This window comes from Patella vulgata, chromosome 6 (genome assembly GCF_932274485.2).
Source record: "Patella vulgata chromosome 6, xgPatVulg1.2, whole genome shotgun sequence".
Lineage (NCBI taxonomy): Eukaryota > Metazoa > Mollusca > Gastropoda > Patellidae > Patella > Patella vulgata.
In genome coordinates, this window is record NC_065884.2 from 12,955,564 (window position 1) to 13,090,929 (window position 135,366).

The 135,366-nt window shown below is 35.1% G+C and overlaps 1 protein-coding gene across 4 annotated transcripts; it reads right to left on the bottom strand.

Moving 5' to 3' along the window:
* Positions 1-413: 413 nt before the first annotated feature.
* Positions 414-97,320, bottom strand: LOC126825267 (paired box protein Pax-6). Of its 4 annotated transcripts, none has more exons than XM_050554853.2 (11): positions 97,302-97,320; positions 43,446-43,606; positions 36,375-36,467; positions 25,156-25,502; positions 12,565-12,793; positions 8,404-8,556; positions 7,423-7,505; positions 6,888-7,054; positions 6,559-6,662; positions 5,896-6,009; positions 414-3,277 (listed from the first exon to the last, which is right to left on the bottom strand). In XM_050554853.2, exons 2-11 carry the CDS (start codon positions 43,456-43,458, stop codon positions 3,162-3,164), a joined length of 1,419 nt encoding a protein of 472 aa, XP_050410810.1. In that variant the 5' UTR covers positions 43,459-43,606; positions 97,302-97,320; the 3' UTR covers positions 414-3,161. The 4 variants fall into 4 exon arrangements, with proteins under 4 accessions (XP_050410810.1, XP_050410809.1, XP_050410807.1 ...); XM_050554852.2 differs by lacking the exon at positions 97,302-97,320 and adding an exon at positions 93,216-93,339; XM_050554850.2 differs by lacking the exon at positions 97,302-97,320 and adding an exon at positions 57,204-57,543.
* Between the last annotated feature and the right edge of the window lie 38,046 nt (positions 97,321-135,366).

The following is a 135,366-nucleotide window of genomic DNA, read 5'->3' on the forward strand; positions in this document are numbered from 1 at the left end:
AGTTGGAATTCAATATAAGAGTAGGCCGTAATGCCGCTGTCCGGGCAATATTTCCCTCATAGCATACTGTATGGCGTATGCCCGGCTTCATTAGCCCAGTCGGAGCAGAACAGTAGGACTTAAACCCCATTTCATTTCATTAATAATCCCTTAACAGCTGGAAATCTAAATAAGAGTATGTCGCTATCAAGGCAAAACGTCTCTCACAGCATGGCGAGTGCCAGTCATCATTATCCCAGTTGGTGCAGAAAAGTAGCTATATTCGACCCCATTTCGTTTCATGTAAAATCCAATCTGTAATTTACCCCATAGCACACTGCATGGCTAATTTCCGTTTCATTAACCCGGTTAATTTCAAATCCAGTTCCTTAATGAATAAAAAGAAATAAGTAATATATATTTTTAGGATTTTATTTCAAGTAAAATGTGTGATATGAGATCTATAAAGGGTCTTTTTACAGTTTTCTCCCTTTTTTCTCTCATAATGTGTTTATATCTTTCATGTCACAATGGTCACGAATTGTGTGTTAAAAATATATAAAAGGCAGTACACGACGATAAAAAAAACTCCCCGGTGAACGCCCCAAATCCCGGTTCCCATACAATTTTATTGGGGGTTGATAAATAAAATTATCGTCACATGTTCCAAAAAAGGGTACACACTGCATCGTGCACAACACCCGTTAATAATCTTTGTATTCTCTATAGGGGATTAATTATTGGAGAAAAGTTACGGTTGCCCAAACTGATCTATATAGTGACGACAGCTAAACAATACCTTTCGACAACCATTCTAGACCACTCGGTGTCACTTCTCATTTAATTTAGAACTTCACATAGCTTACACCTTCCCTTGTGCTTTTGTGTATAAAAGAGAGGATAAAAAATCACTCCTTGAGAGGTACCGCGGTACAAATATTGGATGCAGTTTTTGGAATCAATTAATGCAGAACAAGCTGGGGCCTGTTTGTTTTCGCTGGGAACCGGGTCATGGCTTAGGTGTGGGCCACCCCATGATTGACTTATAAGTGAGGACCAAGATCTGGATCCTAATTCAACTAACCACTACAATTTGCGGAACTACTAAACCAAAGTACCTTGATGTAGAGATAGTGATGGATTGGATTTGGATCTTGTTTAATCCCCAGCTCTTGCTTGACTTATAAGCGAGGACCAAGTCCTGGATCATAATTCAACTAACGACTACAATTTGCGGAACTACTAAACCAAAGTACCTTGATGTCTAGAGATCGTGATGGATTGGATTTGAATCCTGTTCTTGTTTAGTCCCCGGTCCTCGCTTGTCTTATAAGTGGGGACCAAGTCCTGGATCCGAATTCAACTAACCACTACAATTTACGGAACTAGTAAAACAAAGTACCTTGATGGCGAGATAGTGATGAATTGAATTTGTATCCTGTTCTTGTTTAGTCCCCGCCCCTTGTTAAATTTAATTTTGTACATGATAAGATGAGACTATTTATAATATTTATCTAAGTTAAATTAAAACTAATCAACTGTACACGTTTTTTTTTGTTATCCATTTTCATTTAATATCTTAACTAAAAAAAAATCCAGAATAATAATTAATAGTCATAATAATATATATTTATTTATAGTTATATATCTAAGAAATTAACATAATATCAAACTCCGTATGGCATGGCGCTGAAATTTACCAATATGTGAGCGAGCAGTCCTTTTAATTAACTAGCTAATTATGAATTTCAAGGCTGCCAAGGAGCATTGATAATATTATTGCACCATTTGGTACCCGCAAGGGACGGTAACAGTCCTTCTCGTCTTGAGCTTTACCCCACAACCGCCACATTTTTTTCATTCATGAACTAAGCAAAAAAGCCTTAAATCTGTGATTGTAGGGGTGGGGCAGTGAGTAATGGGGTATTTAAAAAATATTGCAGAAAGAAAACATTTTCAGATTTAACAACATTGCTCTTTGATAAAATAATATTTTTCAAAACGTTTATGAAATTTATGAATCATGGTTGAAATTAACAATTTGAAAAAAAAAAATTAAATAAACTGATTATTGAAAAGGGTAGACTTTTTTTTATACAATCTACAATTTCCAAACATTAAAAGAAATAAATTACATTATTTAGATAATAATTTGGGACTATGACAAAAATGTACACACAACAATTGGACAAAACAACGAGACAAGGATTCATTGAAATAGTGTTTTATAAGTTTTCCGAATTCTTTGTTCGTATAATGATATGTTTTCAATATTCCCATTAATAATCAATTTGGAATAAAGCTAACTGAACAAAGTTCTGGATTCCATTTTAAAGTGAAACAACTTGTTTAGGAGGGAGATCTAGAGGTTTTGTATTATTGTTTTGTTCGAACAGAGGTAGATTCATTGCCCAAATTAAACACATTACAATGTCTATGTATATATTACAATATACAGGAAATCAAAATTCATTACAGAAATTACAATGTGTTAAAGAGTTTACAGCTAATTTAGTAATGTCTTGATTGCACTGTTCCTAACGATCACACGCAGTTCTTCGTTCGCACCGCGCAACTTTACTCTTCACTGACATTACTTCCACTTTTGATTTTAAATATGGTTCATTTTGCTGCCTGAGCTTTTAGTAGTTTTTATTAATTATACTAGTTCCATTCAACATTGTTGCAACATTTATACTAATATCATTAATCTGCTGTTTCTTGCTGAGCACTTGCAGAAAACGGATTGAGCACTTAGAATTCATTCTTCTACACTGAAACACGAGTTGCACTTTTGATGCGGTAAGCATAGTCTTTCATTTAGCCTACTTTCGATTTACCCCTTAGTTCGAGTATCCAGCATAAAGTCGCTTTTATCACATATAAAAACACAGAATATGACATTGAACACACGAGATATTTTGATGATATGCTAACCGACAAAGTTAATGATATGATGTCCATATATACCACACTTTTAACTACTATAAGCAGTCGTAAACGTCTGGATAATCTCAGTATTGGTATATTTTTTCATCAAGTGTTTTTTTTATTATACCGCAGCAATCGAACATTTAATCGAGAACAAGGTCGCATCCTCGCTGCTGAAAGCGCGAGACATTGTCCATTCTCCCTTTTTGATAGAATTAATATTGTTTTTCTGTCAATAGTTTCTGAGAATATCACTGAATTCTAGGCCAATATTGTGACGTCATTGATGTCATATGATGGGCACCCAAGTCCTGTTGAGGGCCGCCTGGAACTTGGATTGGTACAGATACGCCAGGAGATATGAGACCTGCAACAGAAGAGAGAATAACTTTAAAAATACTTTGACTTGTTTAAACAAATACTGATTTATTTCGTTTCGTTTTATTTTGAAATAGGTTCATAAAGCGAAACGAATTATGTATTAAATTCCTTTTAGAAAGCAACTGTTTTCCAGAAACCAGTTGATAAATTAATTTCCCCAAGTACTACAGCCGAGCAACCACCTGAACCCTATAGTTAAACTTATAAATCGTATTCTAGTATTTATCTGCTTATATTATTACTTATTCATAAGAAGAAGGCAATAATTCATTATTATACCCGCTCTCAAGCTTGACACTGACATTGCCACTTAGGTCGAGGAAAATGACATAATCCCAAGATTTTGCGGCGTCAAGACAGTTTAATGAGGCGACATTTTCTATGTCTTGCCGGTCAGTCATGTCTTGCGCTTAATTCCCCTCATTAACTATTATTAAAGTGTAAGTTTAGAGGGCATAGAGTTGAATATTCAAAACTTAATTTTATAATAACTAGTTTAATTCTATTGTTTATTTCTCAATGAAGACCCAATCGGATTAAATTACAGATCTATATTTCGTTTCGTTTTTTTTTATACTTTCGACCTAGTGTAGTGAAGACGAGCAAAATAAACTTTTGAACTATAAAAAAACGAAATAGGATCTATATTTTTATGAGATCGAATGGAGACCGTAAAGGATCGCGATTTTTTTTTCTTGAAAATAATTTAGAAGTTCGAACTGTTTAAGGACTGCTACTTGCAATATTCTTTCTATAACGTCACAAACTTTATTTTGACTGCCAACTTATTTAAGAATTAGAGATTTCAAAAGTTGCATTGAGAAAATATGGAGATTTGTAAGATTAATTATTTTTTCAGATGACCATAATATAATGAAGACTAGACGTGGTTGTTGTTGATTATTTTATATTAATAATATTATGGCTACTTTATCATTTAAACCTGTATTCATTAGCCCAGTGGATGCAGAGACGTTAAACCCCATTTTATTTCATTTCACTTCATTTATGATTTAAACTGACCACTAACTTTTAAAAAAAGTTTCGTTTCGTGTTAATTTTCTCTTAAGTTTGATTTTTTATTTTTATCAGGCGAGTTAAAGGTGGGTAGGAAACAGAAGTTTTTGATACGAAACAATGGTTAATATTCCTTGCCCTCTTTACCTTGACCATATTAAGTAGAGATGCTACTACATGTTATCACGTGCTAACTAGCCGTGTACTTGTCACCCCGATGTCATTTAACTGTCACCAACCTGTGCCACTATTTCACTTTTTTGTCTACTTTTGTGTACATGACACTGACAGAACAAGCTCATAACACGATTATATATATATTTTATTGGTCCGGGTGGATTGACAAAAGGGGTTCCCCATGTTGACAAATGTCTAATTGGACAGTAAAATGGATCTTAATTTTGTCTCGCATATGTCTTAAATGTTGGTCTACATTAATAAGAAGTTCCCCAGAATTGCCAGCTTTATGTAACCAAATAATAACAACAGTAATTGTAATGCAAACTAACGACTACCCATCCTATCCGAGACTACCCATCCTGTCCGAGACTACCCTTCCTGTCCGAGACTCTTCTTGTCATAAGACAGAAACTGTTACGCCAAGAAGAAGCTCAAAAATCGATCATTAATGGAAGGGTACCAACCAATATCAAAATAATTTGTATGATTATATGTTAAGGCATTGCCTAATTAGATTTTGCATAATAGGTATATTTTTTAATGAGTGACCTCTTAAAAGCGATACTTTTTTCAAAGATTTTGGACCCAGAGTTTTGAGTGAAGAAAGCCTGATCGATCGCAGTGATAAGCGGAGATGAGAAAATGATAAAGCGCGAGCCGGGCAATGTCTGTAAATAGGGAATCTAGTAGATCCGGATTGTTAACCATTTAACATGATTGTGTGATTTATGTTCATCTTGATTCATATATCAGAATATAACAAATTATACCGATGAGTAATTTAATCCATGGCTTTAACTTAGACATGTTTATGAGAGGTACAGTGTCGATCGAATACAGACACGTCAGACTGGAGTAAAAGGGGGGTGGTTGGAAAAAAAGATCTAATTCTTTTTGGTAAAAAAAGGAGACTTAAAATTAGCCCAAACTAAATTTATATCTTAATTATCACGAAATGAAATGACATTATGATTAAAATATAGATCAATTTAAATTTCGTTTCGTTTAAAAAATATTTTATGGGCCGCCATTGCGTATCTTGCAAAAACATGGGAGATGTTAATTGTAGGTCGGTTGGGGAGGTTCGCGAATTTCCGGAGTCCACAATGGTAAATTGGATCCAAGTTCAGTATTCTAGAAAGGATTAGGGTTAGGGTTAGTATTCCCCCAAATACTCGTTTATATAAAGCGGCCATTGTGGACCCCGGAAATACCCGAACATCCCCAATCGGCCTACAATTAGCATCTCCCAAGGAACATAAAATAAAATATAAGAAATGATAAACATTTTGTTTTATGAGACTGACCAGTGTTCAAAATGTATTAGGGGACTTAGAATTCTAACAAAAATTTCATTTGTGACAACATAATTTTAAATGTTGAAATAATATTAATATCTATACATACCAGTTGAGGCAGAATTATTGTTCATATGACTTGGCATGTGGCTGTTACCAGGGTTACATGCCGGCCTTGAGTAGTTGCTAAGCGATAAAGCATCGTAATTTCGTGACGAATAATCTGAAAGACATAAAAAAAACATATTTTCTTTTTTATCAAAATAAATTAATATTCATATCAATATATACTTCTTTAAATAGATTAAAGACAAAAGGATAAAAAAAAAATTAATTTCAAATTTGGATCGAGTATACTTTATGTATGGTATTAATAGTACAACAATAAAATATATGCATATATTTGCAAAACACGTAACATGTATTTAAATATATACTTTTATTGTGTTCACACGGGAAATAACGAGAATATAATAAATGAGCGAGAAGCGGGTATCGATCAATGTCAAGTTTATCCAGACCTATTTAACCCCTCCCTCCTTTCTTACTGCATAGAACATGAATACAACATTGTAGAAAAAAACCTTGTAGGGATGAAATTAGGTCAATCTTAACTACCTCCCTCCAGCCACCCAAACATAACAATGTGCTGAAAATTGAAATTCGGTCACTTTTCACGCCCCCGCCCCGACCCCTCCCCAACCATAACCCGCCACGGATTGCCATTTTGAAATTCAAATTGTAAAGTTTATAGAAATCTATAAGGACGTACCTGGCAGCATACACGAATAAGAACCGGAACTAGATGATTGAAGGCATGCTGGGTTGGTTGCAAATGAGTTGGAGAATGAATAACTTGGAACTTGTGGAATGGAACTGAAAAAAATAACGAAATGAAAATAGTAAGTTATTATCAAAGCTGTTCAAATCAATTTTCATTAATTGTTCATATTACTGACTCTATCCAGTCCAGTGGTCCTATGTTTAACTGCAGAACGACCGGAAGTTGTATGAATTCCGGATGTAGTGGTTTGGTTTAACTGAATAATTGCTCTCTGGACTAATTTTAATATTAATAGTATGTGGCTATAAATACGTTACCTATAAGTTTCTGTCATGGAAGCGATTGGTTGATGTATGGAAGGATACATATTATTTGTAAAACTACTGTTGATTGGTAAACGTGTTGCTCCATTCACAACTTCTCGTCTCTGACTTCTTAATTTCTCTTCACGCCGCCATTTTGCTCTTCGATTAGAAAACCAAACCTAAAAGAATTTTAATCGAAATTTAAAAAATATTTCACATACGAAGCGAACAGACACAAAATATTATATTATCATATATTTTCACTGTTAAAATACGTTATTAAAAAAAAACAATATCAAAAAATGTCATGAAATGAAATGGGGTTTAACGTCCTACTTTTCTGCATCGACTTGGCGTGAAGACGGAAATACGCTATGAGGGAAATTTTGCGCGGACATCAGCACTACGACCTACTCTTATATCGAATTCCAACTGTCGATAGTTCTTTTTACGTGCACGCCAATGTGTACATGGGTCATCGTTCTTTTGTCCCATCTGAACGACTAGACACTGCCCTTTATTAAAAAATATTGAGAAAATAACTGACCTGTATTCTTGCTTCCGGTAAATCAATCTTTTGTGCTAATCTTTCCCGGGCAAATACATCTGGGTAATGAGTTCTTTCAAATTCTGAAATTTAATATAAAAGGAATATAATAAGACGACTCATTAAAAATCACAAGCGTTTCAATTTGTTGTTTATACGTATAGTTTTGGGTTTGTTGTTATAGTTTGTCTATAAATATTTGGTTTACATGACATGTGTATTGCTATATTAGCTATGTGTTATAGTTTATTACCCTATCTAGTTACTAAACTTTACTAAAATATTATAGTATGTGTTATAGTTTTTTACTCTATCCAGTTACTACAAGATTATAGTATGTGTTATAGTTTATTACTCTATCCAATTACTAAACGCTACTAAATGATTATATTATGTGTTATATATAGTGTATGACTCTGTCCAGTTACTAAATGCTACTTAAAGATTATAGTATGTGTTATAGTTTATTATTCTCTCCAGTTACTTAATGCTACTTAAAGATTATAGTATGTGTTATAGTTTATTATTCTCTCCAGTTACTAAATGCTACTTAAAGATTATAGTATGTGTTATAGTTTATTATTCTCTCCAGTTACTTAATGCTACTTAAAGATTATAGTATGTGTTATAGTTTATTATTCTCTCCAGTTACTAAATGCTACTTAAAGATTATAGTATGTGTTATAGTTTATTATTCTCTCCAGTTACTTAATGCTACTTAAAGATTATAGTACTTCAATAACGTATAAAACACAATGTACAAGAAATAAGAAAATATTTGCTTTCCTTTAAATTAATTTATCAGATTTCATAATAATTAATGAAAAGGAAATAGCTACTTGAACAAAAATAGGCCAAATATATTTCCTAGTTTTCAAGAATACATGAAATTACGATACACAGCAAGTTATCCATTTATACAAAGCATCTTATTCTGTGAGTGAAATCGATAAAGGAAGATAAAAGAAAGAATCCCCGCACCTTTTTCCAGCGATTCTATCTGGGAGGCAGTGAATGAAGTTCTGTTTCTCTGTAATTTTCTTTTTAATCTCATCCTCATTTGTTCATCGTTTTCTCCATTCTTCGGTCCGTCACTCGGACTTCCGGGAGATCCCCCGCTGCCATTTTCGTTGTCTGTAAAGAGCAAAAAACGTCAATCAAGTAAAGCTAGCCTTTAATTACACTATCATTATATGCCTTGTAATCTTACAGTCTTTTATACCCGTAATTGTGGCCGCCATATTTGGATCCCGTTTCCTTCTCAATTGGCCAATTAAACTATAAGTTGTGTGATGTAATAATGGTTTAAAACGACACAGCGATGATCGGATTACTGAAAAAAGACGTGCGTTCATGTTATATGTTTTATCTTAGCCATGAATAGGCGGTTGGTTTGCTTCACTTGGGCGACATGCATTAAAGTCTGCAAACCAGCGTTGTTTATGTAATAGAAAGGGGTTAAAGGGTGGGCCGGGTGATTGTTCTCTGTAATATTAGAAATGGTGTAAATTATTGCAATCGCTACTGCTCGGTAAATATGGTTGGCGGATGATGACAGCAGTTAGTGTTATGAGCTCCGAGAAACGTCACCGGGGTCACATCATGCGTTCTGCCGCATACGGCTGTTAGCAGGAGGTAATTTGGGCTCGTAATTAACGCGCCTGATACATAAACGGCCAATTTACACAGTACACGTGCACGAATCTAAATTCGTCTCGCGGACAAGATATAACACGACCTAGGCCAGTCTGTGGGCTTTGTGGTTGCCATGTTTTGTGTTTTTGGCGAAAATTAAACAACTGATGGAATGATTGCGTGGACGACAATTTTCTTTAATGCGCGAGCGCACGTGTAATGCTCAATCCTTTAATGCCATCATCACGTGACATGTGGCCATTGAGCACGGACAAGTGTAATAGATTAAGCAAATTAATCAGCACGTCTCGTACTTAAAGAGGAATTCATCAGTATTAAAGCACATAAATAATTTATAATCGTTATATTCACGGTAAGTGTTTAAGTACAAGACGAATAACGTACTCTAGGAAAATACAAATTCCATTATCATATTTCATTGTTTGTCTGAAACGAAAGGATTTATCTTTATTTTGCATATTATTACCACCATTGTTGCCAAGAAATAACGATTTAGGTTTAGCATCTTAAGTAGAGTATTATTGTAAATAATTATAGGGTCGTGACCCCTAGGGGTTGTTTGGGTAGAAAACATTAAGAGCAGGGTACATCGTATTCCGTTTAGTTTCCTCTGCGCAGCGACATTCCACAATATACATAATATCCATATTACTGATGTATCCGTCTGGGGGTTGAAGGAGTCGGCGTATTGAACTCTAAACAATCAGGCAATAATTACTAGTTTCAGTTGTAAGGAGGAGAAGACTTGAGACACTATATTCTCAAATAAATTACTGGTTGGGAAAATAGACAACTAATAGGCTCCCGGCACGAAGGCTTTTATAAAGAATATGGCGTGCTTTTAGACCACAGCGGGGAGCGGGAAAATACCTTCACGAGATGAACTTAAGTTTCTTGAACAGCTAGCGAGGATAATAACCAGGTACTAAAGATAGTTAATGTGGAATTGTCCCAAAATAAAAAAAACCTGGTGAGCTGATCTACCGTGTCGACTAATCATATTTATTTCACATATATATGTGAAAAATAATTATAGCTATTCATAGAAAATCATTAACTTCTTGGTTCTTTCATACATGGAAATTTCCGCGAAGTAGTTTAAAAAAATACAGCGGACTTTAAATGGATTTCTAACTGAAGTTTTAATTCATAGATAAAAGCTTTTAAAATATCTACCACCTACATATTTGAAAAAAATTGTTAAGAAATTTGCTTCATTTCCAATTTGTATCAATATGAATCGTGGTTATGGTTCCGGATGCATGCACAGCTTTAATTATAGTTGCTACGTTTTACTTTTTATTTCAATTTAGATTTTATTATATTATTTCATGTAATCAGTATAAAATTAACTCTTGGACAAAACGTCTATTGGGATTTACTGGATAAAGACGAAAGTATCCTAATCAAAACATCGCATATTAATAAACTCATTAATTGTATCCATAATATTATACTCTGTTTAAATATGTTCAGTTACTAAATACCTATCAAAAAAGGTATGTTTCAAAATGTTTCTATTATACACTGTTTAAATATGTTCAGTTACTAAATACCAATCAAAAAAGTTATCTATTGGGATGTTTCAAAATGTTTCTGTTATACGATCGACGCTTTTTACATTTAACATTCGGATAACTCAATCAGATAAGAATTTATGAAATTCAATAAATCGCCAGGAGCAATGAAAGACCAGCTCTAAAACATTTTAATGCATCTGATAAGGAGTTACGTTTGCTGACAGTGAGCGGCACAACTTCAACCGTCACCTATTTTTATTCAAATCTTTCGTGTACTTAACGTACCTTACGTCTCCAGCGGAAATGGTTTTCGTAAATTGTGTCGTTTACAAACCAATAAATCACTTGCGTTACGGAATCGTAAAAAGTGAACAATAGAATGACGGAGCATTAAGATAGGACATAAATGGTGTATTCCACCAAATGGCTGATAATTCTATAATACTTGGCCGTATCTCTCTATTTCATTATTCGCTTCTTACAAAACATTAACGGGAAAAAGGCAAAGATAAAATCCGAAGCAATAAATCAATTTTTGATTTCAAAACAGTTTTGCACTCTGTAACGCTTGATTTTCACAAAAGAAGAATATTTTTCCGATCATTTTCAATCGCCTTTTGAAATGTCGTTAACTCTATGTCCCCTTTCCATACCGTTGATCTAAAAGAATTGTGCTGATGTCGCTCGGGTCATTATCAATAAAAAAGAAACTTAGAAAGAGCGTGGCTTTTTGCAAAAAGTACTGCTTTACGATTGGCGTTCTTCTCTAAAGTCATTCAGATAAACGATTAAGTGTTGAACGCTACTAAACATATTTATATTCTTAACAATACTTGGATAGTTTGGTCCAAGTCAAAGTGTATTGAGAAACGGTAGAAAGCTACTTAAAGCTCGCTCGTATAATCGCTCATTTTTCAGTCCTATTTATACGATCGCGGATTAAGAGGGGGTGAGTGAATAGGCAGCCAGACATAGTGACGACACTGAACAATGGATGAGGGTCTTACTAGCCACTTCAAACCTCATTCGACTCAAATACAAAAATACCCAATTGTGATTCGTCTGAAAAGGCAGTTGTTCGGTGTTTAGCAATAGTATTAATAGAGTGTAGTTTATACTTGCTCAACTTGAAAACCCCCGTGTTGTTACATACCGCTGTAGTCAAATTTAACAAGATCAGTCGCCGAATTCGAACAAAAACGGGAGATCAGATCCAATACGCGTCGCTCAAAATCAGTAACGGGGCATGCGCGTTGAGCTTCCGCCAGGATGAGATTTGACGTCTGCTTGCAGGAGACCGGAAGTGAACCATTTCCGCAGACGAAAGTATTCCTAGCGGTATAATTGAAGACTAATGTGGCTAAGTGGTGATTACATCATTAACTAATAGGCCTAGACGAGTGAACGCTCATCTCAAATAATTTAGAAGCGAAGAAAAAGACCTAAAACTAAAACGATTTTCATTGATATTCGTTAAACTAATTAATGACAAAAGGAAGGGAGAAATGAAGGAATAATATTTTGGTTTCTTTGAAGTGTTATTGGACTAAAAGTACAAACTAAAGATTTTGTTCGTGCACTACTCAAATGTGGCAAGGCAATGAATTACTGGTTGCTTAGCAATGTTTTGAAAACTTTGATAAGGGTAATTCCCAAAGAAAAGACAACAAGACAGACATATCGGTGTTTTGTTTCGTGATAAAATAACACACAATTTATATCTCAAATATTTCGTTGTGTCTCTTTGCTAAAACAATATTCTAACCAAAACAACAAACTGGCTGAAATGATTTTACGATTTATTTTAAAAAAAACCCAAACAAACCCCAACCTATTATAAGATCTCACAATTTTGTGGCCGAATCAAAATTACTCTATTTCCTCAAATGAATAAATACCATCTTGTTGAAACTACACTAAAAGGTTAAAAAAAAGTTTTTTATTTAAATAAAGCGTTATTACTTACATTTCATTTTCTTTTCCATCATCATACCACTTGTAGGATGTGCAGGGGCGGGGTAACCACCAGGATGTCCTAATCCACCCATCGACATACCGGGAGAGTACCAGGGGTGGTTAGGGCGTGGCCAACTTTGTCCGTTTAATAATCCTAATTTATCATACATCGACCCTTGGCCCATTATCTTCTGGTTGTCACAGGTGAGATTCCGTAAAACACGATTAATAGAGGATACCTGAAGACAAAAATAAAAATATTATTTTTTAATGTGCCGAAAAAAAGAACCCCAAACAAATTTGTTCAATATCAATACCATCTGCGTGAGTACACTGAAAATTGGATAATATGTATATAGAATGAATTCGCTCATAGTTTATTATGACTATGAGAGAGATAAATAATATAAATAACATGGATTCTATGATTTATCCACAGCAAAATAAAAGAAAAAAAGAAAATTGTGGGTTTTTTCTATTGTGTCGAAAATATTTAACCAATTCGATCAACATCAATACCATCTTCGTGAGTAAACTGGAAATGAGATAACGTGTAATGGTCTATTATAAATATAAGAGAGGTAAACAATAATTAACACGGATTCTATGATTTATCCACAGAAGAGATAAGAAAAAGATAGAATTTCTCAAATGCATCAAGGGGTATTGAAATGGGCCCAGTCCATCAGTGCATCTTGATTTGGTTTCCGGAGCATATCATATAAACCGTTTAAGATACCTATATGGAATTGTGTGTATACACATCAATCTATTATACTAGATGTGCCATTTGCTAATTCGAAATTTTTCGGATGTTTTGTGTTGCCATGGAAACAGATTGGCTTAGTTTTTGGTATACAAGGACGCGGTTGTTGATGATCGAGTCCTCTTCTTACATTTTGTATTATTGTATTAACCAGTGATAAAATAATTATATGGTGTGAAGACAAACTGTTGACTTTAATAGACTTTGAGATAGATTTATTGTTGGTCTGGTTAGACAGCTCAACAAGTCAAGGTATATTGTCGAGTGCCCACCCCCCTTCTATATCACATCCTTCTCAAAATATGCTTTATTTTTAATGAAATGGGTTTTAACGTCCTACTTTTCTGCACTCACTGGGCTTATGAAGACGGGCATACGCCATACAGTGTGCTTTGAGGAGAATTTTGCCCGGACAACGGCGTTATTTCGAATTCCAACTGTCAAGGGTTCTTTAACGTTCACGCCAATTTCTACACGGGAGCTCAGTTTTCCGCCCCATCCGTACGGCTAGACGCATCCGCCTTTATTTTTAATACCAATCAACACAGAGGTCGTCGAAAAAACTTAAATAAATATTTCACAGCGTTTTAATTGGTTATCAAATTTTAGTGAAATATACATGGCGAGATTGGAGAACAGTGGCATCTATCTAATTGATTACAATGTATGTGATTTCCATGTGTTTGGTTTCACTGTTGTCCGTGTAGTTGTCTCCATGTGTTTCTGTTGCATGATTATTTATTTTTGTGTGTGGTACAGTCCTACTGTTTTTTTTATTATTCACATAAATAATTCGCGGAACAAGTGAACGACATTGCATTACCTACAGCAAGGCATTTCAAAGCAATAAAGAAAATAAAGCACAACAATATTCAAACATGTATTGACCCATCTTTTAAAAATAATAAATAATATTTAAAAAAAACCCACTAATTCTGGAATAAGAAAATAAAATAGTCATCTCATTTTTCGAAATATATTTCTATTAAAGCAACTCTTCCTCGAACGTTGTCATTAATCAGTCTTCGTATACATAGCACCCCGGGGAAACGTCCCAAACACTAAATCAAATAAAGTCAAGCGCTCTTAAAGGGTACCAACCACATAAAGACCAAAATGACTAAAAACTGAAATGGTTAACTTTGTACTGAATTCTGTGGTTTTAATCATCATTTGAGAAATCAAGAAAACTTCGATAAATCAAGAACTTTTGGGAAAAAAAGAGCCCACATTACCACAAATAGTGACCAAAATCTCCTTGACTTAATCTTATGCCATTTGGAAAGCAAAATTAAAAATCATAAATCAACCATGGAAGGCTAATACTCAAGAAAAGGACCAAAACATTGACTAAAATGAAAGTAGTGCCGCTTTCATTCTGATCCCAGTGGCTTTTAATCACCATTTTAGAAATCCAGATTATTGTCTATAAATCAGCAATTTTCCACCATTTGTTTAAATAGAGTAATAACATAACAATGGAATTGCCTTTAAAACAGGTCTAACTAATCAACTACGCGCTAATAGAGAATAATAATGACTTTTAATCATTATTATCGTTTTAAAAAGGCCATTGTCTCTAATCTTTGTGGTTGCATCAATTATTTTAATATTTTTTCTGCGACCATAAAAATCATATTTATTTCATTAATGTTGTTCAGTTATTTGGCGGTGTTATTGATAATTAGTCCTGTTTGTTTAGAGGGGTTGTCGCCATCTTTTGGATCTCGTGTGAACCCTCATCTTTGATGTTGATGACGACCTAATTGCATAATTGTTATTGCGAGAAATTAAATTTTTAAAAAAAAGTACATGATGAATAATGAATAGTCGTATTGTTTATGCATACGCGATACACTGTGGGAAATGAGTATTCTCAATAAGAAGAAACCTAACCTGTACAATTAAAATCAAACCTTTTTTTGCGTTCCGTTTTTTTTTGTTTTTTTTTTGCATGTGTCCCTTTTGCCAACATAGTGCCAACGAAATTATATTAACCGAAACGAAATTACGAACTGGAACTTTCAACTTTCAAATGATGATCATAATCCGACCAAAACATTTACAAATCGCCACCCCCCACCCCCGCCTCACACACAAGGTTATTCTTTTTTCGTACGGATAATGATCGAACATATTATTAATCCATATTAAGCGTTTCGATCTTTATAATTCTGCTATTTATATAAAGATTTGAACTAAATATAGAATTATATTTTTGGAAAAAACATATTAATGTGTAAATAAAGTACAACAAAGAAGCGAGACAAATGGAACATTATTTGGGTTAAGGAAATAAATAAATCGCTCTCAATACATTTCCTCCCAAAACAGGTAATGAAAATCAAATAAATTTGAAAATAGTTCCATCATTATGCTGGAAAGATTGGTCGTATTCAATAAACGAGTTTGACGTCATCTCGTAGTAATGGAACAATATTGAAGATATCTCTCATTTTATGGGGCAATAAAAAGGATATTTAATCAAAAGAGTTTAAAAAAAGGAAAACAAAGGGACACCGGGGTTAATTTAGAACTATTTAGGCAGAAAATCGTGACAGTGAGGTTGCATAAATAGTATAGAATTCAACCAAATTCACGAAATACATGAAGTCATATGAAATGCTCACAGTTTTTGTTTTATTTGAAAGACAAAAAGGGGAAAGGATATTTGCTAAAAATTTGACAGGAAAATGAATACGTTATAACGTCATTTGTTTTGTGTGTTTTCTGCCTCGTTTGTAGCCCTGTCAAACTTTCCAAAAGCGACATTCATATCAAAATTCATGATTCGTGGAGTTAATAAGAAAACAAACAGTGAGAGCGTGTTGTTAAAATGTTTCTTTTATTCAACTGCGCATGCACCTGCATTAAGATTCTACAAAAGGCTCATTTCTGTTATTTTTTGTCAAAAGGTTAGATGAGAAACACAGTTTTTAGTTTCTCATACAGTTGTCATTCCATGTCTAATATGAACTCAATTCAAATAATAATACTTCATCTTTTCCGTCCGAGAACAATGGAGTCAAGAAATCCCAATTTTCTTCTCCTTTTTAAACGATTTAAATGAACATACTGCACACTTCAAAAACAGATCAAAAGGCGTATTTGTAAAACTAATAATATTTGCAAATAATATTAAATAGATTACAATTACAGTGCTGTTAATCACAATAAATGCTATTCGTATATTTTCCCAGCCGGCGATCGCCCCGACAACTCGTCACTGTCAAATACGAAACCAAGGCTAATAGCGTTAACTAGTTCCGGCGCCAAGGGATCCAAAACGAAATTGATACATGGAATAAACATGGCGTCCGATATGTTTCAATATTTAGCGACATGATTGTTAAGAGTCTTAAGTGTGGGTTTCAATTGCCGAGTCGTTGGTCCGAACCCTGGGGGAAATAAGCCAATTGATTAGCCTAATCTCGCCAGGGATGCGGCAGCAGCCCGAATGAGTTATAGCACATTTTAAGAAAAATCTTTGCTTCTCGTCTACAGACAAGATTGTTGATTATGGCCAACACTATTTTGCAAGATTTGAAATGAAAGATAGGTAGAGAAAATAGGACCTTTATTTATTTTTTCATAAATTAACAATCAATTTGATTTATGCTTGAAAATAATATTTTTCCGGAAATGTAATTCACGAGAAGATTAATTGGATGCGCATGTTTAAACATCCAAGTTCAGCAGAAAATTTTGTCTTATGATTAATATTAATTGTCGTAAACACAGTTAGTCGTGAGGGTGTTATTAACAGTTTTACTCAAAGGTGTATACAGTGAAGTGCATCGAGTCTTCAGAAGAAAAAAAACAAACTTGACGCGATGAACTATACGAGTCATGTGTGGGCAGACTTGTATTTGTCAACACTACTTACAGGTGATATATATGCCAATTCTTACAGTCACGATGGCCATACATTTCACAGCAGAGAGAGAGAGAGAGAGAGAAGGAGAGGGAGAGAGGGAGAGAGAGAGGGGTGACATCCTACTTTTCTACACTGACTGGGCTAAATAGAAATATGACCAACATGCGAGAAGGAAAAAGCAGAGACCAATGGTGCCGACGCGCTGACATGCAGACAAAAGGCATACAAGTTGAGCGGTGAATTAAAAATCATGTTAATATTTCCGAATATGCTAAGACGGAGCTTCCCGATTGAGCTAAATCAAAGGGATAATTAAGAATACTCGTTGACAGATAGTAAGAGAAAAACGGTGTATTTATATTGTCGATATTAGGGATTTTTTTCAATCTTGTTTCCCCCAGATCAACGTAGGAGCTTATTTTGTTTGCTTGTTCTTTTACTGTAGGCTACTCAATATGACGATGATGGATACACTTGTCAGTAGATAACGATATGAAACATATTTTGTCCTTCTCAAAGTGACACTCAACACCCGCTAATGAGGTACACTGCATCACTAAAACGTGGTTCAAACTCTGTCGTCAAAAAATATAGTCCCAATTGTAAGCTGACGTCGAGTACTTCAGTGGCGCATTAATATTTTTCTTCGTTTCCAATTAGAGTAATTAACAGTGAAATCACCGGGATTCATTACGCATGACAAGAATCGACGGGTATTTGTGAGAATTAGTAGGACTGGAGGACTGGAAGTCTTATTTAATAACCTGATCTTACACCATGGAGTGTTGGGGAAAGGAATATCCTTACGACCTCCTCGTGCTAAATATGTCCACGCGAGCCAAGAAACAATTCTCTGCTCAACCTAGCGGAAAACAATTTCTTGATAAAGCTAGCAAAGTACTGACAAAATGGCCGCTTTCACAATTTAATAAATTGGCTGGGTTATTATCAGAACGATTGAAAGAATGGAAGCAAAATAGATGAACATCCCGGAACAGAGGAACAAAGAAGTTCCCATGCAAATGAGTACCCAACTTTAGGAAATGTTCAGTCATGGACGAAATCTGGGCGATCAGGCGTACGGAATTTGATTTTGGGAGAAAAATCGTCGCAGATGTGTCAAGTATTAATTAATATTTCAAAAGGTGCAAGACGAAAGAAAGTTTAAAGTGATTTTGAAATGTGTGAATCATTGGAGAGTCACGCGCGTAAAATCTTCATCTTCAAATCCCAAAAGTCAGAAGCGACTGGCATCTTATACCTTAAGTAAACACATTGCGAGGAAGATCGCTTTTCTTAGGTGTGAAGCTGTCCCGATCCTGCTAAAAGGCATTGCAAACTGACTGGCTAGCCTCGGGCCAAATGTTTTTGGCGCTAACCTGCGATACACGGGCGCGTAAAGCCTTTCGTTAACCACATCAACGTCTTTAAATATGCCGAACTACATTTGACAGTTCTTTTAATAATTTGATCTAAAACATATTAAGATGCAAACCTAAGCAGTGTTCGTCAAACAAGTAACAAAGTAATGCGTGTTGTAGGCGCTTATATTCGTCCATTTTGGAAGTTGCAATGGGACATATGCAGAAAAAAGAAACGACATGCTAGTGTTTGTATATGTGTTTATTATTTCTTTAGCGGTGTGATGCAATAAATAGTTCCAGTCTATCTCTATATCACGTGTCTGTTTTACACATAGACTGGCGTGGTTTCGAATCCCCGGTTGTACGTGACAAGGAGTAGGGTCGCCTGTCCAACCTCGTGGGTTTTCTCCGGGTCCTCCGGTTTCCTCCCACTGCTAAAGACCCCTATGCGCAAGCCCTATGTCTTTATGAAAATTAGGTAATGTTTGAATTGTCGTTATGTATAAGGTCGTAAACAATATGCCTACATTATGTCTATATGAAAAAAAAGCGTACTATATCTACCGGAGTTCTTTATAAAACGTAAAAACTATTTCTGCTTTATGTTTATAGACCTATTATACATGTTCTAAACGCTGCATTGGTCGTTGCGTTGCTTTGTAGATATGTTCGATAACAACTATCAAGTACATGTATGTATGTTCAAATGCAATCAATAACAAAAATCGAGTGTATTATTTGCTGGACTCTTTGATGTGAATATAAAGTTTCATTAGGTTTGACTGTCGAGGAAACTCTCGGTAATCAATAGGAATTTCTATACCCAGGTCTTACAACTTGATCCTGGACTTATAAATATATCTACAATGGTAAATATATGGTTAAAAGGCACTGTGAAAACGTACATACATTATTGTATTCGTAATTAGAATTCAAGTACAAACACATTAAAAACTCATTTGTCATCCCGCAACAATATCAGGCAATTTGATTGGACAAAAATGACACTTTCAACACGTGCAAATTCATTATTGACATAAAAATGACTGAATATGACTTTATTCTGGTGGAATTAGAGTTCACATTAAAACCAATTATTTATGAATGAAATTTTAATTCAAGGGGAAAAATGGCTAAAAATTCCAATCAATATTTAAAATCTTCCAATAGTTCATTTGAGTGGAACAATTTTTAAACCGTACGAATCCAGACAGGGATTAAATAATACTCAATAAAATTAATTCACATATTTTGCATTGTTCAGGAGCCATTTAAATATGTCTACATATGGTGAGCTATGCAAAAATGTATTTTGCTAGTAACAATGCAACGAGGAAAGCTTGAAATAAAAATAGTTGCGTTTGAGTTCACGTGACGAATGAATGAGTGAAATGGGGCCTAACGTCCTACTTTTCTGCACCAACTGGGCTAATGAAGACGGGGAGTTCATATAACAGACTTTATTGCATGTCTGAACTGAAGGCACAGTAGATATATAGATTGTGGTTTCCCATTTTGTAAATTATTTTCCTAATAAAATCTAAAAATAGTTGAATATGGAGGAGTTCACATGGCTTACAGTCGCATGTTTGTACTGAAAGCAAAAGTAGATCAAATAAATATATTGTTGTTTCCTACTACGCAATTTATCCCCCACCCCCCAAAAATATCTAAACATGGCTGAATTTGAAAGAATACGAGTTCACATAGTTAACAATTGCATGGTTGTACTGAAAGCAAAAGTAGATCAAATACGCGAATTTGACAGAAATGGAGTCCACAGCTAACTGAAAGCAAACGTAGATCAAAATTATGGATTGTTGTTGCCCGTTGCAGAAATTATTTTCCAAATAAAATCCGATCAAATTATCAAGTTTGGATATAATAAACCTGGAAGCCTGCTCAGTAGAAACTAAATTAATTATGACTTTATAGAACGAATAGTCATTAAGAACAATAAAAAGTCAGCCATTGTGGTTTTCTATAATAACAGTCCCTGATTAAAACGAAACGAAATGATTAAGATGACAGTTTCCAAGACGATTATCTCTCGACTTAAAGACAAAGAAAGAAGCTCAGTGTATCTCCTCGACGCAAGATGGAACGCTCATCCGCGGTAAAACTTCATTTTGAACCAATTATTTAATATTGTGTTCCATTCCAATTCGCCTTAAGATATAATAAAAATCCTCTTATAAGGGCTATTGCTATTTATGAATCATAATTCTTAATAATCTATCCAGTTCGTCGTTTGATGAGCACGTCAGACAATTGACCCAAAACTAATTTCAGTCACCTGTAGCAAGGAGGCGAACAAGTTGAACAAATTGAGCGAAGATATTTTCCGTAATTAAATTTACCTGCATCGACAAATAAGAGCGTTGAAGTAGGGGATTGAGCGCAAGGCTAAGACGAGAGAAAATTGAAAACCCGTAATATTTCGTTATTCGCTAAATCGCTTCTCACCACGCGACACCGCGTTAAGCCAATTTCTAATTTATTTCTAAGCCGGCGCAATAGAAAGGAGGTTGTACGAGAAGGTCATTCTCGGTGATTCAAGAATTTCTTGGCTTATTAATTAATAACTTCAGCCTCTATAAGCAGATGTTCTCTAAGTTTAATTCCGCATACAGCACAAACTATTAGTTATCACAAAAACTCAATATTATTATTATTAAATGGAATATACTAATACACACGAATTCACAAAGCTGTTGCCGTTCAATACATTAGAACTAACGTTCAGAAAACAATACAAACTTTATTTATCAAAAATATCTTATCAATGCCACTCTTATCATTTAGTAATACAATATACAAAAATCAAGAAAAAAAAAAGAAATCAAGAATGTATTTATCTATATTATGAAATGACAGAACAGCTATTCCATTGTTCAGAAACATAGACCTGTTAATTTCTCATAATGGAAATCACAAAATCAATTTTGTCGCATGGGTCAATGAAAAGAGCTTTATTTATCCTCAAATATTTCAACTATTTCCGATCAAAGTACTTCATTTATTACTAACGCCTTAAAAACGTATGAATGCTAATACAAAAATCACATATCTTTTATTCGTTATACTAATAAATCCATAAAAATTTATGGTTGAAGCTCCTAAGAGATTTTCTAGGAGGACTAAACGCCCTCTTTATAGTCAAGCTAACTACGGGAGATCACTTATAAATAAAACAAAACGTTTATCATGCAATTTATACTGGAGTTTTATTCAAACTACATCACTAAATAATCCATATAAATCCAGAGTGATATTTCAGTGAAAAAATAAAACTTGTTTTTTTTTATTATCAAGTGGTTTATTTCATGAAGATACTTCGGAAAATATATATAGTTTATTAATTCGATTTGTTTCTCTGAAATTTTGTTATTTGACTGTATATTTCTTGTTTTTGAATATGTGAAATTGTTAACCTCGAACGTTACTATTAAAACCATAGAATTTACAGTCTTGTCTTCGGCAATCAAGTGATATGGACGGTAGACAAATGTGTACAAAATATACAGCAACAGTTATCCCTTTTTGAAAACACAGAAGAAGTGAGAGAGAGCACTCGACACAAACTAGGTCATTTCGGGACTAACATATGTTTTAATTTTATTCCAATTATTCGCTTGCGCGTATGGGTCTTTAGCAGTGGGAGGAAACCGGAGGAACCGGAGAAAACCCACGAGGTTGGACAGGCGACCCTACTCCTTGCCACGTACAACCGAGGATTTGAAACTACACCGGTTGACTCAATGACAGGCTTTATGACACAGCGCGCTACGAGCTAACCATTCGGCCATCCACCCCCCAACCTCCCCAAACACAGACGTATTAACGAAATAAAATTAAATGAAGTTTAACATCCTATTTTTCTGAGCGGTGCTAAGGCCTCGTCTTATTTCGAATTACAACTGTCATGGGTTCTTTTACGTGCACGCCAACATGCACACATAACCTGTTGTCAAATGTGTTGAGACATAATTATATTTCACTGTTATTGTTGTTTCCCATTCTGTATATATTTATCTACCATCCACATATTTGTATTATCAAGACACGAGTATCCTTGTTGAAATATTGCACAGTAATACATTTAGATGATTGTGTATCCATAAAATTATACTTTGTGTCCGCGAATATAAGTGTAATCTATGTTTACAAAACGTACAAAAAAACCAAATGACAGTTCTTACTGAAATAATACAATAAAGTGTGGCAAAACATCTGCCTGAAAGAGTACCTTTGAACTCCAAGAACACAGTACACTGAACATCTTAGTCACAAGGTCCAAAGCTGAAAATGTTGCAGAATAATTTGTTATTTTTCAAAAAAAATAATTTCTTGGACGTGTTTAAACTGTCTTAATTAAAATGCCAACATGTGAATATTACATATTTGTCATGTTTTATGTTAATTTTATGATCCAAATGTTCATTTAATGAAAATATCTAATTTGTCAATGTTACCATGACAACACCGCTCTCGTAAGTACATCGAGTGCTATTTTATGACCGTGTTTTCGTGTGTGTCAAAGGACCTTAATGATAGAAAAACCCTAATATTGTTTGATCTCAGGGCATAACAAATAAAGACCTAATTAGCAAACAGAAGTGACATCAGATGTTTTGGATATTTAAGTGTATATTATTTCATTATAAAATGCAAACAATGTCCATACACAGGTCTTTGTGCATAAAATATGTATGCATGTACATGTGTATATGTAATATCGCACCCTAACAGAAGACGTTTATTAATTTCTTATCTACCGTGTGGAAGCTTTTCAAAGGAGTGAACAAATGTATTCAAGTGAAATATTCGACATAAAAGAGTTTGACCCAAAGTTTACCTATGGAATAAGACTGGGGTTTACCTATCTAAGCCTTCTCTTTCACTTGTTTATGTCCGACATCTTGTTTTAAAGACTACGTATATCTGTTTAAAATGTAGACCTATATTACCATTCACAAGACCACTAAATAGATGCTGAATTATTTCCTAACAAAACAGCTTAAGTATAATATCCCTTACTCAGAAAACACTATACATTTTTTCTTTTATTGTTCCCTGGCTTTGATGTAGCCGATGAATGCAAGTCAACCATGCAGATGCCTTCGATGTAAAATACCTACTCTGTAGGGGTGCTATTTGCATCTACACCGATTTTATATAGCTCGCTAGGGGCCTTCATCATCGTTTGAAAAGCCGTCTTGATTTTCAATACAAGGAGCGCTGTTACCCTAACTTTTCTAATTTTTTTGTTCAGTAAATATTTTTAACAATTTTGTTAAGATGCGTTTTAAAGAACTTGACTGTGTTATATTCCTCTTAAAAGTCGACTTTTTCGTATTTCGAAAGGACAACGAAATAAAGGGAATATTTAAATATGTTCCAATGAAGCTATTCACATTGTTTTGGTAACACGTGAATCAAACTTGCTACACAAAATGTGTTTGGGACAACAATTTATATGGAAGACTTGAATGAAAGCAATAGATTAAGTGAAGTAAGAAATGAAAGTCATTGTTACTTTTACGACATTTTCCAATAGATCTTTCACACAAATCAATCAATGGCAGTTTTCATAACGGGGACATAACTCTATTTAGCAAAACATATGAACTGCACGTTCTATTTCATGCAACAATGCACATTTAATTTCAGACTGGAGTTGATTTTTGATGCAGTTTTATTGGTATACCGCATTACTGGTTCAATAATCAGAAATATTTGTTTCATGAATAAGTAGAGTGACGTCATATTAATTTTATAAAAAATTGTCTGCAGCCGAGTACTATTTGTAAAGTCGACTTCTGTTTGGGTAGAAAAATGTTATAGTTTTGTTACAGCTGTTGTAAATGGATGCAGCTACGTCTACGTCGTTCCTATTATCTCCAAATCAATATCTGTATTAGAAAAAAATCACGCTCTCTGACTTCAGTGAATAGGATTCATCAAGGCTACCAAGTTAGGCATTGTGAGCGAATACTGGTTAGAACATTGAGCTTCCGTTAGCAAGCCAACATAAAAACATACAATTGACAAAACTACTACTTCTTATATCGTAGTGTTCTACAGTTTAATTAATTTCAATTAGATCGAAGTATATCACATAATTGATCCATTTTATTGGAAACACAACTGAATCGCTGTGTACTATGTGCAGATTATGTATTTTATATTTAATTCGTTTTATATTGCTTTATCAGTTTATCAATATCGGATAGTTTTGAAGAATGCTGAACCAAAGGCTCATGTTTTTAAGGGTTTTTTTTAAAAGAAGAAATTACACAACAGGAGGACACTGGAAAAAACATAAAATAGCTGATAGTTTTAAAGAATATGAAAAAATAACCGAACCCAAACAGTAATTAAACACATAAATGAGGAGTGGTGTGGTAACTATTTGTTTATGGTGCTGAACCAATGGCTGGTGTTTTTAAGGAATTGTAGAAGAAAATAGTCCGAAGTACGACACTAGAAATAACTGAAGGAATACGACAATTTTAGGGGTTTTGGAGGTAGAATATGTGGATAAAAGACAACATATATTTCTTTAAAAATCAAAATCAAAGCTCTACTCACACTAGGAATAGTTTCTTGGTTACAAACTCCGTCTGCCAAAAGTCGATCTCGGATTTCCCAGGCGAATATTGAAGGGCATTCTCTCTTATACTGAGCCACCTTTGAACAGACATCATTTGTAGCTACCCGGGGTTTGCTGCCACCGATGGCGCGGGGTCGAATCGAACCCGTTTCGTAATATCGTCCTAAAATTTTACTAACACATCCGTTGGACACTTGAAGAATGCGGGATATGTCACAAGGTCGAGCTCCGCTGTGGGCCAACTCAACAATTCTTTGTCTTGTAGAATCTGGTAACGGTCGACCGTTGACGAATACACCACCTAACTGATTAACACCAGAATGTCCTGAAAATACCAAAAACATCAAACATTTTAATATTCCATAAAAAGACAAACTCCACAAATTACGTGGTATCTAAACCCCCAACTTCAAGCCGACCCATTTTAATTCCCTTTTAAATAAATAACTAAAAATAGACTATCACTTAATAAATACATACACCAAGTTTGAACATTCTAGCTGAATTCGAAGGAGAGTTTTTGTGTCCCAAAAAGTGTGACGGACGAACGGACGGACAATAGGCGGGCAGAAACAATAATAAAGTATTCCTTGGATTGAGGATTTCCTGTTATTTCTATAGAATCATATTTTATTAATTATGGAAACATGGAGACCTGTAGAAGCATGTAGACATGTTGGGTATAAACGGGAGATTAATAACCATCAACGTCATAGATCAATGTGTATTTCTAACGACATGACATACTCATATAATACACACGTCACACAACATGACACTCTGCTTTTAATTCTTTACTATTATCAATATTCCTCATTTATTTTCACTTCTTTTCGGATCATTTTTCCCGTATTGATTTTTGATAAACTGTCAGATTTATAGTCGAGAATATAGTTGTTATGTGTTTGAACCTTTTCTTGTTAAAGTGACATCACGGGCTTTTGCGTTCCGTTTCCGGCGCCCATTTCTAGCTTTAGTTGTACCCTACTTATCTTAATATCGCATTAATTTTGCATTGATTATTTGCCAAAAGATAAGAGCTCGGCATTAAAAAAGGAGTAATATTAGTGGTTTTTGTTTAATTTTCGTTGCCGTTTCATCTTATTTCATCTTTGGATCAACTCGTTGATTTCCTTCCGGTATCTGACAATGATCACAGTAAGCTGGCCTTTTCTAACCAACAACCTCTTTTTGTGTTACAAATTAAAATTAATTGATATTACAGACTTGAAGTAGAATTATGGTTTATTTCTTTACCCATTTGGATTCCGGAACTTCATAAATGATGGTATTATATATTCCCATTATAAAAACGAAAATAATTGTATCGTTTTTAGTTGCTGCCATTTTAATTTAAATAAACAGGAACCGCACATGCAACAAAAACATAAGACATTTCTCGATAAGAAAGCTGGTATTAGATCTAATTATAAAATACTAATTAGAAAACATTAAACCCATCAGGATATCAAGAACAAAAATGGTACTTCCGGTTGCTCCCCAGATGGGAGACCGCATGACTTCCTGTTTATGTCACGAGCGCCATCTTTAGTTAAAGCACATCTCAGCACCTCGGGTGCATAAAGAGAAGTTGGTGTCAACTCTACATTAAATCTAATTTCCTTGTATTGGCACTAGAAGGCTGGAATGACATGGGATGAAGGGAGGACAGCCTCGGGTCAAACAGCAACGCGTGCTGCCGAGAAACACCGTCCATAAAAACCAACAAAATCGTCTTACATCTAACTATCATATGTTGTCTGAACAAACGTGTTTTGTTTATATATGGGGGCCTATGCTCCCGGCAGTTATTGTGCAGTCTTGAAGTAGGAAGGCAGCGAGAAAGACGGGGCTTTGCCAGTAGCACTCCAATCTTTTAACATTCTAACCCCTTGTCTGTTTATTCACCACCCAACTCAATGCCATTACTCAAAGGGCCAATCGAACACACGACCCCAGAACATTTAATCAGTATAGAGCCAGAAGAGTGATGTTCGTGAGGGACCCGTGTCATCCTCAAACAAGAAAAGAGAAAGAGAAAAATAAATCAGCAACACATTATGAGGTGGTTTTTGAGGAGGCTGTATCCTCCAGTCATTGCGGTTTACAACATCGTCATTGTGGCTTCCGTATTGTCTGCTTTAATTTAAATTTTTCAAAATAGCGTACTCTTCAGCCATATAGTTAATGATTAATCGCATATGGTAATGCGATTTTATTGACAGTAATTATTAAAAACTATCTAATTTTGTTTTGATACTTTGAAAGGGGTCGGTTCCCCAATCCCTTTTCAGATACAAATCTGAATAAAATATTGTTTATAAAAAACACAATTCTGTATTAATTACGGTTTCTTTTCAATATGCGTTCTTTCTATTGGCGATACCCATGTTACACGTGGGTGTGAAACAGCACACTCTAATAACAAATATATTTCAAAAACAGTGCAAACCACATAAGTGATAAACAGAATGACTTTACACTGTCTGATGTCTCGTACTCGACTATAATTTTATGTGATGAATGAGTATTGTTATAATAAACTGCACTGTTTTACTTAAGGTGAGGCGCTGAATCCATTTATATTCATGATTTAGTGGCTGGTTACAGCATATGTCTAACTTAATGACCCACAACACATCTGTTGTACGATACTCTCACTGCATTATAAGCCTTACATTTCGCAGTTTAAATCACATCAAATGAGCTGTATTCATCATTTCTAAACTAACTAAATGATTATATATAATATGGATTCAATTTAATTTTTTACGACCAAGCATAAAACATCAACCGAGGTTTGGTAGCCTGTATACAGACCGGGTTCGTTTCTGACATTCGACTTGAGACCTGGGCCCTTCGTGCATATCAGTATGAATCTTCTTAAAATAGAACAATGGGAATATCCTAAAAACAAATCAGTAGGGATATCCTAAAAATAAAGCCGTGGGAATATTCTTAGTACAAATCAATGAGAATATCCTTAATAACAGAACAGCGAGAAAATATCCTTAAAACAGAACAGTAGGGACACCCTTAAACAGTAACATTATCCTTAATAATAGTACAGTGGATTCGCAATAACGATCACTGGGAATATCCTTAAAACAGAACAAGGAAATATCACCGAAACAGAACCGTGGGAATATCTTTAAAATAAATCAGTTAGAATATTCTTAAAATAATAGTACAGTGGGGTTGTCTTTAAAATCGTAGTGGGAATATCCTTAAAATAAAACAGTGGGAATATCCTTAAAAAGTGCAGCGGAAATATCCTTAAAAGAAAACAGCGGCAATATCCTTAAAATAGTGTAGTGAGAAAATCCTTACACTTGTGTACACTTGTTGTTAGTATATAAAATCTACAAAGATTAATGGTTGTTTTCACTTTAGAAGAATAATGAATGGGGTTTAAAATTAATGACGTTGCTTTGTCGAAAAATTTATGAAAATGTTCATGGAAAAAAACATTTTTGCTATCATTTGTAGTAATTGTTTATTGCAATAGTTTTAGCATTGCAAGAGATTTTCATGGATTATTCGAGAACCCATTGTCATAGATTTATGAACAACACATACATGTACTAATCTTCTAAAAAGCATCATATGTAACAAATTGTTACAGATCTATTGTATGTAAGTTTTCTTTTAAATTACAAAATTCCCATGGTATATTCTCATTGATTCGGGTGTGTTATGACCCATAAACACGTATTTTGAGGTAATTTTATTGCCCGTAACCTGTAAAAATACATTATGGTACACCGAGAAAAGAAAAAAAGAGTTGGGATAGATTAAATGGGTTGAGATAGATTACAGGGAGTTTATTGATGTTTTAAGTGATAACAATTGTCCGTTAGCTACTAACCTATAAAGATGTCGAAAGATTGTGAATGTCCGCTAAAACGACGATGGCTGATAACTGATGTAGTACAATAGACCGAACCATGTCAATAGGAGAGATATTGGAAGATAATGACTAGCTAATGATAGTACTATCTGATTACCTTCTCCATGAAGCCTACTGGTAACTGCTGTTGCAACCCCTTCATTAATGATGGCTCAATTAATGTCTGTCAACACGGGGTTGATCCTACAGTTAGTCTAATGGATACCTCCATCATTTAATTCCTCCCAACACCGTGCACTCTTCAAACGATGCAATTACTGCACTCACCATTTAAACATGCTTCCACTTTATTTTGAAATCGCATTTGACTGTAAATTTCGGACAATTCTTCAAGAGGTCGATAGGAATATTGGATCCGAGGTTTTTAATTTTTGTTCAATATTAATGTTTAGTGTGGTCTAGATGGGCGGTTACTCAGAAATAAAAATTGCTATGGATATAAAATTGACAGTCCAAACAGAAATCTCACAGGAAAAGCTACTCGTGAAGATTTAGAAGTGTGTCCTAACTACCATTGTCAATCACAATGTTGTTTTTTTCAAGTGATATTTTTTTTCCTTTTAAAATCTCGGCATGTCATCAAACATTGATGTCAACAAGTCAAAACATGCACACACAAGAAAGTTTTAACAGCTCTTTATAGCCTCGTTAAGTTGGTCAAGTTTAGGGTTAAAATAAGTGGGAAGTATTGTATGCCGAGGAGTAGCAGCATGTTGAGATGTCCATCTCTTGTAGTTGATACTCCTCTAATTGACTTGTCCAGTCGGGTCAACAACAGATTAGTGGAGATTAGAGCTGATGGGGCCATTGTGAACACATTCCCCCTTATCATCGTCCACAGAAACCCTCGCTTCTCAATCAAGTCATCAACTTTACACAAAACATCGAGCTGGGCTGCCACTAGCTGGAGAGACGAAAACAGCAATAAATCATCCCCGTCTATTGTTATATTTTTTTGAGGAACGGTCGTGGGCAATGGATGATCCCTTATATTTCGTCAAGCAAACCGCGAAGCTCCTTTATATTTGAAGGTATGTACTATGAGATTGTAACATATCTGTTAAAAGCCATTTTTCACCTCTATATTGTATTGTGACAGGTTGACTATAAGGCTTCAAACATCCTTCACGACACCCTTCTTTGAAATTCGAATCGTTGCGCACCACGTGATGCATTCTAAGCTCTCTTGTTAAGGAGGTAGAATGTATACCAGCAGTGTTTTATGACGCACGTGGTGTATGGGACGTGAAATTGATGAAACTGGAGAATAAAGAAACAATTGGTCAATCTGTAATTTATGGAGGGGTGTTATGTAGTTCGCTGGAGATGAGATATTATCACACGTGTGAAGTTTTATGGGAAAAAAGACAAATTTGTTAGTCTAATGACTTAGGTCGTAAAGGGCTCATGAACATGCAGAAGATACAGTTTTGTTTATGGGTCTTTTTTTATAAGCTTGCAAGAGTACAATCATTATCACTTTAGGTGGAGCAGTAGGACGTCAAACCCTATTTCATTTCATTTCTTTGTAGGTGGAAAAATATAAAAGTACGAAAGTTCATGGCAAAACTCCGAAATAAACGAGACACTGTATATATCATCTCTTGGGGCAAAATGGGTGAAATGAAAATGAAGCTATTGGTGGTTTCATAAGTAGGACAAAGATATTTACGTTGAAACTGCGAGTCTAGTCTAGAATATGGCCCACCACAATTTCCTGTACCGGTTCAGCTCACGGAGTACAATAACACATCCCGAAAAAGACTAAAATGAACCCAATGCGCGTCTTATCAGCAGGTCCAATGACAGACATAACTCGGTTTATTTCTAGATGTATCCATTCTTTATTTGGAACCAAAATCTGTTACACCGAAATATCTGGTTGTATTCGACTCGTTTTACAAAACAACCAACTATACGATCCCTAACACCCTCTCTAAAGAAACACGCCAATGTCTAGTTTTCCCAACCCGCAGAAACTAAATGCTAAATTGGTTGTTTCTTCAACAAATTATTTTGATGTTGTTTTCTAAACGGTTCTTCGCATCGATTCAAAACCCACCAAAAACATCTTTGAAGTTTAACGGAGCGACATATGTTTGTGCGATGTTTTGCCTTCATTCTATCTTCTGTTTACATTCCAGCATAAGTGTCGGATCGAGTTTTGTTGAAACAACAGGGAGCAAAATGTGCGGAGTGATATCCTACACCAAAACATTGCAATCCGCGATGCAATATAATCCATTCGCTCTGTTAGTTTGCAATGTACAACATGTCACCCTTGTGACCCCTTGTTAGCACGTGCATATTGGTGCCCTAAATGTGTCAATTATACTTGTAAATGTGTTGCTTTACAGAAAACAGAAACGTTTTTTTCTCGTTCTTCTTGCTCAACAGACGTATTTTACTCCTTATTTTCATTTTCTCCATGTGAAGAAAAATAAACACGGTAAAAAGAATACATCTTATCTTCGTGCAAAGTTTGAACAGGTTAATTGAGAAACTGGCGAATCTTTTTACAGCATTTTTTTATCTGGTAATATTAACATTTCTTTTCATACGATCAAGATAAAAAATCATTTGGATCAAATTGGCAGGTTTAGCGACTCTTATATTTTTTGTCCTGTAAAATTCTGCAGAATACACGCGCTCTCTGTAATCAACAAAGACCGTATACACTTACAGACTAAAAAATGATTTAGAAAAAATCCCAACAAAAAACATAAGAGCCCCAACAAAATCGCTGTCTTAGTTGGTGGCTTCATTTGAGAACAAATTTATGGGTGCAATTTCAAGACATTAACGGCTCAAAACATGACCCAATAATAATTTAGGCCAATGAATGGTCTTCTTTTATTTGTCCCTTGACTACAATTAAATGACTTACTGAACCGCTAAAAACAACATATATACATTACTAAGCCGACGCTATAGCTAGGAATACATCAGTGTATACCCGGGTATTGCGTATCTGCTAAAGAATTCTGCCAATTATTGGAAAAACGTTAATATTTTAACCGTTTAGTCAGCTTTTCGAGTAAAGAAGTGTCTTGAAGAATGAAAACAACCGTCACAGACCTAAGAAGGTGTTAAAATCTCTTAAGTGAACCAGATAAATTCGATAAGAAAAGGTGTTTGAGATCTTTCTACCCATTTATTTTTGATATAGGATTCCACATAATGACAAATGAAAATGAAATGAAATGGGGTTTAACGTCCTACTGTTCTGCTCCGAACTGGGCTGTTGAAGACGGGCATGAGGGAAATTTTGCCCGGACAGTGGCACTACAGCCTACTCTTATATCGAATTCCAACTGTCAAGGGATCTTTTACGTGCACGCCAATGTGTACACGGGACCTCGGTTTTTCGTCCCATCCACACGACTAGACAGCTGTCCTTGTCAGCCCCTCCGTCCTGCATCACTGACAAGGGGAAACCACGCCGGAAAATCTGGATGAACTTTCTCAGCCAATGCAGGGATCGAACACCCGACCTCCAGGCTAGCGAGCCAGCGTCTTACCCCCCCCCCCCCCCCCACACGGACCCGTAAAAGGAAGATAGGTCATTATTGAATTTGTTTCATCAACACACAAACACAAATTATTGCAAATATTGAATCAAAACATCTTTTCTGGTTTTATGTCCAGAATATCGTCAACACAAGCATAATGTATAATGTAACCGTTTTAATTGCTGGTATAAAGATGTTGGTGTGCTGAAGTGAAGTGCCATGTAACATGAATCAAGTACTATTACTAATAGATGAGCGTTGGCTATTTGACAAGAGCGACAATTAAGGCTGCGAAACGGCCCGCCTTATTTCAGTGGCCGCAAAAAGCATTAAAAATATCCAAGCTGAAGAAGCTAAAATTGGCGAGGCTCAGTGCAATGTAAATCTTGGAGGTTTCTTGTTAAATTCAATGCACCAGAAGGTCTCAAAACGTGCGTATCAAAAGAGAACCTTGCATCACCACAAAAACATATATTTGCTTTTTAATTCTTTAAAAGCACATGCCATTATAAAAAACTACTTTACACGTAAAAAGCCACTCCGAAAGCGACAATTCTGTGTGACTTCAGCAGATCGTGAGGTTGTTAAGTTCAGGCTTGTTTAGCTTATGCCTAAAGCTGGAACTGAGCTGAAGAAATAATTGTATTGAGATTACGGCTTCATAATATGTAGTCGCCGCTCTAATTGTTCCTATCCAAAAAACGACCGTCTTGCCTCCCGCGCCACCACCTAGATCAAAAAGCAACATGCCTAAACCTCTCCATTGACAGAATAAATCAACTCGGCTAAATCGCCACAAATACGGCAGTCAGTGAATAGAGACCATTATAATGAACATGTAATCTTTCTGGTTAGTTCGCCAACTAACCTAACTAGGTGGAACTACTTTCTAATACGAAAACATGGCTACATTGACAGCAACCAATTACTGCTCATCAAACTACTATCAGTGTAGCATTAAACCATCATTAAACTCAAGTCCCTTCCCAACACCAGCAAACATCAAACAGCAGCGCTCCAATTAAGGTAGGGAAAGCTAAATCCTCATCAAGATGCAGTTTGAATTTTTACCCAATACTTCAAATAGCCATCGCCGAACTACAAAGGCCTGATACAAATTATTTATATGTTAATACGGGTAATTTGTTTTAACATGCATTGCGGCAACAAGCGTAATAAAGTCTAATTTCATTCCCCTTTTCTCTTCCCGTTCTTCCACACCAGTGATCTGTCGCTGCCGCATTATTATACTCTTTTAAATGGTCAAATCTCAAAATCATTGTATTTAATACATCTAGAAACCATTAAACTTCTTAATACTGAATTGAATTTTGTTTTGCTTTCTAAACCTCTTCTAAGAAAATTATCCCCTATTTCTTCTGACCGAAAATTTTATTTCCAATAATTTTGATAACATTTGTTCAGACCAATGATGTACCTTTCCATGCATTTTATTTCCCAGAGATTTTGATACGTTCCCGAGATAAATAATAATCAATGATTTTTTTAAAATTAGCCTGCAGTGAGCTATCGATTTCTCAACGAAATTAATCCCCAAGAGAAAATGTTATTTATTTCGTTTGCTTTCATTTATGAAGATGCTTTTAAAAAAAATTGTGCATTTGTAAACTAAAAATCTGCGACGTGCCGACAGCTTTCCCTTGGAGGAAATTAAATCCAATTTTTAATAAGCTTAGCATAAAAAATCTGAGCTAAAAGATCACAAAGCGCCTGCTTCTTGTATTATTTCGTTAATGTGATTTAAATATTTCATCCTCGGAAATATAAGACTTATATAATATTGATAAAACATTGTTGCTTGTGTAATAATGTCACAATGCAACGCCATTAAAATGATATTTTAGAATAATATGCATACAGTACAAAACTAATAGTAGCATCACCAGGATGCTGTTTGGTAAGGGTCTAATCTCTCTGCAGAATCTTGGAACTATGTTTTTGCATTAGCTAACCTTATAAAAGCGTATTAATACATAATTGATTATATATGATATCATGTGTTGTTGACACCGTATCAATAGACAGACAAAAAATATCACTACAAGTGAGTCGCGTTTTCCTCAATAATAACACTTAATAATTAAAACGTATTGTGGCAGGGGCGATAATCCTTCCACCTAGATAATACACACACAACAAATTTCTTTATCGCGCGTGATGATGACACCTCAATAATAAATAAGCAGCCATTGTCCGTAGGTAATAGAGGATAACGTTCACTTCGATCGCTGTTTGTGGATTTGAAACAAACTTTTGAAACTTGACAGAACGACAGGGATGAATTATTCACACCTGTGCTTTACGCGGAGAAACTTTTGAAATTAGCTGATAATTTATTAATAGATAAAATTTGGAGGATATTGTCGTTTGTTTTATAGCTAGTTAATGAGAAATTATAACATAGTTTTTTGCCTTCGTTTCGTTAAAAGTCTATTAAGGAAACCAACGTAGACGAAAGTATCTGTTACAGGTAAAACAGAACAAAGAAATGAAAGGTGAATACATTAATTTATTTCTTTATTTCGCTCATCGTCATTTGAATCCCTTGCAAACTGCACCATTGCGAAAGATGAATTTCTACAAGGAATATCAGTCCAAAAAATGGTTCAATTCCGTTTAGTATTCAACAGTACAGGATGAACTGAATATTTCGCAATATATGGAATCTTCTACACAAGATATAAACAAGCCAAAGTCACTTATACGTGTTAAATAAAAAACCTTTAATGTGTATCTTTGTAATCCGGTTGAATTCAGACAGGGAGATTATCTACTTTCTTTTGTTAAGACGTGAAAAATGCAAATGGCGATCAAAGGCTTTAAATATCCCAGTGTCTTTATATAGAACCAATAAGCAATAATTGCAGAAAACAAATTCATATGTTTACAAGTCAACCAAATACAATCAATAAGCAATAATTGCAGAAAACAGATTCAAATAATTTTTACAAGTCAACCAAATACAAATCAACCAAATACAATCAATAAGCGATAATTGCGAAAAAAACCCCAAACAGATTCAAATAATTTTTACAAATCAACCAAAAAGGTTTGCAATATGGGAAACATATACACTCAAAAACATCTAATAACCACCTATATATATATATCAATTCATAAAAATTTTCATTTGTTGTATATTTTTTCCTTAGTAGTTTTACGAGGGACAGAAAATACCTTTCCGCCATTGCCACCGTTCATTGTCATGGTGATTGGATATAATTAATGGTGGCGTCTATCTGTAAAGTTATTTTACGGAAGTCATATTAAAACGTATTCAATAAGTGGAAATCACCTTAAATAAAGGCCGTTTGTTGTTGTTTCTAACTATCAATCATAATTAATATTGGTCCGTCTGTCAAATAGCGATATGCAACTAAAGCGTCTTTTAAAATCTATTTTTAGAAAGATAAAGTGGGCAATAACAGATATACACTGGGAAACCCATTTCTCTACATCTTTTAGAAAAAAATAGGTAGGAAATAAGAGAGATACCTTAGGACTATGGGCAAAACATTGTTCTTAGCTTTCTAAAAGTGTGGATACTTAATAGTAGTTTTTTGTGGATATGTTAACGATTTTTAAAATGTATTTTCATTAAATATTTTAAGTTGTCTCTATTTCAAACGTATATCTACTGCGAAATTTTGTATCTAAGTGTGTCGGGTCCATTTATCGTTTGTCCTATTTGTATTCCGAGGTTCCTTTTAACAAACTATACATTGACTAACAAAAAAAAGGTACATGGTCTTACCTCGTTTCCGGGAGTGTTTTTTCACATTTGAAGAACTTCCATTACTGCTTGTATCACTACATGCCTGTGCGCTACCAGGACTTGCCTCTTCTTCTGAAATAAACAAAACCACAGAACATTTAATACGACTTCTATTCATTCGGGATATTCACATACCGAAGATAATTTCTTTGGTACTTGTGTATTCGAGAGTAGTATTAGAAATGTATTGCAATTCTCAGATGGAGTTGGATTCAATATGGCGACCAAAGTAGCTTCAGTAAGTAAACAATTCAAAAGGTTCTTAGTATTTATTTTTTCCTCGTATAAGTCAAGAACACTCAATTGATTAACTATGAATTATCTCTTTTATATTAGGATAGATGGAAGCGATTCAAGGCATCAAGTATGTACCTACTTATTATTCAAATATATTCAAATATGTAAATCTACAGAATAAAACACAAATCTAGTTTGCAAATCAAATAAAAAGATTAAATAGAAACTCGAGAGGGTAAAAAATAACCTAACACAATGAATGATTATTTCTATTCAAATAAAATCTTGTGGATACAAATTGTGATAGAGAGAGATGGATATGTAGTCCGGTATGTCTGAAAGACGGACGGGGATCAACCCCTCGATTGAACGCTACATCCGGTAAACCGAACTAAGAGATCGGACCAAACATATAACTTGAAATTCAAAATTATGAGAGTGAAAGAAGGCTCTGCGAAACATTTCCCCATCGATAATAAACAAATCAACCCCGGAACTAGAAACCTTTAAGGCCAAAAGTTACGCAGCAACAAAGGCCAGTAAAAAGAAGGAAACGGGTGAAAAGAAAAAAAAATATCAAATACCTGAATGAAAACAATGATATATCCAATCGTAAATTAAGTGAATCACCAAAAGAGAGAGAAAATACAAATGACTTGAAGAAAACAAACCAAGCGTTGTTGTGTGACGAGAAAACTACGACGTGAGAAATATAAGTTGACTGACTACTGTATGGCGCTTGAATAAACCACCGACTGACCAAACCAGCCAGTATTTTGTCTTTTTTTACAGGTTAAAAAACTACTCGCATATCTGCCATTATTTCACGTCGCAGCTAGGAATGTACCCGTTCTCATGATCGATGGTCGTGTCTACCATTTCAAGATAAAACAAGCCATGAGCCAATTCTTGTGTCCAACCCTTGACCCTAAAGGGTTGTTCCCGGCCCCCATAGAACAGTGACCGAGCAGGGCTGTCAGAGAACAAGAGCGTAACGATGCGTATTTGTTGTGAAAATGATAGATTCGCTACTTGTTTACAATACATGGCAGATGCTTCATTGGGCGAATATGTGGAGCAAACTTGTTGGTTGTACAATTATAATTCAGTTCACATCAAGCTGATGATCACGTTAACAAGATAAATCGGCCAAATAAAATATGTAAATATCTTATATAAAAATAGCAACTTCCTGTCACATGGTTACATATTAAATGGAATGGATGATTGTTTAATAACGACCAATGGTGAACAATTGGACATTTTCTGCGGATTGATTAGCAGAGTGAAACCGGAAATACAAATAATAAAAATTGAAATTTTTTAAGAAATCAAACTTATACCAACAAACACAAGATCGAAAAATGGACGAAAATTGGCCGGACACAAAAATCGATCAATAAACGAGATTTCAGAACAATCCGATTATAACATCCAAATAACAAAATAAAAAATTCTACATAATGATGAAAAGTATTTCATTAAATTCCTTTTGATATCCATTTCGTTGTCTTTCATATTTTATTCTCGGTGACGACAAATAACCGCTTTTAATTATAAGATTGACCGTGCGTGAACGTTTCTTTCATGTTTCAATATTTAAAAGGTTATGTAAAAGATATTTCTGTGTGGTTATAATTAAGGTATATAACAGGTGTAAGGCTGCATTTTCTATAATTGACAAGGCATCACCGTCTTCTGTCATAAAAACCATGAAAATCAATAGCACGTATTCATGTACATGATATGGTTCCATTGTTTGGTAAAGTTGTATTTAGTAGGCGCGGGATAATTCCAGGAAAGATGGAATTAGGTGTGAGCCCCTTAATTTAATATTTGTGAGATTGGGAATTTAGTTTTGATAAAGTAAATAATGACAAGAAATGGGGTTTAACGTCCTACTTTTCTGCCCCAACTGGGATAATGAAACCCGTTTGATTGAACATAACATTAGTTTTGCTAAAATAAATAATGAACTGAAATGAGGTTTAACGTCCTAATTTTCTGCACCAACTGGGCTAATGAAACTAGTTTGATAAAGATTTGATAAAATAGATAATGAAATGAAATTGTTTTTTTCGTCCTACTTTCTGTACCAACTATTGCAGTGATTTCAATCCTACTTTATGCCTATTTCAACCATTCTAGAAGAGAAAACGGTGACGGATGACCAAAACACATTGGTTTTCAGCCTCTATACAAACAGAAATAAATAATTTGTTGAGAGGTTAATGACTTATCTCTTTGATCGTTGATGTATATGGTCCAAGTGCAACAAAGCATAAAAAAAGAACTTAATGTTATTATTATATTGAACACATTCGTAAATATTTAGTAAACCAAATTATTGCTGAAAGTACTTTTCGGTCGCTGATCGTGGAAAAAAATATATCAGAAAATAGGATAAGGGGATGTTCAATGATGTGGATTATGAACGCTTTCTTGACATAAAAAATATAAAAATTTATTCGTCTGAGCGTATGTCCTAGACTCGTCTTACAGACGACCATAGCAGAACCAATATTTAAGAATATGTAGCGTTATTGAAATCTCAAATCAATCAGAGGGGATTGTGAGTGAAATGAGGCCTGCACGTTAATGGTGCTCTCTATATTTAAATATTCATTCCCTCTAACAAACCGTTAGATTCGGTTAAATCCTATCTTGGCCTACTTAATCAAGACCATAGACTCGGATATCATGCTTGGTCGCGTCCGATCACGCAATAGAACAGAAACCACCATTACTTTAAATCATGTTGACGTAATAATACAATATGGCGTGATATAAGCTTGATTGGATTTTATTCAGTTTTTAACGGGGCTAATCTTTGCCCAATATTCATATATATTTGACACTCGGTGTCGCTATTGGCGCAGAACGTCTTATCTTCGTAATCATTTCATTGCGTACTAATTTTTTTTTTTAAAAAAACGTGCTTATTGTAACATTGTTCAGTCTAGTCATCTTATATGTAACAATAGTTTTATGCATGATCGTTCGATTTGTCCCGAAGAAAGAGAGAGAGAAAAAAAACATTTATCTTTAATGTATTCTTTTTGTTGTCTGGCGTGATGTTCGTGTCTACACGGAAGTGACATATCTGCGAGACTGTTGCAGTCGAGGTCATTAAGATAAGGGTGGTGGGTCAACCCTATTAGAACGGAGATTAACTAATAATTACTAGGGGCTTAGCGCTAATATCGACAAAATTCATGCGATTTCTCCTTCAGATCTCCCATGTCAATTATTGAGTCGTAGGTTACCAGTTGGCTACAAGTCGTATTCAGAATTTTCGCTTGTAAAAGAGACAAGAATAAGAATGGCCTAAGAACTGGGCGAGTAGCTGTTCACCATAATGGCTACCAATTTTACAACATTTTGAGCTTAAATTTTTGCAATCAGGGTTCAAGGTTCCCAGAACGTATATTATCATAAACTTGCACACAATTTCGAAAATATCAGACGAGTAATGGATGATGGACAAAAATAAACAACATACTACATACAAGAATGCAAAAAAATTGTTAGCCATTTCAAACTGGAATCTCTATAATTTACCAGGTTTTGTTTCCCTATAGCATCCCCCTGGTTTTAGGTATGCATCACAGGCAAACATAACCAAGGATATTAAAAGGCGATCTTGATGTTTATGAAATTCTGAATTCTATTTATGGATCTAGCATAAATTTCATAGTATTTTGAATAATATTATCCCAGAGTGTACTATTGATATTATTAAGTCCACAACAAGCTGGTGTTCATATTGACGTCTAGTTGATTACAAAAATAAATAAACATTGATTCATAATAAAATCTAGAACAATAAGTTATACATACATTGTCAGAGGTGAATCTGATAAATCAATCCTGGAGTGGAGTGGGCATGGTTTCAACAATGAAAAGTGCTGGTCAATTGGGCCAGCACCCAACAATGATAAGTGCTGGTCACTTGGGTCAGCACCCAACAATGAAAGGTTCTGGTGAATTGGGCCAGCACCCAACAATGAATAGTATCGATCAATTGGGCCAGCACCCAACAATGAATAGTATCGATCAATTGGACCAGCACCCAACAATGAATGGTTCTGGTGAATTGGGCCAGCACCCAACAATAAATAGTATCCACCAATTGGGCCAGCACCCAACAAACATGACTAACGGAACAGATGTGTTCTAAACGAAACAACTGGGGTCGCTTCTAATATCAAGTCACATATTTGTGAATAGTTAGGTGCATATAGACTTCTAAAATAATCAACGAATTTATACAAGATGAAGGGACTGGTTAATCAGAGACATATTGTATAAACCACCAATATGTGGGATGTGGGATGGGTTATTTTGTCAGCGATATCACTTCGTTGGAAGTGGACGTTAAATAAAGCTATTTCACACACACGGGATTGGTGAGAAACAAAATTCTTTTGACTGATAAATTTAGTTATGATTAACCCAAAACACATGCAACATAACAAACACGGAGAATGTAGTGATGTTTGCTGATATAAACGGTGAAGTAGAGGGTTAATGTGTTCAATTCTCTAAATCTTTATTGATCTGTATCATCTTTAATTTATTGCCGCTTAAAGCTATGACAGGAAAAAGTTGCCCTTAAACCGCCATCACTTGCTATTCATTAATTGTTGCGCACGTTGGTTTGTGGCGCGTTTTGAACGTGGCTCGCTAGTCAGCTCGTGAGACGGAAGTCCACTTGCGGCCATTAACGTGATGGCTATCAACACGAAGACCCCGTGTTTTTTTCTAAAGAGAAAAGCACACAAAAATGACTATTAAACTTTGTTTTTCAGTTTAGTGTTTTAGTCAATTGCTCTTCAAATCTCCTTCGTCTTGTTTGGGGCAGACGGCAGCCAAAACAAAGAGGCCAGTTAATGGATGTTAAGAGATGGAATCAGACAGCAGTAATTTGTATGAACCATTACAACTTTTCTCCTGTCGATACCCAACATGAAAATTGTCTCTCTGGAGAATTCAGAATTCCTGCATATTTTTCTCACTGCCTTTGTCATAGATTGCGTCACAGCAAATTAAAATTTGGGAAGAAGTGATAGAATTTGAGGCCGGTGTATTTTTTGACATTTTTTTGTGTTATTTGGAGTAAATCGATGCCTGAGTCACTTGGGTTAGAATTCAAGATGAATATTACACGAGAATCAAGAGATTTTGCATGACAATAAATCTTCTCAATTCTTTAGATCATTACAACCATTTTGTATTGGTTTTGTGAAAATCTTTTTGAAGATACACAAACAAAACATGATAAGATTTTTGTTTGGGTTGGTGTTTTGTAAAAAAAAACAAAACAAAAAAAAAGAAAGTATGTTTGTACTTTCAAAAAAAGTAGTCCGCAACCCGAACAATTTATAGAATAATTGATATAAATAGTAACATATTCAATCATACATTTTTAATTTGATCCAACAGATAATAGCCAACATGAATGGAATTAAAGGATCCCTTCTTTCGATTTTCTCATTCAGTATGCAGAATGACTTATTCAGAATTTAATGTATGTAATTTAAAGGATGTTTATTAATTGCGAAAAATCATTTAATTATATTTTACGGAACGAAATAAAAACTGAAAACAATTGATCGTTATTGACATTAAGTTATTCGATCGATAAAGTTAGAGTATCTCTTTGATATAAGCCGACATAACAAGTATATTAATGAAATAGGTATTGACAATACGTATTAATCGTGAATCTTTCATTGTTTCTAATCAAACACGTATCCTTTATAGCGCGTCATTTATTATGTATCTGTTTAATATGTGTTCATTAAATAACGGGAGGGGAGGAATTCAAGGTTTTAATAAGAAAATATCGATTTATTTTTGAAATAGTAAACAATGAATGTATTTGTGAAAAAAAAATAATGTTGGGAAAATTATTTCTCTCACCCCTCACCCCACATCTCGACCAATAAGTTGATTAAAATATACTATGTATATTTATTCGAAACGCACAGAATACACAATAGACTTTAGATATTCAATATTTAGTAACGTATAACACTTTAAAATCCATATTTGGTTTATTTATAAATATAACTTGATTATAAATGTACGTGTGTGTATATGTAAGAATTCTTATAGGTGGATATTTATTCATAATTTAATGCAATCAAGTAAACAATATTTAGCACAGAAGTTACGGGTTTTGACCAAAAATAAAACAACAAAAATAGTTTAATTATTTTCTCTAATAAATTATATTTTAAAAGGTATTTTAGCGCAATAATTAAAAAAAAGAAATACAAATTTATCGATTGAGAAAAATCATTTTATAAACAAACATTTATTTATCTACATTATATTAATACATATATGTGTCTATATTTGGATTTTTATTCTTATTAATATTCATGAGGTCATAATGTATTTTCATACATTACATGTCGCAGGAGATCTTTTATATCTTTCACCTTATGACATAGTTAACGAAGTGTATGTATTGATTTTTATAGGGTAATAAAATACTATATAGACAGCCAGATTAGTAGGTTTTGGTTTTTACAATAACCCCAGCAACTCTATGCCTCATTTAATAAATAGGATATATTTTGTATTAAATATTAAAATTTCGAACATCTAGAGCTAAAACTACAAAAGGGCTTCTTTTGTTTAGTTTGTCCGACCTACATGGCGTTGTTAATTTATAAACTATACCCCAAAAAACTGTTATGTTTCTAAATATTATTTAAAAAAAACAAAACATATCAGGTAGAAAAAAAACCAACTAAATTTTAATAACATAGTTTTAGAAAATAAACAAAAAAGTGTTCTTACCTTTGGCCGGCATTGCGTCGTCCACAATGGAGATATCCAGTTTGTTCGTATGACTAGCGTCTGAATGTCGTAAGATGGAATCGTGGTAGTTTGCTTGTTTTCGGAGTCGGACTAACGGTTGTCCATCTACCACTCAGACCAAAACAAATTGTAAGATAAACCTAGAATAAGAGAATTTAAACAACGTTTAATCAACTAGAATTATTTTTAAACATCCATGACATAAACAAACACGTTTTACAGATTGTAAACATATATTCTAACTAACTCGATTATTAGAATAATCCATTTACGACTGGTTGAAAACCGATCAATATTTTGATAAAATTCATAGATAAAACTAACATCTTGCATCAATATTCACCTGAGCTCCTTTAGAGTTTAACAATGTTTTGTATACAAACCACCCATTGTTATTTGAAATAAATAATCTTGAAATATTTCAAGTGAATTCTTAAACATTTAAGAATATATGTAGTCCACAATGTGAATATTTTATAACACACCTTAAAAAATATTTTATAACACATCTTAAACAATAACAATATTTTATACAAAACAAAATAACAAATATTTATCCGATACAACTTCTCAAATTTAAGAATTAAAGGAAATGTTTTTATTATTTAAAAAAACCAAACAAATTTTGATCCTGTTATTTTCTTACTTCAAATAATCCTAAATGCTTTTAGACTTAAGACGGTTTAGTATCTAGGTATATAAAATAAACAAGTCAGTTTTGTATATATATGTATATAGGTAAATTGTTGATGTATTTGTATCCTGTTTTTTAAGAATAGTAATAACATATATAAAGTTATCACCTCGTTAAGATGTATACTAGGCTTGTTTTTAAACGCGCCAGGTCGCTGTTACTGGGGTTTTTAACTCTAACACATTTCAGACCACTCGCTGCGACTGTATACAGCTATTTCTAATAGCAGTCCGTCGATTCTTTCGGAATAAAAAGCCCGGTGATTCCCGAGGCAAGAAGAGATCAGATGAATGAATTTATCTCACATTTCAACAAGATGAAGAATGGAATCCGTCAACACTTAGTCACCGAGCTAATTGCTTCAAACGAGTAAAGGAAGAAAACAACCTCAAAACGGCCTTTCCGCTGAATCAAGCATATTTCTATAAAATTCTCATTTTTAGTAAAGTATGATATAGTATTGGACACATTGTTGTTACCACTGCTTGATCATTGCAGATAATTCCCACGTTACACTACAACAACACACGAATACGAAAATCATCGGTTACTGCGACTAGATTCCCATTCCATCACGCTGTTTAATCCATTGGCAGGCATTGGGTAATCGATGGTCGAAGGGTGGCACCGACACCGACGCTTGATGCTGGAATCAGGACCGTGCGGATTTTTTTCGACCAGGTAAAAATGAAAGACGAAACATCGGCAAGTACAAGTTGGTCGTATATTGTCACCTGTTCGTTGACGAACTCGCTGCTGGTGTAAATTCACCTCGTTACAAGCCCCCACTCTGACGCGATACTGACACTTACGTCGAGTACATTTATCAAACCTACATGTCTGCGTATCACACACACACACCTCGCCGTGTCTCTTCGGCCTCCAAATCTTTTTACTATCCGCAGACTACGACTGTTGTCCGCGTTGATTGGCGTGTTGTACCTTTGCCAGTAATACAGTACACACACTGTAATAGAACCTAGTCCAATAGTTAACGGTCGAGCTGCTCATATCAATAGACAGATATTGAAAGGCGAGTGAAGAAACGAAGAAACCCTCTGATACTATTTCCCTATTCAGTAATCGCCGCAAAAAAAATCCCAACCCTCTATGCATCGATTAACCAGATGGCTATTTTCAGATTTTATACTCTTATTACTAGTATTTGAATTAGACAGATATACATTAATAGATTTTAACATGGATCCTTAACTCATCGTTAGACATGTCTTTGTTTTCTCGTAGAACTACTTCGCAATATGAATGAATAAAAATATTGGGTTCATTGCGCATGCCTTTCTGGTATCGAATTTTTTTGTATACGGCTTACGGCTGAGTAGAAGTGAATTTTATATAGTAATAATATTACTACACACGTTTTGTTGTGTTGTGTGACGTAGTCATATTATATGTGTATATCGTAACTTATAATATGAATACATATCTCATTGCATGTAAGCAAAATAGACCATGGACATACGATTTCACACGGCCATTAAGAAATCAAGACAAAGAAAGAGAAATCAACATATTGTTGATTTCTGACCATCAATCAATCATTCTACCATAATCGATGACATATTCTAAATAAGTTTAATCATATTCTTACTCCCTGAATCTTATAAGCGAAATACCCGTAAAACCGGCGATCGCCATTTGAATTTATCTAATTTTCAAAGGGTTAATCAATGCTAAAATATACTAAAATGGACTATTTAACATCATTTAATTAAACATACATTATGCAAGAGCTAAATCTGCCTATTGCAGGTCTTTCCTTAGGCCTGAAATGTTTTCTAAATTATTACTTAGACATTAATTAACTGATCCAGGCCATAATCAACTCTCGGTGGCATCGGATTTCTTCGATATTAAATAGATTAGAGCGGTTCAGCATTATTTAGATTTAATTTAAAAATGGAGGAGCGAGAATGAGCTTTGAACAACCAGTAGGGTTGTCAAACCTGCTAAGGCTAATATCTTCGGTCGCAATAGAGTAATTTGAATGAAATTTTCAAATTATTCATTTAACATTATTTATTTTCGAACTATTATAGCAAGAATTGCTAGCTCTTTATCTAAATCTTACATAATGTATCTTAAGAAAATCCAATCAAATATGTAATGTCTCTGTTTGAATTCAATCGGATTAAAACACGTCTCACATCTCTTTTGTTTTTAAATAAATATTACCAGATTAGTCTCAAAATCATCTAATTATTTATAGGTTAATTAATGTTGATTAAACCACACGTATATAATTTAATCATCCCTGTCACGTGACTGAATATATAATCCCGCTTTTATATGTCGTAATCCGCGCATTATTTTCAGTCTAATTCGCGACATTTTATCATGGCTTATGTCTTTCAGTACAAGTAGGAATATTTATTAAAGTTCGAACCCTCTTTGTTTATATATTTTGTTTATGTTAAACCGATCTCCACACCATTTCAAATATTATATTAAATTTCATACATTTTACATTAGATTTGAATGCCAACAAGAAGCAGAGGTCGAACCCACCTTATTTTGTTTATGTATAACCGAGCTATTTACGATTTCAGATATTATATTAAATAACATACAGTTTACATATTATTAAATTTGAATGCCAACAAGAAGCAGAGTTCGAACCCACCTTATTTTGTCTATGTATAACCGAGCGAGCTATATACGATTTCATATATTATATTAAATAACATACAGTTTACATATTATTAGATTTGAATGCCAACAAGAAGCAGAGTTCGAACCCACCTTATTTTGTCTATGTATAACCGAGCTATACACCATTTCAGATATTATATTAAATTCCATACATTTTACATTAGATTTGAATGCCACCAGAAAGCAGAGTTCGAAACCACTTTGTTTATATATCTTATCAATGTATAATCGAGCTACACACAATTTCGGGTATTATAATAAATTCTAGTATATTCCATACATATTATTAGATATAATTGTCAGCGGGAAGCAGAGTTCGAACCCACCCTGTTTACATAGTTTGTCTATGCAAAACCGAGCTATATACGATTTCAGATATTTAAAGTTCGACCCCCCCCCTTTTTTTGTATAATTTGTCTATGTAAAATCGAATTACACACGATTTCAGATATAATATTAAATTCTACTAAAATTCCATACATATTACATATTATTAGAGATATATGAGTTCGAGTCCAACTTTGTTATTGTTATCTGTATATTTATAGTAAGTAATAACTATACCTATTACATATTATTATACATAATAAAAGGTGGTTTATATTATTGACAGTTATCTATGTAATATGTTTTACTCGGGTATTTAGTATATAAAGAATGAAGCACATAGCTACCGGCAAGGTATTAAACATGTATAATAACGCTAAGCTGACGATGACCCAAGGGGCCCACTTGTTGACGGCGATTTGCCAACTTTGCGTCTATTCACTGGTAAGAGGTTTGGCAAACACTCGTCCGTCAATGCATAAACTTACTTAACAATATCTTAGCTACTTAAATAACAATTCACACACAAAACTTGCATGATAATCATCCCACTAAAGTACCTTAAGAGGGCCTGAATAAACATTGCCGTAGATGGCCGAATGGTCATTACTTGTGACTTTGAATTGTAAATCACGGTAGCCTTTGCTTTTTTTTTTTGAATGTTAGAATTCTTACCCATAAAGATGAATCAAGTGCGCCCCAAGATGTCGCTTATAGTTAACATAACATAAATAATAGATCAAATATATTAACACCTACTTGCTTTATGTATCCGTCAAAAGGCTGACTATGAAATCACTTGAACTAACCCGTCGTTCTTCAGTTCAGTTCATGAATGAATGAAATTGTGTATGTTTATTTAAAATATTAAATTCTGAGAACCATTCCATTTATTTATTGATCAGTGTTGATTATCATTATTAAACAGAAAAAAGCCGAACATTCCCGCAATAAGTCTAAACGGTTAGCTGTTTGTTTAATATCGTGACATTAGGATCATCCTTAACAATATATGTAAGACTTTATGTAATTTACAGTGCCTGGTTGTAAAAATCTTCTTTACAAACAAACAAATATAAAAGGTTTTTTATTTTCTTTTATATATTCCAATCAAAGTTAATATCAATTTCGTCATATTGTTATTTATTTATAGATACGGCAACCGACTCAATGGATCTATTTATGGTATTAAATGATATAATGCCGTGGTCATAATTACAATAGATCCTTGAAATAGAACAGACAACAGCAACATACAGACTGAACGAAAACTTCCTTAAAATATAATTTCATCAGTATTTTTAGGTTTTAAGGAAACGATATCTCACGTTTGAAGTCACGCTAGTATGTATTCAGATTGATTATTTAACATTTAATTAAGAAAACAAAATCAAAATACAAACAGTAGATAATGTACCGGCTTTGATTCATTTGGATTTAAAATAAGCCTACGTATTCAGTTCGCCCGCAACAAAATGGCGACTGGCTTTTTACATAGCGAGTAGCATAGATGAATGAAATTTCAATTCAACATATCTTTGTAAATACTGAACGAATTTGAACCATTTTTTGGAGTGATATTACAACTAAAAAATCATCTTTTTCAATGACGCAAGAAGGCTTTAACAATACACGATAATAAATATCGTTCGTATAATTTCTTTATATACTTTGAAATAAAACACGCATGTTATTTTCTTTTCTTTTTTCTCGTAATGATTTTTAATATGTGCTATATAGTCGCTTTAAGAAGCATAAAAAATAATGTCACTTAGGTCCTCTTAAATCATGATGATGCGTATATACCAAATCGATATATCGAACACGATTATGTGGAATTTCCCTGACAATAAGAAAAATATGAAACGAAACTTGATCAACAAAGCCTCCCTAGATCAGCCATCATAGGACGACTGACGGAAACCTCTTGCAAAACCAATTTCGTTTTAGTATATTTTTTAATACGGAAATTATAACAATGTCCCTCAAATCGGTTAAAAAATAGATGATTATAAGTAAGTAATATTTCGATATATCGAACATGCAGAAGTTTCCAGTCAACAAAATAAGTACGATGACGATATGAAACGTGAATCACGTTGCTGTCTTGAGGGATTGCTTAAAATAAACGCTGAAATCCTCTTAGAACGGAAAGCATGCCTTTGAAATTTTAAAATTAGATTGAAACACGTGTATTTAAAACGATGACGTATATAATTATAGATCTTTATTTGAGGCCATTTTTTTGTTATAATATTTAATCCCCAAGACGTAGTAGCATCTCGAATACTTCGAGACTTCCGTGTTCTAATTTAAACCTGGTTAACATCAAAGACTAAGGTGATTACGATCCAAGAATCAAAATTTTCCACAAAATTCAATCACTATTATGCATGGTATTATTAAAAACCATGCTTTTTTGTTGTGCGGATTAAGCCGCAAATCTCCAAAACACAACTTACACGAGTATATTTAGTAATGAATGGAGATATTAATAACACGGTTCTATTTCAAGGTTGCACAAGTCATGACGACTTGATCAAACACGTGTTACGGCACACGGTTCGAGACAAGGTGTGATGTTGTTTTAATTTGTTCGGAGACAATAATTAATTTTAGAATATATTTGGAATATCTTTAGAAAATATTTGATAATTATACAATTTTCTTTTTAAAAATTAAACAGCACTGACAGGTAAAACTAGCTATGATTATCTTTTATGAATGAACAAAGAGCAAACAACATTTCAATATCGGGCAAACAACATTTCAATATCGCTGTTATCGTTTGTTGGTTGTCTTTGTTTTCGGTGTGGCAAGTTATTTACTGTAGGTATTTTGTCCTTAAAACCGCTGTTCATAATTAAAGTGATTTTGAATTACTTGCAAAATACAGTAATGTAAAAATTAAGTCTCTAATATCAGTCCGAAGATGGTTCAATTTCGCCGCATTCGATATAAGAGAGAGACAGAGAGGCGGTTTAACGTCCACTCGACACAAACTAGGTAATTTCAGGACTAACATATCGCTCTATTTTATTTCATATTTCAATAATTCGCTTGCGCGTTTTTAGCAGTGGGGGAAAACTTGAGGACCCGTAAAACCCACGAGGTTGGACAGGCGACCCTATTCAAAACCACACCAATTGACTCAATGACAACAGACCTTATGATACAACGCAGACGATACAAACAAGTCGGCGCCACCTATAGCAGTTGAAGGGGGGGGGGGGGCGGTCATTGATAGGTTCTTTTATTAATCCGAATGAATCCAAGTTAAGAGATTATTTGTCATTGATAGTTTAGTTTCCTTTCGTAATTAAATGTTAAATAATCAATTTAAGTACATTGTAGAGTGGAATAAAGCCGCTAAAAATTAGATATTTTTTGAAAATGCGCGATCAGTTTGGTGCCAGTAAAAGTTTGAAGTTTAAATTTCTGTGGCTATCTGATTAAAACATAGATCCTATTTCGTTTCGTATTTTATAGGCCAAAATTTCGTTTTTCGTCTATAAAAAAAAAAACGAAACGAAATATAGATCTGTTTAGTGCTGTTGGCAATCACTGAACAAGCTGTAAACTTTTAATATCGAGAATAATTAGAACTCCCAGGGACACAACATTCTGTTTTAACAGACTAATCATTTTGTTCGTGTAGGAAAACATTTATCAACAAAAATGTTCATCAAAGTTAGAAAGAATAAGCGACCATTGACCCAGAATCAGTTTTTAACAGACCAATAAGAGATTGTGTGGTTTTTGTGGCGAGATTGTGTGAATGAGATAACTAGCCTCTGTCCATATCTCATTATTTATACATCGTCGTCATCCCATTTCAATTTACCGCTTATTTTATCGTTAATTTAGTAATTTATAGCCTCATGACGAATAACCCGCCTTCCATTCGTCATCCATTGTCTTGAAGTATTTCCAATCTTTTCCAATAAACTACTCCGAGTTCGACCAGTAAAGATATAAAAATACGCACAGAATAGAAAATAGAACAAAAATGCATTAATTCTAAAATGAATAGAGGTAAATAAGTGAACGAATCTGTCTTTAAGCGTTTGAAAGCATTTACATGTTTGGGGAAGATAACTGAGTTTATGTTGGAAAGAAAAACACTTTTCAAAGTTATTTAGTTGACTGAGTTGATATTGGAAATAAAATAATATTGATGGTGAAGATAGTGGGGTTGATTTTTGAAATTTAAAAAACACTATTTATAGTAAATGTGACACTTCCTTGACTGGTTCAAAGCACTGAATAGCAATCGAATGCTCATAGTTCTCTCTCTATACATCAAACATAATCAAAATAGACTATAGCGATAAAAAACTGTGACATACTATTGAACATATACTATACTTATCATACAACAAAGAATATAATTTATCAGATATTATCCAACAATCTACTTCTATTCATATTCACTCAGATCAATCAAATATTAAAAATAATAGTCTACATAGATTCGATCACGTTCTTTCTATGATCATTACCACATAAATGCTTTGTTTTCCAGACGACAGTTTCAGCAACTGGGGAAATGTTTGAACTTGTACACAAGTGGCATCCCTTTGAAGCTGACATACATATACAGTTCGATTCTTTTGGTTTTTTTTATGAATATATAAGTTGTATTTTTAAAGATTGCTATGCCATTGGTGTGTTGTGTATTCTATCTGGTATTGCTTTGAACCTTATACGCATGTTTAAAACTATTTATGCTGTGGAACCTACATTGCATTTTTATTGTTAGCTTATTATTATGTTTTACTGTTAGGCTATATTACGTCATGTTTTACTGTTAGCCTGTATTATATTTTACTATTGGCCTTGTTTTACTGTTAGTGTTTTTTTTACTTTTAGCCTATATTATGTTTTACTATTAGTATGTTTTCCTGTTAGCCTATATTATGTTTTATATTGTAACATTATTCTCATAAAGCCTTATTTTTTCGCATATTTTATAACAAATTGACAAAGCTTGTGAAATATAATCTATGGCGGCACTTCAAAAACATGTTACGTATATTTATTACACTGTAGCAACAACATTTTAATTAATAAACTCTGTTGTATTCAACAGCATTTCAAACATTATGCACAAACTATATTGTATTTAACAGCATTTTAGACATTGTGCATAAACTCTGTTGTATTCAACTGCATTTCAAACATTATGTATAAACTCTGTTGTATTCAACAGCATTTCAGACATTATGCATAAACTCTATTGTGTGCAACAACATTTCATATACATAAACTCTAAAGTGTACATCGAATATTATACATAAACTCTATTGTATGCAACAGCATTTCAAATAGTATGCACAAAATCTTATTGTATTCAACAACATTTCAAACATTATGCATAAACTCTTTTGTAGTCAACAGCATTTCAAATATTATACATAAACTCTATTGTGTGCAACAGCATTTCAAATATTATACACAAAATCTATTGTGTTCAACAATATTTTATATTAATCTTATTGTATTCAACAACATTTTAAATATGTATTAAATCTTATTGTATTCAACAACATTTTAAATTCTATGTATTAAATGATATGATAATCAAGAACATCTTAAATTTTATGGATTAAATTCATTTTAAATATTGTGTACATTTATATTACATTCCATTATATCAGACATTTTAAATTTGACATTGTAGTATACAAACAATAATTTAACGAAATGAAATGAAATAGGGTTTAACGTCCTACTGTTCTGCTCCGACTGGGCTAATGAAGACGGAATAATTTAACACTATACATTGCATTCAACACTAGTTTTATAGTATGCATTTCATAGTGTGTATATTAAACAACATTTTAGTATTATGCATGACATTATGAGCATTCAACTACATTTTAAAGTCATGTAAATTTGTAATGAGAATCATATATAATAATTTATATTGCATGGTTTACACGCCATAGGGCTCTAAAAATGTCAAAAAACAGTTTAATATGATTACACAAATGTAAACAAATTACAAATCAAAAACAAGAGAGGTGGGTTAAATTACAAGACTAAAAATGCTCGGAGAAACCGAATGATGATCAAAGCGTTTATCACCGACGATTTCCGAACAATATAGAAGCGATCTTCTGATGTTTGTTATACTCTAAGATAAGTGTGATTATGTCTTACAACGCCTACACGTGTTTTTCGGGTCTTAAAACATTTTGTTTAGCGACTAGAATACAGAGAAGCGGATCGCTAGCAGATGGTAGCATGGCGGGAGTTTAGCGCTAATTGATGCCGTGGTGTTTAAAAATCGCCTGCCGGCTACGAAAAACGGAGAGAAACTTCTGTCCAAATCAAATCACAAAACCTAGTGGTGAGAAAACGTCATTTGAAGAGAGTTGGAAGCTAAAAGCGACATTTTTCGTGTTGAAATCGCTAGTCTAAGTGATAAAATTCAGTCAGAGTAAATTTCTCTTAAAAGCGACATCCTACTCGATTTGTTTGTTCTGACGTGTTCATTCCATTTTGAACGTTATCTGTGTTAGTATTAATTAACGCTATCTGAGTCTATACACTCTCTCATCCAGTATTAATAATTCATCATCATTTCAATTCCCGGCTACTGGATAAAGCTGAGATCTGTCATTTTTTTTATGTCATATCCTGTCGTGTAGTATTCGTACGGATTACCAAGCACTTAATCCGCTAAATTAAAGCACGTATAATTATAGTCTTTATCTGGTTTGTGAAATTTAAAGTGGCAATACATTCACCCGTATAAACAAAAAAAAAAACAAAAAAAAACACCACAAAAATAGAACAGGAATATCAACAAACAATAACGACTCCCTTGCCCGTTACTGCTTCCGTATTTGACAATAAAACTTATATTTATCGTCAATGTCCAATTAATATACAATATAGGAATACACACCTCAATAATGTAGGCCTAGATAAAGGACGAAGTTCTAGTACGCATCAAACTGTGATTTAAAGAGCACTCTGCCTGTCGCAAATTTCCGGTATTTTAAAATGCCACATCATATTAACTGCACAAAAACATTTAATTTTAGAAACACGGTTTCCTTTATCTCAGCATTATTCTTAATTATATGTTTAATCAACTATCGTACGTGATAGTTTAATTTTTACCAAACTTTGATTATAAAATATATATAATACTGATTTAAAAGGGCGGTGGGACATTACCGCGAAAGGGATTTGCCAGGGTGATGGTACATTATTACCACGAAGGGATTTTCCAGGGTAGTGACACATTGCTGCGAACGGTTTTACCAGGGCGTGGATGCATTGCGAATGGTTTTACCAGAGCAGTGGCACATTAAAGCGAAGGGATTTGCTAGGGCAGTGGTACATTTCCGCGAACGGGGTTGCCAGGGCGGAAGCACATTGCCGCGAAGGGTGTTGTAAGGGCGGTAGCACATTGCCGTGAAAGGGGTTGCCAGGGCGGTGGCACATGGCCGTGAACGGTGTTGTAAGGGCGGTAGCACATGGCCGTGAACAGGGTTGCCAGGGCGGTATCACATTGCCGCGAACAGGGTTGCTAGGACAGTATTAGATCAGTGATCACCAGTATACATGTATAGCTATATTGATCAGTATATACTCGATGATTTATACGATAAATTTAATCAATTTTCTATGAACGTATATTAAACAAATCACTGCTTTACAATACTACAAGATATTACAATACAATTTGAGACTGACAATTCATATTTTACGATTTAAGTCGATATTGACGATTAATATTTACAAGAAATGAAATTTAAATCGGTATTGACAATCTTAGCCGATTTAACTAAATATAAATCCAAGTTAATTCATAAAATGAAGTAACAATTGAACCAAATACGGAAGTTAAAACAAATGAATATGGCATTATTCAAAATCATTTATATAGTGTCCTTCATAACTTCGGAATAAACAGATGCAATTGAAAAGTTGTCAATAATTTTAAATCTCAGCGTAAATTAGCATTTTTTGGAAACCTAAATTCTGTCATATGTAATTAAAAATGTGACGATAATGAACCAAGGCGTACTTTATGAACAAGCGAGCATTTGCTTACTTTTGCAAACCTAAAGTCTTTCATATATATTTGAAAATGTGACGATAAAGAACTCAATAAATATACTTATGAACAATCGTGTATTCGCGTTTTTTTTTTGTTTTGTTGAAAATCTAAAATCTATCATATATAATTGAAAACAACAGAGATATTTTATGAACAAACGGACATTTGCTTATTTCAAACCTAAAGTCTTTCATATATAATTGAAAATGGGGCGATAAACAACTCCGCTGTACTTAATGAACATCCGTGTAATTGCTTATTGTTAAAAAACCTAAATTCTGTCATATATAATTGAAAATGTGACAATAAAGAACTCCGGCATACCGACTTTATGAACGAGCGTGTATGTTGGGTATTAAGAGAACGTTATGTATTACGTACTTTGTGTAGTAGATTAAAAAATTTGATACCGGGTTATATAATTATTAGTTTATGATAATTCCGTCTAACTGCCGGTGGTAGAATTCGGGGTGATTAATATTAAGATAATCCACAAATCTGTTGGAGTACGCGACGAGGCGTAGAGATATTAGTTCGAGATAAACACATAAAAGAACATAACGATATACTCATAATATCTATATGACATACATCGGTATTATATTTACGTAAGTGTCGATTTCAGTCACGATTGTTCAACTATAAATGCCTCGGGGCTTTCAGCGGTTTATTCAAACGAACGTTTAAAAAATTGAAGAACTTTGAGAAAGCCATGGGGAATAGGAGTATGAGATACGATCTTTCCGCTTATACGTGTAATATATGATTTTATTATATATAAATATATGAAAATAATTTTTTAAAAGGCTAAAGAAAAGATATGGTTGTCTTAGAAATAAATAAACAATATTTTAAATCTACTTATGCATTTCACGTGACTTGTTTGTAAACATCGCAATTTCTTCGAAATATATGTCCACGTTTTTCAATAACTTTTTGATTTTTAAGTCCTCCCGATTTTATTTTTAAAATATCAACTTTGTGAAAATAAACGCCAGTAAAAAACGGAATTTAATAAAATTTGATAATTTCAAAGGGAATATTAAAATGCATAATCTTGTGTTTATGGCCTCATAATTTTCTGCTTGGTAACATATTTCACAGAAAGACGATAACAACATCTATAGAATCGATATCATAGCTGCACAAAATAACGATTCCATTTTAGATAAGTTTTCGTTTTGTGTAGTTCCGCTTGTAAAATTTAGCCTAGGCACTACTAACTGAGTAAGACTGCATTATCAAAAAGTTCTTAAAAGTCCCGAATTGTGTTATTGGAAGCAGAAGGTCTTAGAAATCCTTAAGTTTTTTTTATTGAAACCAGAAGTTCTTAAAAATCCTTAAGTTTGTTATTGAAACCATTAGTTCTTAAAAATCCTTAACTTTGTTTTATTGAAACCAGAAGTTCTTAAGTTGTGTTTTGAAATAAAATTATCAGCCGTGATTAAAATAAAACCCAAACGGATATGGTTTAATATCAAAAAGAGAAAAAAAAAAATAATTGACTTGTCAAAATCCAAACAATTGGAAATGTTGAGATGTCTTTATAAGAAGAAACGAAAGAGATCGCTTCGAACCTGTAAAGCTCAAAGAATATTCGGCAAAATTGAAGTTCCAAATAGGAAAACTGTCCGGGTAGCGGATATAACATTTACATGATGAATGGGCACGGGTCAGCGAGGCCAATAATAAGTAACTTATGTAAAAACTTGATGAAATTAGACAAGTGATTTATCGGGCGAGTAATTAGAAATCGTATTAGATCTAGTCGATTACATATTCCTTTATTCTGTCCTGAATCGAGTAGAAGACGGGCTTATTATTTTCTTCAACAACAGAAAGGCAACAAGTCTAGCAACGTTGCATATGTATTTGTCTCAAGACAGCTTTGATCTAGGTTGTATTTTGCTGTAAGTCCAATAAAATAAAACAGTGAAGTATGCATATTGACAAGACATCAACTTACCCGTTGATTAGCGTAATAAGTTCCCCGGCAAAACTCTCTGATATGGAAACCTAATTGCTCACGGCTGACTATGTCTGTCCCGTATTGGAATTAATATGATTTTCCACAATTGCAGGCAATTTTCTCGCTGGAAGAAATCTTGAATCCACTCGTATAAAGTTACTAGTCTCGACTAAGCGTACTGTCCAATATCCTATAGACTCCACAGCGATATCTTGTAGTCTGTGACAAACGACGACCTTTTGCTACACACTGACACTTCTCAAGCGGAAAGTCTTAATTTCGGCGGATTTTCATGGCGATTGCATAGCAAAGCTTTGGTATGGATAGTAATGCTTACCGCACGATAACAATTCCACTATACCAGTTTAAAACACATGTTTAATAAAATCACTCGAGGGGCGGAGCTACGTCACCTTCGCGTGCTGTCATCCACTCGTCAAAGGAGGCGTGTTAAGTTAGGCGCGAAATATCTCGTGAGTGGCTTGTACAGTCGTAATATAAACGATGGTTTCCGAGCCGTGTGCAGTATTGTCAGTCGATCTTGACAGCATTATCGTCATTACAGACAAGGCTGGGAGAATGTGGGCGGTCGGGTCGCCGAGTGAGGGTCGGATAGCGAGACATAATTACTGGATGAAACGCAGTTCGTCCCCCGAGGGATGCAGTCGATAGAATCATATCTGGTTTCAGAAGCCGTGTTTGCCTGTCAATCATTCGCTCAATGGTGACAGCGAGAGATAAAAGGGATGGCCCGCAGATAAATGATCGTTCATCGTTGTCGTGTTTTATAGCTACAAGACGACAATGGCAGCGCTAATTGGCGGCCAGTAAAGATTGTTCGCACTGAAACCTAGACCAGCTCCCTTTACAATCAGTGCAACAATTCATCCTACAGTTCCATATTATAGTCTTAAGTGACAGGCGAAATGCGATCTAACCTTTAGTCGAACATAAATATAAACGAGGCGACTTAACCGAGTCAGTTTTCCCTACCCCCCATTCAGGTAAAATGCCCTCGGGGTAGGAGAAGACACAGTGAGTGTAACAGAAGAAATAGATGTTACATGCAGGGATATAACCAGAAGTTGTAATCACGATCTGAATCCTTCTCCCATTACGTCAAAGAAAATTGTACAATATTTTCTGAATTAAGTTGCTTTTCGTTCCATTGTTTGTTCCATGTTTTCGTTGTATCTTAAATGCATTATTCCCACAGAACACACAAATTTGGGAACTTTTCTATGAAATTTATTCTGTATTGACTACCATGAGCACGTCTCGAAAGCTTTTGAGACTCACTGCTGCACTGATGTTATGTAATAAAAAATACTTAGAATGACTATGTTTATTACACTGCCGTGGTTTTACAAGATTTCTATCATGTAAAAATCTTCTGTCAAATTCATTCAGTATGAGAATGTCTCATAAGTTTATTAAGATGATTTAAATCACATAATATTTGGTGTTCATACAAGCACTATTTTCATGACACCCCAACGTTTCAAGTGTAATAAGTTGCAGTGTAATAAACATGGGAGGTGGGGGAAGATTCGGGAATTTCCGGGGTCCACAATGACCGCTTTATATAAATGAGTATTTTGGGAAATACTAACACTAACCAATTTCAGTGTTCTGAAAAGGGTTAAAAACGTGTATGTCCCAAGCGAGTTGCCGAAGAGTCGTGCCTTCATCTGTTACTCTAGATGTTTAATAGAAAGCGTGTCCTGTCTCGTGTAGAATGCAACATGGTGTTCAATGGTTTAAATCTTTTGGAATATTACAATTATATTTGTGGTTTAACTATCTCGATGACCGATCGCTTACATACTACACCATATTGCGTGTTCCAATAAATCATAAATCGTCACCACCCCTTCCCATCTACTCTACCCCTCCATGTTCACCCCCAATGTCAGTCGTCACATTAGCAAGGACGGGTGGGGAGGGGTCTCTTATAAGTGATGCATGATCGGGATCCTGGCAAGGAGCTGTGTCCATTGTCACATCGGTGTGCACGTTAAAGAACATTCGGCAATTGGAATTCGTTGAAGAGAAATAATTTTCCCCATGTCGAAGTGCTTTTACAGCACATATATCAACTCTTTATTTTTGTACTTATTTCATGAAAAGTTTTAAACACAGTGTTTTAGGGTTTTCTACAACCATCAAACTCAGTCCATCCTAACCAAGGGTCAATTATAAAATCCAGTGTGCGAATTCTGCACATTGGCGTGCACGTAAAGCATCCCTTGGCCGATGGACTAAGAGTAAACCGTAGTGCTGCTATCCAGGCAAAATTTCCCTCATAGCACACTGTATGGCGTAAGTCCGTCTTCATTAGTTCAGTAGGAGCAGAACAGTAGGACGTTAAACCCCATTTCATTTTATTTCACGTTTCTTCTGTGACTGTTATCAACATAAGTGTGTTACGTATAGTTATTAATCGTCATATTTTGTACATTCTTGAAACATGGGATGCTTCCCACTTCAGAATCAAATGAAATGAAAGTGCTATCTTCGATCTTACAAACTTAACTTACGATCATCCATAATGGTTCACTCCATGGGAGGAAGTAGACATGCATAATATAAGAGTATATTGATTATTTGTTTATTTATTTTTCATATTATTGACAGAAGATGTTGTCGAAAAATACAAAAGCTAATGACTTTATTATTTCTGGTCCTTCTATTATAAAAATGGCATGAACAATGGGTAGTTGATTTCCAGTGAGAATATGTCAGTGTCAGAATCTCAATATTAGTCTTTCTTGTCGAGTTTCAGCATCTCCGTATTCAATATTTTTCACATCATTAATTTACAAATAAAAGACATAATCAATCTCAAATATATTTATCATAATCCAAAAAAGTCGTTTATAAAAGGAGCCATAATCTTTTTCTTCTGTCTTTCTCTTGCTGTAGATTTCATGTCAGTCAGAGTGAAAGGTACAACACACGTGTCACGTTAAAGCCACGCCCCCAATCAATAGAAACGCCCCTTTCCTTTGGTGAACTATTGTCGCTGTAGCAATCAATACAAGAGCTTGGAATAAAAAGCTTTATTATTGTTCTACGTGAATTAATGTTTGATATGTATTCATTATTTCCTAATTACAGGATCAGAATAAAGAAATCAAAATTAATCTTATAAACAGTTACTAATTAATAATTTAATTATCGCACGGTGGTCATAATTAGATTAAGATCACCATTATGTGAAGTAAGAAAACACACGATTTCAGTGTTATTAATCGAAATATAGTACTTAGTTTGATATAGAAAATCAGTTCCATCTTCTACACCAAATGGTGCATTAATCGCCCAATTTTACAATTTCTTTCCAAATCATTAAGTTATGTTAAGTTATTCTAATTTAGTTGTGTCCGTCTCAATTAGCCCAGTCAGTGCAGAACAGTAGGACGTTAAACCCCATTTCATTTAGTTGTCAATTATGCTTTCTTATTAATACACCATCTTATGAATTAAGCGCCCTGGTGCATCACTAGTGCTCATCTCCGATAGAAATATCAGGAACTTTAGTATGTCAATGCATATTCAAGCATGTTCGCTTTTACAGAAACTATTCTTGTGACTAGGTCTTGATTTAGAAATGTGGGATACTCGTCAAATTATAAAAACACTCCGACCGGTCTGAATTCAAAAAACCCCAAAACAACCTATTTTGTTTCGTTTTTTTATTGTTCAAAATTGTGTTTGACTTGTGTGCCCTGCACTAGCGGAGGCCTTGTAAGTATAACAAAACGAAACGAAATAAAGATCTGTATCAGATTGCACTGTGAGTGCACTGAATTGTATTTATATGTTATGGTCATGGACTTTAACTTTATTTTAAAACAACCTTATTACTCTATTAGGCCACACCAATATGATTTTCCGTTTTTCGAGAACGCGTGTTCAAATATTTATTCTTATTTCTGCTGAAAAAGACCATAAGTACTTGACTGAGCTGTTCAAAAGCTGTAAATTCTAAAATTTTAAGTTTTGACATTGAAAACTTAACATCTTTCATTTAATTCAAGTCGCTATTTATTTATCAATACCACGAAAACAAGAAATCAAATTCACATGGCCTTAGCATGTATATTACTTTGTTTTATTTACCAGTTTTATTAGATCGTAACGGATCCAGGTAATTGACCACTCTTGTCAGATCACCCGTTACTCTCACCTTCTATTTTTCTATGATAAAAACACGTCTAATCAACAACCAACCAGAAAATTATAATATATATTGCTTTATTTTATAGTTATTAACATCTAATGTGCTTTAAAATATCATATTTCATTGTCAATTTCAGTTCATTAGCAATTGATGTATTTAGCCACACGTTGAAACTCGCCGTTGCGTTACATAAGCCAAAGGGCAAGGGATTGTTTCTGACTGACTTCATGTCAACTGTTTATGAAATGTGTTCCACCATTTGAATTGATCATAAAACAGTCAGAGCCTTTACATGTTGGCAACAGATCATATATTTCCATCGTTTTTTGTGAATTCACGTATAACAAAAATTATGTGGAAATTTACAATCGTTATAGATAGCATATTAATTATCTTCATGTTAATGCAAATTCGCAACTTTCTGATGCACAGATAAGTCAATTCCCTGCTAATAACATATCATTTTCGTTCTGCTTGAAGCACAATATAATAAATCGTATCCAGTAACATATAAGTTCAAAATGTATTTTCCACAAAATGGTTTTTAAATTAAGTTTTATCTTATTGATATATTAATGTTTTATAAATATTGCGTGAAAATAGATATACATATACTTATGTGTGTTTCAACTAGGTTTTTTCCCACTAGAGATTAAAAGTATTTGTTTTAAAAGATAGCACACTGTATCTATAGGGTGTTATAATTACCAATTCTATCGTGTTAATAACAATTCTGTCATACGGTTTTCCTAACATTTTTTGATAACCGTTTGATCAAATTATGCACAGAATATTATCTTTTTTTGCTTGTTTGGATACAAAATGAAATGGAATGGAAAAACAAACTAAGAGCTAAAATATTTGAGAATAATGTTAATTTTCAGATCGACAAATTTTGACTACTTGGACGTTGAATGATATTTTAAAATCCTTTGCAAAATACATTGTTGTGAAAGTTAGTTTCCTGACAGGATTTTATGTCCAAAAATGTGTCATTATTTACGAAGATATTCTGCAGCTTTTGACGATATAACCAAGGCACCACTACCTATAAGTGTTCGGTATAATAATCGAAGCTGGGGTAGGGGTGGGGTCTATCATAACCATGTTATTTTGTTTTTTTAATTAAATGTTAAATATTAAATTTGGGTACATGTTAGAGTAGATCCATTTGTGAAAAAATAAATAATTTTCGAAATAGCACGATCAGCGGCATTTGAAATAAAATCTCAAAATATAATGCCTATCGAAGGGGTTAAAACTGATTCATTTCATCTCTGAGCGTCTAAAAGGGTTATGTGTATTTGCTGTACATTATAATTACAGCACAATAAATATTCAATGTTGAGACAGATTATATACACTTACTACTGTATCTACAAATTAGTCTTGGTTTATTATGCATACACGGCTATAAAACAATATAGAAAAATCGTTAAACAGAATACATGAAAAATACGACTTGATGATCCTGTCATATGGAAAGGTTGTGGCACTTTTAATGACGAAAGCAACCCACCACGTCAATCATCGATGAAATTTACGACACAACCAAAATTTGAGCTTGATTTTTTTCCGAAATTGAAGTAAGATGTAAATATTTTTTGTACAAATTAGTTAATTATCAAATTTAAATTGAGAATCTCATAAATGTCGGAGTTGATTTTCTTCTTAAATATATTTTGACATGTTTTTATTGAGTAAAAATTGTATTTTTACAAGTGTTAAACATAACGAAATCATACAAGATATTTATAATGGTTCTCTCGAGAAACGGATTTTAAAAAAACAAAATAACTATATGACCAACACAAACCATAACGATATAACCAGAAATTAAAAGTGTCGCCTTTCAAGAGAGGAGATTTCTCGCTCGACTGAAAGTTTGTTATTTAAACAAAATACGGCAGTTTATTATCCTAATTAGGAAGAAAAATGAACCTAATCAGCGATGAAAGCTAATTAATTAAGGAGGTGTAAACACGTAAATTAGGCGAGTGTTAAAACACTTGTGAGAGGCGAACATAGTCTATAGACTTGAACACTTGAGCAAACACATAGGGCGAAAAGTTGACAGGCCGTAAGTTGGTGTAAGTCGCTTAACAAACATGGGAATTACTTCAGCCTTTTTATACCCTGTTTGATTTGGTTCTTAGCCCGGATTTAAGATCGCTTCATTTCTTAAGCTCCTGTTCGTATAAACACAAACCTACCTAGAATCATAATAATACGTTATATCTATAATAGAGTGCTCGCGGTCTGTAGACTCGGCGATAGTTTATTTATTTATTGTACAAGCAAGATAAAGAACGCCTATTAACAGCTCAACACTAGATAGACTTGACTACCGTAAAAAAGAGTTCCCATTTCTATTAAAAGAATATTCTCGGTGCATAACAAGGGTTCGTGTGACTATTCTAAAACCCACAACACAAAATAAACCCCTAGAAAGAAATTATTGTTATTAAGAAACCCACGGATATTTCTGTTATTGTTGATATTGATTCATTGGAATGTTTGGTATTTTGTTACGAGGGCGTTGCTTATTGGTTATGAATAAACAAACAAATAAGCGTCATATAAGCAAAAGAAAACAGATAGACAGAGAGGCGTGTACATTATTCTTTTACTTGAACACCAGACGAGTACATGCGTAGTGGAAAAATGATCTTTCTATATGTGACGATGGGTTCAATTAAGTTCCTTTTTAATTCACTTCATAGAAAATTAAATTACGTTGCTGATTTTTTAAAATAAAATACGTCATTTTCTTAACTATAAAAAATATTCAATACCGAAAGTAAGGGGATCCATAGTGGACGAGTGTTTACGGCCATGGCTAACAACAAACAGGTCCTCGGTTCGATTCTTCGTATCTACACACACACACACATTACACACTGCATGGCGCATGTCTGTATTCCTTAGCCCAGCCACCTGTCAGTGATGCAGGACGGAGGGCCTGACAAGGTCAGCTGTCTAGCCGTTCGGATGGGACGAAAAACCGAGGTCCCGTGTACACATTGGCGTGCACGTAAATGACCCCTTGACAGTTGGAATTCGATATAAGAGTAAGCCATAGTGTCGCTATCCGGGTAAAACATCCCTCATAGCACACTGTATGGCGTATGTCCGTCTTCATTAGCCCAGTTCGGAGCAGAACAGAAGGACATTAAACCCCATTTCATTTCATTAGCCCAGTTGGTTCCGAAAGTGAAACGTTAACCCTCATTTTTTTCATGTCTTTTTCAAAATAAATTAGGAATTAATTAACGGAAATTACAGAATGATATCAAGTTTGGTGTTTTATATTGATTTTAAAAGGTGCTGTTTGTATCATCATTATGTAGTTTAACACTTTCCTACTGCTTACTTATCAAAAACATTCTTAAGTGATGCGTCAACAGGTGGATGCTCTTTGATGTTTGCCGCTCGACAGTGAGGTATTGTACAGATTAAGTTTATTACCTTCTAGTACTCACTCAGGGGGTCTCGACCTCGGATATACTTCAATACATATATAAAACATCTATTACATATTATTATACCAATATACAATACATCCTACGACTTTATTCACCGGATCTAAATAAGCTTATTGATTTCATACCGTGTATACACTCCAAATACTATACATAACTTATACAAGTCACTTCGACTATAGTTCATATAATAGGGCTATGTCACTTCGTTCAAATAAATCGCCATCACGATAACATGATGGAAACAGCAATCGCTTCAGTCATGTTTTAGTGACCGTTCGCTTATTTGTCAGGTCACATAAGCCGCTTCCACCATAAAATAATCGAAACAGTTATCGCTATAGTCATGTTTTGGTCACCATTTCGATTACATACGAGGTCAAATAAATCGCTTCCACGATAAAATAATCGAAACAACTTCAGTTATGTATTAGTGACCGTTCGCTTATTTGTCAATTCACATATGCCGCTTCCACTATAAAATAATCGAAACAGCTATTGTTATAGTCATGTTTTGATCACCATTTCGATTCCATACGAGGTCAAATAAATCGCTTCCACGATGAAATAATCGAAACAACTTGCGCTTTAGTCATGTGTTGGTGACCGTTACGATGATTTTCATGGTCAAATAAATCGCTTTCATAATAAAACTGACCGAAACAACTATCGCTTTTTGTTTGGTGACCGTTACGATAATTTTCGAGGTCAAATATATCGCTTCCATGTTAGAATAATCGAAACAACTTGCGCTTCAGTTTTGATTCAGTCATTTACGAGATCAAATAAGTTGCTTCCACGATAAAATGACCGAAACAACTATCGCTTCTTGAGGGATGTTTTTGGTGGCTGTTTCGTTTATACACGAGGTCTCTAAGCCTATTTTTATTATGCTGTAAATTCACCTTTTTTCATGTGATCAGCTGTGTTTCTAACAAACAAAATGTTGCAAAACATTGATATACCCAAAAACCCTGGCTTCTTTCTAATTATCGATGATTTTTCTGAACGACACAAATAATCTAGAAATGGTACCGGATTTATAGAAAAAGTAAGCATACACTGTCAGGTGATCGAAAACCATAACAACTTACAGCTTGGAAGCGATATATGGCAACAGCGGAGTAGCTAAACACAGAAGCACAATAACATTTGTTCAGCCATGTGAGCTTTTCAAATGAGAGATGGTATCAGATGTTCTAGAAAGAGTAAGTACATCCTGCCACGGGATGTCGTGATCAATAACCATCACTACCATGAAGTAATATTTGGAAACAATCGGGTCACCGGACGAGTAGTTTAAACATAGAAGCATATCCAAAATATATCAACTGTGTGAAATCTTCAAATGGGAAATGGTATCAGGTGTTCTAGAAAGAGTACGCATATCCTGCCACGTGATCGATAACCATCACTACCATGCAGTGATATTGGGCACCAATCGGGTCACCAGACACGTAGTTTAAATTTAGAAGCATATCCAAAGTCTATCAGCTATGCGAGCTCTTCAAATGGAAAATGGTACCAGGAAGGGTCTTGCAGAAAGGTAAAACGTACTAACTTATTGAGAACAGCGCCACCATTATCCTGGTTGGCTTGCTTTCGATTACCCGCTTGTACGTGACAAGGAGTAGGGTCGTCTGTCCAACCTCGTGGGTTTTCTCCGGGTTCCCCCCCCCCCGCCACTGGTAAAGACCCCTACGCACAAACGAATTAATGAAATGACCTAGTCCCGAAATGACCTAGTTTGGGTTGAGTGGACATTAAACCATCTCTTCTCTCTCTCTCTCTCTCTCTCTCTCTCTCTCTCTCTCTCTCTCATTTTATTTCATTTCTGGAAACCTTAACACTTGTCGTAACCTGATAAAATAACTATTTGTCAAACTGAATAAGATCTAAACTATTTGATATTCCTGTCTAATAGATCTCAATTTGTCATATTGGCTATGATGTGTGGTATTATATCTCTTCACGGTGTTCTCTATATCTATGTGTAGCGTAATCTAATACCCCCTAATCACCACTCTACTAACAAGGCTTATCAAAGACTACACGAAATCTCAACCCCACTAATTAGGGGCCCGGCCCTAGAGGGACATCTCCTTACTTTAATCACTATATCATGTTAGACGTCAAACCGATTTCCTCCCCATCATCCGACAAGTTTTCCCAGCGAGACTCGGCTCACAGAACAATACAGATCGCTACACTTCGTCATTCACACGGCCAGACGCTCACATTGTAAATTACTGGATTTGTTTCAGAAATGTTGCAAATGGAGAATGCATGCAGGAGAAGTTATTTTATCTTGGTGAAACTCAGTGATGTAGTGAAGACCTTATAGTATTAATCTGGGTAATCACAAGGTGTGTGATAAAGGGTCCCAGATACACAGGGAAGAGTGAGCAATTAAGTTAATAATACTAATTTTCTTTCAAACAAATACGTTCACAGTAAACTCCCTGGTAGGCGATACTCCATAATTAATGTTGCTGTATTATACAAATAAATCTTTGCAAGGCTTAAAGAACATACGATAAACTGTAAGAGGGAGAGGGAGAGAGAGAGGTGTAACTTAAAGATCTAAGTTGTTTTGCATATTTTGATAGTTTAATCTATCCTAGAAGGTTGTATCATAAACAAATTCAACTGCAGTGTGTCAAGATAGTGGGGTTACGTCCTTTCTTTTCGATTACCCAATACCCAACTATCAGGTGATTTTTATACACAGGGTCGGGAGCGTGTCTAGCAGTTTAACGCGTGCGCGTGAAATCATAAGGCCTGTCATTGAGTCGGGTGGCGTGGTTTCGGTCCCCGCTTGTACGTGGCAACGAGTATGTCCTCCGGTTTCCTCCCACTGCTAAAGACCCCTACGCGCAAGCGAATTATTGAAATGAACTGGAACAATATGTTAGTCCCAAAATGACCATGTTGTTACCGTCCCTTTTCTGTGTACATGGGTCCTCGGGTTTCCGTCCCATCCCAAACGACTAGATGTATTTCCTTTACAAGATGCAACCACACTCTTAAACAGAAACTTTCTTGGCCAATACAGGGATCGAACCCAAGACATCCTGGTTCGTGGGACATACTTACCTACCCACCATAGACCCCCAAGACACCAAATATGTGCAGCCATAACACGAACCCAATCGTACATCGCCAATTGTCTTGCACGAAACTAACAAAATTAAACTCCGCATGACTTGCCCTTCGGATTTTGTAATGCGACCTCAGACTTTATCTTTAAAACGTTCACATATTAAAAGCCAAATTTAAATCCCATATTTATTAGGGACATATTATCTTTGATTGTTTCTCAGCGATTGGCACCACAAAAATTAAAAATTAAAAGACACGAAATCTACATTTTAATTATAAAAGCGACAGTTATCTCAACGAAATTAAGTCATCACTTTCATATATAGCGCAGGGTTTAACCCATGACATTGGTAAAGAGGAGTGAATCAGCAGAATCTGAAGCCAGTCTCATGTTTCATCCTATAATTGGTTCCAGTAATTAGTAGGCCTAATATATAGATAAGAGTTCCGCCCTGGAATCTTAGATCTTGCCGCCACCGCTCAGCAGGGTTGCACTAAACCTTGCCGCTGGGTTGAAACACTGATACGAAACAAATAGCGATTTTAAAAAAAAATCACCCGGCGAGAATTTACGGAACGAAATAAAGCCGAGTCGCACACGAGGTGTCAACATGAGATACTCCATTCTTGTTAGTGTTTAAAGCAGGTCATTAGTACATTGCTAATTATTATTTCATCATTTTAACCCCTTCAAGGTCTAGTTCGTAAGAGTCATCCAGATAATTGAAGACCCTAACCCTTTGTTTCTACCATGATAATGTTGTTTTTTGAAGACAATGGATTGTCCAGTACATTTTTGTGTCATACAGTAACGACATTTTAAACATTTCCCTTCTCGCCCACAACAGGTAAATCGCCTAAAGACGGAGAAGAAAAACAACAACACATTTCACCCCAAACTTGACTAACAACAAAACCCATTCTGAAATGTATCAATAACGGACATTTAACAAATAAAAGATTGTCTGTCTTTCGAGTGTTTCTTTTTAAACAAACGACGGACAAAATATCCTCGCTGGCGTCAGTTGATACTAAAGACTCGATTCGCTTTAGTTGTCTCGAGATTCCGTTCTCTGTCACAATACAAAAGTATCGCCTGCTTAAATGGCTTTGGTCGTCTGCTTATGAAAAGATTGCGAGGGTGAAGCAGATGCTTTGAAAATGGAGGAAAATTGTTTGGATGACTTTAGCATGATAGAATTCTATAGCTACGTTGGGATATTTCTGTCAAAATGATAAATGCCGATAACTAGGTGAATAATACCTGAATCAAGCGATAAAATTGGCTACTTAGCTAACATGAAAAGAGAAAGTGTCGCCGTTCTTTAAAGCTTTTTGCACTTAACTACCCAGAAGAAGCAATAAAAAGTAACACTGAATACGAAACTATGAGAGGTCATTAGCAGCCATTGTTCGCGATAAAGTTCGCGAGTAAAGTTGGGTTTTGGCCGTCAAGTGCCAACTATGTTAATATAAAAACGAATGGTCAATGATATTATTGAGCGTTGATGATTTACGACGAGAGGTTATGATTAATGACAACCGGTCAGTCTGGACATGGCGTCAAGGTTTTTGTTTAGCTTCATAAAAGGTACAAAACAGTATTTTTATAACTGTTACATGGAGCTTAGAGTACCTGCCCACTTTCATAAAATAAACATATAAACGGTATAAAAGATGTTCTTTATGTCATTCATATCAACTACAGATTGTGTATCAATATGGAGAATGTTAATGTGACAGGATATGGCCACAGTACGCCATTAATTTCCTCACATCTTCGGTATTCTCATTCCGTTCTACTCCACTATAGCCTGGGTTAATCTATAGGGTTTCCACGATTTCAAATTATCTGCCCTGCCCTTAGATTAACCCAGGGGTTAGTGGAGTAGAACGGAATGAAACCATTAGGGGTACTGAGGTTGATTTCCTCATTGACACTAGTATTAATTCGCGTATCTTTTACCGGCTCTAACTTTCCCCAAATTTTCCATGGGTTAACATCTTTCTACCACAGCCGGAACACCATGTGGTAACCTCTTGTCCAACAGCATTATATGAGGTTGACCATGGAAATCTTGAGGTACACAAACTGGAAGTAGCATACTAGTCAATAAGCAACTATCCGTCCTACATTTCAACATAACCAACCTCTTAACTATGTAATCATTCCGCCCCAAAATCATGAATAGTCGCCATAATCTGCTTGAAAATGCACATTCAAACCCTTTTTTTCGATTCCACACCAAAACGTGGAGAAAAATCGCTATGCAAAAGAGTGAAAAGAGAAAGGAAGAGACGACTATTAATAACTTTGCACGGGTAACCAGATGTAGGAATGAACTGCGTGTCCCGTGTCCGTATGGTAACGAGTCGTAGGAGTTAATTGTGCAAAGAAACGCGGTTTAACGCCCTACAGTTCTGCTCCGACTGGGCTAATGAAGACGGGCATACGCCATGTTGTGTGCTATGAGGGAAATTTTGCCCGGACAACGGAGCTATGGCCTACTCTATTTCGAATTCAAACTGTCGGGGGTTCTTTTCCGTGCACGCCAATGTGTACACGGGACCTCGTTTTTTTTTGTCCCATCCGAACGTTGACCATTTCAGAACTTACATACTAGTCCTGTACCCAAACCATACCTACTGATCGTTTAGAGACATTGACTAACTGGATAGAGCAATAAACTATTATATACTTATAGAAAGAATTATTACGAATTATATTTAACAACATTTTTAACAAATTATACTCTATAAATTTTATTTTTGGCCTTATCTTCTGTTATTTCGAAATATTTTTAACTAGGGGTAAAATGTGCTAAGGAATTGCCTTATACATTTGTCGCCTTGCTTGCTTGAAAACGTTGAAAGAATACTCTTCGAGACGTCACCCAACGCAGTTAGTAGTAATTGTTCTTCCATAAGTATGAGTTATAGTTTATTATCATACATACATTTAGAACACTGAACGACGTCTCATCTGAAAAATAAAATGCAAAGGGGCTGTGGACTATATAGACCGTCGCTTTAAACGTCGTTCGATAATTTTATTGCTGGGGTATTTAATGCTAATTTCTAGCCAACTGTTTTATTCTAAAATCTAGATATACTTTCAGATATATTGATGGGATAATTAGTTTGAAAACAATAAATATGAAAATATGTAAATTTCATGGCATTAGTTCTATGTATTATATAGCATCTGTTGCTAAAATTAAATATACGTACGCCATAGACATTTACAAAATATACTTATCGTTGGTTCCTTTGTTATAAGCTGTCACGCAGTTTCATATTTGAAATTTGTTTTTTTTTTAAATCCAGAGCTGATAACTAATGCGGACGACATGCCTGACTCAAAATATATTTTCATTGTCATAAAAGATAATTTAATAAGAGGCATCCTCTGGCGTTGATTTACATAAATATATTTAACTGTTTTGTTAATTGGGGAGAAAGATAAACTAGGTAATAACGGGCAGACAATAAATAATTCATTGAGTGATATCCTGTTTCCGCTATACATATGTTTTGAAGAGCAGATATTCAAACGGTTCTACATTTTAACTAACTGTTTTAATAGAAACACAAAAAGGTAATTTCGAATTATTAGCATTTCGTGAATTTCTCTTCTATAGACACAAAAGGTGGTATCAGCTGTTGGTATCAGGTGTGTGGGTGTGAGTGTGTGTGTGAGGGAGAGAGAGAGATAGAGAGTTAAGGGCTAAACTTTTGGTACAGACAGTAAATTTGAGTTCTCCGGTGTGTGTGTATGAGAGGGCGAGGGGGGGGGGGGGTTGCTATATTTTTAGTACAGGCAGAGTAAATTTGAGTTCCCGGAGAAACCTACGCGGCTGCACAGACTGTTATTCAGTTCCTGCCAATTTGAAGCGTTGATCGAACTCCAAACTTTGAATCATCCTTAAACACAAAAATAAGAAGAGACAAACAGCAACTTCCTGCCTGGTTACCAAACACAGTTCCAATTTAAAAAGACAGAGAATACTCAGACAAATCCGGTCATCTTAGCTTGATGTCTCCGCCTTGCCCTCAACCCAATATATCACAAAACCTAACAAGCTATTACAAAATCAAATCAGGCAGAAGCGGCCATCTTCTTTCACCAAGTACCCGCACGTGTCGATAGGGGTCAGCACCAGCTAAATATGTCTTAATAAACGTTTCATCCAGGCAAATAACAAGATCATTCACGGATGTAATGGTTCATGTAATCATTCAAACAACTTTCAAATATCTACAATTTCTCAACATGGAATCACTTAGCTTCTGAAACGTGTCAAAGTCTTTCTTTTATTTATAACTTTCTGACGCACCAACTCTATTAAACAAATTTCAATCATCTATAATAATATAAAACATTGCGGTATCCATTGCTTTACATAAAGTCATATATATAGTATTTTCTTAATGTTTCATCTTGTTTTATCAGTCTGTACCTTTAAATGTACTTTATGCAGGTTTAAAAAAAAATCTTTTCATAGCACAAAAAAATAAACCAGTTTTAGGATAATGTATTTTTGACGATGTAAGAATATAGCGCTATACTGCTTGCAGGTTTAGCAAAATATCTATTCATATTACAACCGAAAAGAAAATCTAAAAAAAAACCCAAATAAAAATAAAAATAAATAAATGACAAGATAGAATGTAAACTAATTTTAGAATAATATACTTTTGACGATGTAAGAATACGTGTATAGGGATATAATGTTCAGAAAACCTTTTTATTTTATTTTCTTTCAAAGCAAACTAAAAAAAAAATATTTGACATTTTGGTTTAAAATACAGGCTTACCTTTTTACCTGTTCTACTAATTAGCATATTATGACTTTTTATGGATGAAACATGCATAATATAACGCCATGCTTCGGTGAAAACCCTGTTAATACATGCAAATATAAGCAAATTTTTCACCCGAGTAACTAGGAACATATTGCCATTAATTCTAATGGGGTGGACAGTTATTAATTAAACATTAAAGGGTTTAATGGAACCTTAACAAATACGAAAATGGGTCTAAAGGCAGTTATTAATGTAACAAGAATGTTCAATTTTTGAAAATTTTATTGTAATTTCTGATCAATTATGTTCGTTCGTTTGGTTTGTTTAGTTCATTCTACACTTGTTTATTTACTTTTGCAATGTCTTTTGGGATAAGTTTTCCTTTGTTCATTACAAATGGCGATTGAAACCATAGAGTACACGGCGTCGTGTAGTGATTTAAAATGTTCATATAACGTGGTCAGGGGCACTTTACAAAGTGACAATGTAATCGTATAAAATCATATATAGCTCGAGATCATAAGGTCTGCCATTTATTCAAGTGACATGGTTTCGATACCATGCCTGTACGTGACAAGGAGTAGGGTCACCAGTCCAACCTCGTGGGTTTTATCCAGGTCCTCCAACTTCTAAAACCCCCTACCCTCAAGGGAATTATTGAAATAAAATTGAATCACGTGCATGTCCCAAATTGGCCTAGTTTGTGTCCAGTAGGCTTTAAACACAAATTCGCTCATTTTTTTATATCATAACCTGGGTAACTGATGCATCAAAATATTCCAAACGGCTTGCTGAATAATTAACAACAATTCCAAGTTTTTGATTTAATGAATAATTTTAAGAATTATTAGCTGATTTCGATCGAATTTTATGAGAAGGCCTACATAACTAACAATGAAATTTAAAATATTTTTATTACTTTTTTAAACATAAATTTGAATAAAAATTCAGCACTATTAAAACGGTGTGATGCTTATATGAAAATGACTTGAGGACATCAGTACATGAGAATATTTACAACTGTCATACATGAAGCCATTTTCAAGGAAGATTTTTTTTCTTATAAAAATCTTCAAAAGGTAAAAATTATATATTCCTTCGCAAAAAAATCCCCCCAAAAACCCGGATAAAAATAGATAATTTGGTGAAATGCACATTGAACATTTTCATAGGAAGAACCCCCACCCCACACACTCTCCTTTATTTTTATTTACTGTTTCATAAATCAGTTTGTATAGAGTTATCCCTCTCGTTTGCCATTTGTGTAAAATAATGCAATAAAGTATTATTATGGGTTAATATATGATATAATACACAGATGATAACATACGGTCATGGTTGTCAACAATATATTCTCGCTTTGATACAAAAATATACCATTTTCAATGAAGGCTTATTTTTTTCAGAGGTGCTGATAATTTTAAAGTTGGGGTGAGGAAAGAGGGGATAGGGTATCATAGTGGTAGGGGTAAATCTAACGTAATATCTCTTGAGGGAATATTTACAGACGCGGGGGTGGAGGTGTATTTCCTACTCTTTCAAAATTAAATTGCTTTGTAAATGAAATGAAATGGGGTTTAACGTCCTAGCCTTCTACACAGACTGGGCTAATGTCGAAGAGACGGAAAATTACTTCATATCACCCCAAGTTCAATGTTGTGGATGCATAGAATATGACTTTTATGCTAGCAAAGGTACCAAGTGAACTATTTGCAAAGACAGTTACCCGATTCCTGTAACCCTATCTAAAGAGTGACGTGAATACAAATCTGTATTGATTATAATATAATTAGCATTCGTGGATCTTATTTTAAACGACTTCATTTTATTGATATTCAGTTGGCAAAAAGGTCAGGAGTTGGAAAAAGAATAAATGATTTGCTTGCATGAATATCGGATTGATCAGAGGAACAAATTATTCCAGGTACACCGCCATTCCTACGCACATATCTCTTTGATGGTCTGTCATTTACTTTTTTTCTCTGTTAAGTTTTTTGACTTAATTTGCAATTTAGCAATCGGAGTTTTTCTTGTTGAATATTCACCACAGTTTCGCACTCACTGTAATAAAATAGTCTGCGATTTACATTTGACGCACTCAACAGGCAATAAAATTCATTGGAAAACCAAACTACATCAACATCAATATATTAACTGCTCATTTTCCATATTGGATTTAAATTTCGTCGCCATTTAAGAAATTGTTATTGTGTATAAGTCGTCAACGCTTCGTTAACATTCATTTCAAGGCAAGACGCGTGCATCTCATAACTTATCGTTTGGACGTTATTTCGACGAGACTTCATCAAGATTACATTTTACACTCTTTCGCACCACGAAATGAGTTTGAGAAACCTGGTTTGGTCAATAATTTATTTCTCTCGCCCATTAGAGTTTGTAATTATTTACAGTATCTCAACGGGGATTGATCTTTTTTCTCAGGGAAAGCTTTTAAAGATGGTAAAATGGCGGACCGAGACAAGTCGTAAATCGACCGCCAATTACTGAATCTGTGGAGAAGTTAGGTGATGAAAAATAACGGGTAGTTTTAAAATGGCGAGTGAAGAACCTGATTGATGGTTTTATTATCGGGCTTGTCACTTGAGAAACGGCGAGAATCGCACATAGATAGACAGTTGCTTCAAAATGAGAAAAAAATGTACGCCAGAAAAATCGGTAACGAGCAAAGATGGCGATTGTGTAATTATTAAGAGAAAGAATCCCCCTTTCTTTTCCTCGCGACGTTCACTCAGGCAGAAACCGAACGTGCAATGGGTAGAATTTTCTACATTAATCTTTTTCATTACGGCTCGAATTTTCCGTCTTATTAGCTCCGACTTTGGAATTAAATCGTGTCCACTGTGCGGAAAAAATTCAGCCCTCAACTCTCCTATCTTCACTTGCCAACCGGCTTCCTTCGATTTGCTAAATTCAATTTTGCCTCCAAACCTCTGATACAACTAGGACGTTGAGTTCTTTGATTCGTTTTTTAAGTCTTACATTAGCTCTTTCCGCATCTTCAAAGAATTTCCTCTTAAAATTCAATTTTCGGTATTGATAGTGTGCCAGAGGCATGGAGCGGTTGTATGCGTGTCACGACCTCGTGAAAACTATTATAGTAGTTCGGGCGATATTCTGTAGATGATGGCCAGAAAGGAAGAACTCATGCAAAAAATCGCCAAGTTAGACTCTGATCTGTTTCTTTGCAGGACAATAATTTGATTTTAGAACAAGGCAGATTGGAGAAGCTGTCAAACGATATAACGAAAAACACATCTCCCTTAACTCTTTGATTTATGCCCCTTTATGAACTCTTCTGGCTCTTTATTCCCTAAACATTTCCATAATTTTATTTGGTGTAATTTTGCATTATGATCTGATATTAGAACTGGATTGATGTTTTATTTCAACCACTTAGACAGCTAAACGTAAAACACTAAATTGATAATTTGCATCACGTGCGATGGGCCAACTGAACGTCAAATGTTTACGCCAATTTGATGTTCCCAATGTTCGCATTTTGAAGAAGGTTGAGCAATTTTATATCTGATCGATCAAGTGTATACACTGACACCAATAAAACTCATATCTTACACTCGTTACATTTCTATAATCCATGGTAAAATTAACGAGCTGATTGGTTGGCTTATAATATTTTACAGCTCCGCATAGAATATGCATTAAATGATCCAAAATGAAAATATTATTGGTTATGTAACGACGCAACTTTATGGGCAATTAATTTCTTGGCCAAAGCAACACGGAGATTTTTGATTAAATTTCTCACTGGGGTGAAATGAGCAACTAAGGAATTGAATTATTTGTTGAAAGATGACGAGTAATGTCAGTGAAAATTAGTGGAAAGATTATTATTTTTAATAACGAAAGCTCTCCCAGACTCTAGCCTTTCATCAGTAGTGAGGAACCGCGCATTTGTTTAGAATTGAGTATAAATTGTATAATCCCGCCAAGCATGTACAGAAGAACAAAATAAGCCTAGCTCACACCCGATTGATTTATTGAATCGTGATTATTATTAAAAACCAAACACAAACAAACGTTATTATATTAAACAAAAATAAAGCGAATAGTGATCTTAAAATTATTATCAAAGTGATTACACCATACGTGATCGAATCGAGCGGGTAGTGACAAAATTTACGGATGAAATACGAAACAATCGATTCGTAAATAAATTTATATTATGGTCACTGGCGTTTAGTACCGGAACTCAACAAATGCACTTTGGGCAGACGCCACCGGATATTACGTAAAGCAATGTGTTGCTAGGAGCACGTGCACGTGCCGTTATAATGGCGGATTCTCCTTGGTGACTAGGACATCAAACAGAATAAAAGTTAATGAATAAATTAAAGCTAATTACACTGTTGGTAGTGGAAATAAAATGTCCACCATATCCCTGTGTTGCTAGTTTGTCGCGTTACTTGATATCTTTGTGTGATATTTTAGTGACAGCATGGGTCTACCTTTTTACTCGCGATGGCTACTCCATAATGATAATATACTTCTATTTTAACGTAATTCGTTTGACAAACAATTTATCAAAACCAGATCTAGCAACGTAATCGGGTAATTATGTGGGAAAATGGATGTAATTGTCTGAACTCAGATTAAACATATCTCCTCCGTTTCAGACTTATACGGAAGTGTTCAATAAATTTAGGATATTTTAAAGGGTTTAAAAAAAAGAAATATATAATCCTTGAATGTAGGATATTTTAAAGATTTTTTTTAAAAACATAATCCCAGAATTTAGGATATTTTTAAGGTTTTTAATTTGAATATATAACTCCAGGATATGATTGCAAAACTACGTTTGAAAATAAATGCATTTCTGGCTGTGATTCCAAATACCATTCTTAATTGGTCCTAATAATCACCGACAAGACCGTTTGTTTTTTGTCCGTAGTGCCGAAAATATTGTAAAAATTGATATGTTATAAATATATATATGCTACACATCACATCAAAATTGAAATGATTCCATAAAAAAATTGAAAAAATTATGTCATATAATATTCGAAACAGCAAAGAATAAAAGCCACCGACTGTTGGCTGCACGGATAAAGATATGCAATTTAAAGGGGCATTAGGTAAGATTAGATAAAGAGCGGATAGTTAATGATAATGAAAACAGAATATATTGAAAATTTCAGTCAAATTGCTTCACTCTGAACCGATATATTAGCGATATAATTTTAGGCTAGCCTCAACCGTCATTACTAATGTTGGTACGATAATAAACAAAGTCTCGGTTATCCATTTTACGTTAAATTATCTATCACAAAATGTATTCAAATCCACTAAATATCGCTAGTTGATTATGGCCTGGATAAGTTAATTAATGTCTACTTAATAATTTAGATAACATAAAGAAAGACCGGCAATAGGCAGATTTAGCTCTTGCATAATGCATGTTTAATTAAATCATTTATAAGCTACCTCGGTAGACAGTTTTTCTGGAAGTTTTTTTTTGAACTGATCAATTATAAAACGGCTAAATTCTCAGCCCTTCAAAACGAAAGTAGTTCTTAGGCTACACCATTTTGATTTCCTGTTCTTTTAAGATTAGAAATTTTAAACAGGAAATCATTTATGTGATTTAATTGGCTATTTATTTATCAAGATCACGAAGAACAAAAATCAGATTGGTTTGGCCTTATAATGATGTGTGGATGTTGGTTTTTGAACTGACAAATTATGAAACAGTTAAAGCTTCAGCCAGTCAAAATGAAAATAGTCCCATAAATGAAGTGTTTAAGTTGATGCTGAAAGTTAAGTCAGATTTTTAGAAGAGATACAAACAGAAATCCTTCTCGTTGATAAGAAGCGGTGATCACAGCTTAGAGTAATTATATCAGTGGGTGTTTCCCCGGATTCTAATCCTGATAAAGACACGTAAAAAAAGAAAACGATTAATATGGAACTGTGGTTTTGATTGAGGCTAAGCTGCTTGAAGTTGTCTTTTATTTCAACAGTTTCTTCAGATGTTGGAGGAATCGGAATCAAGTGTGTAATGTATTTAGGTATTATGTAACAATCTACACAACCATATGATTCAAGGCTGTTTCAATTTTATATAATTTTTCAAGCACTGCTTCAATTAATTCATTATATCGTTATAACTGAATCATTACAGATGCTCTATACAATTTATCTTATTAACCCCTTTACTTCGCATACACGTACATTAAAGTGACGATAGTGTTGGTCAGCCATTTTGTATTGCGTAACATTATTATGGAAGTGCTTTAAGTTTTAAGCTACATTTACTGACTCTTTGAAGTCAGTTTCGTCCCATACAGCTATAGGTATTGACGAATGTCATGCACTAATCTGGGTATGCTTTCTATCATATGATGTTTTCCTTGTAATGGTTGTGCGTTTTCGTTTACTATTCTTGCTAACGATAAGAGAATACTTGTGGAAACTTCTTACATAATAAACCAGTGATTGTTTCCCATAATTATCGTGTTCAATTAATACTATTCTTGGACCAAGACCAACAGCCAATGATTCTTTTACGAGTACCCTATGTGTGCACGAATGGATATCGGTTTCTCGTCCCATCCGAGAGACTAGACATACTTTATTTGTCAGCCCAGTGAGATCCAAGCTTTAATCGTGTCAAAGATTTGTATCGTGTAGCGTTAGGCTTCATATCCAGGAAATCTAATCGAGGGACTGTTGTCCTACCCCTAACCCTTGCCCAACTATTCTATAAATTGTATTCCATCTGATTGGATATTTGCTCTAGTGGATATTAAACTGGATACTTTTGAATTTAGCCATTGGATTCTGTTTTTCTCTTACTCTTAAACATGACACATTGTTCTCAAATGAAATCCTGTCTCGGTTCTCAGTCATTTAGGTTGTTTATGAGGTGACTAGCTCAGAACTGTGTATATAATAAATAGGTTTTATAGTACACCACCGTGCACATCACTTCCCATTTACCTTATAACTTATTATTTCTTCGTTTTCTTTCTTTGTTTTGTGTCAGATTTGATAATTTATATACCACATAATGTTTTTACACACGGTTTAGCCGTGTTAACATATTGCCTTTGTTATATACACCTTACAACCCATCTGCCAGAACACGGAGGGGTCAGTAGAAAATTGCTATTTAGAAACAGTAGAGGGATACAAATTATTGTCATGGAGGTCAGGAGCCATCTTGTTCGTTTTGTGGTCAGTTGTAATTTACGGATTGTAACGAAGCTATTTTCGGATTTTAAGGATGCGCGTAATAGAATAAAAGACTTTGATCAGACCTGGTGACAGGGTGTGCGACAGAGAGCTTTTGTGTTGTTCGATTTAATACCCCGATTTTAAGCTTTAATCATTCAAACTTCTCGCTGTGGATTCAAAATCTCTAACAAATCTCACTGGTGAAGGCTAAATCGTTTATTCGAAGTCAGCGTGTTGGAAAATTTGCTTTGAAGCTTAACAGTTGTGTATAGCAAGATAGAAGGACGTCCCGCAGCGCCCATAAAAGAAACTTGTATTTAGTCGGCCTGGGAAGGTAGGGTGGTTTTGTTCCCGATCGGGTATCACTGACACAACTTGGAGCATAATAAGAAACCATTTGGCCTAACCATTAATTGTCACCCCCTAAACTTATCGACCGCTCTCTCGTCCTTCTCGGTCTATATATCCTCGTAAGGACTGGTCGTAAAACTCCCGCGGATCACTGACAAATAAAAGGTGAGCACTGCTTGCCACCTTCCCCTTGCGTACACTATAAACCACATTTTTACTCCTTACAACGGGCACCTGCAAGAAAGCAAGATAATCTGTTCCTTTGCTCGAACGGCAATCAACAATACGTAGCACATTAAAATGTCACATCTTTTCTTAGATTGGAAAGCAATTTGCATCTTAAATATCGGTTTATAATTTTATCTCGTACGTTGTTGAACATTTTATGGTGTTTAATTGTTCGCTTACTCGGCCATCATGTTGGGGAGTGTTTAAGGTCATTTTTCTCCAGTTATCCGTCTTGCAAATTGTTTTTTTTTACTATAAATCTTTAAAAGATTATAGGTAAAAATGGATGAATAAAGAGAAAAATGTGTTTATACTCAACTGGTGATAAAGATATAATATATTAACAAAGATTCGTGGAACACCGATTCAGATTCAAAGCATAGCTATCATTCCAAATCTTTAAGTGAAAAATGGGTTTGACGTCCATCGTACAGGTAAATGTATTATTCGCCAACCATATTTGTTGTTTTAAGTTACAATAGTACATAGTATAATACAAATATATGAATAAAAAATAAAGAAAGTAATTGTTTATTGATGAGTTAAGGATATTCTGTCATTTGTGGGTAAAACAAAAGTAAGAGGTCCAGTTTAAATTGTTAGGTGAACACGGCTAATTTCATAAAGTGAAATGAAATAAAATGGGGATTAACGTCCGACGGTTCTGCTTCAACTAGATTAATTAAGACTGATATACGCCATACAGTGTGTTATGAGGGGAAATTTTGACCAGACAGTGCCATTACGGCCTACTCTTATTGAGAATTCTTTTACTGGGTTCTTTTACAGTCACGCCAATATGTACACGGGAACTTGTTTTTTTGTCCCATCCGAACGACTAGCAAATAAAAAAGTTGTGATGGTTGTAATAAGTACACGATATTCATAGCATGGGTTATGCTCATCCCATTGTCGACATCAGTTTAATGAGAGAATAGGAATCAGCTTGACTGGAGTATAAATTGCGGAGAAACTCTCAAAATATAACTGAGTCAATCTGGAAAGTATAATTTTCCTATTTTTATTAAATGACCCACCCAAAATATAACCGTGTTTTTGTTTGATCAATCGGGGACTTTTCATTAATTATAACCCTAAAAATATATCCGAGACAATTTTTTTTTTATCCATCGGAAGCCTTTGCGAGAAAGTCGCTGTAATTAACATATAATAATTAACAAATATATATTTTACTTACTCTGTTAAATCCATAAACAAATATTATCGATTTTTATTAATCGGGAGCTTGTCATTACCCCCCCCCCCCCACACACACACACACACACACCTAATCATTATTAACATATCATAATTATCAAATATTACATATTACCTATTCCGTTAAATATATAAAATTGACCCATTTTCTTTTATCTATCGGAGGTATTTGAAATATTTCATTTATAAATCTATTTATCTCAAGTATTGTTGTAGTTATTTAAATACGAGGTACAGACAGAGTTCACATTAATACATTTATATATAAATAAATCTGTATACAAATTTTCTTGTGAACCCGTTTGAAGTTGGTAAAAGGGTGCATCTGTATTATAAAATTAACATTATCATAAAATTCCTTCATAGCTTTCACGATAATTTGAAATTTGTAAACGGGATCTTTTTCTTTATTAAATATGATTAATAAAATATGCAAACTATTTAATATAGAATAAAATTTAAAGATATAAAGTCAAATATTAAGAACAATTTTGATGCAAAAGTCGTGTCCCTTGATGTGTCATTTAAAGATGTAAAACTACGGATTAAGAACACACCAATTTAATTTTTTTGTTTCTCGAGAACACTTTTAAATATTTGCCTTCTCATTTATTCGAGTGAAAGACTGATTTTAAGTTCAAAAGCTTTTAGTTAGAAATTTTTAAGTTATAAAATTTTAAACAAAACATTTTTCATGTCATTCATGTGGCTATTTATCTATCAAGACCGTTAAAAACAGAAAATTAACTTGGTATGGCCTGAATACAATTAAAAATGGAAACCATTTACTCGTCTCGTGCTATTCACCTGATTTAATTTCAACAGATTAAAACATTCCAATTCTCCGAATCGTTTGTAATCGTAAGTATTTTAACCTACACCGCAGGTTTTAACAGTTATTTTACGACTTCTTAAATGTTTCGCTTTATTTGAAAAGTTCATTAAGATTGAACCAACCATAACAGTGAATTTGGATGGATAAATTTAATAGTTGTCACTGTAGGCAAACATTATGGCCTTACAAAGTTCGCAACTCTTGAAATAATTGAGAATTTGCAATCAATCGTAAAATGTTTTCCGAGTGAATAAATTATATTAGCTACACTTGAAATGAATAATTTTGAAAATGTTCCATTAAATTAATGAACTGTCTGAATGGACATACCCACTAAAATTCACATTCAGTATGGAAGAATTTTCATAATACAAAAGTCTTTATCTTGATAAGATTTTCTTCAAAAGATTAAAAGAATTCTAAGATCGAAAAAAGAATTAAGGGAAAACAATATTCAAGTACATGTACTTGAAAAAGTAATTCAATTTTGTTTTTTTAAAAAAAACGGGTAGGGGGTAAATTGATATGGTAATCCAATGAAGTTTATAACACTGTATATACGTAATGTATGTAATCGAATTAATAAATCCCTCTGATTTAAACTATTATTTGTACATAAAGATCGGTGTTTTGGATTTGCAATTTATCTGCGATATCACCCAAGGGAGTAGCGGACGTAAATTCTACAAACGAACGGATTTGTAAGGAAATATAGTCTTCGTTAGCCCAGTGGGAGCAGAACAGCAGGACGTTGAACCCCATTTTATTTCTGTATTAAAAAATATATTTTCAATGCAACACTGCCGCAAAGTTTCTTAACAAGTGAAAATAATTATTTGTTCTTAAAATTTAATGTTCTTCTAAATCTCAATTTAAAACAGACTTTTCTTACATTTTCCAGAACACTCGATATCACTTATAAAAAAACAAAACTGATTCCTTTTCTCAAAGTGTGTGTAAAATAGCTTTATTTTACGTCTTTTTTCACCAAGGTGATATCGCAGACAAAGTATGAACCGTTATACATCCAATCCGTCTTCATTTTCAAAACAACACTGAAAACTCATATGTTCATACAACACTATGGATGAAATGGAACCAAAATGTATAACTTAGCAAGCGCATTTGGAACTCCTAATACGAGTGGGGGGTTGGGTGGCCGAATGGTTAGCACGTGCGTGCTGTATCATAAAGCCTGTCATTGAGCCAATTGGCGTGGTTTCGAATCCCCGGTTGTACGTGACAAGGAGTAGGGTCGTCTGTCCAACCTCGTGGGTTTTCTCCGGGTCCTCCGGTTTCCTCCCACTGCTAAAGACCCCTACGCGCAAGCGAATTATTGAAATAAAATTAAACCATATGTTAGTCCCGAAATGACCTAGTTTGTGTCGAGTGGACGTTAAACCCCATTTCTCTCTCTTGTCTCTCTCTCTCTCTCTCTCTCTCTCTCTCTCCTAATACGAGTATTTATTGCGCTATATAAATTTGGATGTTAATTTGCGTTATATTATGAAAAGTTCATCAAGACTGAACCAAGACTGAATTCGGAAGAATAAATTCACACGAATACGTAACATATGGAAATACATATATTGTGTAACCGATAGCAGTAACGTTAACTCTCTGTGTGAATTACAAGCATGACAATCTCAGTGGAAATCGTAAACATAACATATTGCTTGCATTGGATATGTCTAAATCAGTATTAAAAAAAATCAGATCCTCTCAAATTAATAAGCCTTCAGTTTTATTCACCGCGGTTACAATACAAAGCTACCAGCGGTGACAACATCCCTACTTCATTAACATAATAGGTGAAAACAAAATGGTGTCGAATTAATTATCTATTGTTTATTGGGCCACATGATCAGCTGACACAAACCGTGTCAAAAAATTCTCCTTTTTTATTCAGTAAATAACGAGGTGATGAATTGGGCAAGTAATTAATGGAAAATCTCTTACGTTATCGCGTAACTGTGTATGTGGCTAGAGGCCGTATTACAGGTTTGAGCCGATTCTGTATCTTTATACTTATATATCCAAACAATCCACAAACATTATTAAGTGATTAACCAAGTTATTCTTGAGCTTAAATCAAAAATAAAACCCCTGGCTTTGTCTTCGGACGTGTAAGCGATCGAGGGAAACTAAAGGGGAGACAGTCCGGCGCCGCGGTGGTCAAGTATTTTAAATAAGTAAAAACAAGCGACCGTGGTCTACCATTATTCTCCGTTTGTTATTAGTACATACAATTGTCACTTAGAGTAAACAGCGCCGACATAGACAAGTGCCCCCTCAAGGCCCTTAAGTATATATTAAGACTAATTGTTAATTACGAACTGGACTGTCCAGTTTGTCCGGAGGGCTGAAGACCAAATAAGGTCCAGTACGATTATTCTCGCATCACGATCTAATGATAATTGGTCAATCAGGCATGTATTGGTCACTAGTTGTAATAATTGAGTTATTAATCATCAATTTGGTTCTAATCAATTTCTCGCTAGTTTGGCTAATCACATGCAAGCTATTTAATACTCTCTAACATAGGATTATGATCAACACTTAACTTGTCTAATATATTAAGAGTCTTAATACTATAACCGTGAAGTAAGAAAATTTGCTTTGTTTTCCCCTGATAGAATATATTATTGTCTTAAGATATAACACGTGAAGTTAGAAACTTTGCTTTGTTTTCCCCTGATAGATAAAAACAATCATGCTGTCTACTGACTGATTGATCGTCATTAAGGTTTGAATACACTAAAACAAGACCAATGTTTCAATTTAATTGATGAAATAATGACAACACGAATAACTCATTCCTTGATATACGGACTCATCATTAAGGTTTGAATACACTAAAACAAGACCAGTGTTTCAATTTAATTGATGAAATAATGACAACAACACGAATAACCCATTCCTTGATATACGGACTCATCATTAAGGCTTGAATACACTAAAACCAGACCACCGTTTCAATTTAATTGATGAAATAATGACAACACGAATAACTCATTCCGTAAAAACTTGATATATGGACGTTACGACCATTGAGGTTAAACAGGTACTAATTTCAGCGTTAATAGAGCTGAAATGGAGTTTAACGTCTTACGAGGTGGGTATAGGCTACGCAGTGCATAATGGGGGAAATTTTGCCAGGACAGCGGTATTTACGCCTATGTGAACGTCAACGTGTGTACTGGTCTGGATACAGAAATCATGCATAATTGAAGGTTGGGGTTAGGGGGTGCCAGGACATCGGCAAATGTTGTTGATTAATTGTATTATTTTGTTGTTTACACACTTATTTCTTTTATTTATCCATATATATTCTTGTATGCCTGTTCCGCAAACCCTTCAATTTCTGAATAAAATATTGTTTAGAATAAAAAAAAGGAAAAAAAAAGGCGTACACTGGTTTGGATACAGAAATCATGCCTTTTATGATAAAAAAAAAATAAAATCATAGATGAGCCTATTTAAAAAGCTATTTCCTTTTAGCACCTTTTTACAACAATAAAGTCAACATTTTAAACCTTGTTATTACTTTTATTAATGACAGTGTCAGTGTCTATTACGGGAACATGCCAATCAACGTTAAATAAGGAGAATTTAATAGTTGCTATGATATAATAATAATCTATATCATTATATATCAATATACTTATTGATTTCTGATATTGTTTCTATGGCTTGGATTTCAGTAGGTTATTGAGTTCAGTTCAAAACTGAAGCTTTTTTTTTCTTTTTATCAAAACCGAAGGTGATGGAAAAACAACCACATCTGGTCTCTTCTACAAATTAAGAAAAGAAAAGGGCATTCATTTAGTAACTGGACTGAGAAATAAACTACAATGCAGACTTATGGAAAACCGCTGCTGAAATATTTGGGCGAAGTTTCGATGAGGATTCTCACAACGCTTTCAAGTACTTCGGCTTCATAGAATAGGTGGAATGAAATGAAATGGGGTTTAACGTCCTACTGTTCTGCTCCTACTGGGCCTATGAAAACAGGCATACGGCATATAGTGTGCTGTGAGGGAAATTTGCCCGGACAGCGGCGCTATGGCAGACTCTTATTTCGAATTCCAACTGCCAAGTGTTATTTTACGTGTAAGCCAATGTGCACACGGGACCTATGAAGCCGAAGTACTTGAAAGCGTTGTGAGAATCCTCATCGAAACTTCGCCCAAATATTTCAGCAGCGGTTTTCCATAAGTCTGCATTGTAGTTTATTTCTCAGTCCAGTTACTAAATGAATGCCCTTTTCTTTTCTTAATTTGTAGAAGAGACCAGATGTGGTTGTTTTCCATCACCTTTGGTTTTGATAAAAAGAAAAAAAAAAGCTTCAGTTTTGAACTGATCTCAATAACCTACTGAAATCCAAGCCATAGAAACAATATCAGAAATCAATAAGTATATTGATATATAATGATATAGATTATTATTATGAAGAATGAAGATGGGCATACACCATCCAGTATACTAGTGAGCTAGTGCTAAACACACCGAGGTCCCGTCAGGAAGAGAGAGAGAGCACACCGAGGTCCCACTAAGAAGAGAGAGAGAGAGAGAGAGCAATGGGGTTTTATGTCCACTCGACACAAACTAGATCATTTCGGGACTAACATATAAAGCTTAATTTTATTTCAATAATCCCCTTGAGCGTCGGGGTTATAAGCAGCGAGAGGATACCTGAGAACCCGGAGAAAACCTATGAGGTTGGACAGGCGACCATACTCTTGTTACGTACAAGCTACAAGCGGGGAATCGAAACCACGACACTCAATGTCAGACCTTCTGATCCACCGCTCCCGCGTTAACCACCCGCACCCCCCCCTCCGCCCCCGGAGTGTACAAAAGAATCAGAAAGTGGTAAGAAAATCAACTGATCACCACTATTAAAGTTCCAGCCATGTATGACAAAGATCAAGCAATGAAGATTGTTTATTTTATATAATGGAATTTTAATATTTGACAGGAATAATATAGCTGTCAAGTTTTGATTGATATTTGATCGATGAGGTGATTAGTACTGATAAACAATCGTATTGATTTTAAGCTATAATTACCATGTCGTCTTGTCTAGATCGATCTAGAAAATATTCAGTTTGTAATATGTTTTATGATGTTCATGAATCCGGAATTGTTTTTCCTTATATAAATTGGGAGACACGGTGGCCCAGCGGGTAAGGTACTGGCTTATTAACTATGAGATCCGGGCTTCAACCACGGTGTTGGTCAAGAAAGTTCCCCAGGCTGTAGGAAGTCACGGTGGCCCAGCGCGTAATGCACTGGCTTATTATCTATGAGATCCGGGCTTCAACCCCGGTGTTATTCGAGAAAGTTCCCCGGTATATTTTCCAGCGTGGCTTCTCCTTGTCAATTGTGCAGAACGGAGGTACTAGGAAAGAAAAGTGTCTAGTCTTTCGGACGGCACGAAAAACTGCTGGAGTTCGAAATAACAGTAGGCCGTAACGCCGGTGTCAGGTCACGATTTCCACCGTAACGCAATGCTTTGCGTATTCCCGTCTTTATTAACCTGGTTGGTGTAGAAAAGTAGGACGTTAAACCCTATTTCATTTCTTATATATATGAATTTTCGCCTAAATAGTTAAATTCATAGGGGTGTTGGGTGGCCGAATGGTTAACGCGTGCGCGTTTGATCATAAGGTCTATTATTGAGACAAGTGGCGTGGTTTCGATTCCCCGCTTGTATGTGACAAATGTAGGTTCGCCTGCCCAACCTCTAGATTCCTTCCACTAGCGAATTATTGAAATAAAAATGTACCATATGTTAGTCCCGAAATGACCTACTTTGTGTCGAGTGGAAGTTAAACCCTAAATCATAGCTGTAAATTATGACTTAAAATATTCCATAGCTGCCTTTGATATTGCATAAGATATTGCATCAACCGCATTTCATTTCTGTAAATTATTGCTTAAAATATTCCATAGCTGGCTTTGATATTGTATAAGATATTTATAATGGAGTTGCATTTAGATACCTGATAGTGTAAAACGTGTTGGACGATGAATAGTGTGAAATCTTTCTGTCAATCTAAGATGTAACATATGTCCTTCTCTATTGTTATTCAAATAACAAATCAAACAGTCGTTAATATAGATCATTTCTTTAAGGTAACAGAGTGCATTCTATATATATATAATACACTATCCTTAAAATTCAGTTGGTATATACGCCACTGTCCTGGCGCAATTCTCCCCAAGTTTATGCTCATGTGATCAAATACAGTTGGTAACCCCAAGGTGGAGAATGAAAACATTTGGGGCAAGAGCTTTAGTTTTCTTGCTCCATCAAAATGGAACGATCTTCCAGTGTTCATCAATAGCGTTCCTTCTATTAAGTGTTTAAATCCAGATCAAAAACATACCTATTTAAACGCTATATTTAATTTAAAATTGTATAATGTTTAATTAAGCACATAAAGCATATTTTAAATGTGGAATTAGCGTTATACAAAAATGTTCATTATGCCATTTCTTTAAGGTCACTTTATCTTGGTTTATATATAATATACTGCCCTGTTCACTATAATTCTTTGGATTCAGTTGGTGGATTCGCCACTGCCCTGGCGCAATTCTACCACAAGAATATCTATACCATTTCTTTAAGGTAACGGGGGGTTGGATGGTTTAGTGGTTAGCACGTGCGCGCTGTATCATTAAGTCTGTCATTGAGTCAACTGGCGTGGTTTCGAATCCCCGGTGGTACGTGACAAGGAGTAGGGTCGCCTGTCCAACCTCGTGGGTTTTCTCCGGGTTCTCCGGTTTCCTCCCATTGCTAAAGACCCCTACGAGCAAAGCGAATTATAGAAATAAAATTGAACCATATGTTAGTCCCGAAATGACCTAGTTTGTGTCGAGTGGACGTTAAACCCCATCTCTCCCTCTCTCTCTCTCTCTCTCCCTCCCTCTTTAAGGTAACAGGGTGCATTTTATATATAATAAACCATCCTTATTCTTGGCTGTTCTAAACATTGAGAAGTTATTAAAGACGTTTATATAATTCTTTTGAATTCTGTTCGTGGGTACGCCACTGTCCTGGCACAATTCTCCCTATGCACATAGGCAATTTCTTTCCGGGACAATGAAGGTGTCCCGGGGATAAAAATGTATCTTAGGACGATCTTATAACACATCTTTATCCCCAGTCTATTTAATGCACGGGTCTCCAGTTGAGATGCATCTTATAAATTTAATCTAAAGCTCGGACAACAAGTGATTTGTTTTATGATCAGTGTTTAAATAAAATTAGCAGCAAACTCTCAGCCGGCATATTTAATATGGAAAAAATCGGTGACAATTTCAAAATATTCCAATAATTACTTTCTGGCCTCTGGCAATGGAATAAATGTAATTATAAGAATACAAGTAAGTGAGGCTTTTTAAAATTAACAATATTTTAATCAGGATACCTGTATGGGAATAAGGAAGATACGTAGCCTATGTGAAACAACCCACCCCGTGCGGCTTCTGACGGCCGATGCATTTTTTATATTTCAATTATTTTTGTATATCTTTTTTTCAAATTATCTTAAAAAAGCGAAGAATTTGACTAAGATTACAAATAAAGTTAATCTACATGTATTGTATATATATATATTTTTTTTTTATCAATGTCAATATAATTTTATTTCTCCATGTATCAGCAGCATTTTATTAACGTGTCACCATAGTTTTAGTCTAACCAAAGATATTTAATCGCGAACATGTCTTAAGACGGATCTAAAATATTTTCTAAGATACACCTTAGGACATATCTGAGGACAGATTCTTTAACCAGACGTCGTTTCAATAATCTCTAAATACGAATATATTTAAATAATAATAATTCATAACACATACTTATGGAAGAACAATAATTTATTTTTGCGACGTTTCGTAGAGTATTCGCGCAATGTTTTCAAACACGTACAGTGACAAATATGTCGAACTATGATACATATTGGTTAGGATATTGTAAAAAAAAAACACGAACACGAACACAACTTTATGGATAACAATCACTAGCAACTTTAATAGTGCAACGTTTCAACAAGTATCCTCTTGTCGTTATCAAGCACAGGTTAAACGATAATATGATTGTGATTGTTATCCATAAAGTTGTTTTCGTGTTTTTTTTTCAATGTTAGTCCTATCACTAAATGCCTTATAAACAATATAGGATATTGTACTTCTGATTAAATGAAATGGGGTTTAACGTCCTACTGTTCTGCTCCGACTGGTACTTCCGATTAACAAATGCATATTTCTAAATGAGTAAAGAAAACACAAAAATTCAGAGAGCAGAACTCATTAAAAATGTAGTTAAAACTGGGGATTAAATTAAACGAATTATCTCCTCTTTGAAGAAAAAATTCTTGTGTTCTTTTATCAACTATTCGTAGAGCATTACGTAAAAAAACGGAACCACAATCAGCACAAATAATGTCCCTTTTGTTATCTAAAATGGTTCCTAAACAGTATTTATTCTCAGTTTTAGATGTAGTCATATTTTTTATTGCTTTTCATATTAAATTGACAAAAAGGATTACCATTCATCTCGCAGACCACAGATCACGTGATAGACTTGTGGTCACGTGTTAGTCCATACATGCACGTGCAGGATTCGGCGGTTACATCCGTTAATAGACGATCAGACGAAAGATTAGTAGGGGTCCATACGAGGTCAAATCGACGGTGAACAATTTGGTATTATTTATACGACACTTGTCAGAATTAAACATTAATTCTCCCTTTTTCTGCTCAAAAAAGTCACTTAATAACGTCGATTGCAAGTGATTTTACGTAAAATTTACGACCCTAAAGAAAGTGATAAGTTCACTAGAGAAACAGAGACACGATAATAATCTGCTGAAAACACGCAATAGTTACTAATAAAATGAATTATAGCTGTCCTGTCAACAGCTTTAGTCACTCTGTCTGGTGATTTATGCGAAACTCAGTCATTTCCATCCACTCAATAAATTTTTGTCTGTCTCCTTTATTCAAATTAATTTGCTGAATAGAAAACAAAGACTATACAGTGTGCTTTCTTATACAAAAAGGGGGATTTCCCAAACAAAGAAATATAACTATCGATCTTATTTATTTATATAGAACTAATAAATCACTTAATTTATTCTTTAAAATCTTTAATCCAATAAATCTGATCATTAACATTAACCTTTAAAACAGGGAACGATGTCTTAAACTATAGAAAATTATTTACAAATAGTTCGCTATATCAGTATTAAAATTACTTTTTTCTATTTGCATAGAATTTTAAAAATAGTTCGCTATATCTGTATTAAAATTACTTTTTTCTATTTTCACAGAATTTTACAAATAGTTCGCTATATCAGTATTAAAATTACTGTTTTCTATTTGCATAGAATTTTACAAATAGTTCGCTATATCAGTATTAAAATTACTTTTTTCTATTTGCATAGAATATTACAAATAGTTCGCTATATCAGTATTAAAATTACTGTTTTCTATTTGCGCAGAATTTTACAAACAGAAAATGTTAATAAAGATTTTAAAATATCAATTGTTACTTCTACAGTTTTCTATTAGTATAGACTTTTTGAAAAACTTCATATATTTTAAATAAGAAACATACAAATTTTAATAAATATTTTAAAATATTAACATATGATAACAGTATATGTAGTATCATCATTGACAGATGGCTGTATGTGGCAGTTGTTCATATATTATTACAATATTAAATTTACGTGCATGTATGTAAACTGTTAAATACATTGAGTAAGGGACATGGGTTTCATATTAGCTTTTTCTGTTCCACAAGGTCTGTTTAGAAATCATTTGAATATTATTTAAAAAAACACCCCCACCTCCCGCAAAAAAAAAACGAAAAAAAACCCCAAAGCAAAACAGGCAAAAAACCCCAAACTGCCCAAAAAACAAACTCAAACCAAGGTAGACTGACAACCAAAGCAGCATAAAAATCAATACTTTATTTTTTTTTAAAAAATGTCTAAGCCCAAGTATTTAATGAAAATGTCATTTATTTTATATTTTTCATCCATATTATCAGCCACCTTACAACTTGTGAAGAAAACATAAATATTGCCCGAAAATTTTGTGCGAATCCGTTCCCACCAGTGGGGGAGTGGTAATTTAATTAAAAGAAAATAAAATAACTCATTTATTGGCTAACAAACATGTAATGGGTATAAAGTTGTTATTCTCATCCAACAATAAAACATCTAATAAAATCGTGAGATGGATTGTCGTTAAGTTCCTTATCACCACTAAGTAGCCCCTAGTAAAACGACTATTTATAAGATAGATAAAAAATAAGTGTTTTTCCAATTCAAATTAAAAAGAAATAAAAGTGTAATATAAAGATCTAAATTACAGGTTATAAACGCAAGTAAAAACTCGCTGTAAACCACTCGCAACTAATGTTTTCTTACTCTGATTAAAAAGAAATAAAGACTTGTCCTAAAGAAGATTGGACATAACGGATAACCCTGTCGCACACCTCGCGCCTGGGGCTATTTTCACTTCGTTTGGTCAGTATTGTTACGATTCGTGTTTTGTTTTCGACTCACCTTCTGAGAGAAAAACTCCTAATTAAGATTTGTTGGCCAATTGAGTTGTCCGATCTTGAAGTGTTCTGACCAGTTTAGTAACTTGTTATAAGAGTCTTACTTATGTACGACTGGTTCAACATTGCACAATAATATAAGAGTTATGCCGACGTACTATACAACCCTGTTATGTTAGCTTCAAGTCTAACGAGAATTTGATAAGTGCAATTCAAAACATACTGCCGCAGCAGTATTGAACTATTGAACATATTTATGCCCGAGCCGCCTCGTCACTGAAAGGTGATGCGATTTAAATTCGACAAAGAGTGGATAGGAAAATAAAAGATATGTTAGCTGCTTTTTGTGGTTTTTAAAAGTGGTTTGAACCCGACTGGAAGGGTGACATTCTGTTCTTATCTCTCTTCTTTAATTCCGCCTACACGGTCATTAATTTGTAACAATCAACATTGGATTATAGTTAACCATTTTTTAAAAATCCTATGACATTATATCACAAAGCCATATTAATATCTGTGATTTATGAAGACTCGACGGTTTTTGCTTCCTGACGACTTGTGGGTCGAACAAAAAGGGGTGGGACACAATAGTCACGACATTAATTGCCTTTGAAGTGATTATTTGCACGCGTTCCACTCACACCAAATTTCTTTTCCGATATTTTGGATTTTATTTTTATTTCTTCTCCGTTTGTTAGTTTATTTTATGTCATGATTGTCTTGTGTCTGGATGTCAATGAATTGTGCCTTTAATCAAATATACATTTCTTTATTTTAATGTGACTGGATGTCATTGTTTTAAAAGTCTTTAAGCAAATTTTATATTCACATTTTATTACACTGGCATAAAACGTTTCTTGAAATGTATTCAGAGACATCAAATATATAAAAAAAGATCCTGTGACCTCTGTCAAAATTTCAAATGATTTAATCAACGGAACAGATAATCTAAACATTTTGTAAATATTCATTTGATTTTTTTATATTTCATTCTTAAGATGTAATGAACGTGAATGAGGCCTCCGCCCATACCATATTAGAGGTCAAACATATTCAATTTGCGTCAGTCCCAAATGAATAGTCCACTTGAAATTACAAGCTTTTACCTAATTCGTCTAATGGATTTTTCTTTTGTCTCCCAGGGAGGATTATTCATGTGTCTCTTTTGTATTCAATAATATATAAATATAACAAAATGAGTATTATAAAGACTCATATTATGATATAAAGGATTAATAAAAATATAAAGGAATAAAAAACAAATCGATAATGATGACGATTTGTGATGGTATTGATGTTGATTAATTACATATCAATATTATCCTTGGGTCTATAGAAATTATCCAAAATCCAAATATCTTTATACATCTGTAAAAGTATTATTAATCCCGGTGCTGTTTTTCGTTTGGCGTAAAAATGTGAAAGCGTATTTCATCAAAATTTGAAAACACTTTGCGATGCTGTGAAAATTATCACTCACTATAAACACGCGACGCGGACAAGGATAAATTAATAATTCGCCCAGAACTCAAAGAGTTATTGAAAAATGTTATAGTATAACCAAAGAGGTACAAAATAATAAAAGACATGAGTGGCGGTTTTGATGTTTTCTGAATTTATTTTAAAGCATTTGTGAACAGACCATTAAGCGTAAATGATGCTGAACATACAATCCCTATGAGACGTTGATAAAATGATTTTCTGCAGGACAAGGGAGAAAACTCTAAATATAAAACTTTTTTGTGTCTGTACCCTGTGTATCTTGTCAGTGTTTTAAGAAAAAGTAAATATATTGCAATAAATGTTTAATATACTAAAATGATTATAAAACGTGTAAAAGAAAACATGATAACAAAATTAAAAAAATCTTTATACTAATTTCTAGAAAATAAATAATATTATTTATTTACAATAACACATCTTTGCGGATTTACTACTTATTATGGGGGGGTCATTGAGTCAGCTGGCGTGGTTTCGAATCCCCGGTTGTACGTGACAAGGAGTAGGGTGGCCTGTCCAACCTCGTGGGTTTTCTCCGGGTCCTCCGGTTTCCCCCCACTGCTAAAGACCCCTACGCGCAAGCGAATTATTGAAATAAAATTAAACCATATGTTAGTCCCGAAATGACCTAGTTTGTGTCGAGTGGACGTTAAACCCCATCTCTCTCTTTCTCTAACTACTTATATTTTATGGAAATTTTCAATACGCTTACTGGTATCGTTATCTGTAAAAGTATTGCTTGATAAAGATACCTGTAAGGGTATTGAAACCTTGGATGTAATAAATTAAGACGAAGTAAATCCATAAAGTTTATTTTTAGTTTTTATAATGTCATACCTCTACTTCTAAATGTCATCCAGGGACAATATTAATTATTGGTACCCACCCCATCCCCCTTTCAAATATAGTTCAGATATATAAATCTGTGTTTTAAGTAAATCTAAATTGATTCAGATGAAATAGAAATTAAATGGGATTTAACGTCCAACTTTTCTGCGCTGACTGGGGTAATGAAGACGGGCAAAGAGAGGTGAAATATAAAAGATATACATGTATAAACATAATACACGTATTTCATTCAACCAACAAAATTAAATTAATTATCATTTCTAGCTACAATTTATGGTTTCTAGTCAAAACTGGGAATTGTATCATTCACCTCGTCTTCGTTAGCCCAATTTGTGCAGAACAGTGGGGCATTAAACCCTATTCCAATTTTGGCATTCAGGAAAAATTAAAAGTATTTTGTGAATAAACTCAGATTGAAGATAACCATAGACCTATCTTATTATCACATATGAAAACACTAACTTACTTAAACATTAGCATTCTTCGTTAAACGACTCGACAACAACAGAAAGAAAATTAAAAAATATAAATGTATGACTCGTAACTAGAAAGATAAGTCAGCTATATCTCAATGGTGCCTTTACAGATTTCTTTCAAATCTTTTATTCAATCTAATTTGAACATTCCTTTACGTAATGCAATCAAGAAATCATTTATTTATCAACCAACGAAGACATTCACCCATGTAAATGCATACAATAATTAATATATACCCAAAGTGTCTATTTTGTTTTATTAAAGACAGTACAAATTAAACCCGGCTAATTGGCTAAAATAATAACCAACAGAATTCAAAACCGAAAATGAATTAAAACCCAATCAGTAAAACTTCAAACAAAATATACTTACTATTAATGTTAATTTATAAGAAAATAAAAAAGGTAAAGCGAATTCAAAACATAACATAATCCAAAAATCGAAAATTAATTAAAGTCCAGTCTGTAAACTGTAAATAAAATTTACTTACTGTCATATGTTAACATTATAAGAAATCAAATGGTAAAACGAATTCAAAACAGAACAGAACAAAATAAAATCCAAACTTTTCAAAAACTGTAAATAAAATAATCTGCTGTGTTTATTTTATAGCGAATTATTTAAAATCCAACAAATTAAACACTCAAAACAAAATGGTCTTCTATCGTATTTTAATTTTATAATAGAACAGTAAAGCGACTTAATCCGAAGATAAAACACCTGATATAGAAGTACATATGAAATGTCAACCGTCACAAACAGCAAATGTAGATTTTCTTATAATCTTTCCCTTCTTTATGAGGGAAAGGTGTGAAATCTGGCCAATCAGACAGAAAAATGTGATAAGGTTGAAATAATTATCAAGCATTCCCCAAATCCCCAACTATATAAACATTAATTCGATAACGAAAGTAATTCTTCGTGAAATTACTAAATCGCTGCCAGTACATATTCGCGGTCGATTGGCAGGACCATAAAATCCAGTAAAAAACTAAAGCGACTTAGTTCACGCCATGACACCCAAAGCGAAAGGATGTTATTGTCATTTTGATTGCATAATTAACCTTAATTATTATAAACCATGAAAAGTTATAATTAACCAAATCGAGCCGTCTGTTTAGTTTTAGGATTGAAGGAATCAAGACGGCGAAAAACGAAACAAAATGACGTGAACCCTCTCACGATTTTTGACCCATAGATAAAACAATGGCTACAGCCGTTTATACAAATTCTTCTCAAACGAAACGAAAATTAAATAATTTACCTGTTACTTGGAATCTGTTGAAAATTTTTTCAAGGCTGAGTTAGTTTGTCTGGGCAAACTCTTCCACTCGACGAAGCAAGAAATGAAGACAGCAGCGAAGAAACTCGGGGTTTATACGTTACATGAAATCATCTGGAAGACTGTGTGATTGGATCCTGGTCTCCGAATCGACAAGCTGCATTTTTCTAATTCACTTTCGCAATGCAGCGAATTCTAAGTTTGTGGACCATTTTAGCTTTAATCGAATGACGTCAATATTAAAAGCATTAATGAATAAATGTTTACATGTGCTGCCCAAACAGGCATGTACATCGGGGGAACCATTTAGCTATCAAATATGGATTAAATACAGGGAAATTTAAAGTTATTTTAATTAAAGCTTGTCAGTGTGGAGGAATTAATTCATCGGAACGAGTTCAGTCTGAACACCTATTGAAAGACAAATTGCATAACAAAACTTTCTAACGAATTCTCTTACAAAAGAAATAAATTTCATGGCATGAAAATTAGATCAAGACCAACGGTGCGTGTTTTTTATATACATGTGTAATTTAATATACGTTATATTTTATTCATAATTCATCAGTTTCCCTTTTGGGGAGTCAAATTACACATTCAATCTCAATGCCTCGTTCTTCGGGCGTGAACTCAAAATAGTCAAATCGAACCGTATGAAATACCGTCTTTTTATTTTGGAAGTTTACAGATAAAGGGAAATCCCGTGACAACCTTTTAAATATCTGCTCAAACAAACACAATGGAAAGTAAAAATTTCAAAGCAAAAATATCTTAGAGAATATCTTTTTTTTTCGAAATATAGTATTAAAAAAAGAAATGTTCCAATTTTTAAGACACAGTTTAAGGGCAATATTTTCTTTGTATGTTCAAGGCATTTTGTGCGATACTGAAATTTGTACTATCAAATCAGAGAGATGGAAAACGCCTAATCGACCAAATCTGCTGCCTTTTAAAATTACACGTAAAGTTGAGTAATTTTTGTCCATAATTTAAAGTATTAACGGGCTTATGGAAGCGAACTAAAGCTTTAGTTAATGGCTGAGTAAGAAAAGGGTTGAATAATGCTGGCCTGGGGTAACTCAAGGTTCTAATTCTATCGCCTGATTAACGCCAAAACCCTGCATTAATCCATAGCGTAAAAATATAAGTATTCCTCTTTGTTCCTAGTTAGTTATCAGCATAAAATTGGGCAATGATTTCTGTAGAGAACAAAGCGTTTCCAAATGGCGGACTCAGGGAATGATTTTCCGCGCAAGCGATTTTAGGAAAGGTTTCCAAGCCGCCAAGGTACTGCTCTACACTGGAGAAACCTTTAGTTAAAATTCGTCACACTGTGATTAAAGTGCGTGGCTCTTAACTATATTAGCACTATCGAAAATTTCACCAATTAGTAGATGGCGCTGCGATTAGTTCGCTCTTATAGATACGTTCATGCAGAAAATGAAATTGCAGAAAAGGCGTTCATTCGGAAGCGAAACAGGCGGCTCATCGTCATGTAAAATGTAAAAATTTCGAAGAGTTCTTCAAGATGTTCAATGTTCATGATATGTGAAATTTTCATGTGAGGCTTTTTCTCTACATTTCAGCTGAATTTACGAACATGCTATTATTAAAAACTACCTTTTTTTTGGTCCAAATGTTTTAACATTAGTGAAAAACACATATCAATCTGCAAAACGTTCTCATTGTATTGGAAACAGATTTCAATAATTATACCGTATTTAGTTCTTTATTGAATTGTGAACTTTATTTCAATGCAGCTCTTTTTTTTGTGTCAGTGGCACTTACTACCACTTTGTGTTATAAACGTTGGTCTAATCGAGTGTGCTTGTGTCGCGAAATCGCAACATCATGGCGTTGTTCGGAAATAACTTCAAACCATTTTTGGTTTCAGGTATTGTCTTCTCCTGATCACACATTCTGATTCTTTAACAACCTAAAAACCTAACAGAATGGACGATATCGTTAACACAAAAGAACAAGTTCGCAGGCTTTGTCGATTTTTTTGAAAATGCAAAAAAATATATTTTTAGAAAAGGTTGCATACGCTGTGAAAAATAGAATCTTTGAATTGAAAATAAATCAGGAAAACCTGTAAATGGTAGAAAAATCTCGATCTAATTTAAAAAAAGGTAAACTTTGATGAACTTTAGTGAATACTGTTGACGAAGAAGATTTCTGGAGATTCCCATATCCGATCTTAGCAAATCTGGTTCGGATCCAATTTCAGCTCTCTTCATTGAAAAAAATACTCTTTTTATTGTGGAAATGGGTCGCGGTTGTTGTTCATGTCGAGTTGTTTGTACGTAGCAAAAGCCGTAGAATGGCCTGTCTAACCTCATGTCCCCCCTACCCCGCCCCATAGCTAAACACCCCTGCGTGCAAGCGAATTATTGAAATAAACATTACACCAAAGTCAGTCAAGATTGTAAATCCTTTTTAGCCAAGTAATCTAATGAGATTTCAGCCTTTTATTTAATTTGTTCGTTGTTCTCCACCACACGAAAATCTAACTACCACCCGAACAATGTTTTGCTCTGCTTGAAGGTACATTCCAGTCGACAGGATTGGCTATAGAACCATTTTTGCACAATACAACGAATCTCTTCGTTAGTTGTTTGGAATGAACGCCTTGAAGTAACGATGTCTTATTTGTATTTTTTTTACTTAATATTAATTAAGAAAACAAAATCAAAATAACAACGCTAGATAATGTCCCGGCTTGGATTCAATCGGATTAAAAAACAGGCCTTATCAATTATGTTCACCCACAATAAAATGGCGGGTGACCTATTACATAGTTAGCAGCATAGATCGACAAAATTTTAATTCAACATATCTGTGTAATACTGAACGGAATGGAACCATTTTTGGGCTGATATTTCTTTTAGAGATTTTACTTTACAAGGGATTCCTATTGCGCTAAAATGACGCAACGAGACTTTAAAGTTGCAATTTCATATTTTTAAGTTATATTTTTTAAATGTATTAAAATAAAGCCTTAAAATAGATTTTTAAAATGTATTTAAATAAAGCCTTAAAATAGATGGTATCTATAAACAGTCCTACCTTGTTAAAGAATAATCCTTTTAATCCTATAATTCACTATTGCCAGTTGAGAAATTGGCAAAAATATCATTTTCAACTTCAAATTCAAACGTTTGAAGATAGCTATTCCATGGGGGGGGGGGGATAGAAAAACAAGGGAGGTAATCGTGTTATTATTTCCGGGGTCAAAGGATTTTTAAGAGGCAGTATAATACATATGATCGTATAATAGTGAGTTGACAACCTATTGAGCAAAAGACATAGAAATAATTGTTTTGACTTTCTTAGAAAATATGAAATTATCGCTTTAAAGATAATGTAAATCTTTTACAATAGAAAAAAAAAGCAACGAATGAAGAGTGGAATATTAGCCAAGCATTCAGCCATATTGTACTTTACATGTTGTATACTATGTCTCGCTGGTGTCCATTTCAGATGAGAATGATTCCATTAATAAATGATAAACTGTAAATAAACAATTTATACAAATTCTCTTCAAACCTCGTGAGGCACGAGATATTAACGTGAACTTAGTAACACGTGATTAAACTCTAACCTCGGTTGAGTAAATTAGACACTTCCTGTCATGACATAATTCCACAGGCACCAGATCTGAATAATAAAGTATATTACAATAATTCCCATACAATATACTTACCTTCCAGGGACAAATTTGTAGGACACAGTAGTCCTAGTCTCTCTGGATTTGATAACAGATCCTTCCACCGTGCAGCACCGTTTCTCCGAAATTTTCTACCCGTAGAAACTTTAGACATCTTCAAGCCCCGTTCGACGAGAAAAAATAATAAACAAATCCACATAAACTTAAAATTGCATAAGAAATTTTATCTGAAGTATTGGAACTGGCCCAATACAAGGTTCCGGTTTTACTCAACTTTCAATCACTGTTTATGAAAAATATTTTTGACCCAGAAACAAAACTTTGCACATAGTTTCTTATTGATGTATTTGATGCATCGAACAGCAAAAGATTTATAAAGGGCTTTATTTTAGTTAAAATAAGACGAACAATTTTGATTATATTCTCAACTTAATTCTGAGAATATTTTGTAAAATCGGGGCCTGTTCGATGCTGATTGATCCGGGTACTATAAAATGTCTCTAAAGGATTATATAATAATAATAAAAATAATAATTGATTTATTAAAGTGTCACAAATCATTTTATACAGCTAAAACAAAACATAATATTATGTTAAAAAAACAAAATTAGAATGACTTCCGGCCATAATTAACCTACGAGACACGACTACATAAAACATATTTAATTCTTTTAGTTCAATTAAATATATTTTTCACTTAATAAACTCAAACTTCAAAGCATATTATATTCTATTAAACGTAAGGATGTGCCCCTTTAATCCCCACAGTATTATATGTATGCTAAGTTCTATAAGTCACGTAACAAATAGTGTTTTAATTTCAGATTCCAATTTCATTGACATGACAAGTTTCAAATAGTTAACCATGTCGAAAATTAAATATGAATTTTTAAACGTCCCCATGAAGTATATTTTGAAAATGACATTTTTATTTTAATAGACGAAAATGCCACTGTTAACCAGAATATAACAGAAATAAACCCGGAACATCCTTTTTTTGATTCAACAATGCTCAACAAATAAATGTGGGTATATCATTTGGTAAGATCTTTTGGTTAATGCTGTCTTTATATCATTTTGAAAAAAAAAATAAATGGGTTTGTATAATTTTAGAAATGAAATCTGGTTTAACGCCCTACTGTTCTGCACCGACTGGGATATTGAAGACGCGGACATACGCGTGTTCAATGAGGAAAATTTTGCCCGGACAGGGGCGCACGGTCTACTATTATTTCGAACTCGAACTTTCAAAGGTTTCTTTACGTGCACACGTATCTGTACACGGGATCTCGGGTTTTCGTTCATCCGCACGAAATAGACAATTTAACAAAAAGAAATAAAACTGTTCGTCAATAAAAGAGTATACAATAAACAACCATGATTATTTTTATGAACAGGAGAGAGAAATGGGGTTTAAAGTACACGTGACATAATCTAGGTCATTTCGGGACTAACATATGGTTCATTTTTATTACAATATTGGTAATGTGCTTAAGCGTGGGGGTCTTTAGCAGTGGGAGGAAATCGGAAGACCCGGAGAAAACTAACGAGGATGTACAGGCTATCCTACTCCTTGTATGAAGGGGAGAGGGCTTTAGAGAATATTTAATAATTTACAAAATTACATGCGGCCCTAAATCTACACGAGCTCAAAAACTAAACGTTGTCATGGCGCGCTCTTCCCATAAGCGAAATTCCAGAACCAGAACAATGTGCGCAGACCATCCACAACCGCCAAAATATATATAATAAAAACGAGAACACATTTAGACGTATTAAGAAACAAATATATTAAATATGAAGAATATTTTATTATCCATCAAGTTAATGGATTTTAAACTTTATTGCAGCTGCTTCTTAAAGAAATACTCTAACTGGAAGAACGCTTCTCTAAGTGATTGTTTTTAAATTCAGAAAAATGTTGAGCGGAAAAAAATGTCCCGATTTTAAGAATCCCTCCCTCATCAAAAAAGTATCAAGAGCTAAGAAGAAGGTAATTCAAGTGTTAAGAAAACGAAATAAGGTGTTTATGGACCATACCAATCTGGTTCTAGTTCAGGGGTCAACAATGGTCCCTTTTAACGGTAAAACATATAGACAACTGATAAAACCTATTAGTAGGGGTCTTCAGAGGTCACAAAATCGCCATACCATTCATCGCAGTAAAAATTTCATTAAAATAATCTTCGTGATGGATTATTAATTCGGAGGAAGAACTTTCCATTAGTAGAATTTTCAACTTTTCCTTTTTCTTTGCCTTTTTTCTGCTTCATTTTAAAGGATTTAATGCCCAGTTTAGGACCTAATCACCTGTGCGACTCCGCCGTTTGTTGGACACACCATCTTCTGAAATCTGAAATTAAATTCATTCTTTTGTCGTTACAATCTTTATTTCATCAAACCTTCTCTCTTTTTATTATTCAGATCAACGATTTTCTCTTAAATTTCTCTTTGTCAATCAGAGAGCAAATGGGTAAAATACCTTTCAAACAATTTTCCAATTTTCAGTAAAGCTTTCTTCATTTTTTAAGTAAATCCATTCAGATTGCAATTATTGATGGCTAAATATTGTTTAAGGTCAGTTTTTGTGTATCTCTAATGGTTGAAGGTAATTCAAGATTTTGGGGAAATAGAATTAAGGTATATTTCAATTTGAATGTAATAAAGTGGAGGATTGCGGAAATATCTTTCTTTCATGTAGTTAGAGTATAGTAATTAATATAAAATCGGAAGTTTTGTTGGGGTTTTTTTTCTTCTGAAAAGTGGAAATATACGTTAGTGAATTGAAGTATGGCTGGAAATATCTGCTTATCGTACCAATCACAGTGCTCGTTGCAAATCAAACTATATTTGAGAGAGAGAGAGAGAGAGAGAGAGAGTTTAGTGTCCACTCGATACAAACTAGGTCATTTCGGGACTAACATATGGATCAATTTTATTTTGAAATTCGCTTGCGCGTAGGGGTCTTTAGCAGTGAGAGAAAACGGAGGACCCGGAGAAAACCCACGAGGTTAGACAGGCGAAACTATATTTGACCTATTCTCAATTTTAATAATCTTCAAAGGCTATCTTTCGAGCAATTGGTCTAAAGAAAAAAAAGTTACCCGACGTATGCCATCAAATTTTGGAGTTGGTTTATTTCAGGCATTGGAACACACAATACAATCCCACCCCAAATATTCTAGTGCATATGTTCTTTATATAAATCGTGGATTCGACCCTAGGTTTGTACATAACAAGGACTCGGGTCCCTTACCAAACAAAGCCCAAACCCCTGGAAACAAGGCCGTCTTAACAGCATTATAGTCCCCCGACATGTAAATTATTGTTACACTAATATATATATATTGTATCGGTACTATCAAGAACATCAGTGTTTAAACAGTTAAAAACATGCTGTACATGAGCAAGGGGCCCTATGCCCGCGGGGCGTGTCCATACGTTTAGATGATCCCGCTTAGCAATAGGTGACATTTTATGCTGTAATGTGGCATAGGGGGAAATATCATAAAACAATTTAAAGCGTCATGAAAGAGAAAAACAATTAAAGACAATAACAGATGAGTAAAACATTTCATTTTTTTCCTTTCTTAGTTATTGTTATTTTAACCATGTTTGAATTTAAAAGAAGAGAAGAGAAAAAAAGGAATTTCTAAAAGATTGGTTTTAAAGAACGGAACAGCTTGTTTGGATAATATCTCATCTCAAGACAGACTTCTATCTTCCCCTTTATTATATCGTATTCATTGTGGTCACCTTAATTATCTTTAATCCCCGCAGCGATGACGTCAAAATGCAATAAACAGACGCACCATTGAGTAGCGCGTGGCGCGTAAAGTAGGGGTGACAACACGCGCGCAAGCACACGTGCACATTGAAATGAATACGATTGGCCAAATTGAGGCAATTAGAAAAGTTTGACCGGAGGGCTAGAAGAGAAACGCGGGATTTACTCAATGCTTGATCGACGGAAAACAAGGACTCCCCCGAGAGCTCAAAGACGACCCGTATACGATATTGTGGACGGAACACAATATAATATACAGAAAATGAATTCATGAAACGGTTACCATGCCGAGTTATAAACCGTAACTTAGTCAAAACCCGGACTAATGAAGTGACTTTCATTTATTTACGGAGTCCAGCCGTGGCAATTAATTCATTGTATTTTTTAATTGGAATCAATGTCTTTTTTAATGCTTTGTTAGTTGAGTGTGAAATTCCGCCCCCCCTTCCTAACTTGTAAAAAACATTTTGGTATAAGGTTAGGTAATTGAGCCATATGTTTTCATTCTGTTTACCTCGTTATATTTCTTTTTCTCAGAATTTTTTTTATCACGTGCTCTTGAATAACCGTCTGGTCGTAGAGGTTCGTGTTTGGTCAACTTTTATGTAATCGTGCAGACGTTTCTGAAATGACAAGGGGGTTAACGGGACGTTTCTGAAAGTTTGTATGGGTTACAATAGAGGCCTGCTGACATGGTAGTATCATTTGGTGGCAATTTTATGTCAAGGCAGTACTGTTTGTCATAGGCTGCCACCCCACGCCATTAAATAGCACCGATTACGTACCCTTTTGATTAGATTGCATTTGCTAAAGTCAATAAAACCTTTTGTAACTTCCAGTTATGTCAGCCAGATACGCTGGACTGAAGGCTGTTCTCATTTCGAATTCTAAATCTGGGAGCACACACCCTATCTCAATCTGACCATTTTGTTTTTCCTACTTAAGCCTTCAATTGTTTTTTAATGCATTTTCTCCTTCTGTCATTCATTCTTTTATATTTTTAAAAGTTGAAACTTTTATCTCCAAAATCACAGTCCAGCGAGACTAAGAACGAGACTCCTCTCAGGAGCAGAAGAAATGCGCGCCATCTGTCCCTCAGCTGTAATTAAGGGGAGATAATAATCTGATTAGCAGCCATCTTATTATAGAATAATTAAAGTAGTGACCACACGCTGTGCGACTTGATAGCCAAATAAAGACAAGAGATTCAACTTAATATCTTAATTCATTGTTAAAATGTCGTCTTAGAGATGTAATGACAATGAGCGCCCTAGTGATAGCTATTAGGCTATTAAAAGAAATTTAAATAATAAAGACTTGAATTATAAATTTTACCGCATACATCTTTGTTTATCACATGTTTCATAAAAAAATATATCTAGATGGTTTGTTTCATATCATTTTGTCAATAACCAATCTAGAAGGAAATCAAGATGGGTTTGTCAATTTGAACAGATTCAATGTCTATAATACGCAAAAGTTCCTCATCTCAGAAATAGACGGAATGGATTCGACAGCTTTATAGAATCGGTACAAACAACAATTTTGCAACAAACTGCCAGAGATTTTATGCGTCTACTTTTATTTTTTTTGTTGCTTATTCAGGCAACATTCTTCATATTCTTCTAGAATCACGAAGGTCTGCTTATTGTCTTACAGGGTTAAAATGAAATGAAATGGAGTTTAACGCCCTACCTTTCTGCACGGACTGGACTAATGATACGAGCGTGCACCATGTAGTGTGCTATGAAGGAAATTTTGCCAGGACAGCGGCGCTACGGCCTACTCTTATATTCACTTGCGGACAAGGAAAGTGTCATGTGTAGTCATCCGTGTGCATATTCGCGAGCACGTTAAAGAATCCTTGGTCATTGGAATTTGAAGAAGAATAGGCGGGAATACCGTTGTCTGGGCAAATTCGCCACCCGCATAGAAATAAGTATTTTGTTGACGAGATTTAGAACTCCATTCCATTCTACCAATAGCACCTACATCAACAATCAGATCGAAGAATAGAATATATAAAACAAGGGAATAGTCTTCTGTCAGGTTTATGTACGAAACTTTGAGACAGAAAAATGACTAATGAGGCCATTGATGATTATTATGTTTAATTATCGAACTAAACACAGGGGCGTGAAATTAGCACATTGCCTGATTGACAAGGTCAATATCCGGGGTTAAAGTTTGGCGACCTATCCTTAGTCTGATCACAACAAACCAATTGAGCGAGTCATCTCTGTCTGCGGAAGAATTCGCCGGTGATTGAAGACAATTAAATCACCGCTTGTAGATCGGATTGACCCAAACAAAGTTAGCGCTGATTGAAATGTAGGCAAATGTCGCGCACGCATGACACAACTAAATGAAACGCACAAGAATATGAATGTGTGCTAAAGTGGTCTAAAGAACATTATCAATCTGGTTAACAAAGGGAATAGAAATGAGGGGCTATACTAAATAAATTCCGAAAAATATCGAAAAATTTGGAAATAAATCAGAAAAGTACCGAAAAAAAACCACCAGTATTTTTTGATGTTTTTCGGTATTTCTTTGATTTTTTTTCCGATTTTTTCGATATATAGTACAGTCGGAAATGTGGAAAATATGCAAAATTTAGTGTTAGCGAAGAACTATATTATATATTATAATAGCACTGTCAAGATCCCATCATAATATATTTTTACTTAATTTCCGATGTAATTGTTGCATTTTAAATTTGATATGGATTATATTTGATGTTTTGATAATAGCAGTGTTAATTTTTTTTATTATGTGTCATACTGTATATCAAAATTGGCGAGATTCAAATAAACGATATGAAATGAAATAGGGTTTAACGTACTATTTGTCTGCAATGACTGGGCTACCCCGCAGCCAATGCCATGTAATATGAAGGACATTTTGTCCAAACAGCGGCGCTACGACCCACACTTATTTCGAATTCCAACTGTCAAGGGTTCTGTTACGTGCACGCCAATGTGTACACGGGGTCTCGGTATTTTGTACCACCCAAACGACTATAGACAGTGTCAAACCCTCCGCCCAGCAACACTGACAATGGAAACCACCCGGAAAATCCATAGTGACTCACACAGAAATAATTAGCTAGGATTTTGCACCGAGGTGAGTGATGTACCTGAATTCTCAGACAGAACTGTCTCAGAAAATATAATGTATTAGCAAAACTATAGCGAAGCCAAAAGAATTTGCGTCCATTACAGATTTGAACTTTATTTTTGTATATAAAGTAAATATTATGTGAAGTGAGACTTAGCGAATCCTATCCTACTCCTACTGGAAATATTTATACATGTAAATTAATATTTATACATGTTTCTAGTATTATTATTTCCCACACCCAATAGATAGACAGCTCATCGGCTAAGTTCCCGTTTATATATTATCCCCCCCGTCTCCCTTTCCCTTTACCCTCTTCATCCACTATCTGCCTTCCCCATTTCCCCACCTCTCCCTTGTCCCTCTGATCTTTCCCTGCATTTCCCCACACTCCCTGTTCCTTCAAGAGTTTTTGACGGTGTTAGGTATGACATACATTTACAGGTTTGGTAGCACGCTACTTCCATTTTGTGTAGTCACGTCGCAACAACGTTGCTTATTTGTGTTTCATGACAACGCAATATTGTGGCATAAAATTTCTTGATTAGGTATATTTTTTATCTGTACACACCAGAGTTTTGTAAACATTTAGAGGAAAATAACTTGTTACAATAATTATAACTATATGATAACAGAATTTATTTGTTGGGTCTGTAATAGATTAGAATATATTTGTTGGGTCTGTAATAGATTAGTATATAACTGTTGGGTCTACAATAGATAAGAATATACTTGTTGGGTCTATAATAGATTAGAATATAACAGTTGGGTCTATAATAGATTAGAATATACTTGTTGGGTCTATAATATATTAGAATATAATTGTTATAGATTAGAATATAAATGTTAGGTCTATAATAGATTAGAATACAACTGTTATAGATTTGAAGGAGGACCACGCTACACAAAACAAGGCAAACCCGCGGACAACACAAACTACAGACATTGCTAAAAATAAACAAGAAATATGAAATCAAGTGAATAGATCCCGGGGCGTTCACTGCACTGCACAGTCCCGGACCTGTAATGATACAGGCTTCACTCGAAATGACAAACAAAACAATGAATGATTTAGATGATGCAATAATCAATGTATTGAATGTATCCTATTTATTCATACATCTATAATTAAGGGAGATAATTTCGTCTGTCTCGAGACGAGACGTAATAATATTAACTTAACAATATCACATGCCTCCCTGCTTCTCTATTATTTTTTCAATATCAATTCGTAGACTTCATTATATCACAACTAAGAGACCTTTTGATGAAAATGTTCACCTCTTATGGCACGATGTCACAATCTGGTGTCAGGGAAAACACAACCTTACTGACTCATGCCACAATCTGTTTTGTTCGGAGCGTAAAGAAGCGAAAGCTCCATAAGCTGGTAGAGGGCGCTACTATAGTAGATTAGAAAGAGGTTGACGTGTGGGTCTGATATTTGCAGAAAGCGGCTAATTTAAGATGACCGTTGGAATAGATTGAGTAGAGAAGACGTGGCTAGGGCTGACAGATTTTTATTACTAACATCAGCCTTAAATCTGGACGCGGAATTATCTTTACCCTTCAATAAGCTTCAATCAAGCAAGTTTCAAATCGATGTTTACATTAACACGGACTGTCAATTCGGTTTTCTGGTAGACCTAACGCACCGTGCCTCCATTTTCATGTTTTTATCAGCCACGTGGAAATTCGCCAGCCACACGCCATTTTCGCGTGGATGTCCATCTGAGAATTACAAGAATTTGACAGACAGCCAATCAAAGTAATGAATAAAATCTACATTTGTCAATAATGTAATCAAATGAGCGAAGCATTCATTAGTGTGATGGGTAGCACATGGCTGGCTCGATTTATGATTTACCCCAAACACCGTGATTTATTGTTTCAATAAAAAGCTTTCTTAACTTTATTTAGCTTTATGATGACATCTCGTAAAAGGTTACGAGTATATAACCTGGAAGTTTATTAGCCAAATGATTAAACCCTCAAAAATCAAAATGGCCGAATAGAAGTCCACTATGGCGTCTTAAGAGCGAGGGAAGAATAGAGAAATGGGTTTTAAATCAACTCGACACCAACTAAGTCATTTCGGGACTAACACATGGTTCAAGTTTATTTTTCGGGATTAACACATGGTTCAATTTTATTTCAGTAATTTGCCGAATGATTTAACCATCAATAATCAAAATGGCCGAATGGAAGTTCAATATGGCGCCTTAAGAAAGAAAAAGATACATAAATGGGCTTTAATGTCCACTCGAACCCAACTACGTAATTTTGGGACGAGCATATAGTTTGTTTTGATTTCTATAATTTGCTTGTAGGGGTCCTTAGTTGTCCACGAGGCTGGACGGACGATCCTACTCATTGTCACGTCCAAGTGGGTAATCGAAATCACGCCACTTGACTCAAGGGCAGACCTTATGATCTAGAGCGCACGCATTAAACCATTCGGCCATCCACCCACCTGTCTTGAGGACAAAAGATAGAGAAATGGTTTTAACGTCAACTCGACACCAACTAGATCATTTCGAGATTAATGTTTCAATTTCATTTCAATAATTTGCTTGCGCGTAGTGATCATTAGCAGTGGGATGAAAGCGAAGGACCCGGAGAAACCCCAAAAGGTGGACACGCGACCCCATTCATTGTCTTAAGTAAGTAAGTTTATTGCATAAAAACGCACAGGGAAGCAGCATACAATTACAAAGAGAAAGAAAATATCACATTAAAACAAACATACATAAACAAAGATAAACGCTGCCTTACTCAATACTGATTCAAAGGCTATTTCGAACATAGTACCTAATGCAATAGAATCCAATCTTATAATTTATAGTTTACAAAGTACGCTCACAACAAAAAGAAATAAATTAAAAGATGAGTAGAATATATACGAATACATGTAGAATATATTAGAATATTCAAATATATAAATACATTTATCACCCAATAATACATTCTACAGTAGATATCGCTTGTGTGATAAATTTTATAATCTATCTCCTAAGGAGATAATCGCTCTACATGAATTTGATTGGTCAGTTGAAAAGGAACTACTTTTATATTTTCGAAGAACAGTTCATTTTTTTTAATTAAAAGTAACTTCTTTTTTTTTTTTTTTTATTAAAAATGAACTATTTTTATTTAATTGCCCTTGATGGAAACACTGGTCTATATAAAGGACTTTGCAATGGTTGAATTTCTGTCAAAATATGATGTATCACTACGCCGTAATATAATCAGGTTCAGTAAAAGTTAAATCTATAGCAAATAATTATTTGTGCAACTAAGAAAGGATTGGGTGATAAATAAAATCTCCTACGCGTCTTTTTTGATATAAAAAAATATCAACACTCGTCGATAAAGTAAAAATAACAAAAAAACAAAAACAACTCGAGCCTCGTTTTATTTTTACTTTATCGACGAGTGTATATATTTTTTGATATCAAAAAAGACGAGTAGGAGATTTTATTTATCACCCAATCCTTTCTTTTTGATATCAAAAAATATCAACACTGGTCGATAAAGTAAAAATAACAAAAAAAAAACCAACAAAAAAACAAAACAACTCGAGCCTCGTTTTTTTTTTTACTTTATCGATGAGTGTTGATATTTTTTGATATAAAAAAAACGAGTAGGAGATTCTCTATATATACATCAGGAAAAGTCCTGTCAGATCACATCTCTTGAAGTAAGAACAGAACCCACAAAACAACAGATTTCGAGAGGTATACACATTGGGGGGGGGGGGGTAAATAGATTGAAGAAAGAGAACTGTAGGTCATATTTGGAGAGAAATGGATAGACAATATGCTCCGGAAGATTTTCATAATTTTTGCATTCAAGTAGGAAGTGTTTTTTTTATTAAGACTACCCAACCCCGAGTATTTATGATCAAAAAACGTAACAGCTATTTTGATTAGATGTTAGATTTTATTGGTATCTGTAATTGTCTTTTCAAAAAGGTCTCTAGTCCATCCTTAAAGTTCGAATTTGAATAATTAATTTATTATTAGATAGAATAGTATATTTTGATTTTTTATATTTATTGTCACGTTGAGATGAAATAATAATTTACATCTGATTATGACATTGCAATTTCAATTATTTTTTTTTATGAATAAAACAGAAAATAAAACCTCGTGTAATATATGTCGTATTAAAGGGACAATAACACTCTTGCTGGCTTGACAGCTCCAGAAAATAAAAAAATAGCCTTATTCTAAGTACTAGATGTGTTAGTGTCCTACCTGTTGTGTAAATTATCCATTAAATCCTATTTTACTTGTCCAGAGGGTTCAAAAATATTTTTAAATACAAGTCACACTTGAAAAGCTTTACGTCAGGCTTTTCAAATCATTTAGTTGAATTTTTCTAATTTTTTAAATTAGGTGCGTTAAGATGAAATTTGTATCATCAATTAATTGGAATATTGTAAAATAGTACAATTTGTTGACCAGAATAAAGATTGGGACATATTCAGTTACAACAAGAGTGGTATTGAGCCTTTAACCATGCTTGTTGGTTAGAGTTTATAACGTCTGTTTCCACGGTGGTGATATCACAGACAAGATGTATATAGATGGATAAAGAGAGAAAGAGCATTGAGTCGAACTCGCGACATTTGAGAGAGAGAGAGAGAGAGAGAGAGAGAGAGAGAGAGAGAAATGGGGTTTAACGTCCACTCAACACAAACTAGGTCATTTCGGGACTAACATATGGTTAAATTTTATTTACATAATTCGCTTGCGCGTAGGGGTCTTTAGCAGTGGGAGGAAACCGGAGGACCCGGAGAAAACCCACGAGGTTGGACAGGCGACCCTACTCCTTGCCACGTACAACCGGGGATTCGAAACCACGCACGACATTTGAATAGAGCGAATAAATGAAATGGGTTTTGATGTCTTACTTTTCTGCCTGTCCAACCTCGTGTGTTTTCTCCGGGTCCTTCAATTTCCTTCCACTGCTAAAGACCCCTACGCACAAGCAAATTATTGAAATAAAATTAAACCATATGTTATTCCCGAAATTACCTAGTTTGTGTCGAGTGGACGTTAAACTCCATTTCTCCCCCTCTCCATCTCTCTTTTTTCTGCTCCAACTGGGCTAATGAAGATGTCTGCTAAGGCAGCATGAAGGATGACGAGTATAACGTCATGCAGTGTGCTATGAGGGAAATTTTGCCCCTACAGCGGCGCCAAGGCCTACTCTTATTTCGAATTCCATTATTTGAATAGAGGAATTTATTTTTATCGATGCCGTAATGTATGATAATGCCGTTGAAGAGAAAGTCCTTTGTGTATCGTCTATCGAACCCCTTCCAGGGTAGTGACATCGGAGACTAAATTGTTGGTTAGGGCAAGGGTTAGATCTAGGGTTAAGGGTTAGCGCTAGCCCTGTTTACATCTCGTGACCTTGACGAAATCTGCGGGTGGCCTTAATATTTAGACCCAACATGGATCGAACCTGTTACTTCCTGGTTAATGAGCCAGCGCCTGTACTCATCCAGCAGTATGTAATCGCATTATATATACAATTTAATCACACGTAAGGATTTCATAGTTTAAATAAAAAATCTACAGAACGGATGGACTATGATGTAAAAAAAATTCTCTCGGAGCGTGAAATATTATTATTGTCTTTATACTGGGCGTCAATAAACTTGTACAACAGCCTGTGGTATTTCAACCGGTAGTTGGTTCTCGCTATTAAATCCTCAAATTACGACCAAATAAATGACGGATTATAATCTAATGGAACAAATTAATGTTGAGTAAAAGCAATTTAATTGATCATGTGTGGACAATTAGACAGAGATATGCATCAACATATCATATTAACTAGGCAGTTAATTTCTCATTATGGTATATACATGACACGCGGTGTGTCATTAGATATACACAAATACCATTACTATACATGTAGATATTAAATAACTTGATAATTTTTTTACTTTAGTATACGTTGTATGCCACGAAACTTTAATGGGTGGTTGACTGGTTTATTTCTCTATTTGCATTTCCGCGTTGTTGTAAAAGTCCAAAATTCGCAAAAAAAGGCGTCGTGTTAAATCCGTCGGCTTTCTTTGGTGAACGCCTTTTTGGTAGAATTGATGCGGAGTAACAGTTTATCTGTCAACTCGCGCTACCATTATAACCAAAAGATTCATCCTACCAATTTCTTGCCTTTAATGTCACTACTGTGGACCAAATGCCAAACCACTAGCTACTACTTCCATTGGTCCCGTAGGCTGCTCATGTATATATAGCGTATTCAGTAGCTATAGTTTTGACTACAACCGTAGACTGTTCAGTAGCTTTAGTTTTGACTTCAAATCTACAAACCGTCGTCAACTAATGCCCTTGTTTCACGTGGACTACGAATGCTACGAATCGCCCCGAATCCAAACTTTTTCCGATTCGTATATAATCGTAGATGTGTCTTGAATTTCTTAAGTTATTTTTGGAACAAAATCTGTCGTGGCTAGCTTTTATATGGGCTACAAATGCCGCGAATCGTCCCGAATCGTACCGAATCCAAACTTTTTCCTATTCGAAGATAAATCGTAGACGGTTCTTGCAGTTCGTGGGTGATTCTTATTTGGTTCTTACACAGTCGTATTGTTCGTAGATCGGCCACGAAAGTTTTTGTTTGTCAACAACTTTCGTGGACGGTCTACAAATTTCGGAGATGTATCGAAAACCCTTCATAGCCCTTTCTTATCGCCCTTAACAGCTTCCTATTCGATTCGTTAACGAACAGTGCCAAATATCCTAGCTTTATCGGCATTATTCGTGGAGAGGGTAGTGTATTCGTGACTGTATTCGACATATCCGTAACTCATTCATAACTGAATCGCTTTAGTTCGTATAGATGTTTCATTCATTTCGTAGAACCCTGCCGTGACATCTGGCATATTTTCAACCGATTACCCACGAATTATCGCAACTCTTTCGTAAACTATTCGTAACTTCTTCGCAGCTACTCCAGATTCTCTACGATGTTTTTGATATTCTTGCCGAATCGAAACGAATTTCGATTCGTCACTATTCGGAGCGATTCGTAGCCAATTCCCCAGCTCTACTTCTCTGACTACAATTCTATCAACCGTAGCCAATTCCCGAGCTTTAGTCCAAAAGCTTTAGCCCCTTATGTAGCCGACACAAGAGTGCAAAGGAATCGGGCATGGGCGACCAACATAGACAACACACAGAACTATATACAATAACAAAGCACTTAAAAAAAACCCATGCAGTTGGAAGTGGGTATAAGAATTGATAATTTAAATCTTGTTTGAACTTTATATAGGCCGCAATTATTAACCCATATTGACTGTCTTCGTCAATTTTTAAATTCTGTTAGCACATTAGAAGCTTTAATAATTATTTATTATCAGATATTTTTGTTTTGCACAGATGTTGGCCGGCGTATTTTTCTGTGAGTGGGTGAAATGAGGTTTAATTTCATACTTTTCTGTAAACTACTTTTCTGGGTTAATGAAGAGGGGACATACACCATACAGTGTTATATGAGTGGAATTCTAGCCGGACGGCAACTGAATTCCAACTTTCAAAGTTTCTTTTATATGCATGTCGACGTGTACACAAGGTCTCGGTTTTTTGCCCCATCTATCCTGCACCACTGCTAAGGGGAAACCACGATGGAAAACCCGGGTTCGTTTACGTGCACGCCAATGTGTACATGGAACCACGGTTCTTCACCCCATTCGCCTCGAACGACAAGAAGCGGCTCCTGGTTTTAATGAGGATGCGATTTAAAATATTCTGAGAGAGAGAGAGAGAGAGAAAAAGAGAGGGGGGGGGTCGTCCACTCGACATAAATAAGGATTAACACATGGTTCACTTTTATTTCAATAATTCCCTTGCGTGTAGGGTCTTTAGGGGAGGAACCTTGATACCCGGAGAAAGTCCATGAGGTTGATCCCTAATACATGTTTTGTCTTTTTCACGAAACCACGTCACTTGACTCATTAGGCTTTGTGATGGACATGTTCATACAATAACAAATACATAACAATACATAGCGGAGGTCACTCACTGGGTAAGGGGTTGGTTCCATAACTTGGAGATCCGGGTTCGATCCCACTGATGGTCGCGAAAGTAGCCCGGGAATTTGATTCCCGCTTTTCAGTGATGCAGGACTGACTAATAGTTCAGATGGGGAACCTAGACAATTGTTGTCCTCGTAACATACCCTCATAGCACATGGTAAGGCGCACGCCCTTTTTCATTACCCCAGAAGGTGCAGAACAGTAAGACGTTAAACGCCATTTCGTTTCAGTTTATTTTATTTCATTTTAGAGGAAACAGTTCTGCGTTTAACAAATGTTGCTAAACAGGGTATTATACATCAATAATGCACGATTAAAATAATATCTAATAAAGCATTCAACTGGAACTTTATAATATGTTTTAATGGTATGTTATCGTAAAATGTAAATTATTAATGCTTTACGATATATTTTCACGTTTGGATGAATGATTTTATACCTCATGCGTGATATTTATCTTTTTTAAAATGAATTTTCAATTTATTCGATATACACGTATATTATATTTCAACATTAAATAAAATATTAATGAATTATGGCCAATGGAACTATTACTGTCATGGCGGCTTATTTTACTGAGAGAGAGAGAGAGAGAGAGAGAGAGAGAGAGAGAGATAATCCAGGCAGTTATGTTCCAAAATATGCGAATATTAAATCTTTTAATCTCTCGGATGCTTAGATCCATTTAAATCTACGCCTTCCGATGGAAGAGAGAGAGAGAGAGAGAGAGAGAGAGAGAGAGAAATGGTGTTTAACGTCCACTCGAACAAACTAGGTCATTTCGGGACTAACATGGTTCAATTTTATTTCAGTAATTCGTTTGCACGTAGGAGTCTATAGCAGTGGGAGGAAACCGGCAAGGACAATAGTGTGTGTGTGTTAGTTGTATTTTACGTCCGCTTCCACCGAGGTGATATCGCAGACAAGGGCAATAGTTCCATCAAAACCTTTAAATATGGCATACTACAAATCTGTATGACGTATTAATAAGGCCTTGCATAATACTGACAGATTAATGAAAAAAAGACCTGTTACTCTACTTAAATAAGGTAGCGAGAAAATAAACAAAGCTTGGTGACATTTTTTTTTCTATCGACACAGGTATAAACGAATCGCCACACGTGAAAAGTTGATCGCTTGTATTATTCCAGGTTTAGTAGCCTATACTTGTGAACGTTCTTGTAATAGCTCCCGGTGTTGGTCGAGGAAGTTTCTTGTATTAGTGGTGCAGATAGCCTAGCGAGGAACAGTATCTAGTCGTTCGGATGGAACGAAAAACCGAGTCCCTTGTACACATTGGTGCGGACGTCAAAGATCCATTGACTGTTAGAATAAGAGTAGGCCGTAGCGCCGCTGTCTAGGCAAAAGTTGCACACTGTATGACGTAAGCCCAATCGACGTAGAAAAGTGGGACGTTAAACCCTACTTCATTTAATTTCCTAAAATTTCATAATCATTTAAAACCACATGTAATCTATAGAAATTCAGTTTTATAGTTTGAGTCTTCTAACGATTAAAAATACCTTTAATCAAAATACAATAAAATATTCCATTTATAACAACATTATGTAAGAACTAAATCTGCCTATTGCAGGTCTTTATTTGGGACTTAAATGTTATATAAATTATTAATTAGACATTTATTAACTTGACAAGACCATAATCAACCCCCTAGACCATCAGATCGCTACCATTTTAAGTAGATTAGAACGATTCGGTCATAGAATGATCAAATTTCAAAATGGAGAACTACAATCATTGATAACTTCTCTCAAAATACAGTAATTGAAATGAAATTTTCAATATATTCATTTTGCATTATCTAAATCTTACATAGTGCCCCTTTAAATCCCGGTTTGTGTATTTTTGACAATTCTTAGGACCGCACTATACCAAACTTGTGGACGAGCCAAACTACACAGACATTGCAAGAAATATACAACAAATATCAAATCAAGGGAATGAGTCCGGGGTCCAGCCAATAAACGTTTCACGAGCAAAAGTAATTTGGTTACAAGGTACCTAAAGCAAATCTGATTTTTATCCATAATTAACAACACTACACATACGAGATTACCTAGATATTTCATTGGGGGTGGGGTTCGAGACGCTACTAAAAAGATATTTCACCTTTTGAAATTTTAATTGGTCGCATTTACAATCGCAATTCCTGTATGCTCATTTCTGTACAACAAAACATAATCCCTGCTAGATTAACTGCTGTCTTAAATTAGGATTAGTTAGTAAACATTTCAACAACGAAAACATGGTATCTACAGGGTTTACTTCTTAATCTAATCGGTATCACTGGTTAATCTAGAGAGTTTAACGTCCATTCCAGGACTAACATATGATACAATTTTATGTCAATAATCCGTTTGCGCGTAGAGATCTTTAGCAGTAACCGCAGACCCCGGGGAAAACCTTATCAAGTACAGACTTGGGATATAAATGAAATGAAATGAAATGGGGTTTAACGTCCTACTGTTCTGCTCCTAACCTTGGCTAATGAAGACGGGCATACGCCATACAGTGTGCTATGAGGGAAATTTTGCTCGGGCAGCGGCGCTACGGCCTACTCTTATATTGAATTCCAACTGCCAAGGGATCTTTTACGTGCACGCCAATGTGTACACGGGATCTCGGTTTTCGTCCCATCCGAACGACTAGACAGGTGTACTTGTCAGGCCCTCCTTCCTGCACCATTGACAAGGGGAAACCACGCCGGAAAATCGGGATGAACTTTCTCGGCCAATGCAATGATCGAACACTCGACCTCCAGGCTAGCGAGCCAGCGTCTTACCCACTTAGCCACGTGACCCCCTACTTGGGATAGAAACTACTATGCGAAACCTCATGACCACCTTACCCATCATCAGTATATGAATTTAGTGAGAGAGAGAGAGAAATGGGGTTTAACGTCCACTGGACACAAACTAGGTCATTTCGGGATTAACATATGGTTTAATTTTTTATTTCAATAATTCGCTTGCGCGTAGGGGTCTTTAGCAGTGGGAGGAACCGGAGGACAAGGAGAAAACCCACGAGGTTGGACAGGCGACCCTACTCCTTGTCACGTACAACCGGGGATTCGAAACCCCGCCAGTTCACTCAATGACAGACCGTATGATACAGCGCGCGCGTGCTAACCATTCGGCCATCCAACCCCCCTATCAGGTACAGACTTGGGATAGAAACTACAACGCGAAACCTCATGACCATCTTACCCATCATTAGCATATGAATTTAGTACATTCCTGGGTTGGTTGAGTAAGTTTATCGGAATTTTCCGGCGTAGTCTCCCCTTGTCAGTGGTGAATGGCAGCGGGCCTGACAAGGGAGAATGTATAGTCGTTAGGATGGGAAGAAAACCAGAGCTTCTGTGTATAAGTTGGCTTCGTGCACGTAAAAGATACCTGTAATGTTGGAATTCGATTAAGACTAGGCCGTAGCGTCGCTGTCCGGGCAAAATGTTCCCCACAGCACATTGCAATGTATGGAGTATGTCCGTCTGCCTTTAAGGGAGGAGTATTGTGTACTTTATAATATGTGTGTGTGTGTTAGTTGTATTTTACGTCCGCTTCCACCGAGGTGATATCGCAGACAAAATTATAATATGTAAATACTTACTGAATAAATAGTGCCAGAAAAAAAAGGGAGGAGTATTCAAATGAGCTCCATTTTCTTTCAGGGGCGTGGGGAAAGGGGGGGGGGGGTCTTCATTACCCCAGTTGGTGAAGAACAGTTGGATGTTAAACCCCATTTCATTTCATTTCATGTATCATTTTAATACAAAAACAACCCAAACCATGTAAATTATTCCCGGAGTGTTAAAAATCTGTATTGAATCGGTCGAAAGGCCCCGTGTGTTCCCGGTGAATGTTATTCATTACTTGTGCACATAAAATATTTTGTAATCATTTTAAGTTGAATAGGAAGAAATGTTGGCGAAAAATAGCCCGGATGGTGAAACTATTTCACGTTTATGTGTTCTAAGGGAAGTAACTGTGTTTTACCATTTGGATGCAGACCACCATTAAATTTCACCATCTCTAGTTCGTCTATTTATAGCAATTCTCTCTGTCTCTCTTTTCTCCCCTTTTGCATGCCCATTTTTGTTGATTTTTTGGTCTAGAATAGACGAAGAGGGTTTGAATTAACATTTTCTGCCAGGTTTTGGTAAATATTCATGATTTTGAGGCGGAAGAATAACGGGGTTATCAGGTTGGCTACGGCGATATGTACGGCAACTAGTTACATGTTTTAGTATGCTTCTTCAAGTTTGTGTATCTCAAAATTTTGGTGGTCAACCTCATACAAATTTAAGTGCAAAGACATGACCATTTGTTCCTCTGTCTGTAGTGAAAAGCATTCAGCCCAACGAAAATTTGGGGAAATGTTGGAGGTGGGCAAAGAGGCCAGAATTAACATTGAAGTCAATGGGGAAATTAATGGGGGTCTGCCTCCATTTCAGGAATGAGACTATCTGAACGGGATTGGTGAAACAGGCGTTAGTGTGCCAGTTCTCGCTTTTTACAATTCTTGACAAAGGTATCATAATCTCAATTTTATATTTAACCGAGGCAGAGCTATTGAAAACAAAACTTGTATAGAGAGGTAATCTGTTGTATCAAGTTAGTTAGGTCCCTTTGTATCTTGTGCAATGATATAATTGAAAAATACCGGTTTGTTCAGAAATTGTTAATTTTAAAGATGTATTATGTAAGCGCTAAATCAGCCAAATGCAGGTCTTTTGTTTGGCTTGAAATGTTACTTTAATTATTATTTAGACATTTATTCACATGACAAGCCTATATAATCATCTCTCTAGTTCATCGGAAGGTAGTGGGTTGGATGGCCGAATGGTTAGCACGTGCGCGCCGTATCATTAGGTCTGTCATTGAGTCAACGGGTTGTACGTGCCAAGGAGTAATGTCGCCTGTCAAACCTCGTGGGTTTTCTCTGGGTCCTCCGGTTTCCACCCACTGCTAAAGACCACTACGCACAAGCGAATTATTGAAATAAAATTGAACCATATGTTAGTCCCGAAATGACCTAGTTTTTGTTGAGTGGACGTTAAACACCATTTCTCTCTCTCTCTTCCATCGGAAGGTGTAGATTTAAATGGATCTAAGCCTCCGAGAGATTAAAAGATTTAATATTCGCATATTTTGGAACATAACTTCCTGGATTATGTTCCATGATGGTTTAAAAAATAGTATTTTTTGCTTGTGGACCGTCTCGAAGTCACAATTTTTATCCAATTTTAAAAAATGTTTAAACATATCACCGTTACACCCTAATGATGATTGGGTTCTTATTTTGTGAAAATTGGATATAAACTGCTCGACAAAATGGCCGCTCCTTGTACGCAAATAGTGTAAAAGTATGTAATACTAAGGTTGTGGACCATCTATAGGTCACAATTTGTATCCGATTTTGTGTTTATGTCCCAAAGATCTCGTAATTTCCTGATTGTATGAAAAATCGTGTTATTAGCTTGTGGTTCCTCTAGAGGTCACAATATGTTTATGATTTAAAAAATATAGCGTTTAAAGGAGCTAAATCGCTAACATTTGGGACCTAGAAATTGACACAAAAGGGTCGCAACTCATATAATACTGTAATATGAATGTATATAAACTGATATACATTCAATGGTTTCCGTTTTTACTCTAATTTCAAATCAGTTATGTTCCGCGAAATAAGCCATCAGTCTCAATCGAATGCAAATTTCTAGCGCCTGGTTATTCCAGTCTACATACGCCGTTTGGTTTGGTGCAATATGTCTAGCCTCGTTCCTCGAGTCTCTTGCTAGAACTGGGGCTGAAACGCATTATGGTACACGATTCGTGTACCAATGGTAAAATGTTTATATTGGATAAATATAAGATCACAGCATCAATGTTGATTTAAATTGACAAATAATTTGTGATTTCAATGTTGAAGATTTTGGATTATATTGAGTTAGAGACTTAGCTACTTTAAATTTATCATCGTTACATCATAATGACGGTTGAGTGAAAATTGGACCCAGGCGGCCAGACACAATGGCCGCTCCCCGTACTCAAATAGGTCGTGGATCCTGCAGAGATCACAATTTTTATCTGTGTTTCTTTCTATACTGGCGCGTATCGGATCGTAACTTTCTGGATTATGGCCCTTGGTTTTACTTAAAATCGCTTTTCTTTTTAGCTTGTTTTGTCTATCTCTTGCAAAATGCGGGCGTATCTTGCAAGACAAGCGCTTGTTTTGTTTAATTTAGACATATTTTACTATAAATTATTCATGATCTCTAGTTTGTTTTATATTTCTTCATTCACCCAATTCCTTAAAGGGACAATAACACTCTTGCTGGCTTGACAGCTCCAGTAAATAAATATTAGCCGTATTCTAAGTATTAGATGTTTAAGTATCCTACCTGTTGTGTAAATTATCCATTACATCCTATTTTACTTGTCCAGAGGGTTCGAAAATATTTTTAAATCCAAGTCACATTTGAAAAGGTTCACGTTAGGCTTTGCAAATCATTTAGTTGAATTTTTACAATTTTTTACATTAGGTGTGTTAAGATGAAATTTGTATATCAATTAATTGGAATGTTGTAAAATAGTACAATTTGTTGACCAGAATAAAGATTGGGACATATTATTCTGTTACGACAAAAGTGGTATTGAGCCTTTAAAATTCTACCACAACTTGTTGAAATTTAACGACAAATTTCAACTTTGCCCGTTTCTTTCTTTCCGTTGCTGTTGTAATGGTTTAGGCCTATAAATCCTTTTATTTTGTATTTTTGTTCTATGCTATTTAAGTCTATAAATCCATCTATTTTTGTATAATATTGTATTCAAGATATAGATCTAATAGACCTACTGGTCTACTGAGTGAGCCGTCTTCATTATCCCAGTCGGGGCAGAACAGTAGGACGTTAAACCCCATTTTATTTTTACTGAGAGAAAATTAATTGGTCGTCGGCGAGGTGTGTAAATACTATTTTCACGTGGTCGAAAATATTGTTGCACAGACTGAGCAGCAAGATAGGCGAAGATCGCTGTGAATATTGTCTGCTTATTTCTGCTGCAAATATGGCAAGTATGGGGTTGATTAATTTTAATACATGTATAACATATTTTCATTTATAAAATTATATTCAAATCAAATAATTCAATATGAATTATTTTTTTATCGGATGGCAAATGAAAAAAATGTTTTTCGAAGAAAATTGTTAAAATTTTACTGTTTTAGTAAAATATCTGCAAACTGTTATTGCATATTGCCCTGAAATACTGAAGGTCTAATTAAAGATAGACGCGCAGAGCGTGATAATGCGCCCACACAGCAGCAATGTCCCCCGATAGCAACGTGTTAGAAAGGAAAATTATGTTACCATATAGACTGGCTTAGGAGGATCCTTAAAGAAATCCTATCTATCCTGGTCACAAGCTTGAAAAAGTCCGTTAAAATTTTTTAAATTATTGTTTTTTTGTTTTTTTTTATAAACAGTATTTTATTCGGGTTGTCTGAATGGGATTGGGGAACAGGCTTAGCGTATGTAAAACCCCTCTCCCTAAATAATTTGTATATATATATTATATGGGTGTATATTCAGAGTGGCAAACACATACATATGATATAAATAAAATAAAATGGATGAAATTGTACAGTATATATAGTAGTTAATAATTATATAAGCATAGTAAGATTTTTTTAATAATAAGCAACATTAGAGAGACAAGCCAAAATTATATATAAAATAGATGATAAAATACTATTTGATCGAGATTAAATTCTGTTTGACATAATTTGTTAAAACTGTGTGCCTCTATTGCAATCACAGTGTTTTCGGAGAAGAGGGTGGTGGTCAATCTGTTTCACAGAGGATTACGAAAGTCTTTCTAATATCTCTGTAACAGATGACTGTTTCGACACGTGACGTCACATCACGCGGCGTCAATCATTGGCTCAATGGCGCGTGCATTGTTTACATAAGACGTTACTGATTCGGACTAAATAGTGAATTTTACTTATTTCAATACCCATTTACACTAAATAGGAAATGATTTTTACCTACAAATAATTCAAACGTCTTTATTTATTTTTCTAATACATGAAAAAAATGTTTTAGAATTTAATTTGACGGAAAAAAAGTTAATATTTGGGACTCATTAAGTCGCATCGATGTCATCCTTATCAGAAATTGAAGCGACCTAGCGTATATTCACTGCTGATCAGTGTGGGTGGTGGTATAACTCTGAAACGGAAGATCACAGAACGGTAAATAATTAGAGGGTTCATCCTCTGATAGCCCCAAAGTTTCACACCAGATTTCAAACAAATCTGTAGCCTGTATCATCATATTCACAAGGTTTTTGGAAAATAGGGCATAACTATGGAACAGTAGGTTGCCGAACTCTTAAATATTATTTTTAAAAAACACCTTTATTTAATAAGGCCACTTATTTAGTTTGCAACAAATAATCTTCAATAAGTCCCTCTTACGCTTGAAAAAGTCCGTTAAAAATTGTAGCCCTATATTCTATAGGTTTTCAACAACGAATTATATTCCAATGCACATTGGCGTGCACGTAACAGATCGCTTGACAATTGGAATTCGATATAAGAGTAGGGGGTAGTGCCGTTGTCCGGGCAAATTTTCCCTCATAGCACACTGTATGGCCAGTCGAAGCTGAACAGTAGGACATTAAACCCCATTTCATTTCACTGTCTGGCGTAAGCCCGTCTTCATTAGCCCGGTCGGAGCTGAACAGTAGGGCGTTAAACCCCATTTCATTTCACGTTTACAAGTATGTTACTTCCAGCTTGTGTATCTTTCATGGTAAAACCCCATACATGATTTTGTGTAAGAGGTGGCCAAGTGTTGCTCCATCTGTGATACAAACCGTTAACCACAACACAAATTGGGCGGGAGGGGGGGGGGGAGAAGTTAGAGCCGGTCAAATAGACAATTAGTGTCAATATAGGGAAATGTTTGGTGTACTGTGGCCATACGAGTAAAGATAATATAAGAAATTTTAGTTTCTTCTAGTGCATGTGTGGTAGTAGTATTAGACAATTTCTCTACTGAAAGTAGTAAATTATAGGATTAAAGACGCATTATGCAAGAGCTAAATTTGTCTATTGCAGGTCTTCTTTTAGGCCTAAGATGTTATATAAACAGTAAGACATTTATTAACATGAAAAGCCCATAATCAACGTTCGATGCCATCTTATTATGTGTCCGATTTTCGTTGGATTTGAATCTGATTCTGCTGATCAACGTCCGTTGATGATTAAACGCAAAACTGGATAATCGAGACTTTGTTAATTATCGTGATAGCGGTAACAATGATAATCGAGGCTACAGTGATTTTAAAATAAAGTATTTGACTGAAATTTTCAGCATATTCCCTTTATTTAATCGAGTTTTTCACTATTATAGTGAGCTTATTATCTAATCTTCCATAATGTATCTTTAGCAAGGTTATTCTTTATCTGTCTAGTACTGTGTGTGTATAGTTTCTATGTATTTTAAGGCTTTATTTCAAACATATGACATACAAAATGCAACTATACATAAAGCCCTCAGTCAGGAAGTTCAACAAAATTTCGACGACTGGACCCTGTTTCTCGAAATCTTAACTAAAGATAGAATCCAAATTTTAGTAGATACTTCAACTTTGATTGGCTAAGCACTAAAATCAATCTAATATTATCCAATCAAATTACTAAAATTTGGATTTTACCTTAGTTAAAATTTCGTGAAACAGTCCCCTGGTCTCAGATTTATTATACCTGATGTATAATTGGAGGCTAAAAATATTATCTGATTTGCTTAAATTTGTGTACTTTGCTTCGATGTGTACGTTGAAGACTTCTGTTTATTTTGAACGTTAAATATCGGAGTTATGTCCCCTTGTAACTTTGTGCAGATACTACAATTATCACATGATCTAGCTACTGTTTAAATGTAATAATTTTCATAGGTGTTTACTTTATTTCTTGTGTTAGATATAATTCTCAGAAAACCTAAAGCATTCTATCGTTTCAATCCATATATTATATCAGATTACATTTGACCGATGGACTAACTATTCCTTCGATGATATTAAATGACAGCTTTGTATGTTTACGGTCTAATATATAAACAGCCGTTTCCACATGGTGTTTAGTTCATTGCGTGTGTTAGATAGAACTCTCAGAAAACCTCAAGCGTTCTATCGTTTTAATCCATATATTATATATTAGATTACATTTGACCGATGGAGTATTCGCCCGATGATATTAAATGACAAACAGCTTTGTATGTTTACGATCTAATATATAAACAGCCGTTTCCACATATTATTTTGGTCTTATTATTCGATAGGATATTTTTTTAAATAACGAATTATGTAAGCTATTTTGGGCCGTCGTATATAAATACAGTTGATAAGGTATTGTGTAAATAACCTATTCGAAACGTCATTTATTTTTAATAACGAAATTTTGTAACTCATTTGAACCGTCGTATGTGAATACAGTTGATACGGTAATAATTCGAAACGTCATATATTTTTGATAACAAATTTTTGTAACTCATTTGAACCGTCGTATGTGAATACAGTTGATACGGTAATAATTCGAAACGTCATATATTTTTGATAACGAATTTTTATAACTCATTTGAACCGTCGTATGTGAATACAGTTGATACGGTAATAATTATTTAACGTCATCAGTGAATACAAAGACGTGGCATATCTAAAAATTACGTTTTATGAGTTCTTTTAGCACTTGTTCCACTACGTTTCTGGTTTAATATATTTTAATAGAAAACCATAAGCCTTTGTCACTGGCAGAGTCCCATTACCAATATAATCCGCTTGAAGAAATGCAGTGTTAAAGATTCGTCAAATAATGTGATGTTGTAGCGCAGCATACATCTAATGCCTTCTGTTTTATACTGGACATAGCTATAAAATTGGGAGCCACGGTGGCTAGGTGGTTAAGACGCTGGCTCGCTAGCCTGGAGGTCGGGTGTTCGATCCCTGCATTGGCCGAGAAAGTTCATCTGGATTTTCCGACGTGGTTTCCCCTTGTCAGTGGTGCAGAACAGAGGGCCTGACAAGGACAGCTGTCTAGTCTTTCGGATGAGACGAAATACCGAGGTCCCTTGTATACATTGGCATGTACGTAAAAGATCCCTTGGCAGTTGGAATTCGATATAAGAGTAGGCGATAGTGCCGCTTCCCGGGCAAAATTTTCCTCATAGCACACTGTATGGTGTATGTCCGTCTTCATTAGCCCAGTATAGGAGCAGAACAGTAGGACGTTAAACCCCATTTCATTTCATTTCATTTCAGCTATAAAATTTTAAGGACGAAATCTTCAATTTTTCAGGGATTCTTACGGATCGTCAAACATCATATGAATCTATGTCTGTTCTTGACCGTCATGATGTTGCTACTTTTCAATCTTCTGAGCTTCATCATCTTCTATAGGCAAACACAAAAGCTAAAAGAAACTCCAGTTTACTTTAACCCTCATGGATCTGTACAAACTATCCGCAACTCAGGAGACATCGACAAGGCGCACATCTTAAGGTGGGTCAATAATACATGGAGAAGACTTCCGAACTTTTGTGATGGCTATTATTCATTTTTGAAAGCTACTCTAAGAGGTCCCAGTGGCGACACGCCTATCTTCGTACACGATTTGACTGACGATAGCATAGTTTCAGGAATGCTGCTTAAGCACGGAATATGGGATCCGGACAATGTAAATCTAATACATAAATATCTGCTTGAAAACCCGGAAATGGCGCTAATAGATCTTGGCGCTCATGTTGGAACATTTTCGTTGATGGCTGCCAAGCTAGGTCGACAAGTACTGTCTGTGGATCCCTTACGCGAGAATGTTTTGAGATTATGCAAGTCCATCGAAGCTGGTAGGTTAACTGACAAAATTACCGTGTTTTTCACGGCTTTGTCCAATACCTACAGTCAATTTACTTTTCAAAGGAACCATGCCAACATAGGAGGAACTCGACTATCAGACAAAAGGGTGTCCATTGCTATAAACGAATCTGTTATTGACCCGGATGTGATAAATACAGTTCATTTAGATGACCTGCTACCATTAGTCAATTTTGAAAGAGCCTTTATGAAAATAGATGTAGAAGAACATGAATTACAAGTATTAGAAGCCGGCACCCATTTTCTCGATGTTGTTGATGTACCGTATATTTTAATGGAGTGGCTTTGGCATAAGCAAGAGAAGGGCCAGTTTGGGAGGGATATACAAGAACTCATGTCTAACAAAGGCTATATGCCGTATACACCCTCAATACACGAGGAAACTCTATTACCACTAGATAACTATACGACATGGCCGAGCGATGTATTATGGAAAAGGGCTTCGTCGCATTGAATTATGTCGTTTAATAAACAAATTATTCTTTGTGTTTGACTATTGGTAATTGGTGGCTTAAGGAAGTTATTCCCCTTTATATCGATGGGCGTGGATTTATTGTGATAAAATTATATTGTGTATCTTAATTAAAGTGTTATTCTTATCAACAGTATTCTTTGTTATGAATCACTAAACCCTAATCAAATTTATGGTGTTCATCCCGAAGAAAAGTATAGGAGCCGGGCAAATAGACAATGGTCTGCATCCATTGACTTAATAGAGTTATTGCCCCTAATTTGTGTGATTGTTTTACAATACTCGTACTCATTTTACAGCATTACATTCTTGGACGATTTTCACCAGGAATATGGATAATATGTTATATGGATACACTTACCCAGGGTCGGTTCCAGGAATATTTGCTGGAGCGGGGGTGTCATTCTCCTGTTAAATAAATTTGATAGTTGACAATGTATGATGCCACCATCGTCTTTAAATTACGTTGGCATACATACACACCGAGCTTTTAAAGAGAGAAACCCAACACCGCGTTTGATGTCAATTTTTATAATGAATTAATAGGATCAGATTTTCATTGATGCAAAGCATTAATTGTGATATCACACATGTCTATATCATTATTTCGCGCTTTGAATGCCAATCCCACCCCAAACGCACACCAAAGCTACATTTTTCTCATAAAGTGTTGTTTTACAATGTTTATTATGTAGCTGAGTAGTGTGGGGTTGCCTCCCCCCAAAACAAACCCCCCTTTGGATCCACTCCTGCATACCCTACGTATTCGCACCCAATATTACAGAGTCGCGTTATTTCATCAAATATTAAGAAATATTGGACTGCGTGGTGATCGCAGTTGATTTCCAGAAATGAAGTACTTTCTGCGCCAACCCTAAGAATGAAGACAAGCATACGCTATGAATGGAAATTGGCCCGGGAAACGGCGTTTTCGGGTACTCTTTACCGAATTTCAACGATGTCAACGATTCTTTTACGAGCACGTCAACAAGGTGCCGCGAATTTTTTTTATCCCATCTGAAAGCAGGGATGGACTGGGGACCAAGGGCCTCTGAGCCCTGGACCACCAGGGGCCCCGGCTCTAAGGGTGCTCGCCAAGAAAATATTTGAAAAACTGATTGTTAAATGTTGCTTTCTAGAGTTATCTCCACCCCACCGTGAGACTGCGTTGCTGATCAAATTCAATACTAAAAGGGCCGCCAAACTACTTAAGAACATTTTAAAACGTCTTTATGGTTGTTTTACGTGCACAACAATGGGACCTCGGTTTTTCTTGCAACCCGAACGAATAGACACTGTCCGTGTCCTGGCCAGTCACTCCGCCCTGCACCAATAATTAATTTCTTCGCATTTTTATCTTTTCTTTTATAAAGTATCGACCAATAAAAATGCTTATCACTCAGGGGCCTGTTTCACGAAGTTTTAACTAAGATAAAATCCAAAATTTTAGTAATTTGATTGGATAATATTATATTGATTTTAATACTTAGCCAATCAAAATTGAAGTATCTACTAAAATTTTGATTTTATATTTAGTTAAGATTTCGCGAAACAGGTCCCTGCTTAACATAAGCAAGTTGCACCAACCTCAATCAACAAAAATCAATATTATCGTGTTACAGTGCAAATCCAATCAAAGTAAAAACTGCTCCCCATTTAACACAATCAAGACATTCACATATATCCAAATTCTACACCACGTTTGAACATTTTGCCCACATGAAAAGCAGAGCTGTTGTATTCCAAAACGTGTGACGGACAGAAACAGACAATGAAATTTGTTTTTTGTTCTAAAGTCAGTAAATCAAGTTGCTTTTCTCTGATTATTGACATACCCCAATTTACCACTACAGGAAGTCATTGTGTTCCAAAAGGTATAGCAGACAGACATACAAGGCGTTTATACCCCACTGCACCCTCCGACCTTGCTATCTCTCGAAGGTTGGGGACAATAAAATTATCAATGACGTTAGGAATAACAGATTTATGGATGAACAAAGAGATCACGAGCACAATCGGGAACATAGTTATACGGGCTCGATGACAGTGGAGGGGGGGGGGGCAGAATCCGAAATGCCCGGAAAAAAAATTAAGGTTACAGACGGCGGCGCCGTTCCTCTGCGAGACAATTTGAAGGCGCGCAAACGCGTTTTCCTGCTGTTCCAGCCTCTAAATACAGCAACTTCAAAGTGGTCTAATATTTCCTAATTAAGATGGCTGACTCGAATTCCAATCAACCAATCAATCGTTTACAGTCCACAGAAACGGAACCGTCGATGACAGTGGGGGGGGGGGGGGGGGCAGAATCCGAAATGCCCGGAAAAAAAATTAAGGTTACAGACGGCGGCGCCGTTCCTCTGCGAGACAATATGAAGGCGCGCAAACGCGTTTTCCTGCTGTTCCAGCCTCTAAATACAGCAACTTCAAAGTGGTCTAATATTTCCTAATTAAGATGTCTGACTCGAATTCCAATCAACCAATCAATCGTTTACAGTCCACAGAAACGGAACCGTCGGGCGAAAATTTTGAAAATTTAACTGCCGCAAATGCATTTTCCTGCTATTTCAGCCTGTGAATATAGCAACTTCAATGGTACAATATAGCCTACTTTTAGTGGCTGACCTGAATCCCCAACGACGAATCGTCGCGGGGTATGGGGTCCTCGCACTCCCGGAGAAAATTTTGAAAATTTAACTACCGCAAATGCGTTTTTCTGCTTCTCTAGCCTGTGTGTTAAGCAACTCTAAAGTTGTCTAATAGTTTTGTAACAGAAATCCCACTCCATGCCGACCTGAATTCCAACCACCCAATCCCACTGTTGCAACTGCATTCACAAATAATAATCGATGCCCGAAAAAATGTCGCACAAAGTAGACTGACTCCAAACAAAATGTTTTAATCCATAGACAATTCAGTTCTAATTCGTGGTATTCAATTAAAAGAATAAAAGAATAGTAAAATTAGTGTTTTATTAGATTTCGGGCACTTTATTTTGCCAGCTAGATGAAATAATATTTTTTTTTTCACTTTACCCAGCTGTCCAAAAAGTCAGATCCCCCCCCCCCCTCCACACACACACACACTCTGCCCCATGAACAAAAATATAGCGAGTTGAAGTTTTTTTTAACATTCGGCATCATAGTAATTGTTATCCAATAAATTGTGTTTTTGATTCGGCACCTATTACTTTAAAATATGGAAGGGGAGATAATTCCGTTGAGCATAGTAGCTCACATCGACATACAAGCCCGTTGAGAGAGAGAGAGAGAGAGAGCGTTTAACGTTCATCCGACACCAACTAGGTCATTTCGGGGAATACACATGGTTCAATTTTATTTCAATAATTCGCTCGCGCGTAGGGGTCTTTAACAGTAGGACGAAACCGGAGGACCCAGAGAAAACCCACGAAGTTAGACAGGCGACTCTACTCCCTGTCACATACAACCGGGGAATCGAAACCAGTAAAACGATAAGAACGATGTATTAGACCTAATTAGATTCAATAGGTTTCATTCATTTTGTCTAGTTTGATAAACTGGCCAAGTTTAAAGGGAGAGAGAAATGGGGTTTAACGTCCACTCGACACAAACTAGGTCATTTCGGGACTAACACATGGTTCAAATCTATTTCAATAATTCGCTTGCGCGTTGGGGTCTTTAGCAATGGGAGGAAACCGGAGGACCCGGAGAAAACCCACGAGGATGGACAGGCGACCCTACTCCTTGTCACGTACAACCGAGGAATCGAAACCCCGCCAGTTGACTCAATGACAGACCGTATGACACAGCGCAGCGTGCACGTGCTAACCATTCGGCCATCGAACCCCCCAAGTTTAAAGGGGAATTAGGTAAGATCAGATAAAGAGCTAAAAGTTCTCGTTATAGTAGTTAAAAAATTGACAATGAAAAGAAAATATGCGGAAAATTTCAGTCAAATGAACCGAGATATTAGCCATTGAATTTTAGACTAGTCTCGATCGTTATTACTGACGTTGGTATGTTAAATTATCCATCACAAAACGTATTCAAATCCAGTAAATATCACAGGCTAACGATGGCATCGAGAGTTGATTATAGTCTGGATAATTTAATTAATGTCCAATTAATAATTTAGATAACATTTCAGGCCTAAAGAAAGACTTGCAATAGGCAGATTTAGCTCTTGCATAATGTATGTTTAAATGATATTCTTCGAATCCTTACAATAGAAGAAAATAGGTCTTAAAATGAATTTCAATTCCTGTTTTGAATTTTGAATATTATGGATAATACTGAGTTTAGCTCCTTTAAATTAAAATCAATCTCAAAATCTCTGATCTGAGGAGCGTTCATAAACCTCATTATAAGTACTCGAATAAACGTTTGAACATAAAATACTTAAAAACACTGACTGAAATTCTCTTTGGGTGATTGCCATTCAATTGAGACTTCTGGCGCATTTCGCCGAACATAACTGATTAGAAATTACAGTAGAAACAGAAACGATTGGATGTAAATCAGCTTATATACATTCGTAATAAATTTTTACAGGCGTTGCGACCCATTTGATCCATTTCTAGGTCCCAAATATTAGCTATTTAGTTCCTTTAATAGACGAGGCTGTTTAATGCCTCATCAAATACTGTGGTCGTTTAGAGAAAACATACGGAAATTCTTATTTCTATGGTTACGTGTTACATTCAAAGTTGTGGAATTTTACCTGAACATTGGCGGTTTCGCCTACTCTTCTTCGATTTTTAACTGTCAAGGTGGTGGATCTCGGGTTTCAGAGCCTCACGAACGACTAGGCTCACATTTCCTGACTAGGGTTTAACGTCCCACAGTACTGCACCAATTGTGCTAATGAAGACGCCCCCCCCCACTTCCCCCTCCCCCGGGAAAAGAATGGAGCTCATTTCAATACTCCTCTCTGAGCGGCATAATAAAGTTTAGGTACTTTGTATGTGCATATTTTCAATGATTTAAAAGTCCCTGCCGTCGATAACTTAGGTAGGAATGCCGCATAAAAACTGTTCTTATGGCGTGTGGGGGGTGACGTGGCCTAAGTGGGGACGCTGGCTCGCTAGCCTGGAGGTCGGGTGTTTGATCCCTGCATTGGCCGAGAAAGTTCAACCAGATTTTCCGGCATGGTTTCCCCTTGTCAGTGATGCAGGACGTAGGGCCTGACAAGGACAGCTGTCTAGTCGTTCGGATGGGACGTAAAACCGAGGTCCCGTGTACATATTGGCGTGCACGTAAATGATCCCTTGACAGTTGGAATTCGATATAAGAGTAGGCCATAGTGCCGCTGTCCGGGCAAAATTTCCCTCATAGCAAACTGTATGGCGTATGCCCGTCTTCATTAGCCCAGTTCGGAGCAGAACAGTAGGACGTTAAACCCCATTTCATTTCTTATGGCGTGTACAAACCAGTACGGATCTAACGTTTTTATTTGACAAACGCGTGTCAGGAGCAGATGTTACCGGCTTTGTTCTGATCTCACAAATAATCAATGATTGTCTATATTACTATTTTGATAAAAATTATAATTTATGTTATATGTGGGTTAGTGAGGCCAGACCAAATTAACTTACAGTTTGGGGTCATAAATAGCCACTTGAATCACATGAAAGCTGTTTTGTTTAACATTTAAAGAATAAAAACATTAGATCAATAGGATTTTAAGCAGTGCAACCGTGTACTTTTGGGTTTTACAATAATCTTTTCCTCGAAGAGAGAGAAAGAGACAAATGGGGTTTAACGTCCACTCGACACAAACTAGGTCATTTCGGGACTAACATATGGTTTAATTTTATTTCAATAATTCGCTTGCGCGTCGCTTGCGCGTAGGGGTCTTTAGCAGTGGGAGGAAACCGGAGAAAAACCACGAGGTTGAACAGGCGACCCTACTCCTTGCCACGTACAACCGGGGATTCGAAACCACGCCAGTCGATTCAATGACAGACTTTATGATACAGCGCGCGCAAGCTAACCATTCAGCCATCCAACCCCCCTTTTCCTCGAAGAAACAGCTGTTCCCGAACAACAGAAAAATCACATTAGTTTGGCCTAATATAAGGAAATTCATATATTTTTGTAGTAGTATATTTAAAAGTATTGTGTAAATGAAATGAAATGGGGTTTAACGTCCTACTTTTCTGCTACGACTGGGCTTATGAAGACGGGCATACATCTTACAGTATGCAATGAGGGAACTTTTTCCCGGGTAGCGGCACTATGGCCTACTCTTACATCGAATTCCAACTGCCAAGGGATCTTTTACATGCACGCCAATGTATAGGCGGGACCTCGGTTTTTTGTCCCATCCGAACGACTAGAAAGCTGTCCTTGTCTGGCCCTCCCCCCTGTAATTGTCTTTTTAGTTGCAGTAAATCATTGTTTCCGATGGTAAATCGTTGTAACAGATTGGGAAATGAAATGGGGTTTAACGTCCTACTTGTCTTCAATCGGACTACTAAAGACTGGTAACAGGTTGAGGCGATACGACGTCAAGGTGTGGCGCTTTGTGAAGCCATACCAATAAAAATTTGATTGACTGTTCTTCGGGAAAACCTGATAAATTTTGCTTTTCTATTTCGTCGAGAAAAGGGAGCCATGGTGGCTAAGTTGGAATAGACGCTGGCTCACTAGTCTGGAGGTCGGGTGTTCGATCCTTGCATTGGACGAGAAACTTCATCGGGATTTTCCGACGCGGGTTTCCCTTGTCAGTGGCGCAGGACGAAGGACCTACCAAGGACAGCTATCTAGTCGTTCGGATGAGACGAAAAACCGAGGCTCCGTGTACACCATGGCGTGCATGTAAAAGATCCCTTGGCAATTGGAATTCGATATAAGAGTCGCTACCCGCTCAAAAGTTCCCTCATATCACACTGTATAGCGTATGCCAGTCTTCATTAGCCCAGTCGGGACAGAACAGTAGGACTTGAAACCCAATTTCATTTCATATGAAGACGACGAAGAAC

Excerpts from the sequence above, each read along its gene's own strand:
- LOC126825267 (XM_050554853.2), bottom strand. Across the intron at positions 12,794-25,155 it reads ACCAAGAAACTATTCCTAGT|GTATCCTCTATTAATCGTGT; the intron begins GTGAGTAGAGCT and ends TTTTGTCTTCAG. Across the intron at positions 7,055-7,422 it reads TACCGGAAGCAAGAATACAG|GTTTGGTTTTCTAATCGAAG; the intron begins GTCAGTTATTTT and ends AAATTCTTTTAG.